The following is a 144,179-nucleotide window of genomic DNA, read 5'->3' as shown; positions in this document are numbered from 1 at the left end:
GGCCCTGCTCCCGCCCCACTCAGCAATCCCTGGTGGTGTAGTGGTTCCTCTTTGGACTGCAATCCATGTGGTCAGCAGTTCAAAACCACCAGCAGCACCGTTACAGAAAGACTTGTTTTCTACTCTTGTAAACAGTTTCATTCCTGGAAACCCACAAGAGTTCATCCGTGAGTTGTTACCGAGCAGCTTTACCGCACTCTTGTCCCTCAGGGAGCAGTTCTTCCACTTTACGCGCCCGCTTTCTAAGCTGGAAAGCACTGCCATAGAGCGCTGCCGGGCCTGCGAGAGAAGCTGGCCTTCCCGGAGTATCCTGAAGGGCCCCTGAGATCAGGACAAGCTTTCAGTCAGAACCACTGCACTCTGACTTACTGCATAATTCAGCTTTTAATTTCTTTGAAAAACCTTTATGATTTCAAATGCTATTGTTATTTTCAGTTCAATTAGTGAAACTTGTTTATTGATTTTTTTCTATAATCATATAATTTTAATACTTCTCTGATTTTGTTTTAATGTTATTTGGAATTCAGCAGTTTGTCAACAGATATAGATCAATTATCAGGATTCGCAATGCGAGAAACACATGTATCGTTTACTCTTAAACTACACTTTCTTAAAGCTACAAAAATTGGGTATATACTCTAAAACCTTTTTTTTCCAGTAACTTGAAATAATAGGGAGAAAACTATGCTACAAATTTCCATTTTAATAAAATAACATGAAAGGACAAATCCAAATGCTTTTGCTTCTTTGGATCAATTCATTCTTCCAAATTGGTTCTTTCAATCAGCAGTTGTTTGTTCTTGATGATAATAGGAAGGAAATGTATAAAGCATACAGCCCCAAATAAAACTGTCATTTTCTATGAATTTGAAATAAAATTACACTATGATAAACTTTATATTTGGACCATAACACTAATTTTTTTATGAAGAATCATGCAACCAATAGTTTCTCTAATCTAGTAACTATGTGAATATTATCTAAATAACAGATTTGTAAACATTTTGGAAGGGATTTGTAACTTTATTCTTTAAAGAAATGTTCATTGAAGTGTAAAAATGCATACATGTAAACACAATGGTAATTCACCATTTAACAAAAGTTGGAAGGAGGATTGTTTAATTCCAGGATAATGACATGTTTAGAGAGAATCAAAGAAGTGGTATTAGAAAATAGTCTCAACCCTGGTGTTCAGATAATACAATGTCAAGGCTAAATAACAATAGCTGTCTATTGCCTGATACCCTACCCCTTCCAAATAGAAGTCCCTCCACTATCTGCGCCGTTAATTATAGTAGTCTATGATTTGAGATAACCCATTCCTATTTCCCCTGCACGTCAGGAGTCATGTTGGCACACTGGACCACAAGAACAAATCATTTGGTTTGAGCCATCAACTGCTGTACAGGGGAAAGATATTTCAGTTCATTTCTGTCAAGATTTACAGCTTTGGAAACAGTACAGGCATTTTTACTCTGTTCTATAGGGTCATAAAGAGTTGGAATAGACTCAATGATAATGTATTTGATTCGAGGGGGCAGTTTAAGACTCAATAGTAAACTGAGAAAGTGGTAGTGCCTATTTCATTGTTTCCCTGGCTAGTCATCCCTGTGTCTGGAGCTTGCCTAATCTCTAATGTCTGAATGCTGTTTTCTTATCTTTTACCAGGTTCTATAGATGTTTCAAACTGGAGGATAAAACCAATCTATTTTTTTCATCCATCTTTACTAGAAGCAAAGTTCTATTTGTTTGATTGATCATTTTAGGGATAAAATTAAAATGAAGGTATATAATGATTTTTTTATATTCAGAATAAGATGGCAATCTCATTTAGTTTTCTTATCCTATATTAAAAATGACAGCATTATCCTGAAGTAAAAGTCACAGTTAGGAAGCTTGGAAGTGGCATAGCTTTCTTTTCAATGTATTTAAACTTACATAATAATTCTAATTAAGCATATTTCAAGTTTTAACTGCATGGAAGTTCAAGTTTAATAAAAAAGATCTGCACAAACTATATGTTGAAGACAATGAAGAACTAGAGAATAATAAGAAGACTGTTGAGTTGTTATGGGTTGAACCATGGACCCCCAAAATACATTTGGAAATCCTAGTATGTATATCAGTGGTATAATCCTATCTGGACGAGAGTTTTAGTCATGTTTATGAGGTTACAACAGTGTAAGACATGGACTACACTGTGGTCGTTACATAATGTGGTGTCAACTTGCAAAGGGGTGGAGTCTAGCCTGTCAATCAGCTTGACCACCTCATTTGGAGGTGCCATGGAGATAAACAGCTCATTTGGGGCAAGATAGGCACAGGCTCTCTGCTTGGTCTTCCTGCTGACAAAACACATAGAGCTACCCTAGAGCCCTGGAGCTGGAGGAGCCACGTGGAGATCCCTGCCGACATTGAGATGCTTCACTGCCACTGAATGCACATGAGTTTTCACCCACTAGCCTGTGATCTTCCTGCACTCAGCATCATTAAATGTACTGCGTGAGTCTGAAGAAGAATTTATAGATTGGTAACAGACATATGGGATAATATCAGATTTATGGACTTAACCTGGACTGGTCTGGGATGTTTTCTTAATATACAATTGCTCTTTGATATAAAGTTATCTCTTACACACATATAAGTGTCTTTGAATTTGTTTCTGTATTAAACCCAGACTAGCACACATACCCAATCACTTCTTAGTTGTAAGGAAAAGAAGAGACATCCAATAAGCAAATTCAGAGGAGGTGGAAGGAGAGGGCAATAGACGTCTCAAGGAATGAATAAGAACCACACTCAGAAGCGTGGAAGGTGGCACAAAAATCTTCACCCAGAGCTGATGGAGAGCCTTCTCCACATTCCTGTCCTCTGAATTTTGAAGTAAGCCTCCTAAATTATGAGGCAATATGTTCCATGTCTTTTTTTTAAACGTTTTATTAGGGGCTCATACAACTCTTAGCATAATCCATACATATACATACATCAATTGTATAAAGCACATCTGTACATTATTTGCCCTAATCATTTTTTTTCTTTTTTTTTTCTTCCCTGCCCCAATCATTCTCAAAGCATTTGCTCTCCACTTAAGCCCTTTGCATCAGGTCCTCTTTTTTTTTCCCCCTCCCTCCCCGCTCCCCTCTCCCTCATGTGCCCTTGGTTATACATCGTTATTTTGTCATATCTTGCCCTATCCGGAATCTCCCCTCCCCCCCCCTCTGCCGTCCCTCTCCCAGGGAGGAGGTCACATGTGGATCCTTGTAATCAGTTCCCCCTTTCCAACCCACTCACGCTACACTCTCCCAGCATCGCCCCTCACACCCTGGTCCCGAAGGTATCATCCACCCTGGATTCCCTGTGCCTCTAGCCCTCATATGTACAAGTGTACAGCCTCTGCCCTATCCAGCCCTGCAAGGTAGAATTCGGATCAAGGTAGTTGGGAGAGGAAGCATCCAGGATCTGGGGGAAAGCTGTGTTCTTCATCGGTACTACCTCGCACCCTGACTGACCCATCTCCTCTCCTAAACCACTCTATGAGGGGGTCTCCAGTGGCCGACACTTGGGCCTTGGGTCTCCACTCTGCACTTCCCCCTTCATTCAATATGGTATATATATATATATACACACACATACATACATATATTCTTTTTTTTTTTTGTATGATGCCTTATACCTGGTCCCTTGGGCACCTCGTGATCGCACTGGCTGGTGTGCTTCTTCCATGTGGGCTTTTTTGCTTCTGAGCTAGATGGCCACTTGTTCACCTTCAAGCCTTTAGGACCCCAGACACTATCTCTTTTGATAGCCGGGCACCATCCGCTTTCTTCGCCACATTTGCTTATGCACCCATTTGTTTTCAGCGATCCTATCATGGAGGTGTGCAGCCAATGATATGATGATTTTTTGTTCTTTGAGGCCTGATAACTGATCCCTTTGGGACCACTCGATCACACAGGCTGGTGTGTTCTTCCATGTGGGCTTTGTTGCTTCTGAGCTAAATGGCCGCTTGTTTATCTTCAAGCCTTTAAGACCCCAGTCACTATCTCTTTTGATAGCCGGGCACCATCAGCTTTCTTCACCACATTTACTTGTTCACCCACTTTGGCTTCAGCAGTTGTGTCGGGAGAGTGAGCATCATAGAGTGCCAATTTAATAAACGAAAGTATTCATGCATTGAGGGAGTGCTTGAGTAGAGGCCCAAGGTCCTTCCGCCACCTTAATATTAAACCTATAAATGTAGACACTTATATCTATTTCCCCATCTTCATATATATGTTTGCATGTATATGTCTTTGTCTAGAGCTCTATAAAAGCCCCTTGACTCCCAGCTCCTTCCTCCATCTCCCTTGACTTTCCTCCTGCCCCACTACCATGCTCTGTCCCCACCTGGGCTACAGGTATACCTCTTCTCTATGCAACCTTACCCTTGATCGTTCCCATGTCTTAAAGCCACCTTTTTATAATATTTCTGTTACAATAACATTAAAAATTACAGTTGTCATGTCTAAGTATGAGTTCTTCATCAGGAGCTACACAAAATTCAATTACTTGGCTGAATATGATAAGGAAGGGGGGAAGATATTAAATATCAGGTATTCTGAAATATAAATATGTATTATTAATTTTGAGATACTAGTTAATAATAATATGAAGGCATAATAATTAATAAAATATTAAAGAGTGAGACAAAAAGACTAATAAAAACAGAGCCCAGAAACACATGTAGAAGGTCACTTGATTACATAGATTTTATTGAAATCCTGTTGGGAACAGACTGTCTTCTTGTTGTGTCAATTAGATATCCATATGGAGAAGACCAAATTTAACCTGTATTATATGCTACACAAAATCATTTCCAGTTATATTGTACTTCTAGAATAAAAGTAAAATAATAAAGCCTTTGAGAAAAACATAAGAGGATACCCTTAAGATTTTGCTATAGGCAATGATTTCTTCAAAAAGGGATAATTCTTACAGAAGTTAAAAGAGATAAAAGCCAACTGCTATTCTGGGAGAAGATGTTTGCTGCATACATTTGACAAAGAACTCATACAGAAAACTAAAAACTCTACAATAAATCAATAAGACAAAAACAGATCACCCGAAAGAAAAAAGTGGACCAAAAGTTGAAAAGCTATTTCACAATGAGGATAACCAAAAGCCGTTAAGGACATAAAATATTGCTTGAATTAATTCATCATCATGTAAATTAAAATAACATACCTAACGCAAAACCAAGCCCAACTCCCTAGAGTCCATGCTGACTCATATTGACCCCTGTGAGTTTCTGAGACTCACTATTCACAGAGGTCGGAAGCCCAGTCTTCTCCCACAGAACTGATGGTGGATTTGAACTTCTGAATATGGGAAATCTCAGTCCAACTCATCACCACTATTCCACCAGGGCTCTTTACCTACATAGCAGAGAGAATAGCTAAAATAAAGAGATAGAAAATATCAAATGTATGAGATTAAAGAGTATCTAAAATCCAAATTCATTGCTAGTGGGAATGCCAGTGGGCATAAACACTTTGGAAACTTTTTTTTATCAGTATTAACTAAGCCTTAACATATGCATGCTCTATTACTTATAGATTCCACTTCTTCATATACATCTACTCTGGGTTGAAATTTGTACCCTCAAAATAGGCACCAGACATCCTAATCACTATATTTGTGGATGTAATTCCATTTGGAAATGATGTAATCCCATTTGGAAATGGGAGTGTTTCTGGAGAAAGAAATTATGCTTGGTCAGCGAAAAAGAAGATGCCCCTCAAGGTGATGACTTGACACACTGGCTGCAACACTGGGCTCAGACAGAGCAATGATTGTCAGGCAGACTCAGGACAAGGCAGTGTTTCATTCTATTGTACCACAATCGGCCCCAAAGTATCTAACCACAATAATTAAAATAGACACATAAAGATGACACCTAAACATTCAGGCTTCATATTTTATGTTCCCCAATTATGCATAAAATGTATAATGAGCATTACAATGTATTTTTAGGAAAAAGTACAAGTTGGAAATTGAAGATTATTGGTGTTATCAGATTTGGTTTTTAACTTTTCAAAGAGAGTGTTCCTTTATGTAAAGAATTAGCATTTCTCCACAGGTATAGAGAAATGTTTACTTTAATGTTTGAAAAAATGCTTTAAGAGACACACTGAATTATTTTCTAATAACACAAATGTAATAATTAAAATAGAAATGTGTGAAAATTTAAAAAAATGTTTACATTAGATGTTTGATTTTAAAATAAATGTAAAAAACACATTAGTAAAAATAATGGTTCATTTTGTCCTACATGCATTTTAAAATATATTTTGAACCTTCACCCAAGGTTCTGCCTACAATCTCATGATGTGTAAAAATAGAAAGAATAGAAAAGAGCTGAGAATCACTCTGATATTTTCAAATTTCTAAAGAAGATGTAGTAGAGATGGCAAGATTGATAGTCTCAGTACTCTTTCCTGAGCCAATTATCCATTGCTGTGAGGGAAAATCACAGAAACTCGAAGATGTAGTACACCTACATGGAACATTTTTGGATTCCAATACCAATTCTTCTATTATATAGTGAATTATATATAATTCCCCCAAATGTGAATGGAATCCTAACTATTACACATGAGGATTCAACTCTATTTAGAAAAAAAGTTTTCTTTGTTTCGTTAATGAGTCATATCAGTGTAGGGTACACTCTGAATCTAATCACATTGAGTTAAAAGGAGCAGCAAAGACAGAGTCAAAGAAGTAAAAAGATAGATGGTATGTGGAAATCCACAAGAAACAGAGATGTTAGGGCTATAGATGTGGGAAGAGATAAGGATCTTACTCTGGAGTCTGAAGAGCGGAGCTTTTTACTATACCTGTACTGGAATTCAGACTTAGCTTCTTAAAGGATGAGAAAAGAAATTAATGTCCCACTCATTTAAATATCTCTCACTGTGGAACTTTTTACAGCAGCAGTAAGTAATTATAATATTTTCCAACTAGTGATTGGATATGGATGCTTGTCCAAAAAAATTATCTGATTAACCAAACACCTTAAGGGAATCAGTTTGTGCCTGGGGAACACCAAGGTCAACCAGCATATCATAGTTCACAAAATAAGGTTCTACATCTTATTGTATTGAGGATCAATGAGGGTCTTAAAAGATTGTGAGTGTCAACTAACATGCACATATTTGTCTCTCTCTTTCCAGAGGAAAGAAGAGTGATGGAAATCAAAGGCACATAGAAAAAGCTAATCCAATGGAAGAATGTACCATGGAACACTAGCTCCTACAACCTCGGTACCAGAAGAGCTAGATGGTGCCCAGCTACCACTACCAACTGCCCTGGAAAGGATTACATGAGAAGCCTAAATAAAGTGAAAGGAAAATGTGAAATGGAACTTGACATCCTAAAAGACTTTTGATTTTCAGTCAGAAAGTGATTGGTGGGATCCTTAGGACAATTATCTTTAGTCACCTTGTAGGTCTGGGACCGAGCCTATGTACATGTTAGAATAATCAACCATGTCAAATCAACAGAGCAGCATTTATCCAAGAACAGAGGCTTAAGAAAGAAGGAGGGATGCCAACAGGGAGATAGTGTATACATGATGATAAATTGGAAAGATTGCAATGGATGAGTTGAAAAAATGTGTATAGATTTTTTAAATATAAAACTGATGATCTGCTCCATAAACATTTACCTAAATCACAATAAATCATTTTTTAAACTAAACAATGGTCTGAGACAATGATCATCTTCAGGCTTTCCTATTATGTTTTACTTTCTATACAAGGAGTTTATAGACAATACTTGTCTGCCAATTTGTCATACTGCAGTGACTTCTGTGTTGCTGTGATGCTGGAAGCTAGGTCACTGTTATTTCAAATGCCAGCAGCATCCCCCAAAGTGAGCAATTTTCAGTGGAGCTTCTAGGCTAAGAATAGAAAAAGCAAAAGAACATGACCTCCCACTTTGGAGGAAGGAGCCACAGAGAGCCTCATGCTTAGCTTTGAAACATTGTCAGATAACGAAGACCTAACGAATGGAAGCAGAACATCCATCGTCAGGCACAGGGCTGGAGGATAGGCATCTCCGATTGGACGTTACAATAGTGTGACTGAGGAGGAACTGATTTCTCAGCATGGAGTGGTCCACAATGATGTGACTTGGATACAGCTTGTGGGGACGGAGCCTTCAAAACAGTCTTTTGCTGATGAGGAATGATTCAAGGAAAGGTGAAACAACTGCAAATTGCTGCTAATGACTAGAACTTAGAATATGTGGAGTATGAAATGAGGAAAATTGGAAGTCATCAAAATGAAGTGTAAAGCATAAAGATCAATATATTGGGAAGTTGTAAACTGAAATAGACTGGCATTGGCCATTTTAAATCAGAAAATCCTATGATGTACTGTGCTAGATATAACAAAATCAAGAGGAATGGTGTGCCATTCATTCCAAAAAGGCCTAGCACAATCAATCATGAAGCACAATGTTGTCGGTGATAGAATTATATCTATCTGCCTTGAAGGAAATCCAATTAACACAACTATTATTTAAATTTATGCACCAACCACAAAAGCTAGTGATAAAGGATTTGAAGAAATCTACCAAAAATTTCAGTAAGAAACTGATAAAACATGCAATCAAGATGCATAGATAATTATTGGTGATTGGAATGCAAAGTTAGAAACAAAGAGGAAGGAACAGTAGTTGGAAAATATGGATTTAGTGATAGAAATGAAGCTGGAGATAGCATGACAGAATTTTGCAAACCAAAAGACTTGTTCTTAGCAAATACTTTTTTACAACAACACAAAAGGCAATTATACACATGGACATTTCCAGATGAAAGACACAGAAATCAAATTGATTACATCTGTGGGGAGAGACACTGGAGAAGCTCAAAATTAGGAGCTAAAATCGGCCAGGATCCGAATGTGGAACAGAGGATCAATTACTGTTGTGTACGTTCAGGACAAAGATTATGAAAATTGAAACAAATGTATAAGAGCCAAAATATGACCTTGAGTCTATCCCACCTGAAGTTTGAGAGCATCTCAAGAACAGATGTGATGCTTTGAGCACTAGTGGCTGAAGACGTGATGGGCTGTGGGCAGACATCAAGAGCATCATTCATGAAGAAGGGCAAAGATAATATAAAAGACAGTGAAGTAAGAAAAATTCAAAATAGTTGACAGAAAAGACTCTAACTTGATCTTAACCATTGAGTAGCTCAAGCAAATAGAAGAAATGATGAAGTCAAAGAGCCACATAGAAAATTTCAAAGGATAGCTTGAGAAGAAAAAGCCAAATATTCTAAAGAAATGTACAAAGACCTAGATTTAGAAAACCCAAAAGGAAAAATATATTCAGTTTATCTTAAACTGAAAGGACTCAAAAATGCAAGCATCAAGTTATAATCTCAAAACACTCAAAGGGCAAAATATTGAATGATGCAGGATGAAGGAAGATGAATGAAGATCGAAAAAATACACAGTCACTGTAACAAAAAGAACTAGTTGACATTCCACCATTGAAGGAGGCAGCATATAAAAAGAACCAATGATGCTGAAGGAAAAAGTTCAAGGTGTACTGAAAGAATTAGGCCAAAAACAAGGCTCCAGGAATTGATGGGCCTACCAATTGAAATGTTAGCTAGTTCATGAAGCACTGGAAACACACACTTGTCTGTGCCAGAGGATTTGGACGATAGTTATTTGGCCAACTGACTGGAAGAGATTCATCTTTGTACCTATTCCAAAGAAAGGTGACCCAACAGGATGCTCAAACTATAGAATAAGATCACTGCAATCCCATGTTAGCAAAATTTTGGTGAAAATTTTCCAACAACAATGGCAGCAGTACATTGACAGGATGCTTGTAGAGGTTTAGCCATGTGGAACAAGGGATATCATTGCTGATGTCAGATGGACCTTGGTTGAAAGCAGAGAACACCAGAACGAGGTTGACTTGTGGTTTGTTGACTAGGACGAGGCATTTGAATGTGTGGATTATAACAAAGTATTGAAAACCTTGAGAAGAATGTGATTCCAAAACATTTCATTGTACTCCTGTGGAACTTGTATATGGATCAAGACACAGTTGTGAAAACAGAACAGGGGAGTACTCCTTGGTTTAGAATCAGGCACGGAGGGCTACAGAGTTGTAGCCTATCATCATATTTAGTCAGCTGAATGCTAAGCAACTCGTCAAAGAAGCTGGCTTACACGAAGAATAATGTGGTAACAGAATTAGAAGACTTACTAACAATCTGCAATGTGCAGATAAAATAACCTTGATTGCTAAAGGGAGGATTTGAAACTTTTGCTGATGAAGATAAAGGATTACAGCCTTCAGTACAACCCAATGTAAAGAAGAGTGACCAAAATCCTCACACCGGGCCAATAGGCAACCTCATGATAAATGGAGAAAAACTTGAAATCTTCAAGGTTTTTCTCTTGCTTGGGTTCACAGTCAATGCTCTTGGAAGCAGCACTCACGAGGTCAAATGACAAGTTGCATTAGGTATATCTACTGCCCAAGACCTCTTTAGAGTATTGAAAAGTAAGGAGGTTACTTTGAGACTAAGCTGTGGCTGACCCAGCCATGGTATTTTCCATGGTCTCATATGCACGTAAAAGTTGGACATCGAATAACAAAGATGGAAGAAGAAAAGATGCTGAAGAAGCATATTGAAAGCACCACGGACGGCTGAAAGAACAAACTTACCTGTATTAGCAGACATAGGGCCAGAGGTTCCTTAGAAGCAAGGGTGGTGAGGCTTCAGCTGGCACGCGTTAGAAATGTCAGGAGAGACCAGCCCCTGGAGAAGGACGTCCTATCTGGTAAAACACAGGAGCTGACTAAAAAGAGGAAGACCCTCGGGGATGAAGGAAGGGAGGGCTTCAAGGACAGCAGGACTGCAAAAATGGGCTTAAGCATAGGACCAATTGTGTGGATGGTGAATGGCCAGGCGGGCTTCCCTCTGTTGTTCAGAAGGTCGCTATGGATCAGAACCGGCTCATGGAGGAATACTTTTAAGAGGAGAATTTTAACATTGTGTCATTCTCTCTATAGACCACGTTCTACAACAAGAGCCTGGGGAAGTTGGACTTGTTGACCATGGAGGAGGAACTGAAGGCCTACTATGGGCTAAGGTACACTGCAGTGGGGTGCCTGAGGACACTTACTTCAGGGAGCTGGGTTTGCTGACCCAGGGAGCTTGACCTGAATGACCTTGAACTAAAGCTTCTAGCAGAGTGGCCTGCCCTCTGGACATTTGTTAACACACGTGACAAAACTTTGTAACATATCCTGATAAACAACTGAAATCTGGCATTTCTCACTGACATCACAACTTGTTCTTTTACCTTAATGAACCCTTTGATCATGAATATGTATCTAGAACCAAAGCCCAAACATGGCTCCTCCCAAAACTCAAATATTAACAGATGTAACATTTTTATCTCTTTGGTAGAAAATTCTAAGAAGCAAATCCTAGAAATAAAACTAAAGGTTATTTCATTTACATAAAGTTCAAGATATTGTCATAGTAATGTGTGGTTACAGCCTCAGCACATTCAGGATTGATGAATTGATGGGAAATGGGCACGTGTAAGATTTGGAGGTGCTGACAACATCCTTTACTTCATACTGGAAGATTCTTTTTAGGTTTTGACTCGTAACAACTCCATGCACAATACAGTACAACATCGTCCAGCCCTGTGCCGGTCTCACATCACAACTCAAATGATCGATCCCATTGCTGGAGCTACTGTGTCAATCCAACTTCATGAAGAGCTTCCTCTTTTGCTCTGCCTTTCTTCTTTACCGAGCACAGTACTCTTTTCAAAAGAGTGGTGTCCCCTAATAACATGTCCAAAGTACACGAGAAAGTCTTGCCATTCTCACTTCTAAGGAATGTTCTAACTCTACTTCTTTAAAGATAGTGCATATTCATATTCTTCAACACCACCATGATAAAAATGCATCAATTATTCTCCAGTAATCCTCACTCACTGTGCGACTCTCACATATATGGCCCAATTGAAATGACCATGCCTTGGGTTACACTTGAGTGTTCAAAGTGAAATCCTTGTTATTCAATACTTTGAAAGAAATCGAGTGTAACAGATTTGCCCAGTACATTTGATTTCTTGGCTCATGCTTCCAGAAGCATTAACAGTGGCTCCATACAAGGTAAAAACCCTTGATAACTCCCACTTTTTCTCCATTTATTCTCTATTAGTCTTGTTTTGAGGATTTGAGATATCTTTACATTGAGTTATAATCCATATTGAATTCTTAATCATCATCAGTAAATTCTTCAAATCCTTCTCCCTTTGAACAAAATCATGTTATCTGCATATCAAACGTTACTAAGTTTCTCCAATCCTATTGCCATATTCTTCTGAATATAGACTAGCTTCTCGGATTATTTGATCAGCATACAGATTGAATAAGAAAAGTTAAAGGATACAACCTATAATGCCACTTTCCAGATTTTAAATGTGTAGTCTTCCCTTGTTCAGTTCATATGACTGTCTTTTAGTCAGGTACAGGTTCTGCATGGGCACAATGCAATATTCTGAAATGCCCATCCTTCTCAATGTTATCCATAGTTTGCTTGATCTACATAGTTGAGTGCTTGACCTAGTCAATAAAACACTTTCTGGTGTTCTCTGCTTCTGACCAAGATCCCGCTGACATCAGCTGTGGTAGTCCTTGTTCCCCTCTCCCTTCTGAATCCAGCTTCAATTTCTGGATGCTCCCTCTTGATGTACTTGTGAAAAAACTGCTGAATTGTAAAGTGGTTACAAGGATATATGCACATGTAAGAGCCACTTAGTAATGCACTTATGATTAGTGATGTTACATCTATTTTAATAAATAATAAAATGTTAAGGGGTGAGGCAATAAATTCTTAAATAATAAACTATATTATTAATATTTTCATTACAAAAATTAAGAGAAACATCAATTCCAAATTCAAGTTAAAATATAAGAACTACAAAGGAAACCACAAAACTAAGAGAATATAATAAAGATAGAAATGAGAGAATATGTTAAAGATAGAAGTAGGTATCTTGGTATGAAAATGTCAAAATAAAGTAGATATTCTTTGAAAAGTTGGTATTATATATTATGTTACCCTAAATCTCTTTCTTTCCTCTTAATTTCCCTCAATTCCTTAGCTCTTGGGGAAGTATCAACTAATTTGCCACATAATTTCCTAACAATTATTGAGTATTTTATACATGCTTATGAGGGCTGTAAAATAAATCTATAGATTCTATACTGGATTTTCCTGTAAGAGTTGGATCTGAAGTCTTCTCTCCTTGAATAAGAACTAGACCTAGGGAATCCCTTATAAGAGTAAATGGAGTAGAACGGATGGTGTATGAATAGGAAATAATAAGCACTGTAGTTTCCTACATGTTCTTTCTCTTGAATTTCTCTGGAAAAAATTGGCTATCACACTGTGAGGACACTCTTTTGGAGAGTATGTAAAATGATAGGTAGATTAGGGTTTTCACTGACAACCAACTAGCCACTGGCCCCTCCTCAGAGCAGCCACTGAATGAAGAAAATAGCACAACCTTCAGGCTAGGCAGTCTTCAGCGATTGGAACTCAGCCAATATTTCTATTGTAGCTTTCTTAGAAATTCCAGGTCAACTCATCACCTCAGCTGTTCCAAGTTATCCCTAAAACTATCAGATAATGAATATTTATTGCTCTCGCCTTTAAGTTTACGGATAATTAATTATGCAGCAGTAGACAACTAATGTTACAAATATATAAATTAGGCTCTTTTCCCCAGGAATTTGAATAATTTTTATAAGTGAAAAAAGTAGGAGCTCATTTATTCTCATAAAAGCACTCCAGAAAGAATGTCCTTCCATTTCTATTATCTCTATTACTGTAACTCACATTCTTTTTGAAGACTTATTGATTTTTTTCATTTCTGCTATTCCATATTCTTCCAAGAAATTCCATGTTATCCAGAATATATTTTATTTCTTTGCAAAATGTTCCTGATACAAACATTTAAAATAGATTGAATATGTTAAGTAAAATATAAGTATCGTGAAGTGAGATCAATAAAATAAAGTCAGAAATTGCAAATGAGTATATAATGTTAGAAATAAGTTTTATAAACAATCACTGCACTCATTTCACATTTGTTAACATGGGTATTCTAAGACTCCTTTGTTATGCAAAAATATCCAACTTGTAAAAATAGAGGGAAACAACCACAAATCACAAAATAGATGGTGATATGATAATTACCTCATTATTTAACTGTCCAACACTGAAGATCATGGTCCAGCCGAATGGACACATAACCTTAACTATGTTAGTGTTCCACTGACCAACCACTGTGATGTTCATTGCTGTCAGATATATGGCATCTATGGGCTCTTTGGTCAGATATCAGTTTTTTAATGTCAGAAATGTATAGTTTCAGATGATGAGATAATTAATAAGTGAAGAAAACCAAACGCATGGATAGTTGGTTGATTCTGACTCGGCGATGCTATCGAACCAGGCAGAACTGTCCCTGTGGGTTTTCCGGACAGGAAGTCTTCAGCGAAGTAGGAAGCGTCCTTTCTCCCTTGGACTTCTTGGCATGACCTTGCTGAACCGTCCTCAGAATATCACTGCATTTCCATTGCTTCTCAACCCCCTCTCCTCATATTTCCCATTGCCATTTCTCCTATAGTTCCTTATCTGTTTAATCTTGTTTTGATATCTGCTTCTCAGCAGACAGGACTAGATTATAGAAAGGAAATTTTGACAATAAAGAAATAAAATTAGAAACTTACAAAGTACCATGTTCTACTCCATTCTACCGACCAAATATATCCATTAGAGCTTAAATACACAGTTATCATTGTGTGTATACATGTCGGTATTGGCTAAAAGATATAGTTCTGTGCATAAAATTCACGTGTTAATATCTTTGCAGTAGAAAGAGAGGATGCATGTACAAGGGAAACCTACCATTGGAGTGAGGAATCTGTTGAACTTTTGCCCAGCAATAAGCTGAGGAGTTTGGCAATGGGTGATGGGGACCAAGGATTCACAAATGTAATATAGAAGAGATACAGGCTTTTATATTGCATAAAACCGAAGGCCAAAGCAGAATGTTTCTTATGTGAATTGAACCTGAAATAAAAATGTGGAAGCTGGATGTGTGCCTGCATTGGCTGTGGCTCCATGGACCTGATTAAATGGAGAGGATGCAAGAAAACAAAAACAAAGAAGAAACCACTTTCACAGAACCCAGGTCCCATCGCACACTGGCTAAATAAATAATATTCACGTCTGCCTACAAAGGATGTGAACTGAGACTTCCTTCACTGTCTTACTGACAGAGTCTCTATATAGTGCAAATGATTAACACGCATAACCACTTATTAAATAGTTGGAGGCATGAGTTTGTTCCAGGTATCTTCAAAATGTACACAGGCATTTCATAAAGGCAATGGTAATACATAAAGAACGCCAACACCATTGCTTTATTTAGCGATATGATAGTGATATTAAAATAAGGACATTTCAAAAAACTGCAAAGAAGTACAGCATACATTTAAGACTTAGTACTTACAATTTACAAAGCAAGATGAAGGTATAGAACTTGGAAATCAAGCCCGAGTTCATATTCTCAGTCAATGAAATGCATGCATAGCCACTCTCCACCTGTCAGTGGTGGATTGGATGCTGTTATAATGGTGAAGAGGTTTCAGGTGACTTTTCAGATTGAGATTGACTATGAAGAAAGGTCTGGTGATCTACTTCCAAATATCAGCCAATGATATCACTGGAGCCTGTGGATCACATCTCTGATCAGGAGACTGATGCAGAACCCGGCAGCAAGATGTTGTTCCATTGTGCCCGGGGTCACCATGAGTTAGGAGCTGACTTCACAGCTCACAACAACATCTAGTTTAAGTCCATAAAAGTCAGTGAACATTTTCTGTATCAATCTAATCTTTTAAGACACGTTGAGGCTTCTTTTATGGTGCAATATATGATTAATTTTATTAAGTTTTGCATATGCTCGTGGTAGTAATGTAAATTTTGCCATTATGAGCATCAATATTCTAAGCAAAACATAAGATTGGGTTTATTATAGATCTCAGATTTCTTTAACAATACTGATGTTTTCATGATCGTTCTATCAATAACTCAGAGGAACATTCATTGACTTATCCACCTCCCACCTAGGCCCTTTCTCCATACCAAAACTTTTGCTTGCTAAAACAAAAGACTAAAAGACTCCCAAATGTGAGAGGTCTGAAATCCACTCTAATTGCATTTGTAAGATAGCATTTGATTTTTTAAAGCCAGCAGTGAAAGATAACTTAAAATTTAAATAGATGATGTGTGAACTTCTAGATAGCACTTTGAATGTTTACATGGCAAGGGAGTTGACTTTATAAAGGGGTAAACACAATGCATACGAAATCCTCAGATGGGAAGGAGAAGCTTGGAAAACCTTAATATCTGAAGAGTAAAAAGATCTTGGCAATTCTATGACATCAATGCGACCGGGGGCAAAACAAGCTCCGGAGCTGGGGAATTAAATCTCGACTTTTGTCTTTTAATCTCTGTGCACACATCTGCAAAATGTTGAGCAAATTCTATCGTGGTACCATGGGAAAATGTCAATATTGATATTGTTTATAGATAGAGGGAACTCACAAAGTAAAAACAGACTAAGCAAACGAACTTTAACCATGTCAAAGAATTGTAATTAAGATGATTTTTGAAACTGTCCCACATGAATACCTATCTATTCATTATGCCTCTGACTATGGGTGTCATTAAATGTGTCATTCTAATTTAATTCTCAATTGATTTTAAGAATAATCTATGCTCTTCTTTATTATCTTAATCATCTTATCTCAAATCACAAATTATAAAATAATACCATCTTGCTAGCAGTATTTCATCAAACAGAGCAATATGTTTAATTAACTTTCATTCTATTATTCTTTCTGATGTTTTACAGGGAAATTATTCATAAATAACTTTTCTACTCATGTAGACTGTCATTATTATATTTTCATTGATTTCACATTTTTACAATATGTAACGATTATCATGTTGATAAAAAAGGAGATAACTATACTCTGTCTTTTAAAACCAGCATGCATGAAATCTAAACACATGAAAATGAGCATGCAAGTCAAAAATATGGACAACCTTGTTATTGCTATGTGTCATCCAGTGGCTTTTAGTTCAGAGTGCCTCAGTGTCACAGAATAGAATTGGCTTTTCTGTGTTCTTGGCTGTAATCTTTACAGTCCCTGATTGCCTGGTCTTTCTCCCTCAGAGCCATTAAGTGGATTCAAACCATGAACCATTCAGCCAGGAGCCAGCTACGTCCGTGTTTAATGAGAAAGACATTACAATTGCTTCATTAACTTTAAAATAATTTGCTGAACTTTGAAAGCTCTTTCATATAGACATTATAAATATCTATTTTGTATTTAACTATAAATGTATAGAACTAATAACTCATTGCCACTGAGTGAATGCTGACTCAGAAGGGACTGCTAGTGGGTTTCTGAGACTGTTTACCAGAGCAGCAAGCCCAGGCTTTCACCTGTAGAGCTGCTGGTGGTTTTGAACTGCCGGCCTTGGATGCATATCACAGCCCAGCATGAAACCACTATACTACTAGGGCTCCATAAATATATAGGATGCTTTAAAAAGTAAAACGAATGTGTATTTAGTCCATTGTATTTGAAAACATAAGGAGCGCAGGTAGCAAAGTGGTGAAGTACTGGGCTGCTAACCCAAAGGTTAGCAATTAGAAGTTTCCAGCTGCTCCAGGGGAGATAGAGAGAGGTCAGATTCTGAAAAGACGTATAGCCTTGGACGCCCCAAGCATCATTTCTCTTTGTCACTGTGGGATTTTTATCTATTTATTGAATTGCAAACAGATTACTTAACATTAAATGTCTTATGTATTTAAACTTTATAGATAAACAACAATTTAAATGCTTTACCTTCTTTGTCTATAACAAAATAGAAGGAGAAGATTTTGTTTCCCTTGGGATATTATTTCACTCTTTCCTAAATCTCAGTCAACTTTCTTCATTTTACCCCTTTTTTTTTTTTTTTGCATTTGCGTTAAGAAGTGACTCTGCAACCCTTCAATGTCGTGGTGTTGCCAGCATCACTTTCTCTGGCATAGTTTACTTCTTTTGTCACACACCTGACCCGCATTTCCTTGATAAGCTTGCTTTCACCAAGTTCCTCCAGCTGCATAGCTAAACCCTCTTCCATGGTGGCAATCTCAGCATGCCCAGTCAGCTCTGCCTTCTTTAACCCCATTTACTTTCAGCTCCGATTTAAGTTCCAGTAAGATTACTTTTCATTTCTTTGTGGCACTTTAATCTTTCTTGACCAAATTCTCCTCTTTGAGAGCCATTTCTGAAGCATGCCATGTGGGTGTATCACTGGCAGCAGAAGAGCAAAACTGTTACCAGTGAAGTTTTAGTCTGTGAAATCACTCACAGTGTCAATACATAATATTGGAAATTTAAACTCTATTGTTTGGGGAAGCCAGGTTTAGCTTATTTAACTGAAAAACTATTCTTACAAAAATAACTCTAAGTAAAGACAGTCACTTCAAAGGTAGAAGTTAAATATTAAAAGTAGAAAATATTCCACACCAAAACACAATGTACAGTAACATCAGAACCTGTACCATATAGTCTGTCATTTATCCTAAATCAGAAAAAGTAGATTTCACGTAATTTAAACAAGGACATAAAAGCCATAATTATGGAAAAGCTTAAAAACAGAGATGCAAAATGTATGAAGCAAAACATGTTACATAAGAAAAGATCAACAAATACAGAATGGGATTTAAGCAGCCTTCCCTTAATAACTGATAGGATAGGCTGAAATAGAGTAGCATACTTGTCCTGGTGTGTTGTTGAATGAATTCCAACCCACAGCACTCTCAGGAGCCCGGGCAATGCAGTGGCTGCATGTGGGGCTGCTAGTCCTGCGGAAGGCGATATTTTCTACTCCTGCAGCAGTCTCAGAAACCCAGAGGGGCAGTTCTACTCCTAGAGGCTTGCTATGAGTCCGAAATAAGCAGATGGCGACGAGTTTGGGTGTCTGGGCTCTTTGCTTGCTCTGGTAACAGTACTATAGGGCAGGATCGAGCTGTGCCATAGGGGTTCCTGGGTTGTAATCTTCACCAAAGCAGGTCATCAGCTACTTCCCGTCGTTGCGAGGCTGTTGGGTCTGAATGGATGGCATCTCAGCTTGCAGCAGAGACCTTAATCCTTGCTCTCCAAGGGCTCCCCAGAAATAGGCAAAAGGGAAGGACTGTCATTTAGCTGACTCCTACTCACCGAGATGCCGAGTACCAACTGTGATCTTTACAGGAGGAGCTCCATCAGCAGAGGAGCAGTTCCTGGGCATGAAAGGCCGACCCTGCCTGTCAGTCCGTCCGATGCCTTGCCCTCCCCCTCGGATGCTAGAACTAGCTAATAATATACGAAGACATGTCAATCAACCACAACATGACACGCATTCTTTTTAAAAGCATAAGAAGAATGGGGTGGGAGCGAGTATACCTAAGAATATTCAACACAAGTTCAGACATCTGCAAATATTAAACAGGAAAAGTGGTGAGCAGGCAGCGGACTGGGCAGTGTTCCCTTCTGCTGTGCATAAGATCGCTATGGCTTGGGGTCGACTCGATGGCCCCTGACAGCAACCACAGCCCGCAAACCCGAAAACCGTGAAGGTCTGCTAGCTGACCAAGATGTGGAGTGATCAGCAAATACAACGGATAATAGGGAAATCACCAACTATAGGGAGCTAAAGCACCATACTCTTACATAACCCCTGGGTCAAAGAAAATATCACAGGAAACACTGGATAATATTTTTAGTTCGTTTAAAATGAAGCACAGATAGAAGCAGTGTAAAGAATGAAACGTATTGTCCTTAAAATAAAATTTTAATTAAACATTATATTAGAAAAAATTATTCAACTAAAAATGAATAGAAAAAAGATGAGGTAAGGACAATCCCAGAAAGCAATAGGGAAACAATAAAAACCCATCAAACAAAATGTGTTCTTTGGGAAGGTGAGTAAGTTGTATAATTCTCTACTCACACTAATCAGTACAAGAAAGGAAAAATGCAAACTAGCAATAGTTAGTGTGCGAGAAATTATATTACTTGAGATATTATCAAAGATATTATAGATAATGATGGCATTTTGTGAATACCTTTATGATAGTAACTTTTAAACCAATGAAAGGGATAATTTCTTGAAACAAACAAAGCTTGTATTAAAGAAGAGATACCCTGAAAGTGCTCTAATGTCAAAGGTGTGGGATTTACAATGAAAAGCGCTTCTACAAAGAGGAAAACGAGAAAACAAAAAGTCCAAATGAGCGTCAGTGGGAAAATTGTCAGATACAAAGCCTGAAGATGCAGCCCTCCGGTTAGAAGCCACGCAAAGTACTACTGAGAAAGAGCTGCCTTCACAAATTGAAATCAACCATAATTACATGGATGGATTAAGCTTTTTATGTGTATTAATTTTGTATTATTTTATATAGAAGTAAAATGAAAAAAAATTCATTAATTGAAGCTATCTGATTTTAATGGTAAAATATAATTTAGTATACTGAAAGACTGTGTTCCAAGTATAGGCATATGTAATGTGCAATAACCTAATTGATGAAATTATGGTTATTTTAGCAAGCCGTAAGTTTTATTTTCTTTCATACGTTGCAAAGATCCTGACTGTGGATAACGCATCTCATGGGTTTAATTTCTCTGGCCTATAAGGCCCTAAGTCCTTGACAAGGTTCTGTGATGTCGCATGCACATTGCTTTATGCCTTTGAGTATTCACCTCGATAACTGCTTGAGCTTTTCTACTTCTCTTACAAAATGATACACTGACAAATTTATGAAGTTAAAAAAATGAAGTTCAAGGATATTTGCAGGAAAATTAACTGGTATAATAAGATAAAGAAAATGAGCTAAACTTAATCATCTCCAGAAATGAGCATAATATTAGAAACCTGAATTATTAACAAAAGCGAATTCTTAATTTTTTTTACTTATATCACTGTTGCAAGCAATAATTTTGTGATCCAAGGAAAGTAATGTTTCACATTCTAATTATTTTATGAGAGAAATATGCTCAAGTATTCATTTGCCCATGTATTTATCTATATACTCATTTGTTCAAAAATCACATTACGTAGTTGCTTTTAGAACTCAGTCTCTGGAGCTGAACTCAGGACAAGAAACCCACTGAGGCCCTGTTGGTGTTGAAATCCGGACCCTGCAGCTGGCAGCCCACCATGTAACCACTGTGCTCAGGGCTCTGGTCAGATATGTATTAAGCACAAAAAATGGAAATGTCCATTATTAAATAGTAATGAGCACATGCTATTTATCAATAACATTATGTAAATGCAATGACTTGAATCCAAGAAAAACTAGCTTTTTGGTAAGAATTTCTCCACAAAGTTTTCTTCCATAAGTCTCTCCTGTGTATCATTTTTACCACTTGGTTTGTCCATCCTTAATTAAATGTATTTATCATCTTGTAACTGTCAGATTTTTAAAAATGTAAAGCACATATGTGAGGTGATACTCAAATAGTTTCAAATGTTAGTGCCGGAGATGAGCATAGAAAATGGTCCTCTCTCTTGAGTATGTCTTTAAAATATCTCTGCCAAGTATTTTCTGAAAATACTTTTTAATGCTAACAACTTGATCTCATTTAATTGAGAACCTTTTTTTTCTTTTGTAGTTTCTGGACTTCATTTCTTGTTTTGGAATACTTCTCCTTGGTAAGTCAAACTAAAATATACATCCTTTTTCCTTTCCAATTTTCATCTGTTATAATGTTACTTAAATTTTCATATTCCTCTTTGGCCCTGAAATATAAATTCAATATTTTGATTGGAGTAACTGATTGAGAGCTGGTAGGACAAATTGAGATAGGAAAATGAAGAACCAACACTTGAGAAGAAAGTTGATATGGAAATAAATTAGAAATGTGTTAAGAATAACTATGAATCATGTAAGTGAAGTTATTAGATGACAATTGGGTGCTCTAATCTAGAGATGCAGTTTGGAGAACTATCCACATAAGGATAGTTTTTAAAGCCATGGGCCTAAAAGAGATCTGTAGTAAATACAGATGATTAGAGAATTGTTCAGGATTGTTATCTTGGGACATTTTAAGATCTATTGCTGTTCAATGTGGTAGTCCTTATAAAAAACAACAATGCAAACTCACTGCCATCTGAATCATTCTGAACAATAGTGAGTATAGTGGACAGAGTAGAACAGCTCACGTGTGTTTCCAAGACTATAATATTTACCAGAGTGGAAAGCCTCATCTTTCTCTGATGGAGTGACTGAAGGTTTCTAACTGTTGGTCTTGCAATTAACAGCCCCACATGTCATCCATCATTGGCCACATTGCATTTTGGTGCTGAAAGTGTAAAAACCGTACCATTAGAATTCAAATCGACCACTGTTGTTAGGTTCCATTGGGTGGGTGCTGACACAGAGTGACCTGATGCACAACAGAACCTCAAATAAATTAGTATGGAAGATCAGAATACAGAACACTTCACGAAGAATGTGCATATCTAGGGTCATGGCCACCTGGTAGCAACCGCACAAGGAGCCCCTGTGCAAGTACCAGAGAGAATCCAGCAAGAGAGGGAGGTTGCTACCTTGGATTCAGTCCTGGTGAACCGCTGTGTGGACAGCAGACCCTAGGAGAAGACTGGCATAGACTCACAAACCTGGCATCTGAGCACACGGACTTGCCCACGTTCACACTCCCATAGCAACAAAACTCAATTATACCAACATGTCTAGGAGTTGGTCCTCATCCAATTCATGTCTATTTTTTTTTGCATCTAGCCTTTGATTTCTCCTTTTTAAAATAAATTCATTCATATCTCTCTTTGGTTCCCAAGGCCCCACTTTACACAGTCCCATGACCTCTGGTAACTGTATGGCAGATAGAAGCAAACCGTACCCACTGCACCAGATTCATTACTTTCAAGTTGAAGTTCACCTTCATCTTCGGCCTCCACCATTGACCAGAAAACCTAACTGCTTCAGATCATATACCACACTGACAAGAACAGTGCCATTAAACCCCGACCAAACTCACACAGCCAAGTCCCTCTCCATGTTGCCCCTCCGACAGCACTGTGGGGACAGCAAATGACGTGATAAGCCTGACACAGACTGGCTCATAGGCCAGTCATAGCCTTTTACCACTAGCCAACTTCTAGAATTCTTTTATCCCTTCTCCCTTTTCCAAACTCACACCATCTCTCCAAGTGACCTATCTTCCAGTAGGCAAAACACATGTCCCAGACAACGCAGGCAAACCCAGGCCCTTCAGGGCACAGATTCCCTCATGTGCATGCTGCTGCAGTAGTAACAAAACTCTGTAATCACACCCAACACAAACCCCTGTCTTCCACTTCCTATGTTTTCTCTTACTTTCTTTTTTACTCTCTATTTTCCCTCTCTTTCTTATATGGTCTCCATCATCTTCTCCTTCTTCCCCCCCTCTCTCCTTCTCTTCTCTTTCACTTCCCTACTTCCATTATACTTCCCTCCTAAATACACATAGTCCTCTTCTCGCAGGCTGTGATTTACTAACACTCTGCTCCTTTCACACCCATCATCACCTTCTGCTTTCATTCTCCCTGTCCTAGTAAAATATACTCCCATGATAACCATTAAGTTAATGCCTTTTTTCCAATATGTACAATCTTTCAGATTTATCCAGAAGGCCACTTATTATTGTTACTGTTACGTATGCCCTACTCTCTTGACTCTGCTCCCTCTTATTCCTCACCTATACTTTTCTATCCCCTTTTCTTCTTCTCCCCATCATGATACTCAGCTCCTGCTAGATCTCTCTCCCAATAACCAAAAAATCAACTACCCTTACAAAACCGAGAAGCCCCACCACTATGCCATGGAAATAGCAGTCAACTACAGTTGACTCAAAAAAAAAATCAAGAAAAATAAATCAAACAACTGAAAATTACCCATATCCAATGGAATACTCTGTAAAAGAGGTCCTAGAACTCACAGAAATAGAATTTAAAAGAATACTGTTTAGAACCCTTCAAAAGATGTGGGGAACACTCATGAACAACAAACTACATTGGAAAATTGAAAACTGATGTATGTATGGATTGTGATAAAAGTTGTATGAGCCCCAATAAAAAGATTTATTAATTAAAAAATAAATCTAAAAAGAAAAATGAAAACTTTGCACCCCCCTCACCCACAAATCACAGAAGAGAAAGAATGAGATAACAGAAATAAGTAACATGAGAAAAGATCCGATGAAAAGAATGGGGGGAGGGTGATCAAATCAACATCTCGAAGATAATCACTCTGACTACGGCCACTAAAAAAAACAATCAATAATAAAAAGAAAAGAAGCTAAATAAAGCCTGAAATTCGTGTGGGATGTCATCAAGAAGCTATCTACATATGAACAGGATCAGAGAACAAGAAGAAGCCAAAAAATTGTATACAGAGGCAATAGTTGGAGAATTTGTGAGAGAAAATGTCTCCAGTATCCCATAAGAGGATTAAATAACTATTGAAGAACCTGAGAAAACTCCAAATAAAACAGACCTCAAAAGAAAAACATCCAAGCATAATGTAGTCAAATTATCAAATATCAAGCAAAAAGAGACAATCCTGAGGGCACCTAGAGAATAATGAGCAATCACTTATAAAGGAAAACTGACAAGGATAAACTCAGATGTCTCTGCAGAAACTAGGCAGGCAAGAAGACAATGGAGTAATATATACTAAACTTTGAAGGAACAAAATTTCCAACCAAGAATCCTCTATCCAATAAAATGATTCCTAAATTATGAGGGAGAAATATATTGCCAAACAATAAAAAACTAAAAGAATTCATAAAAATAAGACCAGCATTACAAAAAATATACTAACTGGATCACTACAGTTAGAGATCAGCAATGACAATACACAAATCTGAAAGCCTAACTCACAACATAACCACCTAGAAACCAATATAGAAAACAGCAACCCCAAAATACAGAATTAGAGTAGGAAAAAGGATATTAATAAATTCTCTGTCACACACACACACACATGCAAAGAAAAAAAGAACCAAACATAAATATAGCAAACTGATGGTAACAAATTCAACTTATCAATAGTAATGCTGAAGTCAGTGGACTAAATTCACCAATTAAAAGAAAGAGAATAGCGGACTGGATTAGAAAACAACATCCATCAACATACTGTATGCAAGAGAAACATACTCATAGACAAAAATACACTAAAATCAAAGGATGGGGGAAATCTACCAAATCAACAGTAATTATAAAAAGTCAAGAGTGGCAATATTAATCTCCAATAAAATAGACTACAAGGAAATAACAAAAAGAGACAATAATGGACACTACATAATGATCAAAGAATCAGTGGACCAGGAACATATCATCTTAAATAACATGTATATACCCAATGAAAATACATCCACCAAATCATCTCAGAGTTGAAGAGAAAAATCAATGGCTCCACAATAATAGGAGCCATCAATACACGACTCTCAAGGAAAGACATATATTCATGAAAGAAAATCAATAAAGAAACAGAAGAACTGAACAGCACAATCAACCAGACTAACTGTATATTGAGACAGAGAATATGTATGTGTGTGTATGTGTATATATATATATATATATATCACTCCAACCAACAACAAAAGAATAAGTTTTTCTTCAGCAAACATGGTGCAGACTCTAAAATAGATTGCATGCCAGTCCACAAATCAAGTCTTAACAAATTCAAGCACATTGAGATCCTAGACTTTTTTCTCAGATTACAACACTATAGAACTAGAAATCAGCAATAGAAAGAACAAGAATATAAAGACTGAGTAAAACACTACTTTAAAAAGACTGGGCCACAGACTAAATAAGGGATGAAATTAAAAAACCCTTGAAACAATGAGAATTTTAACACATAATACCCAAATCATTGGGACACAGCAAATGCAGTAGTTATAAGACAATTTACAGCAATCAATACATACATGAAAAAAGGGGAGAAAAACAAAATCAACATTTTAATACAACAGTTCCAACAACTAGACCAAGAAAAACAAAAAATCTCCAACAACTGAAGAAAAGTAATCATAAAAATTAGAGCAGAAATAAATGAACTGAAAAACTTTGAATATAATAATAAGAAATTGGTTCTTCAAAAGGATCAACAAAATTGGCAAACTTAACAAAGGAAAAGAAGATGAGAATATCTAGAATTTCATATGGAAAGGGTGACATCACAACAGATTCAAATGAAATAAAAGGAATAATATACTTCTAAGAAAAAATGTATTCCAACAAGTTCAATAACAGAAGAAATGGACCAATATGTAGAAAGACACAATTTACCTAAATTAATGAAAGCATAAATAGAAAAACCTCAACAGACCCATAACAAAATTAGAACTACAGAAGATGTGGTAGTTACATAATTTTATGTCAACTTGATAAATAAGTATAGGGAAAAGTCTAGTCTGTCAATCAGGTCACAGCCTGATGAGCCTCCTTGTGGGAGTGGCCTTCTCATGAGGATTCTGGGAACTTCCTCTCTCTCTGCCTTCATATTCCTATGGACAAGCCCTTTGGAGCTACTCTGAGACCTGTGCAAGCCATGTGGCAGAGACCTACAGAGACATCCCTGTGATGTTTCCACTGCCGTTGTATCCACAGGACTTTTCACCCACCAGCCTGGGATCTTCCTGCATTCAGCATCATTGTGAGTAGCAAAGTGAGTCTGAATAGGAATATATGGTTTAGCATTGGAGATAAGGCCTAACATTGGACTTATGGACTTGATCTGGAGTGGGCTGGGCTGTTTTCTCAATATACAATTGCTCTGATATCAAGCTTTCATTGTCTATGGATTCATTTCTCTAGTCATTAACTCTGTCTTATACAGAAAGTCATCAAGAAACTCTCAACTGCCTCCACTCAAGTACTCCCTCAATGCATGAATACTTTCTTCTATTAAATCCACATTCTATGATGCTCACCTTCCTGACACAATTGCTGAAGGCAAAACAGGTGAATAAGCAAATGTGGTGAAGAAATCTGATGGTGCCTGGCTATCAAAAGATATAGCATCTGGGGTCTTAAAGGCTTGAAGGTAAACAAGCAGCCGTCTAGTTCAGAAGCAACAAAACCCACATGGAAGAAGCACACCAGTCTGTGTGATCACGAGGTGCCGAAGGGATCCGCTATCAGGCATCAAAGAACAAAAAATCATATCATTGTGTGCTCATCTCCACGATATGATTACTGAAGATAAATGGGTGTATCAGCAAATGCGGCGAAGAAAGCTGATGGTGCCCGACTATCAAAAGATAAAGCATCTGGGGTCTTAAAGACTTGAAGGTAAACAAGCGACCATCTAGCTCAGAAGCAACAAGGCCCACATGGAAAAAGCACACCAGCCTGTGTGATCACAAGGTGTCAAAAGGATCATATATCATCAGAACAAAAGATCTTATCATAGTGAATGAGGGGGGGAGTACGGAGTGGAGACCCAAAGCCCATTTGTAGGCCACTGGACATCCCCTTACAGAAGGTTCTCAGGGAGAAGATGAGCCAGTCAGGGTACGATATAGCAACGATGAAAAATACAACTTTCCTCTAGTTCCTAAAAAGTTCCCACCCCTCTATCATGATGCCACTTCTACCTTGCAATATGAGAGGATGTACACTGGTACAGATAGGAACTGGAAACACAGGGAATCCAAGGCAGATATTACCTTCAGGATCACTGGTGTTAGTCGCGATACTGGGTTGGTAGAGGGAAGGTGGGTTGGAAAAGGGGAACCGATTACAAGGATCTACATGTGACCTCCTCCCTGGGGGATGGACAACAGAAAAGTGGGTGATATATGACAAAATAATAATTTATAAATTATCAAGGGTTCATGAGGGAGGGGCGAGCAGGGAGGGAAGGGAAAAAATGAGGACCTGATACCAGGGGCCTAAGTGGAGAGCAAATGTTTTGAGAATGATGAGGGCAATGAATGTACAAATGTGCTTTACACAATTAATGTGTGTATGGATTATGATAAGAGTAGTATGAGCCACTAATAAAATGATTAACTAAGAAAAATCCAGGACCAGATGGCTTCACAAGGGAATTCTACCAAGTTTTTTGGGTTTTTAAATTAATTGAGATTAGTACATATATCAAATCATTCCATAGTTTAATCACATTTAACAGAATTGTACATTTGTCACCACAGTTTCCAAACATTCTTTTTCTTGATGGACCCCTTGATGTCATCACCCCTTCACCCCGCTGCCCTCTGTGTCCCCTCCCCCCAAAACCCTTATTCTACTCTCTGACTCTATAGGTTCATCAGTCCTGGTTTTCATACTCCTAAAATGAAAAACATATAGTACAATTTCAAGCAGTGACCCCAACACATAACATCCCTGAGATACCCTTAATATGTATAGTCAAAAACAAAACAATACAATCCTCAAATTCATAAGTTTTGGAAACCAGATCAGGTCCCGCATGCACCCTTGGGGAATCTGATGATAAGTATTAACTGTTCAAGTCAGGCTTCTGCTTTTGACCTTCTATACTCCACCCTCCAATGACCTCTTGTTAGTGACCACTTTCTCCTGTCCCTCAGGTGTAGATGGAGGGATTCACCAGCACTTTATTTCCTGTGTAGTTCCACCAGTGAGTCGTGGGCTCCTACTGTCCTCCATAGCCTTCTGCAAACTTTAGGCTTTGATATTAATCCCTCCCTTCAGCTTCAGATTATGTGTTCTGCAATCTTTCCTTCGATGACTGATGATGGTGAGCTTCTTCCATGTGGACTTATTTGACATTTCACTTAGACGGCTGTTTGTTTGGCAACAAGCATTCAAGACCCCAGACACTGTTTTATCTGACAACCGGGCACCATCTAAGGTGTTCACCACATTTTGCTATAGCACCCATCTCCTCTCTGCTCCCTTCCTACGGGCCAATATTGAGCAGGGCCATGATGTAAGAACTAATTATTCTTAAATATTTTTATCTTTCAATTTATTCTTATGTGGAATTAACCCAAATGTCATGTAAATATACCATTCAATTTCATCAAGAGGAATTTTATCATAATTGGTTCCCAAATATCATATTTCTTCCTGGGTACCTTGACATCATCTCACTTTTATCATCATCACCCTCCCGTGCAACCTCTCCCTGAGCCTCTTGTTCTACTTATTCTCCTAAGATGTTCATCCATCCTGGGTTTCACGAGTATATTTCCCCCTCCAGAGCACCTCTGAGACATATCCTGAAGTGAACAGATAACCAAATACATCAGAATGATCGTCACAGTTTTGCTAGAATCTTGAACACCTGAAACCAATTCTGTACTAAAGACTCAGAATATTGAAAGTGACAAAAATCAAACAAACAAACTCCCAAACTAATTCTACAAAGTGAGGAATATCCCTGATACCCGAAGCAGGAAGCCCCACTAGGACAGGGAGCTAAGATCAATCTCCTTGAGGAACACAGATGCAACAACTGTCAACAACATTCTGGCCAACAGCATCCAGCAATAAATAAAAATAATAATAAACAACAACCAAATGGGATTTAAATATGGGATACAAAGTTTGTTCAACATTTGGAAGGAATTCATGCTATCCACCACATCAAATAAGAAAAAGAATAAGAATCACACACTCCTATCAACAGATGGAGAAAAGGCATTTGATGATACCCAATATTCATTTCTGATTTAAAAACAAAAGACTCAACAAAATAGTAATAGAAGAGAAGCTCAACAGAATAAAAGTCACATAGAAGAAAACAACCAATTCCATGGCAACTACTATTAATAACGTTCATTAATAATATCCCTTAATGAGTGCAATTCATGTGAAAATATAGCCTAGCTTCCCACAAATACATCAAACCTCCATTACGCATTATTGAATTGTGTTAATAAGAAAAAATTTAGATGCTTTTAAACAACCTCAAAGTAAATTGAACTGTTAAAAACAGGAATCACTGTGTTCAAGAGTAGTTGAAGGTAAGAATGACTATGAGCAAGCTCATTTTAAAATATTATGGTGAAGTATAGAAAAAGCATTTGTGGAGTCCGGGTAGACAAGAGAAACAAATTTATAGATACTCATATGTGTATAGGAAAGAGCTTTACATGCAAGAGCAATTGAATATTGAGAAAACAACCCAGCCCAGTCCAGATCAAGTCCATAAGTCCAATATTAGCCTATATGTCTGATACCAATCTATAAAGTCCTCTTCAGACTCATGAAACACATGCAATGATGCCGGATGCAGGAAGATCACATTGGGTGGGAAGTCTTGTAGATCCAGTGGTATTGTAAGCATCTCAGTGCTGGCAGGGCTACTCCAGCTCCAAGGGCTGGCTGTATCAGGGTAGCTTCATGTGGCTTCTCGTCAGAAATGTCTCGCAGGGAGTAAGTATGTGTCCCACCTTCAATGAGCTATTTATCTCTTTAGCACCTCCACATGAGGACATCAAGCTGTGATCTGATTGACAGGCTCAACTCCACGCCTTCATTCTTAAGGCATGACAATAGATATGTAACCACCACAGCATTCATTTTCATATTACTCCAAAGTTGAGACGATTCTGATGATTATTCTGCTGCATTCATAATTATCTAAATCAGCTATTAATCTACACTCCTACCAGAACAAAAGAATTATTATGTATTTTATAATGCCAGCATTATATTTATGTTTTACTAATGGATGATTCTATTGTTTTTCTCACTATCTAGACATAGACTTATATTGATATACACACCAAATATGGTTATCTTTTGCCTTCCTATTTAGGAAAAAACTGCATATGTATTTTAGGTAGTGATATACATCATCATGTCAATTGTAGAGAATACAGTTTTTATTATTGTTCTTTATTACTCTCCATAGTCAAAAGCTCTCCACTTGTTAGGTTTACAAATTTACCCTGGAAAATTGGAATTGGAATTATTATATTTATCTGGAGATAATATAATAAAACTATTGTTAAATGATGAATTGTGGGGGGAATCCATGAAATTAAAGAAATAAATTAAAAATTTGGATTAACCATTCAAATACTTCCCCTAGCTGTTGATGAAAATGGCAGTGAACATGAAGAATGAAGCCCTGAAGCAAAACAATAGCCACTGAAGGACACAAAGGCAGGCCTGAAACGCAGCCACTACACAAAAAGACACTGAGGCTCAGAAGGCAGCCTACATATCCTCAGACAAACGCCCGGAAGAGAAGCAAACGACCACGATGCCATCATAAATTGTCCCCTGACCACTGAATCATCCATGCATAACACTGAAAATAACAAGCCACTTCAGTTCATTGAGGGTGTCCAGGCCAACAATGTCAGATCAAACAAGCTGTGAAGATGTCTGTGAAGACATCAATAAGATGAAGGTGAAAACCGTGGTCCAGCCCGATGGAGGGAAGCTATGTCTTTGACTGGTTTCTGATTACGATGCTGCCAACAAGATCGAGATTATCTAAACCAAACCCAACTAATGAATTCTAAACATAACTGTTTTCTAATGAGCACACACACTTCTTAATTAGACTTTATTTCTATATTTTAAATTCTAGTTAGAATAGCATGACAGGACATAAAATTTGATTATGGCTTGATTCAACAGCCTTCGAGTGGAGAAAAAATTAAAACATTTACCTAGTAGTTTATATAGTATATGAGAACATGCTATCTGGCTTTCGATAGAAATTTAAGCTATTGAGAACATTCTCTTTTGAAGAAAGGATGATTGTTCATTAGCTTCAATCTTGCCACAGATATTTAAGAGTTATGGTTTATTTTACCTCGCAGTACAAATGGCTCATTCTATCAAGATTTCATAACTTTAAATTCTCCTTGAAGGCAATTAAATTACCTTATGATCCTGTATCCCTCTATGAGCACACAAATATATCCTAAAGAAATAAAGAACCAACATGAAAAGACATTTGACCCCTATTTTCCGTAGCGATTTCCATAATAGCAAAAAGATGGGAAAACTCAGACTCCAAGTACAGAGGAATGGATAAACGAACTCTGGAACAATCATACAATTGCTTAAGGAAAAGCAATGATGGCCGACAAACACTGCAAGACACGGACAACTAAAGAACTGCATAATCCACAAACTGTATAATTCATAAATCTTATAAAAATAAGCATTTAGCTATTACCATTATTAGGAAGAAAAAGAAGTGATTTTCATACCAAAGAACAAGACTTTGGAGACACTGAGGAGGCCTGGGATTGGGGGGAGCCAAGGAAATTGAAGGCAAAGACAATTCTAGAGGGAGGGAGAAAGGGAAAGTGTGAGGGGGGATAAACTAAGAACCATATTTATCGGGGTTTTGACCCAGTACTATTGTTGATTTGACTTTATGAGATGGGCTGTGCCATTTTACAGAATATATTTTTATTTAGAAACAAAAATAAATAAGTAAAGAAAAAAATTTTTTAAAAAGAGTGAAGGCTCACAGTCTTAAAAAATCCCAGATTTCTTACCTCTCAGATCTCAGTGGCTATAAAAGGAGGGAAATAAAAATGGAATGAATATTCATTCTTTAGTGATATCCAAGTTCATTTCAAACAAATGCAAAAAACAATTTTCTTTGAGATTGAAATCTCAATAGATCTAGATGATTTGTTATTTTATAAAATTGTATTATCAAAATACTAAGTTATATTATCAGAATCTATTTTTAAATGACATAATTTTAAAAAGACAATTCTCAACTTTTCTCCATTTAGAATATATTCTTTTCACATGTACCAGATCTCCTGTAGTGGTGAAATATTAAAGAAATGAGAGTATGACTTTTTATATCATAGAAAATGTTTTTAGAGACTATCATAGGATTCTGACTCCCTGACTCACTTCAAAATCACAGTATCTAACTTCTTCACAGCAAGAGCTGAATTTCTGAAAACTTTTCTTTTTCTCCTAATATTTTGATGGTTCCTCCTGAATTCCCACAGCTGCTGTCTGATAGTTCAATTATGGTGTTCTTTGTGCAGCTTATTTCTAAATCAAATGCTCTCCAACTGGCGATTTCTGTTTCCTTTCTTTTACTCTACCCTTATCAGCTATACAAATTCTACCTACTTTGTATCCTGGCTTAACATTCAATGGCCCTTTTATTGTAGATTTTATATCAATTAGCCTGGGAAAGAGATGTATGCTTTAATCATCTAAATATGCTTAGAGTATTAGCAACAACATTAATTTTGCGACTGCTCAGCAGTTTGCAAAGCACTTCCCCTCCTCTTCTGATAATGCCCTGGCGAGCACTGTTGAACCAATGCAGTATATCGACATGCATCAACAGATTATTTACGGTTGTCATTAACATCTGGAAATCGATTAGATATGTTTTTTGTTTTATTATTATTCATTTAATAGAGACTCAGATAACATTTTGTTCTGTGTCTATTATTGCTCAAATGTAAAATCCAAAAGAAATCATAAGGTTGAGTTCATATATCATAGAAAATACTTTTAGAGAAGATCATAGGATTTGAAACTTTTGTGGATAGATATAGACATAGGGAAGATCTTGGGGCATAGGAGTTGAAGAAGTCGGTTGCTAACTGCAAGATCTGCAGGTCAAGCCCACAGGTAACTTGGGAATAGACTGCTTCCAACAGGACCAGACTTCCAAAAAACTATGAGGCACTTTTACTCTGACCTATGAGGCTATAGGGGTCAGACTTGATTCTACAGCAGTGGTTTTGTGTGTGTGTTTGTCTGGGAAAAGAGAAAGATGAGGATAGATTGATAGATAAGGTTTTCATTTAAATAAACATGATAATCTGTAAACTATTAAAATTAAGGAAATATATATTTTTTGAAATTTACCATTTCTAGCAGGAATCCAAGCAAAATACCCACTGCCATAAAGTCTATTCTAACTCCTCATGACCGTATGTGGGATTTCTGAGGCTTTCTCCCCAGTGGAAGTTGAAGGTTTGACAATGGACCTTGCAGTTAGCAAGCCAACATTTATACCAGACAATGCAACCAGACAATGCAAGCAGGCCTCCTACTCCAGCAGTAATCCCCAGGTATATGTATTTTCAAAAAGCAGTAATGAGTAAGAAGCCTAGAGCAAAAATAATTTTCTTATGTCATTTTTTACTTTTAATGAATTAATATGAAATTTTCACTTTCATTTACATTTTCTTCTATTTCTTTCCCTTATCAGTATCAACTGATTATATTATTTTCAAGCCTTCTGTTATATAAGGCCGCAGGGTAAATGTGAAATCCTTGCATATACGCTGAATGCCAAAGTCAAATTGATAATGTATTATTGATGCTCGTGTGGGCTCTCTCATTAGCAAACGATGCGCCAACATACCAACTTACAGCATTGCCTTCCTCAGTTGTGCCTTAGCTATTTTGCAAATAACTATAGATCTTAAACATTCAGATTATTTGAAAACACGCAAGCCTCAAACATCCCAGACTGCTCTCCCTTTCTTTGAGGTCTTCCATTTATCTATTAATTATATTTCTAGAGAAAGATGTGATTATTAATTAATGTTTGAAGTTGTTTCTTCTCATTTTGAGGTGTGCCCTGTCAGCAAATGAAGAGCCTGAAGGCTTTCTCCAGGCTTTCCTCCTTGCATGTCACATGGTTGACTCAACTTTGAGAAAGCAGCTCCTCCTCAATCCTATTCTCGGTGCCTTCTCCCCGGAGGGACCCATCTTCTGGTACTTGCTGACAAAGGTCTGCTTCCATCCATCAGGCCCTCCGTCTTGGCAAGGTTTTATCACTTCTTCTCCAGTGGACAGCCAATTCCTTCTTCATCGTCTGTTCTTAGTCTGGAAGCTCCTCGGAAGCTTTGGGTGACTCTGCTGGCCCTGACACACCAGTGACTCAGCTTCCAGCATGGCGGCAGCACACAAGCCACCACAGTACGACAAAGAGATGATCACTTTAACCATCAAAAATTCATTTCCTCACAGTTTAAGAAGTTTGAAATCTGCGTGTGGAATCCTGACCGTAGGACAAGATTGCCTCCAGCATCTTTGGAAGAACGTTCTTTTTGCCTTAGCTTCTGCGCCTGAGCTCACTGGAGATCCCTGTGTGTCACAGTGTCTGCTGCACTCCACCTCGCTCTGCTTACTTCTTTAATCTCCTTTTATATCCCAAAATGTGTTGACTCAAAATGCATCCAAAAGAAACCCTTCTTCAATGAATATAACAAAGATAAACCATTCCCCAAAAAGGTGGTAACCACAGACACACTAACCAACCACCACCTCTCTGTCTCCAGCGGATATGATGCACAGTGGCAGGATAGCCTCACCTTCCTCCCTCAGAGCACCACAGTTCTTCCTTCACCAGACCATGTTCTTAAAATTTACAACATATCTTTCATGGGGAACTGATTCAATACCGAATTATGTTCTTCAGTAGCTGAATGGATAAATAAGCTCTGAAATGTCATTCATCGATAAAAGGAAATTAGCTATGAAACCACAAAAATACACAGAAGAACAGTTTCAAAAGACTACATTCTGTTTGATTCCAACTCTATGACATTCTGTTGAGGTCAGATGGATCTTAGCTGAAAGCAGAGAACACCAAAAAGATGTGCACTTGTGTTTTATTTACTATATAAAGGCATTGAACTGTGTGCATCAAAACGAATTATGGATAGCCTTGAGAAGAATGGGAATTCCAGAACATTTCATTGAGCTTGTGTGGAACCTGTTCATGGATAAAGACGCAGTTGTGAAAACAGAGTAAGGAAACACTGCATGGTTTAGAAATCCAGGAAAGTGTGTATCAGGATTGTATCCTCTTACTATACTAATCAAGCTGTATGTTGAACAAATCACCACAGTAACTGGCTTATATGAAGAAGAAAGAAATATCAGAAATTGAACAAGGCTTTAACACCCTGAGATATACATCACTTTGCTTGCATAAAGTGAGGAAGACTTGAAGCACTAGCTGATGAAGACCAAAGATTGCAGCCTTGAATATGGATCGCAACTCAATGTAAAGAAACCCCAAATCCTCACAACAGGACCAATAGGTGACATCATAATAAATGTAGACAAGTTTGAAGTTGTCAAGAATTTCATTTTGTTTGGATTCAAAACCAATGCTCATGGAAGCAGCGGTCAAAAGATCAAATGGTGCATTTCATTAAATCTGCTACACAAGACCTCTTCACAGTGTTGAAAACCAAGGAGGTTACTCTGAGGACTACGGTGTATAGTTACTCAGGCTGTGGCATTTTCAGTCACTTCATAAGCATGTGCACATTGCACATTGAATAGGGAGGGCTGAAGAAGCATCAATGCATTGGGGCGATGGTGGCTGAGAAGATCATTGAAAGCATGACTGGCCAAAGAACAAACCAATATAGCTTGGAAGAAGCATAGGATGATGATGTGAGTAATCATCTCTAGTGAGGTGGGGATGAAAATATGTCTCACCTTCATTCATCCTCATTAGTATCACAGATAACTCACTCCAGATCAAAATGGAAATATTGGCAATCACAGGTGTAGAGGCTATATTCAATAATACATCACAAAATGGAGAACTATGGCTAGGAGAACCATATTAAACAATTAACTACTTTTCATCCGCATTACCTGCATTAGTTTAATCTGAAACACAGTGACATTAATTTTTCAAGGCCACACACATACAATATATCTAACATTTAAAGCCTGAGTAACTCTATTGTCTGCTTTTAACTGTGATGTTAGCACATTGTGATCCACGTGCATAACAAATCAAGTGTGATGCGCTATGTAACAAGAATATTTCCTACTTGCCTAAGATTTAAATCATGAACTTACATTTCTGAATTATCAATGACGTAGAATGCTATTGGAAGACAGTTAAAAAGGGAGTAGAAAATATGGCAACTCATCTCCTTTACATAATATCAAATTCCCCAATTAGGTTTATGAGGTCAAATCTTAAGCCAATAACATATTTTTCACTCAAATCAGTTACTGAAAATGAATGAAGATTAGCATTTTCAAATGTTTACCTTATAATTTACTATTCACATTTTTATAGTTCACTGTATACTGGATGTACAAGATACCAAACACTGGCATACATGTTTTACAGTATGTTGCTGTTAGCTGTCGGCAGCCCAGATCTGTGACACCTCGACTCCCAGCTAAACAAAACACAACCTGGTCCTGTGCCTTCTCAATGGTAGGTTACAGATTGGACTTCTGTTATTTCTTCAGTAGTGGTTTCATGTTGGGCTCTGATCCACAAGGTCAGCAGTTCGAAATTACCAGGTGTTCTGCATGAGAAAGACCAGATTTTCTACTCCAGTTAAGAATTACAGCCACAGAAACCCCCAGGGGGCTCCCTATGCATCACATTGACTCAGTGGCAGTGAGTTTGGCTGTGGAAGGTTTTCACTGCGGAGCCCTGGCAGCAGAGTGGTCACTTGGGCTGCTAACTTCAAAGTCGGTAATGTGGAACCACCAACCATTGATGGGCTTTGAGAAATAGATTAGCAGCCTTTCTTCTTCCTAGTTTGCCTACTCTGCAGCGGTTCTCAAACTTCTAACGCCGCGACCTTTAATGCGGTTCCTCAGGTTGTGGGGACCCCCAACTGTAAAATTATTTCTGTTGCTACTTACTTCATAACTGTTATTTTGCTTCTGTTATGAATCAGGTGACCCCTGTGAAAGGGTCGGTTGACCCCCAAAGGGGTCGCGAACCACAGGTTGAGAACCGCTGCTCTAGACGCTTCACAGAAAACTAGTCAGCATCATAGCGAGATCCAAACTCCACTGCCAGAGGCTGGTGGCTGCCCAGGACGTGCATTAGTGGGGTTCAAACCCTGGTCCCTGCATAACAGATGGAAATTCTACATTAAAAGTCAATGTCAAAAAATAAAAGTCAATGTCCTCCTACAAGTCTGAGTTCATTTAATTCGATTAAATCTAAATTGTATCCTGCTTTTGCTGATGAGGAAATTGAGATGAAGTGACTTGTCACAGAGAGAGTCCCAGGCGCACTTTCAGGCAGCTGGCAGACTGATGCTCAAGAGCACGCTGTACTGTCCAGCCTATTTCAGTAAAAGATGTGAGTAAGCATGAGTAAGCTAGTGTAAGCTAGTGTAAGTTACGGATTGGTATACAATCTGTAAGAGCCCCCAATGAAATGATTTATTAAAAAAGGAAAATGAAGATATTTAGTTATTGGAAAACACTGCACAGTCAATAATGCGCTTCCTAGATTAAAGTATGTCTCTTTATTGAAACACTTTTTATTTCATGATTTATACACCATCATTAAAGGTCCCATATTTTCCTAATTGTGTGGATATGGAAAATTATTCGTGTGTGAGGGCTGCATTTGGAATGCCATGGTTAACACAATGTCAGCAATAAATTGTCCAACAATTGCCCTTAATTTGTCTCAGCTGGTAGCTATTTTAAAGTGTAAAAAAAATGCACTGTTCTGATACAGGCTTAAAAGATAAGGTGGGTGGAGTAATTGATATGTCAGCTCTTATCATAGTAAAACAGGAACAAACAAAGAAATGAAAATCTTGTCCAGATCATAAGAAAGCAGTCAGAGAAGGCTGTGCCCTTTCATTAAAAATAAATACCATCGAAAGTGCTGGATAAATGTATCCAGAACATTTTTCCAGATGGGGAAAGACTCATGTAAACTTTCAAATTGCTTTTGGTAGTGAAATATTTCTTAAGATAGCATGTACTCATACCTAAATAAAAGAAGGCTCAAGATAAATTTGGCATTTCATGTTCCAGAACTGATTGTGGTAGTGACTGTATAATACTGCTTGATGTGATTGCACTATGGAATGTTATGATATTTGTCAAAGCTCCCAATAAAGTGATTAAAATGAAAAATAAAGTTAAAATTTGGCATTTCTTGTCATTCATATTACAAAGAGAAATGCAATCACTAGTACTTTAGATAAAATCCACTTCTTCATCGTTCTGAACCATTCTGTGGTTCAATCTTATAATTCAAGACCTTTGTGTCCTTTGTGACGTATGCTGCTTTTTGGCTGATGATGAAATCTGTCCTTCTCTTTCATGCACACCGTCACTGTCATTTCCATCCTTGGTTAGTGCTTTGGAGACGACCTCTTTGTCCAAAGAGTCATAGGACTCCATCAGATCTGTTCAGATGCTTCCATCTGATTAGTGAAACTATAGATATTTTTTATCATAAACTTGGCAAATTAAGGTCTGCAAGTCCCGAAGCATTCAGTACATACTTTAAAATGGGCCATTATGAGAGATCACAGAGTATAGCTCACACGCATGCAGCATATCCAGTGTCCAGAACTAGAATGCCCCAAGTGTCCATGCAAGAATCCAGACATTCATTCCGTAGAAAAACCAAGCCATTTATAAAGTCACCATTAGAATCATAGAATCTACTCAACTTTGAAGTATCACAAAGGGGTTGGGGGCAGGGGAAACATGCAGAGGAAAGTGAAAAAGTAAAATATAATTTTATTTAATCCAAGTTGCAAAATTTGCCAGGGAATTAAAAATCAGCATTCTTGAGATTACCCTGTGACTCTATAACCAGCGTCCCTTTGAAGCTATCAAGTACCATCACTACTCTTTCAGTAAGGATTTTGGCTATTTTAAGTCAAGATATTCACCAACAAACTATCAGATCCCTCACAGAATCAGTGAGAAGGCTGGAGAACCCAGCTAGATTTTCAAGGCCAAGAAGCAAAGAAAGCTGAATATGAACAGCAAGATGCTGTTAGGGGCACCACCAATATAGGTGGCTTGGTAATACACTCTCCTCTGAAATTTCATTCTTGTCATTGACATGAAAAGTTTCTGAACTATCTTAACATATTTGTATTATTTTTCTAAAACTCCAAACTCCAAACAGGATTAAGGCCATTGGCCTGGCCTCGGTGACACGCATTGCTGCACTCCCACTGCCAAGGACACGGAGAGGACGCCCCTGGAGCTTTCAGCCAATGAGGCAAGAACATGCCCCAAAGCAATTTCTCATGAGGGATTTACCAACAATGGAAAAGCGGTTCCAATGCTGACGGCATTAATGGTCATTATGCTCACAGTCTCACATAATATAACTTCGAACACAATGATCATTGACAAGCAACTTGGAATCTAGCTCACACACAGCCCTGTAATGGCTTCATGGTCTAGGCTAAGGAATTTGTCCGCTCTGGCTGTTGATTTCTTGGGTTTTAAACTGGAATAATTGTACTCTGTCCATAGCATAAGGAATATAATGAGAAAACCTATGGAATATTTATTTTAATACTTTCCATTAAAAAGGATGACAGGTTTGTCATATGTGGTATAAAATACAAAAGGGTGAGGGGCCTCAGACACATCACAATTTATGTCCTCAGAAATACATACACGAGATGAAATGTTATTAGTATTTAAGCTTAAAGACTACATTGAGACTATTTGTTTTTATTAGTTGCCATCTGAGTAGCTCCAACTCACGACATATGTTGTGTAACAGAAAGAAACACTGTGTCACATTCATGGTTATTGTTCACTTTGGGTCAATTCATCCTTTGAGGATTTCTCTTAGTTTTTACTGGGAAAATATAGTGGCTTTTTCTAGCAACATTGTTTTTCCTGGTGATTTGTGCAAATGAAGTAAACCTAAGTATGACTATCCCCTCTTCAGAGGAGCGCTCTCATTACAGTACTGAAGTTATGTGTCTTCTAAGGGCCCAAACAATATCCAATGGGAAGCAGATGCCCTCTTCAATGAGTGGTGCTGAAAAAAATGGATATCTACATTCAGAAAAATGAAGTAAGACCCTTAGCTCAGTCCATGCACAAGAATAAATCCAAGGTGGAGCACAGCCCCAGAGGTAAAACCCCAAACCATTAGGGTCATCAAGTAGGGAATTGGGAAAAACCTAAGAATATTGGCGCAGGGAATACATAAGCCATCAAAAATAGGGAAGGACACAAATACAGATGAGTCACAAATTGACAAGTGGGATATACTGAAGATAAAATAACTGTGTACATCAAAAGAATTTGCCAAGAGAGTAAATAAGAGAGCCCACGGACTGGGAAAATATCTTTAGCAGTGACACATCAGACAAAAGGCCTTATTAATAAAATCAACAATATTCTCCAAAAGAAAAAAAATTGCCCACTGAGGAGGTGAGCAAAGGACCTGAACAGAGGTTTCACACGGGCAGAAATCTGAATGGCTAATAAACATATCAGAAAATGTTCCTAATTTTTAGCCATAAGAGAAATGCAAATTAAAACAGCTATGAGATGCCACCTAACACCCTCAAAGATAGCCCAGTTCAAAAACCAGAAAGAAACAAGTGTTGGAGGGGCTGTGGTGAGATAGGAACTCTCATCCACTGCTGGTGGACCTGTAGGTATGTTCAGCCAGTATGGAAATTGACTTGGCAATACCTAAAAAAGATGGAAATTGAACTACCATATGACCCAGCAACAACCCTACTGGGCATGTACCCAGAAGAGGCAAGAGACAAATCACGACCAGTGTTCATCGCGGCACAGTTCACAATCGCATGGAGTTGAAAACAACCCAAATTTCCATCAGCAGACGAATGGACTAAAAAACTGTGGTACATACACACAATGGAGTACTATGCATCCCTAAAAAGCAGCGATGCATGCATGAAGCACATCTCCGCATGGGAAGAACTGGAGGGAATTATGCTAAGTGAAATAAGCCAAGCACAAAGGTCAAGTGTAACATGAGTCCACTGAGACACACTTAAAAATGCAAAAGGGGCATAGGGAAAAGGTTAGTGTAGACAAACATTCCTGGGGTGAGATTCAGGTACTATGTCAGGGGCCAGACCAAATCCAGGGATACATATGGTAGCCAGCTAAAAACGATGGGGGAAAAAGAAAAAAAAAAGAATGGGTAGCAGGGGAATAGGACACTAACCCACTCAAGGGGAGGGTGGGTATTGTTTCTCTCACCACAGGGAAAAGGGACCACACTTCAACCTGGTGCTTCAACACGTGAATGCAACATACTGGCATGAAGCAGGGAACCAATAGAGAAGTCTGAGGGGCCTGACCCAATCCCAACTACGTTGACAGACCCCCAGCCCCTAAATAAGAATTCACTTCAGCTACAGCTCAGGGAGAGGGACATGTCTGATCAGAGCACACAGGAGTAAATGAAGGGGGAGGAAGAGAGAGTGGAGCACAACCTGGCCCACCAAACCCTGAGGATGATATTACTGCTCAGAGCAGACAATGCACAGAGAGGACCGTAGGGCCAGCCCAATATGAGACACAATACCCCTCACTGACCCATAGCACTACAGGGGACCACACTGGAGACACAGTGTGGGAATTGTGCCCAATCTGAGCCCACAACACTGAAGCAAAACACTAAAGGCGTGCAACAGAACAGCAAGGGGAGTAGAGCAAGGAAGTCCTGAAGGAGTACCAAAAATAGACTTTGGGGTCAGGGCGTGGCACCCCATCAGATTCACTGAAATACTCTTAAATGTCAACAAACAGGCCTTGAACTACTTATAGGCTTTTCTTTATTCTGTCATTGGTTTATTTTTTGTTTTCTTTTGTTGCTTTGATTTGCTATGCCTTGTTTTTGTGCATATTATTATCTCTGCAGGCCTATCTAGATAAGATAGGCCAGATAAACAATCTTGAGGAGAAAACAACGGGACGAACAGTTCCAGGGGGATATGGGAGAGGGAGAGGTGGGGGAAAGAAAGTGGGTGTTAACAAACCCAGGGACAAGGAAACAACAAGTGATCTAAAATTGATGGCCAGGAGAGTTTAGGAGGCCTGATAGGGCTTGATCAAGGGAAATGTAACTGAGACGAATTAATGAAACACAAATGAAGGCTGCACGTGAATGTGGGACAAGAGGAAAGTAAAAGGAAACACAGGAAAGAAGTGGGAGGCAAGATGCATTTCTGGAGGTCTAAATATAGGCATGTACATATGTAAATATATTTAGATATGATGGGGAAATAGATCTATGTACATATATTTACAGGTTTACTATTAAGGTAGCAGGTGTACATTGGGCCTCTCCTCAAGTACTTCCTCAATGCAAGAACACTTTGTTCTATTAACCTGGCATTCCATGATGCTCATCTGCCCGGCACGATTGCTGAAGGCAAAGCAAATGTGTTGAAGAAAGCTGATAGTGCCCAGCTATAAAAAAAATTATGTCTGGGGTCTTAAAGGCTGAAGATAAACAAACAGCCATCTAGCTGAGAAGCAACAAAGTCCACATGGAAGAACCATACCAGCCTGTGCGATCACCAAGTATCAACAGAATTGGGTATCAGGCATCAAAGACCCAGAACAAAAAGTAATATCATTGTTATTGAGGGGAGTGTGGAGTGGGGGACCCAAAACTCATCTGTAGGCAACTGGATATCCCCTTACAGAAGGGTCACAGGGAGGAGACAAGCCAGTCGGGGTCCAGTAAAGCACCAAAGAAAGATATAACTTTCCTCTAGTTATTTAATGCTTTCTTGCCCCCTCCCACGCCCACTATCATGACCCTAATTCTACCTTACAAATCTGTCTAGACCAGAGCATGTGCATGGGTACAGATAAAAGCTGGAAACAGAGAATCCAGGGCAGATAAGCCCCCCAGGACCAATATTGAGAGTAGCCATACCAGGAAGATATGGGGAACGTGGGGGCAGAGAGGGGAACCAATCACAATGATCTACCTAAAACCCCCTCCCAAGAGGATGGACAACAGAAAGGTGGGTGAAGGGAGACATCAGTCAATCTAAGACATGAAAATTTTTAAAATAAATTATCAAGGGTTTATGAGGGAAGGAGGGAAGAGGGAGGGGGATAAATGAGAAGCTGATACCAAGAGCTCAAATATAAAGAAAATATTTTGAAAATGATGATGGCAACAAATGTACAAATATACTTGACACAATGAATGGACATATGGATTGCGATAAGAGTTACACCAGCCCCCAATAAAATGATTAAAAGGAAAATACACATCTTCAAAATTAGATGGTGCCTGTCTATCAGGTAAACTAGCACCTGGGCTCTTAAAGGCTGTCTTCAAACAAGCAGTCATCTAAGTGAGATGTCAACTAAGCCCACATGGAAGAAGCCACCAGCATCAGTCACCAAAGGATTGTAAATCATATAATCCACAGTCTAAGGGCGGATTAGTATCAGAGTCTACATTGTGAGAATCCAGTTTAAAGAAGGCTGAAGATGATAGTGAAGGCCAAGATAATTTGTGGGAACTACATGGAAAATAAGCTTCTGGTGTTCTCCCTCTAGCCATAATTTAGGGATGGGAGGAAAGTGGTTACTAAACAGAGTAACCGGAGAGATGAGTATAAGAATATAAAATGCATAAATTTTATTTGCACAGTCAAAACTTGGTTGATCCCTCTCTTATGCACACTGGACTGGATCTGATTTTCAACATTTTCTGTATTTTTAAAAAATCATTTTATTTGGGGATCATATAACTCATCAAAATCCATACATACATTAAGTGTGTAAAGCACATTTGTACATTCATTGCCATCATCATTCTCAAAAAATTTGTTCTCCACTTAAGACCCTGGCATCAGGCTCCTCATTTTTCCCCTCCCTCCCATTTTTTGTATTTTTGTTTGTTCATATTAGGGTTTATCTTAGAGATGTTATGCTATTGGGAATCATCCTCTTGAAATTGCACTATATGCCTTTCTGTCTTGGGTATATGAAACCCAAGATTGGGGAACTCATAGAGGCAGCAAACAGAATAAGAGTTTGGCAGATCATGGGGGGATAGGTTGCTGTACAGTTTGGGGGAGGGGGCATTAAAGGGAGATGATGTCAAGGAGTCCAGGAAGAAAAAGAATTTTTGGAAACTGATTGTGAAAGCAATTGTACAGTACTGCTTGTCACGACTGAACTATGGAATGAAATGATGTATCTATTATCTCCCAATTAATAATAGATAAAAGAAATATTATAAAGAAGATATACATCTTTATATTTATAATTCTTATCGGAAATTTAGAAACTACATTAAAAATTAAATGACTGAAAGAAGAGTTAACAAATAGGAGGACATAGAAAATTAATTATGAAGTATTCTCTGTATCACTACTATTCTGAAAAATATATAAACGTATATTTTTAATCATTTTATTGGGAGCTCATACAACTCTTATCACAATCCATCCATCCATCCATCCATCCATCCATTGTGTCAAGCATATTTGTACATTTGTTGCTGAGAAATATCTTGTCTCCTAACTGTCATTTATTCTTAAGGAATTAAGTCAGGTTGTACACAGCCTTACCTAAGAAGACAGTGACTAATAGTGCTTTCCTCACCCAAAACTAATAAATCAGAGCTTATTTCTGAAGCCTTTAAATTTAAGACACTGTACAATATATGCCACTGGGTCAGAAGCTATGCTGAGTAGTATTTTTCAATACTGAGTAAGGTATTCAGCCTGTCTGTTGATTATGGAGCTGGAAGAAGCTTTGTATACAGGTAAGGCAAATCACTTCTTAAATAAATGTTTGTTCCAGTGAGAATTAAATATTTCTCACTAGCAAAGGTCAAATTTAATCAACCTGCCACTAGTTGCCTAACTAGTCCAGATCACTAAATGTTTTTCATTGCTCCTGTTGTGGGCATATTGGAAACTCACTAGTAGCAATAACTGGATTAGCCTTGTGGAAAGAAAGTCAGTGTTCCGCTGATGCATCAGAAGAATCACTTCTCTCTCTGCTGACACTTTGTATATGTGGTTGCTGGGAGGGAAGAGGCTAACTGACATTTATCAGACATGTCATCCTGTCAGCCAGATCGTTGGTCTCCATAATAGAAGCCCTGTAGAGGGCATTCAGTTTCAGTCACATATTATTTCCTATGAATCATGCCCAATTGTAACATCAATATTTTATTATGGCCATGATCTCAAGTGTCCAAATGATTCAGTATTGTTTTCAGGTGACTGTCCTGGTAGAGAGAGAGGTTTTCAAGATTCCTGTTCATTTATTCACCATTACAAGTTTTTACTTTACAGATCAGAGAATATATGTAGTTTGCCAATTCCTAAACATATACCAGAAGGATTTTAAAAGTTTATGGAAAATATCCATGATATTTTAACTGAATTTTCCCACAAACTTTTTGAGGCTCCCTCATAAACTTAGCAGTGGGATTACTAGATGGTATGGTATCTCTGTTTCTGGATCTTATGGTATATCTAACTCTTTAAGGACATGCCATGTCATTTTCAACAATGATTTCACTATTTTACATCCACCATCAATCAGTGTGTGACCATCCTACTATCCCCATCCCCTTCCCAGCACTTGCTGTTTTCTGAATTTTTTAACGCTGGAATTATTTCCAGCCAATATGATATCTCATTGTTGTTTTAACTTTCTTCAGTTATATGGTTTATGATTAAAAGAATCTCTTCCCATTATGTGTTGGGTGACTTGACTGTCCGCTTTGGCATAAGTGTCAGTTGTCCATAGGGCAGGTTGTTTCTGACAGCTCTATACTAGGTTTTGTGATCTCAACTTAAGAGGCCTACTTTGTTCTCCTTTGTTCCTTTCCCTATATACTAAGTGATTCATCTTCCATCTCTTTAAAAAGTGATGTCGGAATCTGAATCAAGATTGTGTTATATCTGTAGATGACTTTGGTAATGTCGACATTTTCACAATGTTCAGTCTTCCTCTTCATGAGCTTAGTATGCGCTTCCATTTATGTAAATCACTTATTTTTTAGCAGTACTCTTTGGCAGCTGTATCAGTATTTCACATCCCTAGTTGGTTGTATTTATAAGTATTTAATCTTTTGGGTGACTGCTGTTATCATTTTCCAGATTATAGCATTCCCTTTGTTAGCTCTTTGTTAGTGTGGAGGACATGGACTGATTTTTTTCTATGTTGATCTTCTATCGTGTCACCTTGCTAAGTCTTTCTATTATATCCAATGGCTTCCTTGTAGAATCTCTATGCATAGGATTTTACTTAATTATGCGCCAATTTGGATGCCTGTTTTGCACCTTTCTTGTCTGTTTTCCCAGCTACCTCTTTCAGGGCAACATTGTAGAAAGTGAAAAGGTGCATCCTTGTCTGGTTCCCATTTAAAAGGGAAATATTGTCAGTCTCTCTATTGAAAATAATTTTAACTTTTGATTTTGCTTATATTCCCTTAACTATGTTGAGAAACATCCTTTCTATTGCTATTTTGCTAAGAGCTTTTTATTAGAAGAGAGTGTAGAGTTTTATTAGATTATATTAATTCATTTTCTAACATTGAAACATCCTCCTATATCTGGTATAAATCTTACTTGGTCATGATGTGCTTTTTAATATTATTTTTTATTGTATTAGATTAGCTGAAAAGTTTTGTATCTATACTCATTAGGCCCACTGGGCTATAATTTTCTCTTTAAGTTGTGTCTTGGCCTGGCTTTGGTATCAGAGTTCTACTTGCTTCATAGAATAAATGTGGGGGATTCCATCCTACTCTATGTTCTGGAATAGCTTGGGCAGAGCTGGGTGTTCTACTTCTCTAGATGTCTGGAAGAATTCATAAGCAAAGTAAAGTAGGGTAGACCTTCGCTGTTGCTTTTGGTTGGACACTTTTTAGCAATCCAGTCAATTTCCTCTTTTGTTATGCATCTATGAAACATTTGTACACAGTCTGTTTATTGAGTATTTAATGAGTTTCTAGAAATGTTTCATTTCCTCTATGAAAATTTGTTGTAGTACAATTCTTCAGAGTATTCTATAATCTTTTTTAATTCCGTTGATTGTGTTGTAAGGTCCCTCGTTTCTTATTTGTCCTTTTCCCCCATTCTCTCCCTCTTTTCTTCTGTTGATGTAGCCAGTGGATTCTCAATTTTCTTAAGCACTGCAAATAAATTTAGTGGCCTAATGTGGAGGTATGGGGCTAGTAATTTTACCATCCGCAGTTTGCATTAACTATTCACTCTGTGGGAGAAATATGAAGTTTTCTGCACTGATAAAGATTTATAATCTCACAAAGCACAGGGGCTCTCCATTCTACTCTGTCCTGTGGAATCACTGAGACAGAGTTATTTAATGAGAGTAAGTTGTTTTACTTTGCTTCAATTTTTAAAGAACCAACTTCTAATATTGTTATTTTCACTTGCTTCTCTGTTTTCTCCATTTCTATTTCAATCTTTATTATTTCCTTTCTTTGCTGATTTGACTTTTTGTTGTTACTTTTTCTTTGTGCTGAAAATTCATTGTTTACTTTTCTGTCTTACAGAATTGACTCGATAGGAGTGACTTTTGGGGGGTATAGCGGAGGGAGGCTTGGCTTTGCTTGTTTCTTTTCTTATTCTTCCTGGAATTCATTTGTAACATTATTTCAATTTTTAAAAATTTTATTGAGGCCTTCTTTGAGCCTAACATATGATCTGTTCTATAAAATGACCCATTTGCACAGGAAAAGCATATGCAGTGTGCTGTTGGTGGGGTGTTTTGTATAGGGTAAGAGATGGGGTTAGTTTGTTACATTTTTTAGTATTTCTGTGTTTGTTTGAGTTTTTGCTTTTATCTTTTAAATTGTTCTATTCTTTATCAATCATCATTATTATGCGTTTGACTACTTCCCTTTATTGATTTTCTTACAGTTTATGTATTTTAGGGGCTTTTTTGTTGGGTACACAGATATTTCTTTTCTTTCTTTTTTAATCATTTATTGGGGACTAGTACAGCTGTTATAATTCCATACAATTGTTTCGAGCATATTTGTACATATGTTGCCATTATTATTTTTCTAAACATTTACTTTCTATTTGAGCCCTTGGTGTCAGCTCCTCTTTTTTCCCTCCCTCCCATCCTCGTAACCTTTTCATACTTATAAATTATTATTGTTTTCATGTCTTACACTATCTCCCTTCACCAATGTTTCTGTTGTTCATCCCCCTAGGGAAGGGAGTGCTATTCATTGATCATTGTGATTGGTTGCCACTTCCATCCCTCCTCCCCCACATTCTCCTTATCCTTCTGGTATTGCTACTACCAATTCTGTTCCTGAGAGGTATATCTAACCTGGATTCCATGTGTTGTGAACTGTGGTGAAGAAAGCTAATGATGTCTGGCTATCAAAATATATAGTGTCTGGGGTCTTAAAGGCTTGAAGTTAAATAAGCGGCCATCTACCTGAGATGCAACAAGCCCACACAGAAGAACACCAGCCTGTGCCATCATGAGATGTTTATGTGATCAGGTAACAAGCGTCAGAAAACCCAAAACAAACATATTGTTGAGAATGAGGGAGATAGAGCAGAGACTCCAAGCCTGTCTGTAGACAATGGGACATCCTTTCACAGAAGGGTCGCAAAGAATGGATGAGTCAACCAGGGCACAGTGTAGCATTGGTGAAATACACAATATTCCTCTGGTTCCTTGAAGCTTCCTCACTGCCCACTATCATGACCCCAGTCATAACTTTCAGTTCTGGCTAGACCAGATATTTCTTATGATGTAGCTGTCAAACATTTCTACTTCTGTTAGATTGATCATTTGATCATTATCTAATGCCCTGGTGGCATAGTGGTTTCAGGTTGCTACCTGTAAAGAGGGCAGTTTGCAACTACTAGGTGCCCCATAGCAGAAAGCTGCCCTTTTTACTCCCATAGGCAGTTAAAAACTCACAGACAGTGTTCTGTTTTCCTGTAGCGTCACACTAGTATTGACTCAATGGCAGTATTGACTCAATGGCAGTGAGATAATGCCCTTTCTTTTCTCTTTTGCTTAAAGTATAGTTTATCACATAATATTATTACTACACTGCCTCTTTTGGTTGCTGTTGCTGGACACAATTTCCTCTTCCCTTGATTTCTCCTTTGTTTTTATCTTTGTGACAGGTAGGTTTGTTGTGCCAACATAGCCAATAAACACATGTGAGATGAGTTGAAGGATGGAGAGATAAATGGATTGACGAGTCTCCCCAATCTCTCTCTTGCTCTTTGATGATCAGACCAGTGTGCAGCTTGCTTGCTTGTTCTGTGCCTCCATTTTCAAGCTACACTACTTGTGGGATGCCTAACCCATGAACTGTGTCATTGTAATTTGAGATTTCTTCAAGACCTACTTTGCCACGCTACTGGAATGTACATCTCTTGAGCTGGGGACTGTTGGACCCTGTCATCTGGCTGACTGTTGGTGACCTTCCTTGCTGTTTGCTGCTTGTGCATGGAGAGTCTGAACTACTCTACAGAGGACTACCCGGAAGCCCTCAAGACTTGAAGGACTATCAGTATCTCACAGCTGTCTCAGGGAGTGAGTTGCACTGAGCCACTTGTACTGCTCTATAAATTGTTTATTTCTTATGTTATCTATATAAATATATTTAAAATTATTAGTGTCCTGGTTTTGTTTCTCTAGAGAACCCTGTCTAACACATTTGGTACTAGTAGTGCTTCTAGAGAAATACAATAATAAATACGGGCTTCTTAAATTGGCTCTCCAGCCTGATTAGTCTTAAGAACACTAATAATGCTCTTTCCACACCTAAAGGCATGGATAAGTCTGCCACTCTTTCTAATCCATGGTCGGAAATAGCAAAGCTAATATCAACAGTAGCACCATCGATAGGAGAGGCTCTGGGTGATCCTATGTTTGATATTCTCCAGCAGATTTGTCAGGATGCAAGTGTAGGGAAGCTGGTCTCCCTTACAATAGAAAGTGTGATTAAGGAGAGGGTGGTCTCATGGCCTCAGAAGTGCACCTCAGGTGCTGACTTACAGACTTCAAAGATTCCACTTGTGCTCCAAAGGACAGCCTTCTCTCCTCTAGTAATAGAGCTAACATTGCTGAGAACCAGGTCCAGAGTTGGGACCCTGAAATATGGGGTGAGAAGATATGGGTTGATGATGCAGAAAAGAAGGATATTGAGCCCTTAGAAACATTTGAGCTACCCTAGTCAATAGATCCACTCCCCCCAGTTCAAGGTATTAATCCACTGTCAATAGAACAACCCACACCTGAGCCGATTAGCCAAACTGTTTAAATTGATATGCCAGGTAGGACTGCATCAGTAGCATTGCCTGAAGGAGATGCCTTACAAGACATTGCTGAGAGCACACAGGAAACACCCTCACCACCCATTATTTCCTCTAGACCTGTAACTAAAATTGAGGTTCAGAAATCTCCTAAAATTGAGGTTGAGATGATTACCCAAGAAGAAGTGTGCCAAACTCACAAAGATACCCTCGAGCTTTTGAATACGTGCAAGCATAAGCCTGGGGATGCTCCTGGGAATGGTTACTAAGGATGTGGGATACTGGGGCAAGAAATGTTATATTAGACCATTTTATAATATTAGACCAGAATTAACAGTAGGAATTTCCCTAAGTGAACTCCAGCATTTGCCCACAATGGGGCTGATTGGGCCCCATGATGACAGAGGGCAGTTATCAGCATTGAATCAACAGAGACAGAGTGGACGGGGTTATAAAAGACAGCAAGGTTTCTGTAGTAATCAAAGCAACCTGTCTCGTGTGGACTTATGGCACTAGCTACTTAGCCATGGTGTCCCTAGGAGTTAAATACATGGAAAATCTACTAAACAATTACATGATCTATACAAACAGAAGAATGCTAGATCAGGTGAACAGCAGAATAGAGAGTCATGACCGCTCAATCAATTCCCACACCTGAGCCAGTTTACAGACCCACAACCCCTTGAATGAGGGGGAGGCCAGGTCCCTTTGAAGGAGGACCCTGCTACATCACCAAAGGTCTATACTGCTAGTCTTTTTTCTAGCCTTCCCCAAAGGGACCTGTGTCCTTTCACAAGAGTGACTGTTCATTGGGGGAAAGGAAATAATCAAACTATTCAGAGATTACTGGACACTGGCTTAGAACTGACACTAATTCCAAGAGGCCCAAAGTGTTTTGAAGGCCTACCAGTCAGAGTGGGGGCTTATGGAGGTCAAGTTATTGATGGAATTTTAGCTCAGGTATTCACTGTGAGTCCAGTGGTTATTTCCCCAGTTCCAGAATGCACCATTGGAATAGACATACTTAGTAACTGGAAGAACACCCGTATTGGACCCCTGAAATGTGGAATAAGGGCTATTATGGTAGGCAAGGCAAAGTGGACACCATTAGAACTGCCGTCTAGAAAATAGTAAACCAAAAGCAGTATCACATTCCTGGAGGGATTGCAGAGATCAGTGCCACCAACAAAGACTTGAAAGATGCAGGAGTGGTGATTCCTACCACATCCCCATATAACTCACCTATTTGACCTGTAAAGAAGACAGATCCTGGAGAATGACAGTGGATTAGCGTAAACGTAAGCAGGTGGTGACTCCTATTGCAGCTGCCATTCCAGATGTGATTTCATTGCTTGAGCAAATTAATACTTCTCCTGGTACTTGGTATACAGCTATTGATACAGTCAATGCCTTCTTCTCAATACCAGTCTCAAAGGACCACCAGAAGCAGTTTGCCTTCAGCTGGCAGGGTCAACAATATACTTTCACAACTCTCCCCCAGGGATACATCCGCTCTTCTGCCCTGTGCCATAATTTAGTCCAAAGGGACTTTGATCACCTGTCTATTCCACAAAATGTCACACTGGTCCATTATATTGATGACATTATGCTGATTGGACCCACTAAGGAGGATGTATCAAAGACTCTAGATTCATTGGTACAACATCTGTGTACAAGAGGTTGGGAAATTAATCCAACGAAGATTCATGCACCCTCCACCTCAATAAAATGTCTATGTGTCCAGTTGTACAGGGCATGTCAAGATAGTTTTACTAAAATTAGGAATATGCTATCGCATCTCACTCCCCCTCCCAACACACACCAGCAACTAAACAAGAGGCACAATGCCTAGTGGGCCCCTTAGGATTTTGGAGGAAAGATATCCCTCACTTGGGTGTTCAACTTCGACCTATTTATCAAGTGACATGAAAGGCCTCCAATTTTGAGTGGGGCCCAGAAGGAGAAAAGGCTCTGCAACAGGTTCAGGCTGCCGTGCAAGCTGCTTTACCACTGGGACCATATGATCTAGGTGACCCGATGGTGCTGGAGGTGTCAGTTGTAGATAAAGATGCAGGGTGGAGTCTTTGGCAGATCCCTATTGGTGAATCGCAGTGTAGACCATTGGGATTTTAGAGTAAAGTCCTGCCATCCTCTGCAGACAACGACTCCCTTTTGAAAAACAGCTGTTGGCCTGTAACTGGACCTTGGTGGAGACTGAACGCCATACCATGGACTACCAAGTCACCATGAGGCCTGAACTACCCATCATGAACTAGGTATTGTCTGACCCGCAGAATCATAAAGTTGGACGTGCCCAGCAACACTAGATTGTTGCATGGAAGTGGTCTATATGAGATCGGGCCAAAGCAGGACCTGAAGGTACAAGTAAGCTGCATGAAGAAATGGCCCAAATGCCCAGTCTCCACTCCTGTACCTTACCTTCCTTCTCCCAGTCTGCACCTATGACCTCCTGGGGAGTTCCTTACCATAATTTAACTGAAGACCAAAAAAGTCATGCTTGGTTTACGATGGCTCTGCATGATATGCATATGCGCCACTCATAAGTAGACAGCAGCAGCACTATAGCCCCTTTCTGGGATCTCCCTAAAGGACAGAGGGGAAGGGAAATCCTCCCAATGGGCAGATCTTCAAGCAGTGCACCTGGCCGTTCAGTTTGCCTGCAAGGAAAAGTGGCCAGATGTGGGCTGTGGCTAATGGCTTGGCTGGATGGTCAGGGAAATGGAAGGACCATGATTGGAAAATTGGTGACAAGCAGGTGTGGGGAAAAGGTGTGTTGATAGACCTCTCTGAATGGGCCAAGAAAGTAATGGTAATCATGTCTCATGTGAATGCTCATCAAAGGGTTATCTCTGAAGAGGAGGAAATTAACAATCATGTGGATAAGACGACATGCACTGTGGAGACTGGTCCCCCTCTTTCCTCTGCCACTCCTGTCATCGCCCAGGGGCACATGAACAAAGTGGACATAGTGGCAGGGATGGAGTTTGTGCATGGATGCAGCAACATGGACTTCCACTCACCAAGGCTGATTTGGCCACTGCCACTGCTGAGGGCCCCATTTGCCAGCAGCAGAAACCATCATGAAGTCCAAAATATGGGACCATTCCTCGGGGAGATCAACTAGTAACTTGGTGGCAGGTTGATTACATAGGACCACTTCCATCATGGAGGGGACAGCGTTTTGTTCTTACTGGAATAGACATCTACTCTGGATATGGATTTGCCTTCCCTGCACGTGATGTTTCTGCCAAAACTACTATTCATGGACTTACAGAATGCCTCATCCACTGGCATGGCATCCCACATAGCATTGCTTCAGATCAAGGAACTCACTTCACAGCAAATGCTGTGTGGTAATGGGCCCATTCCCATGGAATCCACTGGTCATATCATGTTCCTCATCATCCTGAATGAAGGTCTGGGTCACCCCACCAGGCAAAAAAACCACAGACTGCTGATGGCAAAGGGTAGTAAAAGAAGGTAGTTCTACCTATCAGTTATGACCACGTGATCAATTGCAAAAGCGAGGTTTGTAATTGTCAGTGTATTTTCTTTATATGTGCTTATTGAATATCTTTCCTTTGTTCATGTATGATATATCAGATACAATTGGACTCAGTGTGTTTTCATTTTATATGTATGATGGATGTTCGTGTTAAGTATAAGTGTGATTGCATTAATGTCCGGGAATTTTATATGGCTAAAGAATTGTATACAGGTACCAGGTTGGCAGAGGGTGGATTGAGGTAGTTAGTTTATTGTACCAATAAAAACATGTGGGGCTAATTGAAGGGCAAAGATATATGGCTCTGAGAACCTCGCCATTCTTGTCTCTTGCTCTTTGATCATCGGATCAGCATGTGGCTGCCTTGCTTGTTCTGTGCCTCAATTTGAAAGCTACACTACCTGTGGGACACCTAACCCGTGGACTGTGTCACTGTAATTTGAAGTTCCTTCAAGACCTGCTTCACCACACCATTAGAATTTACATCTTGAGCTGGGGACTGTCGGACCCTGTCATCTGGCTGACTGTTGGTGACCTTTCTCGCTGTTTGCTGCCTGGGTCTGGAGAGCCTGAATTGCTCTACTGGGGACTACCCGGTGGCCCTCAAGACTTGAAGGACTGCCAGTGTTTAACAGCTATTTCATGGGAGTGAGTTGCACTGATTCAGTTGTACTGCTTTATAGAATAAATAATTGTTTATTTTTGTTTTCTATCTATACAAATATATATATATATATATATATATAATTATTAGTGTCCTGCTTTCGCTTGTCTAGAGAACCCTGTCTAACACAATCTTTATGACTAAAATTGTATCTTTTTCTCATAGCATATTCATGAGTCCTATTTTCTTATGCAAGGTGTTCTCTCATTTTAGGGTAAAGACATTGGGCCTGACAAAGAATATGGAATGTGTAAAAGTACAATCAAGTGAATGACAGTGTCCCACTTGCTGCAGTTGGCTTCACTATGGTTGTATACATCCCATTTTCTCTTTCATCCTATAAACTGACATCCATAATAATGTCAGGAAACCTGCGTGTAAGAATCTTATTAATGAATTAATTGTGCTTAAATTAATTGATGCATCTATAAATTTTAAGCATATTTAAACAGCTTGGGCTTCTCACAGTACTTCTAAATACTCACTACCCTAACTTTATTTTTTAAATCATTTTATTAGGGGCTCTACAGCTCTTATCACAATCCATCCATCCATCCATCCATCCATTGTGTCAAGCACATTTGTATATATTTTTTTGCCTCATCATTGTCAAAACATTTTCTTTTTAATTGAGCCCTTGGTATCAGCTCCTCATTTTACCCCCTCCCTCTACTTCCCTAATTTTAATACAGTGTGCATTCATGTTACTGAAATATCATGCAGAACAGGCTTGCTTCATTTTATTTATTTTTTCTTACCTTGCATTTTTGTGTCTTTTTCGTAAGGCCTGATCACGAGGAGAGGCTGACTGTTAATATTGCTTTTGGAAGATGGCTGAGCTTGCAAAAGAATCAGTCACTGCTATTTTAAACATGCACTTCCCACTCTACTTCCTTCATTGCTGCAGGAGGATGTGACTTTCAGTGCCCTGGGTGCACACCCTTGCCTTTTAGCCTTCCTTTCAGCATTTTCATGAAAGCCGAAGTGACCTCCTCACAGGGATTTCTTAGCTGAATGCTAAAAGTGAAATCCAAAGTTTAAAATTAAAAATTACTCACAGCCATCAAGTCAATTCTGGCTAATAGGGACCCTATAGACAGAGCAGAATGGCTTCCGTAGGTTTCTGAGACTAAAAATCTCTGAAGGAGCAGAAAGCCTGTTCTTCCTCCCCTAGAGCAGCAGCTGGCGTGGTTGAACTAAGGACAGACTGCCACATCCTCCTGAAGAGTGTCTGGAAATTTGAACACCCCATCTTTGGGTGAGCAGCTGATAAGCTCGCCTCTCCAGGGCTCATGGAATCGAGAGGGATAACCGGAATGAACAAACTGGAAGGCACACAAACTCCAGATTCCTGAAAGACCGCAAAAAGAACTCCATCGACTGAAAATTGTGAAGGAAATTTGTGGGTTCTGATGTTAGTCTGCAGTTCCTCTTCCTTAAGAACTAAGTGATTATGAAAATCTTCATAGGGGTTCTTTCTGGACACCCTTCTGTGACGCTGCTCTCTACTAGAGACTAAAGGCTGCCTGTTTAGGAGGGCTGCTTATTTTAAAATCATTTCTCATAGTGGCCCCACACAAAAGATAACATGGCCCCATAGTCTGGTGTGTGTTTTTTAAGACCATAAACTTTAGAGGAACCGATGATAAGGTCTTTCTTTGGAATGCAGCCACATAGTGGGCCCAAAAAACAACCTTGAGCATTTAAACTTTGTGAGACGAGGGCCTCTTTTTCTTATTGTTTAAAACATTCTATTGGGGGCTCTTACAGCTCTTATAACATTTCACACATCAAATGTATCATTCATAGTTGTACATATGTTGCCATCATTATTTTTCTTAACATTTGCTTTCTAATTTGAGCCCTTGGTATCAGCTCCTCTTTTTTCCTGTCCTCCTTCCCCCCACCATTGTGATCCCTTAATAAATTATAAATTATTATTATTTCATATCTTATAGTGACTGCTGTCTCCCTTCCCCTATCTTTCTGTTGTTCATCCTCCAGGGGATCTGGGCTTATGCGCCCATCATGGCAATTGGTTCCCTCTTCGTCCTTGTTCCCCTCCTCCCAGGGCCTCTCCTAATGGTGATTATCTTCAGATCCATTGTGAGTCATTGATGCTTTCTGCCTCTCAAAGGCAGTGTTCAGTTTTGGCATTCTTTCTACCAGAGAGAATGTCCTTTCGTGCTGTGATGTGGTAAGAACTTTTGGAAGCACCTTTGTCAGGAAGTATGCTGGCTTCCTGTTTGGAGCACTAAGCAGTGCCTGTGAGCTACATATTTCCTCAGAAGTTTTATTTCTCAGCATAAGTTCATTGATGTGCATTGTTTTCACACTATGTCCAATGACTTGTGTTGCATTTAATAAATGTGCTACAACACGGAATGAAAAGTGTAAAGTTCGGGCAAGAAGGTATTCTTTGCTTCTGATGTCAAGCCTGAGGCCGCCTCTGCACAGCCCTCAGCCTGATCCCCTCAAGGCCCGGTTCCTCCTTGATAAGTCTGATAGAGAAACAGCTTGTTAGAAGCTCTAAAGCTAATGCACATCAGCGCAGAGAGAGAGGAAGTGAGCAGTATTGCATTGCTAGTTTCACTCCGGAGCAGCCACATCCTTTGTCCATGTGTCTTGTGCTTCAGGCGTGAGTTAGTGCTGCAAAGCAAAGCCCCCTTGACAGAGGCCTGCTTTCTCCCTATGTCTTAAAATTAGTCCAAAAGACATCTGAAGCACCCCACTGTCACTTTCTCACCAGCAGGCTGCCAAAGGGAAGTCCAAGAGGACTGGAAAGGACAGGAGGTCTGAGTAATCTCCTTAGTCATCCAGGACGGTAGAGAGGAGCAGGTTACTTATGAAAAATATAGATGAAGGGGGGGCATACACAATGAATAGATTGAAGCAAACACAAAGGATCAGGAAGCTGAAGGAAAGAAAGAACTAGGAGGCAAAAGCTATTTATAGAGTTATAGATATAGGCATGTATATATGCCAATATATTAATTTATAATGATAGGGATATAGGTCAGTGTACATAGGATTTATATGTTAAGTATTAAGATAGTAGATGGATATTGGGTTTCTACTCAAGTCCTCCCAAAATACAAGAAAACTTTGTTCTAATAACCTGGCAATCTTTGATACTCACCTTCCCCACACGTTTGCTGAAGACAAATTGGGTGCATAAGCAGATGGGTTGAAGAAAGCGTATGGTGCACGGCTATCAAATGATAAAGTGTCTGGGGTCTTAAAGGCTTGAAGTTAAACAAGTGATCATCTAGCAGGAAAGCAACAACATGCAGATGGAAGAAGCACACCAGTAAGTGTGCTCATGAGGTGTCAAGAGGATCAGGTATCAAAAGGCCCCAAACAAACAATTATACCCATATGAACGAGGGGGTAGGGGTTGGAGACCCAAAGCCCATGTGTAGACAATCAGACATGGCCTCACAGAAGGGTCACAAGGAAGGGATGATTCAACCAGGGTACACTATAGCGCTGACAAAACATACACCATTCCTCTAGTTCCTGAATGCTTCTTCCCTCCCCCACTGTCAGATCCAGTTCTACCTTAAAAATCCAGCTAGACCAGAGTACACACATTGATATTAAAAAGAGCTCTTGACGCATGGAATCCAGGACAGATGAAACCTTCAGGAACATAGCTGGGAGTAGCAATACCATGAAGGGAGGAAGAGGGGCAGTAGGGTGAAAATGGAGGAACTGATTACATGGTTGGATATATAATTCCCCACCCCCACCCAGGGGAACAAATAATAGAAATGTGAGTGAAAGGAGACAAAGGATGATGCAATGCATGAAATAACAATAATAAATTATAATTGATCAAGGATTAATGATGGCAGAGGAGGGAGGGGAAAAAGAGGAGCTGATACCAAGGGCTCAAGTAGAAAGAAAATGTTTTGGAAATGATGCTAACATGTACAAGTGTTCTAAATACAATTGAATTACACATTGTTATAAGATCTGCAAGAGCCTTCCAATAAATGATTACGCATTTTTAAAAATTAGAAAGACATGGAAAGTAAACCAGGATTTTTTTTTAAATAAAGGATGAATACAGACATAAGGAAGTTTCCCCTCAAGACCAAGACACACAATTAAGAGCCATCTCTTTTATCCTCCCCAGTTCTGGCCTGATGAATCAACAAACAACCTCTCCTGACTTGATCATACAGCCTTTGGCAAAGGTTTTGCAGAAGTTACTGTTTATGTTACCTAATCTGTTGTCAGAACCAAACCACTAACAACTCATAACAAGAATAAATCATGTATGGCTTTTTGGATTCAGACATAGCCTGGATGGTGGGTCAGTTTGTGTCCTGTCTCTCTTGTCGGAGGCAGATGCCAAATAAAATTTGGTTTTCTCTTCACTATTATACTCTTAGGATGGTTTTCCCCTAGGACAGGCTAGAGGGAAAGTGTGTAGGGAAAAAGATTAAGAACAACAAATTACTTAAACATAGAGTCGTCCTTAAAATGATATATTATGAAAGGGGAAAGGAGGGGAGGGATGAGTGATTATTATAACAAATACACATCTTTCAGAATTTATAACAAGGAGGTTAGATTTAATCTGCCATGTATTATCCGCCTTTCTCCAATAGCTCTCATTTGTTTTCTTTTTTACTTCTCTTTTTCTTTGTACTGTCCGAGATGGGAAGAGGAATGAGGGACAGACAGATTGAGATTTTGCCAACTGCTGCGCTGCTGAAAGTGCTATTGAGATGCATTAAGAAAGAATTCCAACACGCAAATGTGTCATTTCCTTTCCATGTGAAACAGATGCTGAAATACTATGTAATAAAGATTTTAGGTTTCATTTGGGAAGAGAGAGAAGTGGACAAACCAGCGCTGTCTTCCTTAGGACAATCGGTAAAAAAGACTTAATATTTTATCCAGAATTGTCTTTATTGGTGTGTTATAGCTGTGTATATGATCTTTGTACATGCATGCATATATGTGTGTGTTTGTGTGTATGTAGATATAGCTATCTACATGCACACAAATATAAAACCCAAATCCATACCTGTGGCCTTTGAGTCAATTGATTCATAACAATCCAATAATAACATGAGAGAAGGTTTCAAGAAGTTCACAGAAAAATTGATCTAGGTGATAATGGGATTTTCCCACAAACTTTTTGAAGGTCCCTCCTAACAAAACAATATAATGAATAATAGAAAATATTAAAATTTATTTTCTGATATAATATTTTGTGTGTGAATATTTATATGGGGGTTCAAAAAGTTAATGGAAATATTGCATTATTTTTTAGTTTGCTTTTTTTTTCATGAAGTTTTTGAAGCTCCTAATACATGATATGCACTAAATAGTTGGTAGTTTGAATGAACAAACCATTTTCTTCATATAATTGTGTATATTTTATTCTTTATATTTCATTAATTCAAATATGATTTATTATGTTAATTTCCTTAATTTTTATGTACCATTTTGATCCTTAGCCTATTTCCTTTTTAAGCATGACTTGCTCAGAAAGAAAATATTTTGGGGCCTCTGCAATATGGACTTCAGCCAACAACTTGTGGGAAAGGGATACAAAAACCAAACTCACTGACACTGGGTCGATTCAAATGCATAGTGACCCTATAGAACAGGGTAGAATTTCCTCTGTAGCCTTCTGAGACTGAAACTTTTCCTGGGAGTAGCAAGTATCATTTTCCTCCTGCAGAACTGGTAAGTTTGAACTGTTGGCCCTATAGCTAGCAGCTAAGCCACCAGTGTTCCTATGAGGAAGGGATGCAAGGAATGATATTGGGTTTCCATTCAGGAAGCTCACGACAGAAGGCATATGTGCATCTATAATTTGAGCACCTGAAGTGGCGTTAAAGTCCTTCAGATAAGCAGGACAGGAATATGGGAAAGGCCAACACTGCTCTTTGACGTCATCGTAGAGCTGTTAGAATTTAGGTTGCTCTTGAAGAACGGGAAGGAACACTGGTGGCCGGCATATTGTGATTTGTTGGGCTGTAGTTTGAAAGGTTAGTAGTTCGTAACACACCTGCTGCTTCTCAGGAGCAAGACAGGGAGCTCGGCTCCCATACTGAGCAGTTCTCTCCTGTCCTATAGTTCTGCTCTGAGTTCAATTGACTCTATGGCAGTGAGTGAGTAAGATTTATACAACAGGGAATGGGACTTAGCATCTCATCGGTGAAAGTATAGTAATGGAATGGTCATGGAACCAACAGCATGCATATTTTATACAACAAGTCAGAGCTCGAGAACCTGGAACTACATTGAGTTGAAATCCAAGCTGCTCTCTTCCCTGGTTATATAGTATGAGCCAATCAAACTAGTTTGATTTTTGACTTTCAAAGCTATAAAACTGGGAAAACAGTTCTATGCATCATCCTGAGTTGTTGTGAGCATAGAATATATTTATTTTTTAATTGTAGTCTTCAATTATGGGGGTTAATGTGTTGTTGACTATTCTTTGTATACCAGGCAATTCACAAAATTATTTTTTAAAACCTTAGTAGTTATTATTTAAGTTGATATTATATTTTCCATACATCAAGGAGTTATAATACAAAGAGATTAAGGATTTAGCCAAAGTCACATGTACAACTAAGAAAATTTCCAGCCTATTTCAAACTAGAGTTCAAACTCTAAAATGTATGCGTTCTTCTGCACTCCCAAGGATAAGCATCAGCCACCTCAGCACCGTGTGCGTGTTCCTATTTCTTACGGCAGTTCCTCTGACAGACAGAGATCTTAAGTGCAAAGCTATTTGTTCTGTGTATGAGTTTATTTTGCACATAAGATTTTATCTTATATACGCTTTAACTGGATTGTGAAATTGAAGCTTTGTAAGGAAAAGCTTTTTTATCAAGTGGATATGTACTCCAAATTTTAGAGAGGAAATAAAATTTATATGTATGATGACAAATATGACTAGGAAACAATCTTCAAAGAAAGAGTATATAGATGAAAAGTAGCCCCCCAAAAGCAAAAAACAATAGAATCCCAAAACAGAAAAACAAAAATTAAAAGCAAAACATACACACACAAAAAAAGAAGAGTAGTTACACAGTAAATATCTATGACATTAAAGAACTTAGTCACATATATAGAAAAATAAGATCCTCTGGGGAAGTATAAGAAATTAATGAATAAACAGCAATCTCAGAAGAAAAATGAATAATAAACAAACTATATAACCATATTTCTCATACTATAATAATAGACCATAATTATCTATATAGTAAAATATTATACTACCCAAAGAGTAGAGTAATTAAAGAGAGTCCCATTATAGGAAAATGACTAAATCTCACCACCATTGATTCTGACTCACAGCAACTCTATAGGGCAGAGTAAAAATGCTCCTTGGAGTTCCCTAGACATTGACATTTCATGGGTGTGAACAGCCTCATCTTTCCCTTGCAGAGCGGTTGGTGGGTTCAAACCAACAACACTGTGGTTAGCAGTTGGGTGCATAGCCCTCTATGTATCAAAGCTCTTGAATACATAAATAAGAGGTATATTTGATAAATGATATCACTGGCCAACACATATCGTGATACCTCAAATGTTAGACTTGTTTCTAGATATATTTGGCATGCTGATTCAAATGGCACCAGTCTCCCCCTATTTACTCTAGTTTTTGATATACAAAGCATATGCCATAAGCCACTTGTAATTCTGCTTGCCCTTGGGGGGGGTATATTTTCATGGCATGTTAGCCTGAAATAGAGGAAGTGTACACTGACTTTATCAAATTAGTTTGTGCTGTACTGATTATTTAGCTCAAATAATACTTCACCTGGTATCCTTTGATCCAAAAATATGTTTGAACAGTGCAGCTTACATGAGCTCAGAAATAAATATCAGGCAGTTCCAATTTGTTACCTTAAAAAGGGGCCAGAAATTAGTTATTGACCAATCAATAGAGTGCTGATGAGATAACGAGTGGGGTAGGTGTTTTGAGTGTAACTACAAGGTCAGCTATCAGAGGCCACAATCCACAATGCCAGAGAAAGACGAGACTTTCTGCTCCCATGAAGATTTAGTCTCAGAACCCACGGACGTTCTACTCGGTCTATACTATGAGTCACAACTGACTGACTAGCAGTGAATTTGATATAATAAAGAGTCAAATATTCTGAAACCCAAAATGAGTCTGTGAGGGAGAGTCAAACTCCTTTATTAGAATTAAAATATTCCATTTTTGTTCAAAAATGACACAAATTCCCCTGTGCACAGGAACTCACGAGAAAAGTTCGAATTCTTCTTAGAAATAAATTTGGAGCCAATCTTACCTCTTAATCATTTAACATTACTTATCTATTGACGCCTATACATTAAAATGTGCTCTGAAATGTTTACTTCATAATTTGAAAAACAAAAATTTGGAACTTTAAAATATTGATAAAAATTCCCGTGAAGTCACATTTTTGACACTGAATTGTCTTGCTTTCCATATATGTGCTGTTTCAATTTTCTCTTTTATTTTCTAATATTCAACTTGTAGTCTTTGTGTATATTCCACAGCCTCTTATACCAAAGAGGAAAACCACTGCTATCTAATTGATTCTAATTCGTAGTAGCCTATAGTACTGAGAAGAGCTGCCCCCGTGGGTTTCCAAATCTTTCATCTTTGAAAGACTGCAGTGACTAGTGGGTTTGAGCTACTGAACTTATGATCGGCAGCTTAAAGTGTGACTAACGAGGCAACCTGGGTCCATACACAGCTTCCCTTGAATGTCTCAAAAACCAACAGGGCTAAAAACCAACTAGGAAAAAATTTAATTTTTGTTGTCCTGTACAGTTCATATTGGTTAAGTGCTTGACTGCTTGCTAACATGTTGGAGGTTAAAACCTACACGGAATTGTCTCCATAGAAAGATCTGTCAATATACTCCCCCGAAACACACACACACACACACACACACACAACATAGCCTTGAAAATCGTATGGAGCATTCCTACTCTGTAACTGAGGGGTTTCCATGAGTTGGCATAAACTCGATGGCAAGTAACAGGTAACCACTAGGAAGTTGAAAATATCGCATAAAGAGGAAACATTGGTACAATTTAAAGGGAAATGATAAAATACCAATGTTGTGCACTCTTAGATCAACTATGTGATAATTAGTTGTAAAGACGTGAATCTCATATACACAATGAAGATACTTTTTCTTGTGTTAGGGGGATGGTATGAGAACTTTCATCCCAAGTGACTTATAATCATTTTACTGTGCTTGAATAACGAAAGCAGAAGAGTAGTGAGGGATTTCTAAACAAGTTAGTACTGAAGTCCCATCATAATTTTCTTATTGCAGCTTCTATAAACTGTCACCGACTTTTACGAAAGGCAGATACTGCAGAGATGTATTTCACTTCTTATGATAAAGTGCTTTTAATAGGTAAACCAAACTCAAAAGATGTCATAGTCCTTTCTCAATGCATTGACATAGTGTAGGGAATTCAACTTTATGTCAGGTTGCTTTTCCTTGTAACTTTGGAGATAGTATCTAAAAGGAGACTGGAATTGTGTCTGCTGTTCACATGTTACCAGAGTCTTCAGTGCTTGTTTATTCCAACATACTAAAACATGGAATTCTGATCATAAGACTCAAGAGCTGAAGTAATGTGATAACACTGGTGGCTTTTGAAACAATGTGTCTGTGTTCAGAGTTGTTGTTGGGAGCCCTAAAGTTGGCTCCGACTCAGAGTGACCTATGAACCACAGACTGATAAGCTCATGTGCGTGGAACCGTCCTCACAATCGTTGTGTTTGAGTCTATTCATGCGGTGGTGTCAATCAGTTCCATTGCAGGTCTTCCTCTTTTCCACTGACTCTCTACCAAGCATGCTGTCCTTTGCCAGAACCTGGTCTCTGCTCACAGAGAATGTGAGACAAGTCTCTCTACCCTTGCTTCCAAGGAGTATTCTGAACTTCTTGCAAGATAGATTCGTTTGTTCTCCTTGCAGTCCAAAGTACTTCCAATATTTTTTCCAATACCATGATTCAAATAACTCAGAGACAATAATTTTATTTTTCAGTGGGTAGAAGAACTGTAAAATTTTCCACAGGAATGAAATGTAGTGCCTTTTATTGAGTCATAACCCCAGATACAAAGTACAGTAATCTTGAAAAATATTTTGTATTTTAGTATAGGGTTTTTTTTGCTCATATTTTTATTCAAATGTATATAATGGACACCTACTAGTACTAGGAACTGCTGTTGTCATTGATCTCAAGAGATCAATCCTGTGTTATACATCTAATCTAACTAGGTGACCGGAGATGGACAATCAACAAAATGATAAATCAGGGAAATGTATTTTTTGTTAGATGATGATGGAGTTCTTGAAGAAACATCAATCCAGGAAGGGGAAGAGGAAGTGAAAAGGGGTAGCTATAAATTTAAACTCGAGGCTCAAGAAAGGTCAGTGATGTTCCATTAGCAGTCAGACCAATGCTTAAAGACACACTGTGCTGACAGGACTCCTTCAAAAGGCTACCTTATGCGTAAGGTTTTAGTCTAGAACGAGGAACTGTGGGAAACCAGCTCAGGTTTTGAACAGGACATGAGAAGACCTCACTTGCTTTCTAAGAGAACGGAGTTGGAGGTGGTGGGGAGAAGAAAGTGAAGTCGCCTAAGGGAAGCAAGAAGACCAGTATTACAGACCGCATGTTGTGTGTCCCGTTGCTCCTCTCCAAATATATGTTGAATTCCTAGCCCTTCTACCTCAAGATGTGATCCTGTTTGAAATCAGAGATTGTGTGGTATCCTGATTGTGTGGAGTAGATATAAAACTTAATTAGTTCCTATGTATAACCCACTACCAGGTCAGTTCCTACACATAGCCATCTGATAGGATGAGTGGAACAACTCCGTAGGATTTCTGTGACTGTAGGCAGATAGCAGGGCCATCTCTGTCCCATGAAGAGGCTGATGGGTTTGAGCCACCAACCATGCAATTCACAGGCAAATGTAATTCATGCCAAAAGGGCTGCAAGGTATAAAAAGACTAGAAGAGACATGGAAGTCCCTCACAGGGGAAAGAAAGATAGATGCAGCTACAAGTCCAGACACACTAAGGGCTGCTGGCTGCTAGTAGAAAATGAAATGATAAAACAAGGAAGAGCGGGAAGCCTTTCCCCTAGAACCAGGTTCTAAGTTTGAACTTGAAGCCTCTTGAACTGTAAAATAATGAAATTTCTATTCTTTAAAAAGTCACTCACTTGGGTTCATTCTATGATGGCACAACTAGGTAACCAAGACCACCCGTGAGAGTGATAGGTGAGGTGGCAATAATGCGGCAGTAATTTGGGGAGGGTGGCAGTGGGGGTTGGGGAGGGTCTTGGAAAGCGCTCAGGTTTTACGTGGAGCTTGAAAACCAGCAGGATTCTATAAGGAATCTGGCATGTCAGATGGGAGAATGAGTGTGGAAGGGGCCAAAGATGAGCCTTGTTTTGTGTTATATTAGAAATAGAAGTAGCTTAATAGGAGAAGCTCTGAAAAGACAGAATCAAAAAGAGAAAAATAAGAAAACAGCCTAATTTGACCTGTGTTTCCTATTTCCAGTGAGGAGACTTTGTTTTTTCTTTCTAAATTAATAATCCGACACTGTGGCCTAGCACAAGCTGACTCGTGAATCTGTTTTTAAAACTTACTCCAGAACCCTTGACAAAAGATCACAGGAAATCTGTACCAAGTCTTATGTAATTATTTGTTCTAAAAGCTTTTTCCCGCCAGCTAAGTAATTGTTTCCTCTCATTTTGGAAAAGAATTTTAGCTTTAAAACAAAAAAAGGAAAGTTATTTTCTCTTTTTCTGAAAATTCACACGCAAATACATATTTCTATATAGAAAGATACGTAAGTTGGTTCTACACAAGCAAGTCTTTTAAGGTTCAAATTAAAACTATGGGTGAGTTTAACATTGCTCTATAGGGTGGTGGTTGTACTTTCAAGTTCACTCTGACTCAATAAAAAAATAAACACCCTTGATTGCTATCAAGTCGATTCCAGATCGCAGCTGCCCCATACGAGCGAGTGGAATGACCCACAGTTTTTCCTAGATAGCAAACAGTATGGCAAGCAGATCTCCCAGCCACTTCTCTCACAAAGGCTAGTGGATTCAAACCCTTGACCTTTTGCCTAGAAGCCCAATGCTCAGCTATTACAACAGCAGGGCTCCTAACTACAAATGACCATCCAATCCACACCAACCCCCTGCCATCCCGAGATTCCTACCTGTACGACCAGTGTGGTTACAATACTGTGAATCTATGCAGTCGTTCTAAATACTGTGAACCTCTACACAGTCGTTCTCAATACTGTGAATCTATGTAGTCGTTCTCAATACTGTGAATCTCTACACAGTCGTTCGCAATACCGTGAATCTACGCAGTCGTTCTCCACCTTCCTAAAGTCGTGGCCCTTTCATACACTTCCTCGTGTTGTGGTGACCCCAACCATAAAATTATTTTCCTTGCTATGTCATAACTGTAATTTTTCTACTGACATGCAGGATGTATTTTCATTGTTACAAATTGAACATATTTAAACAATGAAAGCATAATGATTAGTCATAAAACAATATGTAATTATATACTGTGGAATATTTATGTATTTTCCAATGGGTCTAGGTGACCCTTGAGAAAGGGTCATTCAACCGCCCCAAAGTGGTTGAGACCCACAGGTTGAGACCCTCTGCTCTACAGGCATAAGTATTTTCCAATGGGTCTAGGTGACCCTTGAGTAAGGGTCATTCAGCCCCCCCCAAAGTGGTTGAGACCCACAGGTTGAGAACCTCTGCTCTACAGGCATAAGTAAATGCCTCTCATGGGCAACTGGCAGCCCCTTAACCCACGATGCTGTCAGGGCCCCTCACTATAAATGGCATACATGTACACATACATCTAACTGATTCATTGTACTTACAAGTGAACGCGAATCACAAATTTCAACTGACATATAATACCAAAAAAAGCGAAGCATTTATTTTGCTGGTTTTGTTTTTTTCTTGCTAGGCTATGGGGCAGTGGGATGGATTCCCTGATCAGCTGGAGGAAGCTGATAACGGCTCCGAATCTGTGAAATATGATGCTCATTCCATGACAGCTTTCCTTCTGCAGAGTAAGTAGAGCGGGAGGAGGTGCTTCGGGGGGCTGTCCCTACCGTTATTGACAACTATAAAATTATAAGCTCAACACTTATTTTAATCACTATGAATCTTCAAATGATGGTTATCTATTAAATAGTTATAATCCTCTCTTGAAACAAAAATAATAATTTTGAATCAAATACACACTTCAGGGGGAATAAATGGGTTCACAGATTGGATCCTCTCATTTCCAAGCCAGAGATGGCTATGACACTACATCATATTTGAAGTAATATTTGAAAAGTATAGGTGATAGGGATAAAGCATATCTTTATACAGGTTACAAAAGGAAATCAAAAGAAATATCCATCTATTGCTGGACATGCTTGTTTAAGGAATAAGGACAGAACCCACAGTCATCAAGCCAAGCCCATTTACGGAGATCCTATAGCGCACGATAGAACTGCCCCTGTTGGATTCTGATACTGTGACTCTTCATGTGACTAGAAAGCTCTGTCTTTCTCCTGAAGAGCCACCCGTGGTTACGCACTGCTGGATGTAGTAGCCAATGTGTAACCACCATGCCACCAGGGCTCTTGCTGATAGACCTAGTTAGAAAAAAAGAGGATCCCTGTTACCCTAGTTGGCTATGCTTTGGGCTGCTAACTGAAAGGTCAACAGTTCGAAACCACCAGCTGGGGAAGGATGAAGCTTCTACTCAAGTAAAGTTCTCAACATGTGGGTCGTGACTCCTTTGGGGGTCAAATGACCCTTTCACAGGGTTCTCCCAATTCATTGCAGTAGCAAAATTAAAGTTATGAAGTAGCAATGAAAATTAATTTATGGTTGGGGTCACCACAACATGAGGAACTGTATTAAAAGGTAGCGGCTTTAGGAAGATTGAGAACCACTGCCCTACAGGGTCACTAGGAATCAGAATTAACCTGATGGCAGTGAATTGAGCTGAGAGGCGAGCTGAGTTGAGTCAGGGCAATGCCTTCATCTTCTATTAATCTGTTGAGTGTATCGTTTATGCTGATTTATCTGTACCACATTTAGCATCTCATGATGTGAACTGCTGTTCCATATTAATACATAATACTAAAAGGTTACTATTATGGATATAACCAGAGGATGGATTTCAGGCATCGATTCCATAGTTTAGTCAAAGTTGGAATGTTTGAGGAAACAACATTATATTAAGTGACTTGAAAAATGTATCTGAACCCAGAGCATTCACTAGCCAATGTTTCTGTCTAACAGCCACTGGGGCTTTTGTTTCCCTCAGATCCGAAAAACGGCCCTGCTCTTCAGGAGAGACTGAAATCCTTCAGAGCTGCTCTGATTGCCCTTTACATCCTCGTGTTTGCGCTTCTCATCCCCGTCATCGGCATAGCGGCAGGTGGGGTATGCTGGATCTGGAAGCCTAGCATCGAGCTTGTTGCTCTTCATGTCACAAGCAAAAAATAAACTCTGTAGCATGTGTGGTAGAGTCCTAAGGAAACTTCATCTTAGACAGTTCTTAAATTTATCACAGGAAAAAAATAGATTCTGGATTATTAAGTAGAAAAGTTATATTTAAAAATAATAAAATATTACCAAAATGTATCTCTCCTCACCTCTATTTTAGCTCTAGAAGAATGGAAGGAAACATATGGGTGTGGGGTGGGTATTTGGATGGGGGAGGGAGCATCTCGGAGCAAAGTATTCAAATGTCAAAAAAGATTCTATTATAATTTAATTGTTTTCATGAGTAACTTAGCTAAGGTAAAAGTATCATAAACCATTCCTTAAATATCTCTCCATTTTTTATATATTTCATTTCTTTTCCCTTGTAGTCAAATCTTAAACATATCCTACTACAAAACTATGGATATGAAAATAGAAAAGTATTTTTCCATAATAAGCATTAATGATAATTAGTTATATTCTTATCTCTGATTTTTTAAAAAAATTATATATATATTTTTTTCTTATCTCTGATTTTCATGTATACTTTATAATTTAAAATATCTCTGAATAGCGTATTACTGTTACTTAATGAAGTGTAGCACAAAGAAATTCTTGTATTTCAGTGATCAAAGTAATGATTTTAATCATTTAATTTTAAAATTATGAATTGAATGAAGTAATACAGAACAAATCATTTCCAATCAATAATTAATAGACATTCGTTTCATGTCATTGATTGAAATCCCTCTAACATAGCGTCTTTCCTTCCCTGTGTTTCTTATTTTCATCCTGGTCTTTCCTAATGTTTTCCTCTCTTCTGAACTTTGTCCTTGGGCAAATGTTACCCTTTGGCCTCAAACGGATGATTACACTCGAGTGCATACTCTTGCTAGTGCTATTATTTCCTTTATAAACCCATCTACTACGTGACTGAAAAGTTAGCCGTCGAGGTGAGTTCACTCCCAAGCCTGAAGGGTGACTACGGCTCTGGATGCTCCTCCATTCTCTACCCAATAAGTGGCCTCAACTAGCTTATGCCTTTGACTTTCATCCCAATCCCCACCACCACTCTATCCAAACCTTCTGCTGTCTTCTCTTTCAGATCAATCAGCAGTGGTATCCAAACACTATATTGAGTTTTTCTGGTCTCAGGGTCATGGAAGCTGTAGTGTGTGCTCTTTTAGTCCATTGGAGTGTTTCCATGTGACTTCAATTTTCTGTATTATTCTCTCTTCTTTTTTTTAAATTATCTCTTCTAATGGGAGATATCAATAGTTGCACCTTAGATGACTACTCACAAACTATTTTTCCCTTGCTTTTTTGTTTCTTTCAAAAACTATAAGAACTTGGTGTCCCCTTAGACTGTAGTCCCGAGACTTTAGGGCCAACAACCCATTGCCTTAGCTATTTGGCTAAGGAAAAGAATTTTTCATAATTTGGTTTCCTACATGCTCTACTATATTCATGGATTCTCAGCATAGGTAAACACGTGCAGAAATGATATGTCAAACCTCTCTATATCTATGAGTGCAGTTCCACTCTCCTTCCACACTTGTTCAGCTGTGTTTATCTATGCACCCATTCATATATTATTGTTATTACAAGATTGTGCTCTACTCAATAAGCTTAAAGATAAATATAATCATCATGTCCCCAGTTGCCTTTTACGCTTCTGACTCTTCCGGGTGTTCTTTGCCTGCTGTGCTCTTAGCTGATCTCCCTCTTAACGCCTTCCCCTGAGCCTGAATTAGCATGTGCATATTGGCTAGTTCATAGAACCCCAAATTTTCAGGAGAAAAAAATTACACAGCAACCTCTTGGTAATTAAAATATTTATACAATAGCCCATAATCCAGAATAAATGGTAGGTATTTACTTTTGCAGCTCCTCTGGATCATTCTAGGACCCAAGCAAGCAATATCTCTCATAATGAGAACACTGCGTTGTTTAGTGATTTAGTCCTCCGGCCCCACTCCCACTCCCCACCATCAAAGAATGCTTTTTATGCAAATTGTTTGACTTTTTGTAATATTGGTCTCATATAATATCTTTTGGTTTGAATTACTCCACATACTGTCCTCCGGGTTTATCCACACTGTGAAGTGTTTTGCACATTTACCATTGTTGTGCAACATTGTATAGTACTTGTGTGTGTGGGTACCATAGTTTGTTTACTGATTCTTCTGTTGATGGGCACATGGATTTTCTAGCTTTTAAAAACTCTGCTCATATGAATAGTGCTGTGATGAAACATGTTTATTCATGGCAGGTCTTGTTTTTGTAGGATAGATATGAAGCAAAGGGATTTCTGGGATATACAGTAATTCTATTTCCGAATTTCTAGGAAGCAGGATACCCTTTTCCATAGTGGATGTGTCATTTTACAATCTCACTAGCAGTGTGTGAGGGTTTTACTTCCTCTACACCCTCACCAACATCTGCTGTTTTCTGCGTTTTGGTCTTTAAAGTTGGTTCCAATGCTGGGTCCATGTGATTGTTTCCATTAGAATCTCACCCTGGTGGGGTCGTGGTTGGTTGTTGGGCTTCTACGCAGATGGTCAGTAGTTAGAAATAAACAACCAGCCGCTCCTCATGAGAGGGACGGGGCTTCTGCCCTTCGAAAGTCACAGTCTCGAAATGTCCCAGGGAAAGTCCTGCCCTCACCTCTCGGGCAGCAGTGATCCAGAAACGACTCAAGAGAAGTGAGTTTGCTAATTAATTATCTTGAGCATGTCGTGTTCACTGGCCACCCGAATGTCTTCTTGTTGAAGACATTCGATCGTGCAGGATCTTGGGTCCCTTCTAAAATCAGATTATTTGCCTTTTCGTTGTTGAGATGTTGAAGCTATCTATACATTTGAAGAAGCTGTCAAGGAGCCCTGGAGAGTCTGTGGTTAGAAACATTGCTGGGGGAGGACCAGGCTGATCATTCCTGTAAACATTGTTGAATTTACTGAAACTCAACGAGGCGTGTCTACTCCACCCTGTAGTGGTACTACGAGTCAGAATTGACTTGGTATCAGTAAGTTTGATTTGGGTTTTGAGACCTTAGTCCAAGATGCCATTACACATTTCCACCCCTAGACCATAGATTCTTTTTTTACTCTTCTGATGAAATATTTTGATGCACATGGTGCCTGATTTTTATGAGCACCTAGTTTGCCTGTATTTTTAGTTGTATTTGATAGTGTAGTTATATCATGTTTTAGGGACCCTACATTTGTCCCTACTTTACCTTTGATGATTTATATTTTACATTTAGGTCTTTGATCCTTGAGCTTGTGCTGCATATGGTTTGAGGTATGGTCGCGTTTTACCTTTCTAAAAATAGCTATCGAGTTTAGCCAGCACCGTTTGTTAGAGACGGTGTCTTCCTCATTTAGTGAGTTTTGGGCCCTCTATCTGAGACAAGATTGCCTGCTGGGTCCTCAAGTCTGGCTTCTGTGTCTCTTGTTGCTGCAGGCTGCTTTGACGACCAAACTTGGGTGGTAGGTTTTCAGATCAAGGTGAGATTTCCTGCTTTGTCCAGTAGTAGAGCAGAGAACTCCTCACACAATCAGATGATTGCCACAGGAACAGAGGACAAAATGTATAATAAATATATTACCAAAGGGTTTATGGCTAGAGGTGCCATATTAATGACTCAGTCTCATAATTATAAATGGTATTATTTTCCTAATGCTCTTTCCAGAGTTCTCTTTTTAGTGCAAAGGAATTTGATTGATTGTTTTTAATATGTCGATCTTGTACCCTATCACTCTGCTGAAACTTTCAATTAGTGCCAGTCATTTGCTTGCTGAGTCTTTGAGATGATTGATATTATTTTCAGTCATTGATGTGATGGCAATTAATAGTTGAAAATTTAACATTTGAGTTATATATGCTCATAATGAATCATCATCTTTATCAAACGAAACACATAGAACAACATTTATTTACATTGGTATCAAGTTTAAAATTCATCAATTGTTGCAAAACATATTTGTAAAGAACAGTGATTTCTCAATGAATGTCTATGGAATGAATAACTCAAAATCAGTAAAAATACCTATATTGGCTTTTCCCACAACTCTCCATTTTATTTCTTACTAAACAGAAAATATATTATTTTCATTTTGCCTCCTATTTTATTCCAAAATGCTTGGTAGCAAAAATAAAATTAAAGATTAAGGTATTTAATTAAGCAAGAAGAAAAAGGTCAAAATAAAGGTATGCAAAGGTATATTGTAAAGAATTAGGCAATGAAAATATCCCTAGAGTTCTCTAAATTTTTATATATGGGTTGCAAATTTCATGATAAGTATTCTAGTGCCAAATGAAGACATAAGTCAGATTATTTACATCAACAGTTTCTACAATACTAAACAAACAAACTTAATACCCTCAAGTCAATACTGATTCATAGTGACCCTGTAGGACAGAGTAGAACTGTCCCTATAGAAATTCTAATTGTTTACAGAAATAGAAAGCCCCAACTTCCTCTCAGAATATAAAAGCAAGCCTTTCCCCACTAAGAAGCACTTCTACTCCTAGAAATAAGAGTAGAAAAATTATTCCTTTGAATCTTCAGAGATAAAACCTGTAGTCTAAAAGCATAAGCTTCAGCAATACATTTTTCATAGGACTATGATCCTCACCCGCACCCAGAAGCTAAAATACTCAAGACCAGAACTAGGACTCCAGCCATGAATGCCAACTCCTACACTTTATGTTCTACTCTCTCCCAGACTCATTGAGTTTTCATACCAAAATGTAGTTGCCAATTTTTCAAAAATTGCCATAATTTAAGCTAGGAAAATTTTTTTAAGTAGGTAAAAGGGAGTGCCTACTTTGGCATTTCAGAAAACAAAATAAAAACCAAAACAAACACGTAAACAAACTACAATCATGTAAGTAAAACCAAACAAATAACTTAAAGTGTTTGGAATTAGACAATTAACTTTCTGATGAACTATCTATAAGTTGCTTATCTTCAAGGGGTTACCCCTCCCAAAAAAATGGAATTTTTTTTCAAATCTATGTATTTAATCTTTTTCAACAAAACAATCTTATCACCTTCAAAGTATTCTCCATTACACTTGATACGTTTATCAAGTCTGTGATTCCATTCTTGGAAACATTTTTCAAACTCATCTGCATGGATGGCTGACAGCACCTCCCTTGTTTTTTCTGCAGCTCTTCTACTTTGTCAACTTTCTGTCCTTTCATTTCCCTTTGCATTCATGGAAACAAGAAGAAGTCGCACAGAGTGAGGTCAGTGAAAGGTTATTTTGATTGTACAGCTCACATTTACTCTTTCATGTTGGCAGTATCTTCCCCTAGAGAAAAACACACTGTTTTGCCTAAAGAAACACCATTGCTCACTAACAATTTATCTGTAATAATCATGGAGTTTATCTTCCTGATATTTAAACATCAGTTGTGTATCAGAATTTTTTTAAGTAACTAAAATGTCATTTTATTAGATCTTAAGTTCTCAGCACCAAGTTTACAGAAGACTATGGAAAACAGTGAAAGCCCAAAATCCATTTTCAGAATCCCCTGATTACCTTCTGACCATTACCCAGGCAGTGACTAGTCTTCCTCCCAGGCAGTGTGTATTAGAAGGTAGATTACCACCACTTGACTTCTAGCCACTGAGGAAAGGACATTCTCCCTGAGGGCTTGTCCAGGTACATCCCTGAACATCACCATATTGAGGATGCATAGTCAACAGTCATGTCCTGAGTGTCTTGGTCCAAAAATCTTAGGCATATCCTGTAAGCTCTTCTGTCTGACGTAAATGTGTGTCCTATCATGGTCCCATTCCTGCTTCTGTATTTCTACTTGACACTGTGATATATTGATCTACTGCTAATCAGACTTTTGTGACAGTTTTTTTACCTCCCTCCCCCAGCCCCTCCCATGTTCTTTTTCAGATATCAATTCTTTGTAACCCTTTCAGCATCATTATAATCTCACCTAGATGATTTCTCTTTGTGTTGATTTGTCTGTGTAAGAAGTAATAAATGTTCTCCTAAAAATTATGTTTGAGTTTTGGGTTCTCCTTTGTGCCCTAAAAAATACAGCTCTGAAAAAAATACATCTCTGTATATTTCATATAAAAAACCATTATGTCCTTAAAATGATAGGAATTATTGACAGTATGACATAATAATGTTTAAATATCAGGAAGATAAAATCCATGATTAATGTATATAAATTATTAGTGAACAATGATGATTCTTAAGACGAACAGTATGTTTTTTCTTGGGGAAGATATTGCCAACATGAAAGAGTAAGCATGAGCTATACAATCAAAATCACCTTTTTGCTTACTTGAAGCAGCCATCTAAGTTGACTGCTATAAAACTGAAAAGGCAGAAAATCTCTCTCACAAAGAGCAATGGAAGAAATGAATATGAGAAAAATATCATCTGGCATTCCTTCTTAGATTTACAATAAAGTGTTCAGAAGTTTTAAATCAAATAATGATCAAATTAATTTGTACTTAGAGTATAAGTAAACAGGCCCAGTGTTTTAAAATTTATGAGAAAATGTATTCTTTACCATAATCTCATTGAACATGATGCTAAATTTTAACTATATCTGCATTTGTCCACTTTCCAATATACTCATTCCAATAGCAGAACTATTTTCCTCCCTGGTCAATGGTCAGAGAGGGGATTCACTGGAGAAACCCCGGCAAATGGATTTTGGGCTTTCGCTGTCATCCATAGTCTTTTGCAAGCTGGGTGCTCAGAAGTTAAGTTCTAATATAGTTTTCTCCTCTGGTCTTTGATTTTATGATTTACAGTCCTTGGATCACACAGGCTAGTGTGCTTCTTCCATGTGGACTCACCCAACCCCTCACTTAGATGACTGCTACTTCAAGACACACCTTTAAGACCCCACATACTATTCTTTCTGATAGTTGGGCACCATCTAATTGAAGTGTTCTTTTTGACAATAACTAGCAATGCTGTCATTCTTCGTCTGACTCAAATATGGTCAATATCGGTCCATTTCAGCTCACCATGCCTAGGACCTCAATCTTTATGTGTTCCATTTCATTTTTCAATGACTTCTAATTTTCTTGAATCCCGATATTGTACATTCCAAATTCAATATTAATGGAAGTTTGCAGCGATTTCCTTTCATTTTTCCCTAGTAGCAAATGTAGGTTCTGAAAGGTTTGCTCCATCCACATACAGCTGACTCTCCTGTGAGAAGCAGCATGTCCTCACTTGTGTTTTATGTACCTTCCAAACTGAGTAACACATCGGTCGGCACTGTGACTGACCGTGCTCTCCTGTATGCCGAAGGTTTTCAGTGACTGATCCCTCCACATTGGTCTGCGTTTTTCTTCTTCCTCCAGTTGTGGTTTGGGCTTTTGGTCTGGCAGTGACCCTGAAGCTGGGTCACCATGGGCGATTCTATTGGCATTTGAAATACTGATGTCATAGCTGTGAATATCACGATAACACATAAGCCAATGCAAAATGACAAAGGGACATATCTGATTGTTCAAAGGGAATTAGACCTGCGTAAAAGGTACAGAAAGGCAATTCTCTGGCAGTTTCTGTTGTAGGACTAGGGTGATGAGCATACAGTTTAACCACGTGTGAACCATCATTATTTATTTTTATAAAAGCTCACATACTTGGCATGCTTTCTTCAAATTCTATTTTAAGCCTTATTTCATTTTATCATGACAATAGTACCATGAGATAAATAGTACCATGACATAAACTATAGACAGATTAGTCTGTCTATACACTATAGAATTTTATCTAACTCACTAAATCAGATGCAATTTTACAGCAGATTATTATAAGCAGCAATTCAGAAAAACATCTAAAATAAATTGTGATGTAAAGTAGAAAGGGGAGTTTTATTGTTTTTGCTAAGAAATATGTTTAGTGTGAATCACACATTGTATATTTATATGCATACTTGATTGAGGATAATAATCAACATTTTAGAATGGAGAAAGAGAATGGGATGGTAGAAAATGATGACACAAACAGTGTATCTACTTAAAAATACAGACCATAACTCTTATTTTTTAATTAAATACGCAGCTCAGTTTCTCAAGTGGGACACGAAAAACTGCCCGGTTGATTCAGTTAATTCAGCTTATCTATCTCAAAATCTCACGAAAAACAGAGGAAATGAAATGCTATTTCAAGAAGTTGTGATGGAACGTATAAGCACCATGGAGAAGAGAATCCAATCCATTTCTAACATGGAAGACGACCTCATCGACATAGGGTATTTCCAGAATTTCAGTGTGAAAACTGATGAAAGATTTAATGATGCTCTTTTCAAGATAAGTACCTTACTTTCTTCAGTGAGTGGACATGAAAATGTGATAAATGACATCTCCAAGTCTTTAATGAGTCTGAATACCACATTGCTTGATTTGCAGTTAAATATAGAGGCACTGAGTAGCAAGATTCAAGAGAATGCACTGAAAGAACAAGAAGTAAGTCTGATTCTTAAATTTTCTTTTTCTTTTTATTGGGAGGTCGTACAATGAAATTGAGTTCAGATCCTGTCTCCCCAGGCGGCCCGGAAAATCAACAGTTGCAAATCGTGTTTCCACATTATCTGATTTACTCTGCTTCTTTTCTAAAAAGTTCCCTATGAATTCATCTAGTATCTTCTCCAGGACTCTCAGTGATAAAGGATTCTTCCCCACATTAGAAATAGACATAAGACATTTTCGTTTTTAAAAAGAGTTAGATATAACTCAATAACTTAAATAAATAATTTTAGACCATCTGAGTAGATCTGTAGGAGCCACCCTGGTGGCAGAGTGGGTTATAAGTTGAGCTACTAACCAAAGGCCAGCAGTAAGACCCCACCAGCTTCTTCTGGGGAGAAAGATGAGGTTGTCTGATTCTAAAGATTTACCAGCTCATGACCCACACAGGGGGCAGTTCTAGCCTGTCCAGAGGGTTGATATGAGTCCAGCTTTATTTTATGCCAGTGAGTGAGTACTTCCGTAGCGCTAAGCATTAGAAATTTTCAGTTTTGCAACACGATCAGTATTTCTTATCACCAAAGAAGGGAAACCTTATTTACTTGGTTACCTCATTCAAACACATTGTCATCGAGCCATTTCCGACCCGAACTACCCTATCAGACACAGTAGAACTGCCCCCTGTGTGTTTCCGAGACTGTAATTGTTTAGAGGAGAAGAAAGCTTCATCTTTCTCTTGAGCAGCTGGTGGTTTTGAACTCTTGACTTTGTGGTTAGAAGCTCATCACTTAACTGAATATGCTACCAGGGCTGCGGGATCGCACTATTGCGAATGTGAGCAATTGGTGTAGTAGTTGGGCACCCTGTAGTTCTTCTGGTCCGAGGGTCATGGGTCTGATGATTGTGCAGTCTGGTAGTCTACTGGAGTAAAGGTCTCCAGGGGTCTTTTCATTTCCATCATCATCCTTTCAGCTGCTCAGGAGTGCTGAAGAGAGTGGTCTCTAATCACCAAAGTAGGATGTAGAACGTGTCTTTGTGAACTGTGTGATGCCAATGGGAGTCAGTTGTCCCAGAGACTATGGCCCTGATCCTCCAGATATATGAGCTTATCCCCTCCAGATGCTTGATTATATCCAAGAGGTTTCCTTAATGTTGTCCCCTGTATGTTTTACCACATTCATGACTGTATATGTAGCAAGAAAAATGCATATCTGCAAATGGGGTTTTTGGTTGTTGGATAATTATTGCTTTTCATGAAAAGTCCACATATGACTAATACTTTATCATGTAAATGAAATTTTTAAAATTCATATATAAAATCGATTACACATTATTGTTAGAATGTGAAATCTCTGTCTTCTTATTACCTAAATAATGCTGATACTTTATAGGAGGTTTAGTACAGTATAACAAGTTTTAAAATGTTTTATTGATTCATAATTCATAAAAAGGTATTGATTCATAATTACATAATAGTTATTTTTAAAGTAGTGTCACTCAGAAAGCAAAGTATTTGAAATTACAATAGCAGATGAAAAAACAGTCAATAATTTGATTAATAATTTTAATAACTTTAACAAACTAAAAAGTTGGGGAATAGAAAGAAAATTCTCCTTAATTGTAAATGACAGGTATAATAACTCAAACCTTTTCATTTCTTACATGGCACCTATCTGACTGTGTCACACAACGATGACACTGCGATTTACATAGAGGGACTCTTTCAGGGAACTGAATTCCAACACCATTCTTTTCTATTTGATGGGACATCTTCCAAAACCTGTCACTATTTCTCCTACTCTTAATAGGCGCTAAGCTTATCACACAGTGTCAGGGTGTCAGAGGCTGAGGTTCTGGGAGGTTTAGAAAATGATGCACAAAATAAAAACTATCTATAGAATCGAGAGATATGGGAGGAAATAGAAGTAAAGTATCAGTTATAGAAGTAGCTATGGATTGAGTTGATAGGAAGAAGTAAGGAGAAGAAATATTACTGTATGTCATAACAGTGGCAGAAGACAGTGGTGTGGCCACGGAGAAAGGGGATACGATGGAAAAACAAGGAGAGATTTGCTGTGGGGACTGCTTCAGATCTGACACAGACGACAGGATGTGGTCTCATGTAAGTTCACATTTTAGGTATCACACTGAGTTGGAAACCCTATGAAGGTTGGAGGAAATAATAAATAATTTTAAAATGATAACAAATGGATATAATCAACATCTGTTTGAGTTTGGCTAAATAGTACTTATCTTTCATGGCTTTTGTTTTTTCTTCATGTGTGTGTTTGTGAGAGAGAGAGAGCGAAAAAGAGAGAGAGCGAGAAAGTAGGTGTTCAGCATTAGCAAGGAAGGCACAGGGAATGGTGGAATCTCCACAGCTAATTTTTTGAAACCATAGTAAGTAGTCACTTGTAGAAATTAAGAAACTAGATCAATGTCCATGTAAATGTATGTGTGCATAGTGTGTCCATCCACTTTCACATCCACACTATAAAACAACACCGGGGCGTACAACTCCGTGGTCTAAAGAATCTTATTCATTTTTAAACTCTTAGACTAATGCCGGAACAAATGAATTCAAGTAAATCCTGAGCTAGTAAATACTGTTTGAAGGAATGTCTTATCAATAATACCAGCAGAAAAATATTTAGCAAGAACAAACACACATTTAGTCGGAAGAATGAAAATAAAAATAACTGGAATAAAAACATAAGCTATGAATGAAATTTCTCATATTTTTTCTTCCTGGAAAAGACTGTTAGATTTCAAAATGCAATGCTTCACTTCCAGTAAAGCCACTAGTGGGGGGGGGGGGGATATGAAGAGAATGCAGGATGCTGGACAGAGTTCTTTAAAAAGCAGTGACATTTTCTGTCCAGTAAAAATTATTTCAAATGAAATCTGACTAATGGAAATACCATTTGAAGCTTCCAAAAAAGGAAACTTAAAACAGTCTCAGATTTAGTTCTGGAAAAATATAAGGAATTTCTGGGTTCTGAATAACAGCCGTCCCTCCACTCCTCTCTGTTCCGTGCTGCTCAGCTATATTTGTAGCAATCTAGACTCCATCTTTCGCCCCTGGAGTGACTGGCTGGTTCAAACTGCTGACCTAGTGGTTAGCAGCCCAACAGGCAACCGCAAGCACGAGAGCTTCTAACCTCAGAAGAGGATATGAGTTTATCATCCCGTTTTGCTCTACAGTCATGTCACTAATGGTTTTCATTGTGTTGCTACATTTTATGGAAAATACCTCATAATCATAGGCAGAGGTGATGGAATTGGATGCAACCTAATTTAGAGCCAGGCTGTGGGGAAATAAGGTTATTATTATTTTTTAATCACTACTTTGGAATGGATTCTGAGCCATTCCAACTATGTTGGACAGGGTAGAACTGGCCCTGTGGGTTACCAACATTGCAATTCTTCAATAGAGTAGAAAGCCTCATCAGCACAGAGCCCTCTCTGCCCCCAGGGTTCCTGTTGGGTTTGGTTGAGCACTGACAGTCATTGAGCCTGTCTGCGTTGGACAGCGTCATTCATGAGGTCAGTCCGTAGTTCCTTTCATCCTTCACCAAAGGTCTGACCCCAGAACTGTCTTGTTCCTTTCACCTCAACCTGTCGTTCCTGTCCAGGAGGCTGTAATGATCTCTTCAGTCCTGGATTAGGAAACTGACGCCACTCGCTCGTGTCTGTATGTGAGTGGGAGATGAGAATGCATCTACTGTTCGATATAAAAATGATTATAAAAATATATAAAGCCTACCACGAAGACAGAGTATGGATTAAAGGTAGAACAGAGAGCCAGAAAGCAACTAGAAGGAATTAAGAGTGATACACCTGAAAGAGAAAGTCCATCACTCCCCAGAGAAAAGACTCAGGAGGAAAAGTTAAATAGGAAACGACAAGTTGCCAAAAGCAGTGGGAGCTAAAAGTAACCACAGTTTGAAAAGCAGAGTGCACAGCAATGACTGATTACAGATCCATTATTATATTAGGAACTCAGAGTGCCTACTACTGGGGAGAATGGTCATTCCAGTGCAATTTGTTATATTTAAAAACTGAGTTCCATATATTTGAAAGGCAATGTGATAGTGCTTAACCCAAATGTTAATGTTTAGTCCTTTGGATCAAATATGCTTCCAAGAAGAGATTTAATGACGCATTTGTACAAATCTATACAAATTTATGAAATTGTGTTCATTGGACCATTGCTTTAAATTGTCTATTTTAAAATAGACAGCTAAATTTCTCATCAAAAGACATCTCAAACTATGAACAGTCAATACAGTAACATACAATTAATTCAATCTTCACAAAGGCAGACAGGTAATGCACCTCCCATGGATCATCTGTAGGACTGGCATACCCAGCCTGACAATGAGCAGTCCCAAGTTTACCTGCCAGTGCCAGCAGGGCTCCTGATCACAATAGGAAAGCAGTGATGGGTTACTGAATAAAATATATAGCCATAGGATTACTTTATCTCTGGCCACTGCCCGATATATGCAAATATATGCTTACCTATAAATATATACACATATGTAGTCTATGAAAACTGTCATTAATCTATTAAGTTATTCACTTCTGTGCTACTGAAACTCACTACAGTAAACTTGTTATTTCTAAAAAACAATTTAATGTGTAAAGAAATTATATTAAAAAGTAGGACTATGGTGCCACTCTAAGTAACACTATAAAGACATTTCCCTTTTAGATAAATTACAAATAGGATCAGGGTTCAAAAGTTTTCCCTGAACTTTCTGAAGCCCCCTTGTATAGCAAGTGTTTACTTTTAAGAATCTTGTTATTTATATTTGAGAATGGACACGTAACTTAGCAGTATTCAACTAATTTGGGGACAACATATAGTCATTTAGTCAAAAGAGGATATGTATCAGAAGTGAACAATTCTGTTTTTGAGTTCTCTAAATTATGTTTTCTTATTCCGTACTATTTCTATAGTATTTTTCATTGAACTTCTAGTCCTTTTCTGAACCTACGTATTTGATAATTATGTGGATACAGCCATTATGAGTGATCACTTGTGTTTCACAGGAAATAAGAAAACTAGAGGCGCATGTGTACAATGCATCAGCAGAAATCAAGTTTCTGAAAGAAGAACAAGTGCGTTTGGAAGAGGAAATCAAAGGAGATGTGAAACTGTTGAATAACATCACGAATGATCTCAGACTGAAAGACTGGGAACATTCGCAGACATTAAGAAATCTTACTTTAGTTCAAGGTAAAACATCTTCTCCTTCCTGTAGGAAATGACACATTATTGCAATGTACTTATGCATGCAGAAATTTAAAATTCAGAATCTTGTGATTTAAAAGAAATAGTTTGTTAGTACACATTTTCTACACGTATGCAAAGAAATGAATCATGAATTCAGGACATGATAAATGAGCCAGTATCTTGGTATATTTTAAATAGAAGGAGACAAGCAAATAAAATGTGTTGTGAGAGCTAACGAGCATTCATTGCTAAAATCATACTGGATGGACTGAAGAAAAAGACGAGGTTTTGGTGAGGTTCATGGTCATTTGCATGTCCATAAATCAATTTTGTCCTTGTTCTTCTCAAAATTCCAGATGCTTAATTCTTTTTTAACTGATTGTATTATTAATTAGAAAGAATCTTCCCAAATAATGATGGGTGTATCATCTACTTCTTCAGGTAGTGTTAGTAGGACAACATTAATTCAATCAGAGAGTTGTTATTGAAATATTCATCATATATAGATTATAGTAGTTTTCATTCATTTACATAACAAATATTTTCCACCTTATACTTTCAGAGTTTTTACACTGTTTTTCTCTGCCTCTGTTGAAGAACATTGATCTTGACTTTTTAATTTTTAAATGCAGTCTAGCAACCTTTTGCACAGATTTTGAATATCAATCTGTGCTTAATTTTCACCCCATTATATACTTCCATTGTCTTATTTCATTCTTTTCTCTACTGATTTTGGAAACTTTTTGAGTCTATTTCTACATTGTTGATGGTTATCCTTGAAACTTATCTATACAAATTTATCTTTAAAAAGGAATCATTAGCCTGCTAGTGATCATAGAATGTCAGAGCTTCAAACCCACTGACTGCTCATTGAGACAAAGGTGAGGCTATCTACTCCTGTAAAGACTTACAGCCTTGGAAACACTATCGAGGTTCACTAAGGATCAGCATCGACTCATTGTCAGCGGGTTTGGTTTTGATTTTGGTCGAGCTACCTTAGATCAAGGAGTACAGTCTGACTCACTGCCATCAAACCGATGCTGGCTCATGGGGACCCTAGTACAGACTTGAGGGAAGGTAAAAGGTATTGCCCCTATGATTCCATTCCTAAATATATGGGTTTGTACCACCCCAAACATGTTTTCTCATGAGTAGATGGCTGCAATGACAAGATGGTGCAGACGAATTCAGTAACAGACTTGTCTTAGCTTCATTACTGTGCCATTAAGACCAAGGTCTGATCAAAACAGTAGCTTCGGACGGGCTCCACCGGGCGAGTTGATGTCAAGACCACAGAGAGGGCAGCTCAGGTTATGGTGACTATTTTTTTTAAGGATTCCAAAGGGGTAATCTTGATAGATTTTTCTTGAAGAACACAGAATGATCAGGGTTTTGTGAGGAAGAAGTTTAAAGAAAATTGAAAACTGTCAGATGAGAAAAGGGCCATGAATGCTGACCCAAGTATTTATTTTCCTTTTCATTCATTCTTTTCTTTCCTCCTCCCGCCCTTCCTCCCTCCCTCCCTTTCTTCCTCCCTTCATTCCCTCCTTCCACCCTTTCTTCCTTCTCCTCATATTATGCACATGGCTATTCTTTGAAGCAACAAGGCTGACCCACATGATTGTGTAACGTACCTTACCATAACCATTCTAAAGTCCTGATCTTACTGCTCCAGACTACAGTTTGTTTTTCCCCCCAAAATTCAAAGAACATTTAAAAGGAATATTATTTGAGCTCCTTGAGGATGCCAAAACTACCCCTTTGATAAGGGTGTAAGCTGAAGAGCCCTGTGTACTTCAGGGAAGCTATGAGAGCTGAAAATTTCCGAGGAGTAGAGACCTAGATGGAGGAGATGCTGTGAAATATTTACATATTTTTGGCTTAATAAAGATTTGTATGATTTTAGAGCAGGACTTTTTACTTCCTTATTATTTTTTATTGTCACATTGAAGGAAACGATAAAGAAAGATCTGAGTTAGTTAGCTTCCTCTTTAACAATTTAGGCAACTGTATTTGGATTTCACATAAATATCTAAAAAAGTAAAATCAAGTTTGACTCTCTACTAGCCCATCTCTTTACATCCTCCCAACACTTCGGCATCCCAGTCTTTTTGGTCAGTTGCATGACTAGGCAATGAGGTTCCCATCCGATATTGGTTTTGAAATTGTCTGATTTCCCCCTTCCTCTTACCGCCCACATCCAATCTGCCTAGAGTCCTGCTAAGTCCTTTTCTTACAATATTTTGAAGACCAACAACAAGAAAATAACCTACCCACTACCTAGGACAATGGTTTTTTAATACTTAAATATAAAGCCCTTTCAATACTTAAAAATATGTGCTTCCCAATATTAAGCCAAAGCTTAGGATGTTAGTAAATCTCTTTAATGCCACAAAGTACGAAGTCTGACTTATGATGACATTTAGACTCAGGTGCAACAAATTGGTTTTTGTTTTTCTACCAAGCGTGAGTACTTGTTTCTCTTGAGAGTATATTGCACATGTTAATAAATCTTTACTCTTTCATTTCAAACAAAAGATTTAATGTAATATGGTAATTTAGTACGTGTTCAGTACATGCTGATTCCATGTGATTTCATACCATCAGTGACTCAGTGCTTTTCCCCCGCAGCCGCAAATTCTTAGAACTTCAAAAAAAAACCTTGAGTTTGTATAAACTGAATACATGGTGAGACTGGTTACTTTGGCTCTATGCCATTCTTATAAGTGTAAGGAATTTCACTGTTTTACTCCTGCATTTGGAAAAATCGCTCTAAATCATCTTATGCTACTATACAATAAATAAAGGATTTTGATTTCCATGTATAACTGGCTTCACTACATTGATAAGTCCATTTTTATCCATTTTTATAACAATGGTCAATAACTATAATTTATTTTTAAAGGTCCTCCTGGACCCCCAGGGATAAAAGGAGATAGAGGAATTACTGGAGAAAATGGCGCACCTGGACTTCCAGGTCCAATAGGTATGTTAAAATTAGGTACTTAATAAAGCATGGAGATGCTTAATATATACTGTGTATATACATAGAGGAAAGGATATGTTTTATTTATTCTTTACTATATGTGTGTTTGGGGGACATTAAATATATTATTAGTCTACTCATTATAATATACTGAATGCTAAGCGCTGACCATTGGCAAAGTCGTTTTAGCCAGTAAAGTTGCCATCCATAGCACAGATTATATGAGGTGGTTTCCAAATTTCGTGCAAAATGAGTGTTTGAGGCCCTGCCCTGCACCACAGTATACAGTCAACTTGGCTCTAGGTTACATATGAAGGAAAACATGAAAATCATCTTTGTATTGAATAGGTTTTCAAGTTATCTGAATTTTAAGATATAAAAGAATTATATCTCGGATCAAAGACAAATTTAGTTACATTTCTTTGATATCCTTGATGGGAATATATCTGGTTACATCCTTGAAACCTGGAGGCACATCTTGAATAGATTACAGATGACTTTGCCTTTGCTCTCAGCTACTCTCTGTATTCTACATAGAACAACATTGCTTCAAAATATTTTTCACTGTGTTATAATCCGCAGATGATATTTCCAGGGAGTGTAACATAATACCTAGCAAAGCAGAGAATGAAATTTTTTTTGCTCTTAAAAAGAACATAAAGAAAACAATGTCAATGACACAATTATCATGCTACACCAGAATAAACACCGAACACCACATATGCTCTTTGAAAATCATATTATGTGTCCCAATTATAGCTAGCAACATAAATACCATGTGCTTTGTCTTATTATTTCTCTTGATTATATAAAAAGCTTTCCTTTCATATAAGTATATTGACCAGTGTAGTGAAATAATTTTTTAAAAATTAAAAGTGTGATTTTGATACCAGTCTTTCTTTGACATCATTATGCTTTAAAAAAGTACAATTTAAAATATATTTTGAAGCTTAGATGCATATGTGTGTATTCACATATAACATGTATATACCTATCTGTGTGTATGTATGTGTATTATGAGACTTCACACACTTTATGAAAAATGAAATGAAAAGAGAATGAAATTTTTCTATGAACCCTTTGTGCAGATATATGAAACTTGAGGTGGCTTGGCATACCTTTGGAAGTACTGTCAGGAAAGAAGCATTATTCAGACAAGTCTTTCCCCTTGACTAGTGCTCAGCAGACCCTCACAATGGGCATTAATGTCGGAAGCAGGGAAAGAACCACACTCTATAACAGTGCTAGAGCTGCCACTCAAGGACCAGTCAGCTCGACCATTACAAATTGCAATGGTCAAAACCTTATAACTTACCCCAAAAAAGTTAAGTCTGGCCATACAAATTTCTGGACAAAGCTTCATTTTGGAAATATTTTCCCCTGATCTATGGATGCATGAAATGAAACAGACTGAGAGATTTAGAACTTTTTGTTAATGACAGAAACAGTATTACAGTGTTTTTGATTCTTTTAGTGAAGACAAAGCACATGGTGTTTATAATTCTCGCTATAATTGGGCCATATAATATGGTAGATTTTCAAAGAGCATGTGTGGTGTTTGGTGTTTATTCTGGTGTAGCATGATAATTGTGTCATTGACATGGTTTTCTTTATGTTCTTTTTAAGAGCAAAGGAATTTCATTCTCTCCTTTTCTAGATATTATGTTATATGCCTTGGAAATATCATCTGTAGATTATAACAGTGAAAAATTGTTTAGTTTAGCTTGTCTCCATTGTTACTGCTTTTTCCACACATAGTCCTAATCTAGTCCCTTCTAAAAGAGAGTTAGATTTAGTTACAGGAGAGATCAAGTGATTCTTACGGTATCCAAATATCACTTGGTATGGGCACTACAGCCAAAGTCTTCAGGCTGCCACACGTTCTTCCTAATGAAGAATTCCATACTAATTGCGGCATTCTCTCTTCTCTAGCAATGTCTGATTGGAATCTTGGTGGCACAATGGTTAAGCACTCAACTGCTAATCAAAAGACTGGTGTCTCTGGTCCCCCAAAGATCACAGCCTGGGAAAAATGACTTTATAGTCATTTTACTCTGTCCCACGGGGTTGCTGTGAGCTGGAATCTATTCTGTGGGTTTGGTAATTTTGTTTGATACTGGAATCATGAAATGAAGAGTACATGATGGACCAAACCAAAAAAGCTAAACCTATTGGCATTGGATCAATTTTGCCTCATGTTAACGTCATGTGTTATGGAGTAAAAGCTTGACATGAAGCTTGAACTTCTGCCTCCAGAAGCTTGCTTATAGTGCTACCTACTGAAATGGTGAAATGTCAGCTAGTTCTGTTTGGAACAATGACTCTGTCTTCTTTCCCTCTTCTCCTCATGCTTCCTGTGTCATTCACTCTTTGCCCACAGAATCTTTCAATATTGCAACTTGGTTTCATTTCTTTCTTTCTTTGCTTTTAGTTCTTCCGATTTAAGATATACTGAGCATGTTTTTCCTTTTTGATTTTCTAATTGTAAATCTTTACACATTTCAATATAATACCTAGGCTTGCCTTCTCGAGCTGCCCTTTGAACGTTTCTATTTAGTTCTTTGATGTCATCCATTCCTTTCATTTGTCTCAGCTGAGAGCAAGTTTCAGAGACATCCCCTTGGATCTTTCCTTTCTTGTGTGTTGATGTGCCGTTTGCTGTCTTCATGAGTCACTTTCTTGAGAACCTCCACAGGCCATCAGGTCTGCTGTTAGTGCTCCACAGATCCAATCTGTTCCTGAGAGGGTCTCAACATCCAGATGGAATAAACTCAAGTCATATGTTGGCTCTCGTGGACATGTTTTACTTTTCTTCAGCTTTAACCAAAAATTGCATATGAGCAATTGACGGTCTGTTACACAATCTGCCCCTGGCCCGGTTTTAGCTGCTAATGTCGCGCTTCTCCACTGTCTGTTCCCAAACACACAGTCGATTTGATCGCTGTGTGTTCTATCTGGAGTAGACCAAGTGTATGGCCACTTTTCTGTTGTAGAAAAGGCATGTGTTATCAACAAGTCTTTAGTTTTGCAAAATTCTATCATGAAATCTCCAGTTTTATTTCTATCACCAAATCCATATTTTATCAATATTGTTCCTTCCCCCTTGCTCCCAACTTTTGAATTACAGTCTCCAATACTATCGATGCATCTTGATTGCATGTTTGATCCATTCCAGACTGAATACATTGGTAGTTTTCAATTTCTTTATTAGTATCTTTTGTGGTTGGTGCATACATTCTAATAAAAGGTGTATTGATTGGATTTCCCTGAAGGCTAGTGGGTATAATCGTATCACAGACAGCAATGTATTTCATGCTTGATTTTGCAATGTCCCTTTTGACAATGAATACCCAATTAATCCTCTGGATTTTGTTACTCTCAGCAGAGTAAATCATGTCATTTTCTGACTCTCATTGACCAATACCAGCCCATATCAGCTCACTAATGCTAGGATATTGGTCTTTATGTGTTCTATTTCATTTTTGATGGTTTCTAATTTTCCTAGATTTATACTTTGCACATTCCACCTTCACAGCTTTAGCAGATTCCTGTAGTTGTTTCTTTTTACCTGGAGTTATGCTCCATCAGCGAATGAAGATCCAAAACACTCTATTGCCATAAGTCTTACGCAACTCACGTCACCGTGGTTGATTCCAGCCTGAGAAATCAACTTCTCCTCCGTCACATTTCAGGTGCCCTTAGACCCGAGCGGCCATCCTCCAGCTTGATTTCAGACAATGTTCTGTTTTCTTTCCATTGAAGTCTTCAGTTCTGGCAATGCTTCAAAGCTATGCCTAAAGTTCCCAGAGACTATTTCCCTCAATCTGGGCAGCTGATCCTTTCTTCGTTGTCTGTGCTCAGTCTGGAGGCTCTGGTTCAACTTGCTCACTTTGGGTGTCCCAATTGGCATTTGAAATACCAGGCAGCCCATTGACACACAAGCCACCACAGTATGACAAACTGACAGATAAATGGTAGAGTCACAAGTGAATGATGCTCTAAGAAAGGGGGGGGGGCGTTTTCAACGATCAAACTTCATAATTCACAGACTACAAAAATAAGGGCATTGCCAGGCTGTGTTTTGATTGTGGCGTTCAGTGACAGGTCTCAGCGAGTGCATGCACAGAGGACTGTTCGATTTGGCCAGTGAAGACCAGCATGCATATACACCTATTGTCCCAGGAACAAACGCTATGTTTTTGGAGACTCTGCTGTGAAGTTCAACCAAATTATTCTTTCTAGACATAGGATATCATCCTCTTATTGCTTTACCTGATGAAATTCAGTTGGAGACAAAGTTTCACAATGGATTGAAAAATGCTGCTTATTTAGAGTGCTATCGTTCTCAGAATCAACAAGTGTTAGAAGTTGTTAGTCCAGTTCTGGGTGTCAGCTTGAGATGCTGGACTTCAACGAGGACTTCCTAAATGGACGGGAGAGGGGCGGTTGCTGTCATACTGGAGTTTGCAACCCAGTGGCAATGTTATTAGAGGCAGACACTGAAAACTGATGTACAATCAATTTCTCATCATGTACCTCCAGAGGCATCAATGGGAATTGGATTAATGTGATATCTGTGAACTTATAATGGCACTTAAAATGAGATTTTTGTAAGAGTTTATTCAAACTCCAGAATGAAATATCAAACTCCATAGAAATCAAGCATTTTCTGGAGGGAGGGGGAAAAGAGGAGTTGATACCTAGGGGTCAAGGAGAAAGAAACTGGAAAATGATGATGATAGTAACACATGTACAAATGTGTTTGATACAATCGGTATATGGATTGTCATAAGACCTGTAAGAGCCCCCAATAAAATGATTTATTCATAAAATTAAAAAGAAATAGAGCATTTGCTTTTAAATATATTTTTCACCAAAGAGATGTGCATTAAAAAGGTTATTTTTATTTAAACATATAAAACCCTGTATGGATATATGACATAGCATGTTCACAAAAGGATATTTAGTTTGTGGTATATGTACTAATCTTCCTTGTCTGGGATAAAAGTGTTAGGTGTTCCTGCGTTATTGCCAACTCATAGTGACCACATGTATAACAGCATGAAGCACTCTCTAGGCCCGTCCATCCCCACAACCCTTGTCCTGCTTTGGCCAATTCTTGAAGCCAGTCACCTAGCTATCTCACTGAGGGTTTCTTTTTCACTGATCCTTCCTTTTACCAAGCACTATAGCCTTCTCAAGCATCGGTTCCTTTTGGTAAGAAACCCAAAGCATGTGGGATGAAGTCTTACTGCATTGGCTTCTAAGGAAGATTCTGACAGAATATCTTCCAAGAGAGATTTGTTCTTCTGGCAGTACATGGGATATCTAATATTAGTTGCCAATACCACGATATAAATGGGCTAATTCTTTTCCCATGATCCTTATGATTATGAAGCTTTCACAGCATGTGAGACAAATGAGAACACCCTGGCTGGTTTGGGTGACATTTCTGCTTAAAAAAAAACAACTTTAACAGGTTCCTATCAGCAAATTTTCCCAATGCAATATCTCGTTTGGACTCTCAGCTGTTGCTTCCATGGACATTTGCTCTATCATGATGTTGCTTATTGGTTCAGAAATGAGGACCTTGTTTCCTTACATTGAGTTGTAATTCACACCAAAGGCTGTGGTCTTTGATTTCATCAGTAAGCGCTTCAAATTCTCTGCACTTCCAGCAGCCACGGTTGTTAATGTGTCTCCCTCCAATACTGAAACCACAGTCTTCTTCAAATTGTCCACTTTCTCAAATGAGTTGCTCAGCATACAGACTAAATAAGCATGGTGAAAGGATACAACTGCAACATGTTTCTTTCTTGCTTCTGAATCTTGGGAAGAATGGGAATTCTAGAACTTTTAATTGTGTTCATGTGGAACCTATACATAGACAAAGAGTCAATCATCTGAACAAGGGATACCAATGGAATATATAAATATTTAAAAATAAATCCATGGAAGATAATTATTTATGCCTTAACAAAGTCCATTGATCATTTCTATAAAGTATATTTTAATATTTCACATTGCTTGAGTTTTTCTTTCTCTGGGACAAATCTTAGAATTTCAACTGTTAGGTTATAAATTTCAACCACAGCAAAATCTCATCATTTGAAAAATTTTTATTAGTTTATTTATTACACTTTCTGTAAAAAAATACCATATCCCCCCAATGTTTTCTTATTATTACTAATAATGTGTTATTTACTGAATATCTATAAGATAGTAAATGCATAAATATTTATTCTTAGTTCTTATATAATCTATCAGTGGCACACATAGACTTTTAGGAAGAACTGTTCTTTATATAATCTCATGAAGACATAGATTATTTTATTATATGCCAAATATTAGAAAAATTAATTATTTTTCATTTCTCTTTAACCATATAGGTCCTCGAGGTCTTAAAGGTGATCGGGGATCAATTGGCTCATTTGGAAGTAGAGGAGCTCCAGGACCACCCGGGAAGATAGGGAGCCCAGGTATTATTATAATTCATATTTTCTATTTAAAGTATATATGATATAAGTCAGATCATGCTTTTTTTTCAAATTATTTGAAGATATAATCATAGTATAAGTAGTAATGCTCACGATGCAACTTATTTTATGTTCTGAAACATTTTTTAAACTAATTTCTGATCACCTGAGGAAAGTTTTAGTTCTCAATGGAAAACAGACTAAAAATTAAGAGAGTGAAGATGTATAAATTTTAAACAGCAGTAAAGGAACAGGGACTTGGTATCTATCTTGCAACTAAGGAAGGAGAAATATTGGCAAAGAAAAACAAAAGCAGTATAAATATTCTTTAGTCCAAATTTGTTGTTATTGTAACAAAATACAGATTAATCTGAAATACTATCCAATGAAAATTAACTTGAATATGTTAGTATATGAGTGAGCATTAACCAAACCTTTTGAGAACTCTCTAATTTGCATATTAAGTATGTCATTTCTACCTGGATGGCAAGTTAAATACTCTACTTTTAGCTGAAAGGTTAATGGTTCAAACTCATCCAGAAGCTTCTACAAAAGCAAGCCAGGAAATCTGCTTTTGAAAGTCCATTGTCATAAAAATCCTATAGAGAGGGTCTACTCTCCCTCAGGGCAGCCATAAATTGGAATTGACCCAATGACAACTAACAATAACATGCCAATCATGTAACCTTAAACTGTCAACTTTCCCTAGTAAGTTTCACAGATGATGGAAAAACTGTATCCTAATTTCAAAGCAAATTTCTACCAAGAAATTAGGACGTTCTTGTTCCTAGGTTTTGTCAATGATAACAAGGTTTAGAATAAGAATCAGCTTGCTGAAAATAACAACCAGTTGCTACTCGGTGGATTTCCACTCATGGGTATCAACGTGGCATTGTATTTCATAGACGTCGGTAGCTGATTTTAAGTCGGAGACCATGAAACCTTTCTGAGGGATCTCTAGGTGGACTTTCATCTTCAATCTTTCAGTTAGCAGTCTAGAACTGTAACTGAATTGCTTCTTAGCCAAACATCTAAAAACCCAAACCCATCGCTAAGGAGTCCATTCAGATGCATAGTCCTCCAACAGGAGAAAGCTGAACTGCAGCATAAGGTTTCTGAGACTGTAACCTTCACAGAGGCAGACTGCTACATCTTCTCCCAAGGAAATGGTGGTGATTGAAACTGTCATTTTTTGGTTTGTAGCCCAGTGCTCAGCCTCTGCACCACCAGGATTCCTTTAGGCCTAATGTGTGACCTATAATCCTTCCCTACCTGATCCCTGATGACCTGCGTGGCATATTATGCATCAACTATCTCTAAAGTTTTCTAGGTCCATTTGGTAACATGGGAAATATTCATTTGTTTTGTTTGTTTTAAAGTATTTATATCACTTAGGAATTGCAGGATTTTCTGTATACTCTAATTGTCTCCAGTAGATAAATGTGTTGAAAATAGGTTTAAAACTTGAATATAACACATTGGTAAAGCCTATTTGTAGATTCTAAGATAACTCAAAATAATTCTATAAAGGCACAAAAAATATTTTTCCATACTCTAAGTTAGCAAGTTAAAATGTTAAGAATAGTCCATGCCACATTGCATACTTTCTATTAGCTGCAGTCCATGCATATTCTATATTTCTTTGTACTAGGTAAAGCCTCTGGGGAGTAGGGGTGTCAACAACAATAACCAAACTCACTGCCTTCTAGTTGATGGTACACATAGCTACCGTATCGGACAGAGGAGAACTGCCCCTGTGAGCTTCCAAGCCCTTTGGGGGTCAAACGACCCTTTCACAGGGGTTGCCTAAGACCATCAGAAAACACATAAATATTTGGCAATATATAATTACATATCTTGTGATTAATAACTATGCTTTAATTATGTTTAATTATGTTCAATTGTGACGATGAAAATACATCCTGCATATCAGATATTTACATTATAATTCATAACAGTAGCAAAATTACAGTTATGAAGTGGCATCGAAAATAATTTGATGGTTGGGGGTCACCACAACATGAGGAACTGTATGAAAGGGTCGGCGGCATTAGGAAGGTCGAGAACCACTGGTTTGCAGGAATATAAAGCTCAGATTTCTCCCATGGGGTGGCTGGTGATTTTGAACATCATACCTTGCGGATCGAGGCCCAACTCATAACCACTACGCCACTGGGGCTCCAAAATAAAGCCTAGATGTTAATAGATACTCAGTACCCCGAGTACTTGGGAAACATTCACTGATTACTTCACGCTTTCAACAAAATTTCAGTGAGGTTTCAGTGTGTGCTGGACATAAATACATAAGAAGCAAGTAAAGAAAAATGCAAAAACAATTAAGCACAATAAAATATGGTAATTGCTAAAACAACTAGTTGTGGAGTTGGTTAAAATGAAGAAGGAAAAAAAAGAAGTTGGCTGAAATGATATGGGACTAGAATGGAGGCCAACAGACTAAAGAGGATGTGGTGGCTGCTAAAACAAGGTCAGAAGTTCCAAACCACCAGCCACTCACCAGGAGAGTCACGAGGCGGTCCCCTCCTGCAGCGTTTCGTAGTCCCGGGCAGCTGAAGGAGCAGTTCTGATCTGTGCTAAAGGGTCACTGTGAGTTGCAATCCTTCAATGGCGGTGTGTTCTGACTTTGGTTCTGGCTGTGTGTTCCGATGGTGGTGCTAAAGAGCACATAGGTTTCTTTGATCTTCTCATAAACTTTATCTGACATAAGCATCACAGAAAGAACTTGTTAAAGTGGCTTACAGGGCCCTACAGCGTTTCTGATTCAGTAGGTCAGTGAAGAGCAGAGCGATGTGCATTCTGTACAAGAGTGCAGAGACTAGGGGACTCTATTTGAAAGCCACATATTGGGGGAAGTAAGGAAAAGAAAGAGAAGACCCGCAAAAGGAATAACAAGTGCAGAGCCAATCAATCCTTAGGATTCTATCACGACTTTATCAAACGACTCACGTTTGGAAGAATCAGCTCAAGCGGCAGTGCCTAGTACTTCTTTAGGTATTCGACAGATTGAAACAAGGAATAATAGAGACCCACTTCCAAACAAGTGATACGATTAGAAGTGTTATTGCAAGTAGTATCCCATTCCAAAGTCAAACGGTCATGTCAGAGCAGCCCTACTGTCTTCCTCCTGCTCCCCCACTTCACGACCCTCCTCCTTCTACAGGTTGAAAGACCACTATTCGACGATATTTTCATTTCCTTTGTCCACAAGCTTTGGGAAACCCCTTCATACACTCAAGATACGAAGTGCAGTGTAAAAAAATGCGAGATAAGACATCATCATCCTTAGCGGACAGAATAATCAAATATGAGGAAAGGAAAGCTTCTTCCTTTCTCTGTGCTTAGCAGATCTCTGAGAATCAATCATTTTAAATGTGTGCCTCAGACACATTCACGTATTTGTTTGAAATAATAGTTCACGTGTTTTCAAAATTACTAGAGAACTCTACATAGGAACCTGTTAAGCAAAAGACACCTTCCAGCATGTAAATAATGTGCTTCGTTAGGTTACATTCTTGGAGTCAACCCCCATGTCGGGTTATAGACTTTTAAAAAGTAGTTAAAACCATAGATCATAAAATTATGCACCTATGTATTCAGGAAACATTTCAAATAACTTCTGTGTCAGAGATGCCTGCAGAGCTTAAAATATGGGACTGTTATTTACAGAGAGGCCCAGTGGTAGGAGACCAAGCTGTAACTATGATCATAGAAATTGCGATTTTAATAACGCTTCATGGGTAGAGGCTGAGCAGAAGGTGGAAAGAGGAGTCTCTGATAAAGCTGAAAGTCATCTTCCAGTGGGGGCTGAGTAGGAGGAACAAAGTTGCAGATGGAAGAGTGTGAGAGTCATGTGGTCTGAAAAATGCCAAAGGCAGGGGGAGTTATGAAGGATAGTCAAGAAAAATAGTCTTCCAAAAGTTCATTGCATCTGTTAACGTGGAGATGTTGCCTTTGCTGACCGCTGCTTCTGTGGGAGAGAGGAACCCAACTGGAGTGTGCTGAGATCAGACGTTATGTGGGAGGGGAGCCAGCCCCTGAGGGGTCCTCCCAGGGAAAGGAGCAGAAAGTTGATTGTTGTTCTTTGTTGTCTTTCACTTCTTTATTTTTTCAGGAGAGACAAGTATCCTTTGCATGAGGGTGAAAGGGCAAAGGAGAAAAGAGAGAGAAGCTGCTGAGAAAAAAGTGGGGGGGAGCGTGTCAGATTGAGGAAACAGGAGCTCTGGAATTGCAGTGATTAACCACAGCAGTTTGAACCAACCCGGACTCCATGGGAGAAAGAGAAACAAGTCAGCTTCCACAGAGAGAGACAGCCCTGAAAAGCCACATGGGCACTTCTGCTCTATCCTACAGGGCCACCGTGGGAGGGAGGGAAGTGGATCTCAATGACAAAGGCTAACAGCCTTGTAGATTATTTGTGACAATGCATCTCAAAGGCACCATTCAGGCTTATAACATGATAGCTGTCACCATCAGCAACATGATGACTGTATGTCTAAAACTGTAGATTGTCATGAAGGGATACTTTATCTCCTGAACCTCTGATTCCTTGTAAAACAAGCATCCTATTTGTCCGATGTTACATTCCACCACTCAAGAACACATAACCGCTGAGCTGATTCTCACTCAGCAGCCCTGTAGGGAGCAGTCGAATTCCCCGTGTGAGTTTCGGAGAAGGTAAAATGACTCCTCATCTTCCTGAGCAGTGGGCTGATGGTTTGGGACTGCTTGTGGTTAGCGATCCAAAGCATAACCACGATGCCATCAAACCAAACACCAAACTCAATGGATTCCAACTCGTAGTGGCCCAAGGTAAAGCTGCTCCTGTGAGTTTCAGAGCATGAAACTCTTTACAACTCCATCTTCCCAAGGAGCGGGGGCGGCTGGCTTCGTAAGCTCACTTTGAGATTCTCCGCCAACTTGTAACCACTCAGCCACCAGGCGTCCCCCAGTTTAAGTTAACCTGTAGTAAATATGCCATTGCTTCTTTCCCAAGGGTTTCCTGGACGTAAAGGCCAGAAAGGAGAAAAAGGAAGTGGAAGCACGCAAAGTAAGTTCATCGCTCTCACTTTCTGCACGTCCGCGGGCTCTGATAGGACGGCATGGAATCTGTGTTGGCTAAAAGGGCCTGAACAGGAGGCGAGTGTGGGAAACACTAGCGTCCATCAGTGGAGTGTGTATGGAATCAAGCCACAGTTTTCTCCAAGATAAAACATATGACTTGGAGTAAAACAGATTAAATTATATGCATTGAACCTCTTTACCCAGTTGTATTTTGTCTCAGCAATGAACACTATTTTGTAAAAGTTCACATAGATTACTGTACAATTTTCAAGTCAATTCCAATCCACTGAAGAAAAAGCAAGCTTATGAACTGAAACAATTTTACCAACTAACTGAGGTAACTAAAACCTCAGATATAGGAATCTGGCTAGTTGGCTTCCCTCCTTCCAGATTAGTGTCTTCATGGCTGAATATCATTTTGTTTTGTGTAATTATAAACTTGAAAAATTGGTATTTTCTGTCCTAGAGGTTCAGAATTTTGCTAGAAATTTCTCATTATGATGTTGTGACGTAGGTAGCCTGTAAATTGCGCTTTAGAAATTGTGACACGAGATTTCTTCAGTTTGAATTTCCATCAGTTAATTGTGTGCCTATATCAAATCTACACCAACACAATGGAAGGATTATAAAAATAATGACCGTCAAAGGTCCCTCATTTGTTTTCTCTCTAGAAGCGATTCACACATCAGCCCAGTGGCCAACATCTTTACCTCGAAGGGGTACCTTGTAGGTAGACATTTAGGATAAAAATTTCCTGTCTAAAAAGTTACTACTTTTAATCCTAATCATAGTCTTAAAAAATACACTATTCCTTTCCTGCTTTGGCACTTTGACAATTAAGATAATTTTTGGAACTACAAGCTGTTAGGGATGTGCTCAGAAGCTATGGCATATGTGTGTTTGCCCCAAGGTGAACAACAAAGGATGTTATGCACAATGTGATTCATCTCTGAGAGCTTTCCCATGATTCAGTGATGACAATGATGACTATTATTAACATATTAGGATAATGAGAATGTTAGCATGTCTTCCTTTGTCTATTCATTCTTCGGTGTGGTCACTTTTGTTTGTGGTCATTTATTGCCATTTCTCTTTATCACCTTCATTTTGTTTTGTTTATTTTAAGTTGGGCTCCTCTTGTAATTCTCTTATTTATCTTCATGTTCATCTCCCTCCATCTTTATATTTTCTTCTTTATCTTTCACCTCCTTTTCTTAGAATTTTCCTGAGTTTCTTAACATTAACGCTGTTCAAGTTTGGCAAATAAGAGAACAACTTGACAGCTGACAATTCAAACTATCTTCTGCTACCTGAGGTCATAAGTCACTTTGAACAATTTTTTCCAAATATGCTCAGAAATGTTTTTTATTAAATATATTTTGGAGTGTGTGTACATACTCTCTTTGAAAGAGCAACAAGAGATATATTTCTGTGTGTACTTGTATATAGCGTTCACCTCCCTCTAGAAAACTCTATAATGTTTGAAAAAGAGGAAGGATTCTATGTGTGGTTGGCTTTGCCCTTGGTATTATGCCAATAATATCAAGTTCGTACATATGGTTCAGTGGTTACACATTATCTCTGATTATATAGTTATATCGTAGTTTCTATAGCCATTCAATTCCTTAGGCACAGAGTTGGGTGATTTCTGTGTAGTTTGATTTGGTTTAACAAGCAATACAACATCAAATATCTTCATATATGATCTTCTGGGATTACTTTTAATAGAAAATTTGTTCAAAGAAAAATTAATAGCTCAAATACTATCTATGTTTTAAAATTAGGCAATTTAATCCAAATGACTCCAAAAGGGTTTTGCCGATATATTCCATATGATAATGAGTGAATCACTATATCTTCAATTGATTCAGATATGTGAAAATTATATATAACTATATAAATTTTAATAAAGATTAAAAATTTGCACGTTTTAATTGATTTTAAATATCTTAATGTAAAATGTAATATTTTAATATTTTGAATCATGACTTAAATATAATAAAAATAATCATTAATTTCCTCTTTTATATATGTATCAGGAGCAGTACAACTCCTCTGATCATATTAGGGCAGGACCCTTTTAAGATCAGATGGGTTGGGTAGGACACCTTCTGCTACCATCTCAATAAAAGACCCTTCATCTCTGGACAAATCATCAGCACAACTGACTTCCAAGATCCCTTTTTGACTCCACCAAGTGACCTTGGTTCCTGTGTACTTTTCGGCTCTGCATGTCATCCTCTCCTGGTCCTTGGTGATATTTGGGCCTCTGCTCCCATGTCCATCTCTTTTCTGACTCCAGTACCCCAACCCTACCACCTTCCCCCAGTACACCTGCCCCGGATGCCTTCAATGAACTGGCTGGCAGACTGCTACAACCAGTTCCAGATTATAGACCAAGAGCCCTCTTCCATTTATTCGCCTAATAATACACTGGTTTTAGGAGAAGCCTCATGGTTACTGATTGTATATGGTTTCTTTATATTTACAACATTGGGGATAGGAATTACATACAAAATGATTTATTCATTTATCAGGATATATCCATTGTGGACCTACTGGAACTAATAAGGTAAACATCATTTGCAGTCTTACAGAGCCAATCATCCATCAAAATATAAACAAGTAAACGAGTATTATACCACAGCAAAGCTATACAGGGTGAAGAATAAGACAATAGTTATTTAGAGGAGATACAGATTTAATCCCTTAGAATATTAAGAAAGTTTATTTTGACTTATTTTACCTTCATGTCTTATTCTCCAAATTATACAGTATTTTCCTCCAACCTCTAAAAATACAGATATGGGGCTTGGATAATATATTTAACAAATTGAAGCTAAAATAAATCTTTTTTCCTCCTAAATTACCTGGTCATTTCAAGCAAAATGTCTGGATTATGGAAATATATGGGGTTTTTTAATTCAAAAAATTTCTTTGTATTTTACACAGTCAATATAAAGCCTAGAACCTTGTATAGTGAAGGACGGAACAATGATGTACAAAGGAAAACAAAAACTGACAACAACACAAAGAATAGAAAAGTGCGAGATTCCTCAATACTGATTAAAAGGCTACATTTTTCATAGCTCTCCTTTCTTTGCATTTTAATATATATCCCTCAGTTCATCTCCATAAGTTCTAGTAGAATTCCCAGCAGTATGCCTATCTGTAGCTCCTTGTTTCTATTCCTTCCCTGGTACAGTGGACATCTTCACACCTACCTCACAGGGCTGTTGTGAGGATCAAGTAAGGTATTGTGTGTAAAGATGCTCTGTAAAATTATAAAGTGTTTCAAATACATCAGACACGGTTCCTAGTGTTCTCTTTGAACTAGAACTGCTCTTCCACACTGGCACATTGCAGATATTTTAAATGTACAATCCGTATAGGATTAAAAGCAACAGGAAAATGCAAGAAGCCAAATAAATGCCACGGTAAAAAAGAGAGATGCTAGGGAATAAGATAAGATTTTACATTAGATAGAGCCGTGCAAGTGTGACCAGATCGCCAATCAGCGAGTTAGTCTGAGCTGCACAGAAGAGCAAAAGTTATAAATAAAAGGAGAGACTAAAGAGTGTGTAGGCCAGGGGCCAGAAGCCGTCGGCAGAGGTCAGAACAAAATGTCAGACTAATAAAACAAGAATCTGGGCTCCGAAGGACAAAACAGGGGCCCTCAATATTGCCGATGAGAGCGCTCTAAGAAGAAATGGAACAAATTAGACTTGTCAGTGACACTCTCAGACTCTCCCAGCTGAGTATCAAAATGTGCATGAGAAAGAAAAAAAGGAGAGTGTCTCAGCTAGTCGTTTTAATAAGAGTCCTAGGTATTAGTAAACTGACAACTTTGTTTTGTTTTTTAAGGAGAAATAAAGTAATTGAAGATCTGCCATGGAGTAGATCCTCCCAACTCCTACAAAATGTGTGTGTGTGTGTGTGTGTGTGAGAGAGAGAGAGAGAGAGAGAGAGAGAGAGAGAGAGAGAGAGAGAGAGAGAGAGAGAGAGAGAGAGAGAGAGAGGTTTACCCTATAAGACTTTCGGTGTATTATTTTTGGAAGTAGCTCTTCAGGCCATTGAGCACGCTAACAGCTGTCTTTCAGATAGCTACTCATCGTGTTAAACATTTGTGCACCAAGGAAACCCGCAGAAGTATTGGTTGTCGTGAGGTGCCAGTTCGGACTTCTACAACCCAATGAACATCAGAACAGAACACTTTGTCATTCTCACAATTGTTCTTGAGTTTGAGCCACTTGTTGAATCCACTGGGTCAATCCATCTTGTTGAAGGTCTTCCTCTTTTTCATTGACCCTCTGTTTTACCAAGAATGATGTCTTTCTCCAAGGACTGGTCTTTTCTGACATGTTCAAGTACATGAGATGAGGTCTCACCATCCTTATCTCCAAGGAGCATTCTGGCTGTACTTCTTACAAAACATATCTGTTTGTTCTTTTGGCAGTCCGTGGTACTTTCAAGATTCTTCACCAGCCCCATAATTCAAATGCATGGGATTTCATTGGTCTTCCTTATTACATCGCCAACTTTGGCATGCATACTAGGTGACTGAAAATCCATAGCTTGGGTCAGGTGCACTATAGTCCTCAAAGTTAGCAGCCTTGCTTTTCAACGCTTTAAAGAGGCTTTGTGCATCATCAATGATATTTTGGACTGTTAACCAAAAAAAAAAAAAACACAAGTTCAAGACTACCAGTCACTCTGCAGGAGAAAGTCAAAGCTCTGTATAAGCTTGAAAATCCACAGGGAAGTTCTACTTTGTCCCAGAGGGTCACTATGAATCAGAACCAAATTGATAGCAGTGGGTTTAGTTTTTTTGGTTTAGGAATTACTCAGTTAAAGCAAATAACTGGAAATAATTAGAATTACTTGGCCTGGTTTTAATTTGATATGACTTCCTATCCCAGTCCCTACAATTTTTCAGCACTTGAGGATAGGCTGAACATATAGAACCTGCGATTTTGTCACCAGGCCCTATTGATTTCAGAACGACCCTTATCCCACAGATACGTCCTAGATATTCAATTAACAATTCATTTGGTATCCTAGATTGTAAATAAATGGTAAAATATGTAGAATAGTAATCTGAACGTTCCATGTTAGGGAAGGAAGGGCCTCTTTGTCTCTTGAGACAAGAAGGATGCTGAATATTCAGTTCAAAGGCACAATGACTGCCAGTTCGAATCATCTGTATACTTCATTGAAGACAAACTATGTCTGTGTTGAACTTTAATGCTGGTCAGAGCTATTTGTCTCCTGTATTGTCATCCCATCTTGAGTATTGGAGTCAAGCTAAGGAACGCCTACCATGTCACTGAACACTAAGTGTACAACTGGTCTTCAATGTTCCAGCTACCAACATCTGGTTCATTTTTCTGTCTTTCTGAACTTTGATCATGCTCAATGAGATGTGAATTTAGAGCAAATTTTTGAAAAACATATGGTCATTTGAAATAGCAAGCTTTTCTTCATTTGTTTTCTATTGAGGATTCAACTCAATCTTAAATAAGTTTTGGTTTTTTTCCAAAGCATTCAATTGATCAAAATACAGACTATTCTCCCCCAGTAACAAGATGATTATAATATTGGCCATTTAGAGAACATTTCCTGAATGCTATGGAATTTTGATATATTATTGTTTCTTCTAATCTGATAACTCACCCATTTATAGATTAGACACTGAAGCTTACTGCTGTCAGTGAGAGAGCAGACATGGGCAGCTAGGTCAGTCTGTCTTCAAGGCCCCTGTTTGTGATGAAGAATCCATGTAAAAGTCTCATAATGAACCCAAACCAAACCAAACATACTGCCATTGAGTCAATACCAAGCCATAGCAAACTTATTTTTATAAGGTTTCTGAAACTGTAAGTCCTTAAAGGAGCAGGTAGCTTCACCCTTTTCCTACTGAGTGCCTGGGGGAATTTCGAGAGCCGACCTTGTGGTTAGAAGTCCAGTGCTTACCAGGGCAGGGCAATATTGCCCCATAAGGTTTCAATAGTTGTAAATATTTTCAGGGGCAGAAAGCCCTATTGTTCTACCATATAGTTCGTAGGGGATTTGAACAAACCACTTCAAGTCTAACAACTCAATGCCTAACCCATTCTGCCACCAGGGATTCTAATATTAATATTGTTATATATACAGCACAAATCCATGGGGGACCATATGAGGGGAGAGAAAGGAAGAGGTTTGTAATGAGCAGCTTGTTTCCTTGGATAGAACTAGTCATGTGAAGACCCTAAGGAGATAAATTCTTAATGTATGCCTTCCATTAGATCAACTTCTAAATGTCATTCTCAATTAATCTTTATTTGTGTACAGTTCCACCTTCATATACTGCTATAGTTATTACTTCCAGTCTCTCCCCAAAGTACATTACTCAGAAATATATTCCTTCTGGAATGCTCACAAAGTTTCCATTATCACTAATGAAAGTTACTTATGTGTACCAGGGGGAGATACTACCTGTTAATATTCAATCTTTGTTCCAGTAACTGGCTCAGTTTTCACATTTTTCCAATATAATTTGGCTGCTTTGATGTCTCCTTTTATTTGATGTCTCTCTTCTTCATCATATCTCTGTGTTTAACACCAAAATGTACTTATCTTTTATCCCGGTAGCCTCGCTGGGAGTTAGCGCATCCTTGAGAAATGATGACTCCATAACTTAACTTGATGCCATTCATTTGTGACAGTTGTGTGGTATTTAAGGCTTGTAATTCCACAAACTGTTGCTAAAAATCCAATGTTACTCCATTTACACAATAGATATGTTCTTCAATAATGTGCCTCGCTAATATATATTTTAAATGAAATACAGCTTAAAATAAGCAAGTCATCCTATTGTCAGCAACTTCACTGTTGAATTCCAATCCCAGCTAATGTTCACAGTCTAATTCTCCCCAGAGCCAATGAGAAGGAGCCATTCTATATACCTCCAACCCGGTTTCTTTCACAGGTGAAATGTGGGATTCATTCCATGATGTGCAGGAAATGCAAATGGAGTGGAGAGACACTATATGTCCCTTATCATTATTCACGATCTCTGATGACCCTCTTCAGAGAACGGAGTCCTGGCTGTCTATTCTGTTCTGAAAATGTGCTCTTCCACACGGGAGACATCCTTTATTATTTCATATCAAAGTAGCTCCTGAGTGCAGGTTCTAAGCGTAACAGCTGCCCTCCCCTCCGTGGCATCTCTGAAGATGTACAGTCCTACAATAGGAATCTCAAGACCAACCTCCCTAGAAGCGCACAGTGAGCTTGTTAGTACTTGGGCGGATCACAGAAAATGTTTTCAGCAGTATGGCTTAAATCCAGAAGTTTTACCCACTCCTGCAGTGCCACATGGACTCTCATTCTAGTTTCTCTCAAATTCTTTTTTTTCTTCCAACAGTTTTATATACACACAGCTCAGATGTCATGCAGGAATAGTTCCACCATTCAATCCTATTAAGGGAGATTGTACAATCGGCACCACGTTTGTCTTAGGGCATTCCCCCACCCATAGTTAGATCACCTTTAAAACGAGTTGTGCAATCGCCATCAACTCTAACCCCCCCCTTCATTATTTACTCCCGAAGCCCCTGTTCCCTCCTTAGCACCCACCCCCCATCCCCCACCCCTGTTGCATCCCTATAACACGTTGCCATCTTGCTGGCTACATTTTAAACGAGAATACTTGAATCTCAGCAACCTTTCAGGTATTAGTCAGTAGAGGGAACTACTTTCTCTCCGTGCTTTGAACATGTTATCTGGAAGGAGCAGTCCCCGAAGAAGGACATCATGCCTAGCAAAACAGAGGGACATTAAAACCCCAAAGAGGATGACCTTCAGATAGATGGATTGGAAACGATGACTGCCGCAATAGACGCAAACACTGCAAAGATGATAATGGTGGTGTGTGGGGGTGGGTGGGGGGCACGGGCGTGTTGCATTCTGCTGTCCACAGAAGTGCTTCCAGCTGAAGCAAGTCCCTAAAGCCTGACAATAACAATTGGGTGGGTTATGCAGTGAGGTGAAAAGCAGCCTGCTGCCAAAAGTGCAGCTCTAAGTTTTTATTTCCTAGACATTTTAAAATGCAGGTAAGACTCTCTACTCGAATATGAATCATTGTTATGTATAGCTTCTGACTGAAAATCCACATGACTCATTTATTATCCATAACTGTTTTTATTTAAATTGTGCATCTCTTCTATTCACAAATATCCTCTGTGCTAACCTCTCTCCTGTTAGATTTGCTTTCATTTTATCCTATTAACCACCACACACCTACACCCAGAAACAATTTTCGTCCCCAAATAATAGGCAATATATTCATATGTTTCTCACAGAGAGTGGCTATCGGTTGCATTGTCTCCATTAAAATTTTATGTTGCAGTTGTAACTCTTGAACCTGTAAAATATCACTGTTTGGAGCAGATGTTTTTAAGGTGTAAATATAATAGGGTGGATTCTAAACCTTATCATTTCTGAGTGGTGTTTTATGAAAAGAGCAGAACATACAGAGGGAAAGCAAATGTCATGTGACAGTTGTCTATAAACAAAGGAATGCCAAGGGCTGTCCGCAGTCCACAACAGCCTGCAGTTCACAACAACCCTCAGTCCACAACAGTCTGCAGTCCACAACAGCCCGCAGTCCACAACAGCCTGCAGTTCACAACAACCCTCAGTTCACAACAACCCTCAGTCCACAACAGTCCGCAGTCCACAACAGCCTGCACTCCACAACAGTCCACAGTCCACAACAACCCTCAGTGAACAACAGCCCGCAGTGCACAACAGCCCGCAGTACACCACAGTCTGCAGTCCACAAGAGCCCGCAGTCCACAACAGCCCGCAGTCTACAACAGTCTACAACAGCTCACAGTCCACAACAGTCCACACTCCACAACAGCCCGCAGTCCACAACAGCCCGCAGTCTACAACAGTCTACAACAGCTCACAGTCCACAACAGTCCACACTCCACAACAGTCCACAGTCCACAACAGCCTGCAGTCTACAACAGTCCACAACAGTCCACACTCCACAACAGCCCGCAGTCCACAACAGCCCGCAGTCTACAACAGTCTACAACAGCTCACAGTCCACAACAGTCCACACTCCACAACAGTCCACAGTCCACAACAGCCCGCAGTCTACAACAGTCTACAACAGCTCACAGTCCACAACAGTCCACACTCCACAACAGTCCACAGTCCACAACAGCCTGCAGTCTACAACAGTCCACAACAGTCCACACTCCACAACAGTGCACAGTCCACAACAGCCCGCAGTCCACAACAGCCCGCAGTGCACAACAGCCCGCAGTCCACAACAGCCCGCAGTGCACAACAGCCCGCAGTCCACAACAGCCCGCAGTCCACAACAGCCCACACTCCACAACAGCCCGCAGTCCACAACAGCCCGCAGTCCACAACAGCCCGCAGTCCACAACAGTCCACAACAGCTCACAGTCCACACTCCACAACAGCCCGGACTCCACAACAGCCCGCAGTCCACAACAGTCCACAGTCCACAACAGTCCACAGTCCACAACAGTCCACAACAGCTCACAGTCCACAACAGCCCGCACTCCACAACAGCCCGCAGTCCACAACAGCCCACAGTCTACAACAGCCCGCAGTGCACAACAGCCCACAGAGACTAGAAAAGAAGCTCACAGGACACATTGACCTGACTGAGGCCTTGGTTTTGTGAGAAATTAATTCCTATTCGTAAGGCTACGCACTCAGGGCATCTATCATTCCAGTGTCACTAACTGGTAGTGAAGTGAACAAATTACTATTAATGTACTTAGCCTTCAAAACACACAAGCACATTGCAGTCCTAGCTGTTCCCAGTCACAGCAAACTTTTGGACAGAGTAGCACTTCCCTAGACGGTTTCCCATCGACAACTAGGACTGACCACTCCCTTTGAGACATCGAATAGGTACTTTATATATACTTCTCGAATATCTTTAATAAAAATAATTTAAGACTTTATGGTAGGAATTTCTGTTTGAAAATGATCCTATTTGGAAAAGAGAAGATTTTGAAGCTAAGCAATCACCGCACAACAGGCGTGGCTACTTAGTTCCCGTTTATGTTCTCAGGTACCATAGAGTTGGCTCCCACTTACAGGGACTCTGTTTACAATAAAACAAAACACTGTCCATCTTGCAAGTGTTGCTATGTTTCAGTCCAAGTCCATTGCTGCAGCCACTGGGTCGATCTTTTCCGTTGATCTTTTTGCTCTATCAAGCATGATGTGCGTCTTCAGGGACTAATCCCCCTAAAGGAGCAACGAGAGGAAGTCTTCTTATTTCTGGGAACATTCTTCTAATATATTCAGAATTGTTTGCTAATATCATAATTCAAAGGCATCAAATCTTCTTGGTTTTTTCATATTCATTGTCTAACTTTTGCATGTATATGAGAACTTAAAAGAAAAGATAGTAATCTCCAGTTTATATCCACCGACATATACAATTTATCTTTTTAATTGAAAATTACCAGAGACACAAAATATTAATTACAAACCACAAAAAGGCAGTTCTTAGCCTATTATAGTGGTAGGTGTAGGTATGGTTAAGTGAAATTGGTTAAAGATGACTATCTGTCCATGTCTTTATGGCTCCTACCGAATGACTTGGTGGGACTGTGAAATTAGGTTATGTAAAATACTGACAAAGGGGCTTGGTCAGTTTTGCTATTCCTGTCTGTATAAGAAAACCATTTCAGAAGCAAAATTAGGAAATCCTGAGATCACCAAGAAAGAAGAACTATCGGGGGAACCTACGAGAAATGCTTTGCTGAATTGACAGAAACCTCCGAAGCACCAGAGTCAGCAGCAGCAAGACCTGAGGCCGAGCCGTGATTGGGTTTCCTGAGCACAGAAGACAAGGGCCAAGGGATCATGAGGCTGAAAGGCTAAGGACTATCCCAGGACACATGGATGTTAGCATGAGTGACAAGAGCCACTGCTGTGGACAAGAGGACTGCATCCATACCTATTTTCTCATTCTGATTTGTGGTAGCTTTTTAACTTCCTTAATAAATCCCCATGATCATAAGCACTGTGTCTGAGTTCTGTGTGGCCATTACAGTGGATTGCAGAGTCCAGCAGAGAAAGAGAGTGCTTGGACGGCACATTTGCTGGCAGAACAGGGTAAAGGAAGATGGGAGGTAAGGAAAATGTCTGACTTCTGCCTTGTGAATTGGCCTTGAGCTGATGAGGAGTTGGATCCTCCAGCTTCCTAGGAAGAAAGAGAAGGCGTCCCTCCCCATACGCCATTATCTCAGTGGGTATCCACGTAGATATATCCTAAACCATCACCTCTGGGAGGGAATCTCTGAAACGAGTGGCTAGTGAAGTATTCTTCTTAACACAGTAGTTTCATTGTCCATATTTACATTCCCACATCCTAGCTGATGTTTTAATTGAAAACGCTGACAGCAAATACAGAAAATATTTTATTCTGCATTTTGACAAAATTATTTGTTCTTATATGTTAACTTACAGAATATCCTTGAGACTTATTACAGCTTATTTTGAAGAAATAGATTCTGATCATTATTTCAGTTGTTCAGCAGTTGGTTCAGTTCTGGGTCAAATTTGGCATTAGAATAATTTCCAATGCCATCAAAATATTCCATACTCAAGTTGATATTCCCCTATCTTCAAGTCTTGGGGGTCAGATTGATCTTTATTGTTGAAATAAGATTATTTGAGATCAATTTGTTGTTCTAAGGCAGTCTGCGTGCCCACTCTTCTATAATTTAATGAAAACACAGAGGAATTTTCATCTCCAACATATCCTCACTCAAATATCTTCAGTCTTTTGACATATTTTGCTGCTGCCTTCTCTCCACAACACTAGGCTCTGGCAACGGTGACGCTATCTTTTCCTTTCCTTTGAGGAAGTCCTGCTTCCACTTGGAGACGGAGGGAAGCTTTACTGAAGATTTAGGAAGTACAGGATCGTCAAGGCAGAGGAGTGGACAACTTTAGAATCGATCATTACACGTAACTGTTTTGAAATTACTCCGCGCCCGCACTAAATTTTCATCACTGATATTCTCAACTGCTCACCATGTCTTCACCGAAAGATGCTCCTCCTGTTTCCTCTTTATTATCCCTGCCCGGGGTGAACACTGCCCATCCTTCACTTTCAGAGTCAGTCAACATGTGTGACGTGATTTTCCAGACAAAGTAAACACTATGGCGCCAAACAGCTCATATCTGAATTACCACAGTGACATCTATCTGAAATTTGAAAAATCAGTTTTATTTCAAAGAGTAATTTTTCCATGATCTGAAGACATCCCAGGCAGACTACAAACTGATATTTTTGAGTCTGTTTCTGTTAATTCCTTCCTATATCAAGAACTCAAATATAATAGCTATCATTACAATAAACTTAATAACATCTTATTACCATAAATGGAACTTCCCCCAAATGACCTTGAGATAACCAATACAATAATAATTGATTCAAATATTTACCCGAAAAATCATCTTTTTACTTTTAGCTCTCTATTTCCTTTATACAGCAATCAAAACATACAAAGAAGACCCTAACATTCATATCGCTCCTGATTTGTTTTTTCCAATTAAACTTTTCTCTGTTTGTTAGAGTTGACAGTAGTAATATCCTTTTTCTTTCATTTAAATTAATATTTCTATATAGTGCTTTTGCAGTTGATTTAAGAAACGTGTATGCCTCTATTAAAATTGCTGTTAATGAACATAATTATTTTCTTCTTTAAATAAATTGTATTTCAGCCATAAAGAAAAGAAAAACAGGACAATATAATAGCAACTGTATAGTCAAATATACTGCTGGCTTTTAGAGTTGTACACATTTAAACATGTTGACTACAGGTCAATTTTTTAGAAATAAAATGTTATATTTAATTGAAGTTCTATTATTTTCTACTTTATTCCTTTTGGTTTAACCTGGGGTTCTAGTTTCCATTCACTAAGATTTTCATATATTATTACATATTTTTACATGTAAACAAAATGTGGTATTAATTTGTGTTATGTTAGCATTGAGTTATTGATTTCAAATGCTGATCTGCTGGTTAGCCAATGGGTCATCAGAGCCCTGCGACCAGGGCTCCGTAGGTGGCGCTATACAAGTACTCCATTTGCTCATTCCTTGAGTTTCCCAAGTTCAATGCTTTGTGTGTCAGAGATCATGTACATCATTAAAGATGTTACTGACTCTCTAGCCAAAAATGTAGTTTAGCTGAATTAACCTTATCTTTTTAAGTAATATAATTAAAGAACATAGGTTCAAAATCTTAGATTTCTATTCCACATGCAACATTATTGTAAAGATATGTTGGTACTGATTTATAGTCTTATTATATAGCAAATAATTTTGGGTGGGTGGATTGTAATTTAAAAATTCCAAACCCACTACTATGGAGGCAACTCCTGCTCACAGTGACCCTGGCTGCCTCTGCAGGTTTCCGAGAGGGTGACTGTTTGCAGAGCAGAAAGCCTCGTCTTTCTCCTGAGGAGTGACTGGTCCTTCCAACAGACATTGCATCACACCCCACCCCCAAACGGCAACAACAGCAGAACCTACTGCTGTCAACTGATTGTGACTCATAGCAATGCTTTATTTCCAATAGTATAAATCTTTGCAGCACAAAACAATTTTATCTTTTTTCTAGAAAGCAGCTGGTGGGTTTGAATTGCCAATGTTGTGGCTAGCAGCCCAAGTGGGCTGCCACATCTTTGACCCACAAAATTCCCACTATTGTTGTTTGATGCTCTTGTGTTGGTTCCAGTGCCTCGTGGCCCTGTGTACAAGAGAACTAAATCCTTCCTGGACCTGCGCTCAGCTCACAACTGTTGTGTTGGAGCCAATTGTCAAAGCCACCCAGCCACTGTGTTGATTCTTCTCCTTGAGTCTTCCGCATTTTTGTTTCCTTTATAATTTACCAGGCATGATATCCTTTTCCAGGGACTGGTCTCTCATGGAAACATGTCCAAAGAACGTGGAACAGTGTCTCTCCATCCTTGTTGGAAAGACTCACTCTATGGATGCTCCGACCACACAGCTGTGTTTGCGCTTTTGAATGCCCATGCTGCTTTCAGTACCTTTCACCAGCACGACCATTCAAATATGATGCTGCAGCTTCATTTTTCTTTATAAAACATGTCACTTATAAGGTAAATGAAAACACTTTGCTTGGGTCAGGCGCACCTGAATCCTCAAAGTGACACGTTTGCTCTTCCACAATTGAAAGAATTTTAGCTCAGGAGCTTTACTCAATGCTTCATTTGCTTCCGTGAGTATTACTGAGGATCAAAGATGACAAAATCCTTGACAACATTAAATATTTCTTCAGTTAGCGTGATGTTACCTATTGCTTCAGTGGTGAGGATTTGGGTCTTCTTTACGCTGAGTTGTAATCCGTACTCAAGGCTGAAATCCTTGATCTTCAGCAAGTGCTTCTTGTCTCCCTCGCTTTTAGCACACAAGGTTGTGTCATCTGCATTTCCTTGTTCTGTTCCCATTACCTTTGGTCCAAGACAAGTTGTGCCAATGAAGTGTTCTGGGATTCCCATTCTTCTTTAGGCTATCTATGGGTTGTAATTATGCACACAATCAGGGTCTTGGCATCGTCAATATAAACACAAGTAAATATATTTCTGGTATTGTCTGCTTTTAGCCAAGATCCATCTGTGACAATAGCAATCAGATCCCTTTTTTCACACACTCTTCTGAATCCAGCCTGAACCTCTGGCAGGCTGCCTGCCAATAAACTTCCACAACTTTTGTTGCGTGATCTTCAGCAACATTTACTGGCATGTGATGATATCAAAGATGTTGTTCGATAATTTGAGCAATCCATTGGGTCACCTTTCTTTGAATGGTTACAAATACGGATCTCTTCCAGTCAGTTGGTTAAGAGATCATCTTCCAAATTTCCTAGCACAAAAGAGTACTTATTTCCAGCGCTTCATCAGCTGGTTGAAACATTTCAACTGGTTATCCCATCAATTCCAGGAGTCTTATTTTTGCCTGATGCTTTCAATGCAGCTTGTACTTCTTCCTTCAACAGCATTGGCTCTTGCTCATTTGCTACCTCCTGAAGTGGTGGAATATTGACCAGTTCTTTTTGGTAGAGTGACTGTGTTCTTCCAGCTTCCTTTGACGCTTCCTGCATAATTCAATATTTGGCCCATAGAATTTTTCAATATTGCAACTCGAGGGTTGAATTTTTTCTAGAGTTCTTGCAATTGAAGCTATGTTGAGTGCGCTCTTCTTCCTTCTTGGTTTTCACTCTACATGTTTGCACATTACACTGTAATATTAGCTTTGTCTTTTCCAGCTGCCCTTTAAGAGTCTAGTCAGTTCTATACTTCATCCTTTCTTCCACTTACTTCAGTAGTTGTATGATTGAGAGCAACTTTTAGAGTCCCCCTTAAGGTTCACTTTAATCTCTCTCTTCCTGTCTTTACAATGATCTTTTGCTTTCCTCATGAGTGATGTTTTTGATGGCTCCCAAAGTTCATTACACCTTTGTTATTAGTGTTCAAGGTAGCAAGTCTGTTCTTGAGATGTTCTTAAAATTCAGGTAGGAGAGGCTTAAGGTTGTATTTCTGTCCTGTGGACTTCCACAGTTTTGTTCAGCTTCATCCTGAACATATGTTTAAGTACTTGATGGTCCATTTCACAATCAGTCCCTGGCCTGCTTTTAGCTGCTAATATTGTACTTCTCCATCATGTCTTCTGACAGAAGTAGTCAACTTGATTTCTGTGTATTTCATCTTGAGGAGGCCATGTGTACAGTTGCCTTCAGTGTTATTTAAATTCACATTTGCTATGATGGTCTTCAAAAAACCTGTCCTGTGTTCTCCAGCTTCATTTCTGCCACACAAACGATATTTTCCAAGTGCTACTCCTTCTTCTTAGTTTCCAACTTCTGCATGCCAATACTTATCAATGCATCTTGATTGCATTGATCACTTTCAAACTGAAGATCTTGATAGACTTCTTCACTTTCTTTATCACTAGTTTTTGTGGTTTGTGCATAAATTTGAATAATATTTTGGTTGATTGGCGTCCCTTGAAGGAGCGTAGATATAATTTTATTATAGACAGCAAGACAGATCTTGAAATGTTCTTGTTTTAATATCATTTTATAGGGGGCTTGTACCCCCAATTGGGGGCTCATGAGGGAGGGGGGAACAGGGAAGGAGGGGAAAAAAGAGGACTTGATGCCAAGGGCGTAAGTGGAGAGTAAATGCTTTGAAAATGATTAGGGCAAAGAATGTACAGATGTGCTTTATACAATTGATGTATGTATATGTATGAATTGTGATAAGAGTTGTTTGAGTCCCTAAAAAAATGTTTTAAAAAAAAGCAAAACAAAAATGACCATCCAAAATAGTCATTTACTATATTGCATTTGGAATAATTTTCTTGGGCTCTGTTACAAATCTTTCTCTTCTTTTGTAAATTAGCAATTTCTTATGTACTTTGCCTTTGGGGTCTGTGGTTATATAAAAATGAATGAGTTATTTTTAATAAATGCTTTGTGTATATTTTTTATTTTATACACTGCTCAACAAGTGTAGATATAGAATATGTGTATGTCTGCCTTCAGAGCTAGGAGAGAAATGTAAGAGCAGTGTGGTCTTTAGAAAGTTAGACTCCGTGAAGTGAGCAGAGATCTTTCAGAAGACTCAACCTGAATGAATGTATTTTAACATACAGCTATAAAGAGTTGTTAACCAGACCCTGGTTAGCCCCGGAGAGGCAAAATCTCATTGCTAGTCTCATTGTAAATTAATACATTAATTAAATGAATAATTCACTGATTTTGATTTGGTTTCTCATGCAGATTGTCCATGGGGGGAAATAGCCTTGTCAAGTGGATAAAAATATTCTCATTTTTGAAGCAATTACATTGCTCATTGTAAATTGAATTGACTTTTAGTTTCATAATTATTTTTTAAAGTCTTCCATTTTATTGGGGGCTCTTACAGCTCTGATAACAATCCATATATCAATTGTATCAAACACATTTGTACATATGTTGCCATCATCATTTTGAAAACATTTTCGTTCTGCTTGAGTCCTTAGTAGGTGCTCCTCTTTTTTCCCCTCCCTCCCTACCTCCCACCCTTGTGAACCCCTAATAAATTATAAATTATTATTTTTATATATTAAACTGTCCACTGTCTCCCTTAACCCACATTTCTGTTGTCCATCCCTCTGGTTGTAGAAGAAGGTGGTTTATATGTAGATCAGTCAATCATTGTAGTCGGTTTCCCCCTTCTCTCCCCCTACCCTCATGGTATCACTATTCCCATTACGGTTTCTGATATATTTATCTGTCCTGAATTCTGTGTGTCAACTGCTCTTATCTTTACCAGTGTACATGCACTGCTCTAGCCGGATTTGTAAGGTAGAACTGGAGTCAAGATAGTGGGTGTGGGGTGGGGCTGGAAGCATTAAAGAACTAGAGGAAGCATTAAATAACTCGTTGTGTGTTCAGTCAGTGCTATGTTGCACCATGGCTGACTCATTGCTTCCTTGTGACCTTTTCTAAGGACTGGTCTCTCATGACAACATGTGCAAAGCATGTATGTAAGATACACTCTTGCCATCCTTGCCTCAAAGAAGCACTTTAACCATACTTCTTCCAAGACATCATTTTGCCTTTAGAAGTCTGTGGTACTTTCACAAATTGTCTCCAGCACCACACTTCAAATGCATAGATTCTTCTTTGCTCTCCTTTATTCAATGTCCAACATTCACATGTATATGAAGCAATTGAAATTACCATGCTTTGGGTCAGGCTCACCTTAGTCCTTAAAGAAGCATCCTTGCCTTTCAATACTCTAAAGAGGTCTTGTGCAGCAGATTCACTTAATGCAACTTATCTTTTGAGCATTGATTGTGGAAACAACTGAAGAAGACAAATCCTTGATGATTTCAAGCGTTTGTCCATTTATCCTGATGTTACCTGTTGGTCCAGTTGTGAGGATTGTGGTCTTCTTTACACTGAGTCGTAATCCATAATGAAGACTGTAATCCATGATCTTTACTAAAAAGTGCTTCATCAAGTATTTCTCACTTCCAGCAAAGTTGTTTCATTTGCCTATCACAGTTTGTTAATAAACTCCCCCCAATCTTGAGGCCATACTCTTCTTCATTTAAGCCAGTCTCTGCTGATTTTTATAGCCTACAGATTGAATAAGAATGGTGATAGGCTACAATCAATTCCACACCTTTCCCAATTTAAACTATGCAGTATTTCTTTGTTCTGTTCCCACAACTGCCCCTTAATGGATGTACAAGTTCCACAGGAGCACAATGAAGTGTCCTGGAATTCCTATTCTGATCAAGGTTATCCATAGTTTGTTATGATCCACACAGTTGAATATCTTGGAGAAGTTAAAAAAAATGTAAAGAGATTTCTAGTATTCTCTACTTTCAGCTAAGGGCCCTCGAACATCAGCTTATCTGCATCCTCTTCTTGAGTCTAGCCTGAACCTGTTGAAGTTCCCTGTCAATGTACTGCGACAGCATTTGTTGGGAGACCTTCAGCAAAATTGACGGGCATGTGATATTAATAAATAATGCTGTTCTATACTTTGGACACTCTGTTGGGTCATCTCTCTTTGAATTGTTATCTATATATGCATCTCTTCCCATCAGTTGGCCAAGTAGCTGTCTTCCAAATTTCCTGGCATAGATGAGTAAGTGTTTCCAGTGGTTCACCAGCTTGTTGAAACATTTTAATTGGTGCTCCATCAATCCTGGGGGCCTTGTTTCGGGCTAATGCTTTCAGTGAAATTTGCACGCCTCCCTTCAGCACAATTAGATCTTGCTCATAAACTTCCCCTTGAAATGGTGAAATGCTGACCAGTTCCTTTTGGTTCCTGTGACTCCACATTCTTTCCATCTTCTTTTGAGGTCTCTTGCATTAGTCACTATTTTGTCCACAGAATCTTTCAATATTACAATGTATGGCTGGAATTGTATGTTCAGTTCTTTGGGTGTGCTGAGTGTGTTCTTCCTGATGGGTCTCCTAACTGCATCTGTACACATTTTATTATAAGATTTTACTTTATATTTTTGGAGCTATCCTTTGAAATTTTCTATTCCATTCTTTGACTTCATCCTTTCCTCTATTTGTTTAGCTAGTGTATATTTAAGAGTAATTTTACAATTCTCTTATGACATATATCACAATTCTTTCTTTTATGATTTTAATGACTTTTGCTTTCTTCATGAATGATATTCTTTTTAAAAATCATTTTATTGGGGGCTCATACAACTCCTATCACAATCCATACATATATCTACTGTGTTAAGCACATTTGTACATTTGTTGCCCTCATCATTCTCAAAACATTTGCTTTCTACTTGAGTCCTTGGTGTCAGCTCCTCATTTTTTTAAGGTAGAAGATGGACATTGGGCCTCCACTCAAGTACTCCCTCAATGCAAGAGCACTTTGTTCTATTAAACTGGCATTCCATGATGCTCACCTTCCCAACATGATTGCTGAAGAAAAAGTGGGTGCATAAGTAAATGTGGCGAAGAAAGCTGATGGTGCTGGCTGTCAAAAGATATAGTGTCTGGGATATTAAAGGCCTGAAGATAAACAAGCAGCCATCTAGTTGAGAAGCAACAAAGCCCACATGGAAGAAGCATACTAGCCTGTGTGATCACGAAGTGTCTAAGGGATCAGGTGTCAGAGAATAAAAAATCAAATCATTGTGAAAGAGGGGGAGTGCAGATTGGGGACCCAAGGTTCATCTGTAGGCAACTGGACATCCCCTTACTGAAGGGTCGCGGGGAGGAGACGAGCCAGTCAGGGTGAAGTATAGCAACAATGAAACATACAACTTTCCTCTCATTCCTAAATGCGTCATCCCCAACCCCACCCCACTATCATGATCTCAATTCTACCTTACAAATCTGGCTAAACCAGAGAATGTACACGGGCACATATAGGAACTGGAAACACAGCAAACCCAAGAGAGATGTTCTCTTCAGGAGCAGTGCTGAGAGTGGTGATACAGGAAGGGTGGAGGGAAGGTGGGGTAGAAAGTGGGAAATGATTACAAAGATCTACATATAACTTCCTCCATCGGGATGGACAACAGGAAAGTGGGTGAAGGGAGACATTGGACAGTGTAAGATACGACAAAATAATATTAATTTGTAAATTATCAAGGGTTCTTGAGGGAGGGGGAGTGGGGAGGGAGGGGAAAACATGAATTATATTCTTGATGACCTCCCATAGGTCATCAGATCATCGGTCATTAGTATTCAATACATCAAATCTGTTCTTGAGATGTTCTTGAAATACAGGCCAGATAAACTCAGTCATAGTTTAGTTCTTATGGACTTGTTTTAATTTTCTTCATCTTCCACCTGAACTCACATATGAATGATTGATAATATGTTCCAAAGTCAGTCCCTGGCATGGTTTTAGTTGCTGATATTTCACATAATAGGGCTCCTATTATTTTTTAGTTAAAAAGCAATCTTTTCTTTATCTAGTCCCTTCAGAGATTTGTGAAGTTCTAAATTCTATGCTTTCAAAAAGCATTCACCAATTTACGCCATCAGGCAATGCTGTTCACGTATCAAGAAGAGTTCAGTGAGCACTATCCTTTGATTCCAAAAGTGTTCTTCAAAGGAGTTTGAGGCATTTTGTCAAGTGTTGTAAAGTAAATTTTACTAAGTGATTTGGGAAGTATAGGCCATTAGAGCTACCAGAACTTATATGAGGAAATACCCATACCGAGGGTTAAGGTAGAGAAATAAGAGGTGTGGAGGAGAGAGTGAAGGGAACATTTAACCAAGGAGGAAAGCCCCACATGTTTCAGAGATCAGGCTTATTAGGAAGGTGTGACAGATGCAGGGCAGAATTTCTAAAAGAATTCAGCTGAAGAATAAAGCAGAGATTGATAATGACTTTCTTGGTTTCGGGGTCACTTGATAGGAATTTCCCTATTCAAATTTACTATCATCTTAATCTGTTGGTTTTTACTACTTGGGGTTGGAAAATTAAAAGATAGTTACTATGTTTGCTTTGCATTTTATTTCATTTTGTTACAGTTGCTTTGTTTGTTTGATAACTCTGCAGTTGTAGCTGGAAAGAACCAGAGATAATGCCTAAACTAGAGAGTGGCTGCTGTCTACTGACACTGCATTTACAGAATGGACAGCAGCCCAGAAGTGGTCCAGGGATCATATTTGCTAAGTTCTGCTCAGTGACTCTATAGTGCAAACTACAAATGTACCAAGACTGTAAACCTTAAAACAAACAAAAACCAACTTTGTGAATTAGGTGAAGGCTTACGGAGTAGAAAAAACATTTCTACATTCAATAACTCACATATTTTACTTCAACCCACTGGTTGCAGTTCCTTCAATGAGCTATTAATTATCTTACTTCATCCCTGTCTTGCCAATTTCCATTCTTCCTTCTTTCTTAACCCTCTGAACATTACCTTTAGGTAAATGCTGTTTTTTGTGTGTTTTTTTTTTGTTTTTGTTTTAATCTTAAATGCTTGATAATTCTAACAGAGAGATGAGCTTAACTCTAGGCCTGAACGGTGAATAAGGTCATAGTTAAGGGGTCCCACCTGTCTCTATCCAACCAGTAAGCCTGCTCTCTTTTATGATTTTGAGTTTTGTTCCACAACTTCCCCCCATTCTATCCAGGACCTTCTTACAGAGCGGCCAGCAGTGTAGTTGGGCACCACCAGTTCTTCTGGTTACAGCGTTGTGGAGACTGGTGTTTGCGTGGTCCCTTATTCCAATGGATTATTTGTTTCCATATGTCTTAGATGTTTATTGCTTTTATTTCCTCTGGATAGGGACAGGCCAGTAGTTGCACGTTATTTGGCTGCTCACCAGCTTTTTAAGATTCTGGTTGTGACTTGCCAAATTAAAATGTGGAATAGTTTCTTTGTCACCTTTGTTATATACCTGTTGGCGTTGGTGTCCCCTATGAATATGATCCTGAACCCAAGGCGTGCATACCATCGCATTCCCTCAAGGCTTTTGTTTATATCAGTGTTCCCCATAGTGGGGGATAGTGGCCTAGGGGGCTATAAAAGGAAATACCTACGTTTTATCCTGGATTATGGGCTATATAGCACAAAAGTTTTTATGTGAGGGGGTCGCTGATTCTTTTTCTTTTATCTTTTTCTGAAAAGTGGATGGCAGGTCAAATCATTTTGAGAAACTATGTTATGTCTAAGAAGATTTCATAACATTACCCCTTGTATGTTCCCCCATATTCACCTTGTCTGTCCATCCAAAGATGTATTTGTAGATCACACTACAGCAGGATTGTGTCTATAACAAAATGTGCCTCTGTTACAGCTGCAAATCATATAAAAGCAGATTGTATAGAGATTTTAGTAGAGAGACTTGTGTGTTCAAACCACTGACCTTTTGACCTCTCAGTTAGCAGCCAAGTTCGTAGCCACTGTGGCTTTGCAGATAATAGATAATGTGTATACATAATTTAACATACTGACCCTAAATATGTTCATAGGGTAATTGAGAGAGTTCTCTCTTTGAAATAGGGAATGAGGTCAAAGAACTGTACAGGTATCAGTAGGAATTTCAGACACCAAATATCTCTTGTTCACAATAAATTATGTGATATTTTAGTCAGTGATTCTCATAATATGGACCCAGTACTGATAACATCATGATCATCTGGGAACTTGGTAAAGTGCAAGTTCTTGGTCATTCTCCTGACCTAGTGAAACAGAAACAGCTGTAATTATCATGCATGCCAAAGTTAAGCACCAAGTCTCCAAAATAAGTAATTCCATTCTGGGAGGGGCATGAGTGTCTACAGACTGGCTGCTAACCAAAAGGTCAGTAGTTTAAACTCATTAACTGCTTCATGGGAGATAGATAAATCTATTCCTCTAAAGATGACATCATGGGAAACTATGGAACAGTTCTACTCTATAAATTGGCTTGGGCTCTAGGACATCAAACTGGTATTTTTTAGTTTCCGTTTGTTTGCTATCTGTACAGAATGAATAGTGATAATCCTTACATACCCCTGTCTGAGCAATAAGACAACCAGGCTCATGTAACTAAGTCTTGAACATGCCTATTTTTCATGGTATATATGATAAATACATCATACTTGGAAATTTGATTCTATAAAGCTAAGCATTTGGCCATGAAGCAAATGAAGACAACTCTAATGTTTAAAAATTTTACACAATCTATTCTTTTGATTTAAATAGTTTTGTTGGTACATAGTTCATATAACACACGATATATCCTTAACACAATATTTTTCTGTCTCATTTCCTTAAACAATTTTGGGGAATGATTGGGTCAACCAGGTATTTTGTTTAGTAATTGAAAATTTGAATACTATATTAGCAAATATTTATTTCTTTTAGAAATACTTGTAACTTATTTTTTAAGTGATTCATGGTTTATGCACTTGAGTGCAATTACATTAATTTGGTATTTAACAGTGAATTATAGAATCAAGGGACTAATTATAATTCTAATATATAAACGTACTCCCCTTCTTATGGTTCTGAGTGAATCATGCAGTTTTATAATAAAGATTTTTCTCTTTTTTTTACACAGACAGAAAAATCTACCTTTCAAAAATTATATTAAAATTTTAAAAACATTATAGAACACAATTGAGTTATGGAACCAATAATCAAACTCCATTTTCATATCAGATATTTTTATCTTGACAAATGCATTTTGCTTTTCTATATATAATGTTCCTACCACTTGGATTTAGCTTTGTGTAATACAGTGTTCTTCAAATTTATATTTGAATTACTAATGAATTGGCTTTGGGAACATTAGAAAATAATGGTTTTTTTTAAGTTAGCACTAATTAACCTTTGAAAACTACTTCATCTTTACCTTTAAAATTTTTTTAACATAGATGTTTTAAAACAAATACAAGACCAGTACAAATTGTTTGAAGAAATTGTGATCTGCCCGAGGAACTCACTTTGTTATATTAGTTGTACATTTTCATGTATTTAATTTTATTTTTATTAAAACATTTTACTGTGAGTTAGGTGAAATTTTACAGAGCAGGTCAGTTTTTTATTCAACAATTCATCTGAGTTCTGATTCATCTCATCACTTATAATAACCTTCAATATACCATTGTTGCTCTCACTTCCCGACTGTATTTCCTATTTCCACTCCTCCTTCTTTCCTAACTCTCTGAGCTTTGTATTTTGAGTATATTCTGCCTTTGCGGTCTTAAATCGTTTATTAATCTAACAATACATTCAGTTCCAAAAATGAAGAATAAGTGTTATATGCTTGAGTGCAGTGGGAGCCCACTGGTCAATTTCCAAAGAGTAGTCCTAGAATACACAAAAACTAAATGGACTAAATCTGTGGGAAGAGATGATGGAAAAGAAGCTCAATATTAGCTGGTAAAACCAGGTCATGGGAAAACTGTGGAACAGACCACCAATTGCTCTTATAAAAATTCAGGGTGAAGTTGAAGAAAATTTTAAAGTGTTCACTAGACCAAAATACTATCTTGAGTCTATCTAATGTGAGTTTCAAGAACATCTCAAGAACAGATTTGCTTCACTGAATGCTAATGACAAAAGACCTGTTGACCTGTGGGAGGACATCAAGAATATCATTCCTGAAGAATGCGAAAGGTCATTTAAAAAATGAGATCAAGGTGGATATCAGAAGAAACTCTCAAACTCACTCTTAGTCATAGAGTAGCTAAGATAAATCATGAGGAAAAGATGATTAAATCAAAGATAGAAAATCTCAAATGGGATCTTGAGAAGAGAAAGGGAAAAGTTATAAAAGAAACGTGCAAAGATTTAGAATCAGAAAGCCAAAAAGGAAGAACACACAGCATATCTTAAGCTGCCAGAATTCAGGAAGAAACATTCAAGCCTGGAGTTGTATTATTGAAATATTCTATTTACAAAATATTGAATTATACAGGAAGCCTCAAAGGAAGATGGAATCCCTGTTCCAAAAAGAACCAACATTCAACCATTCCAGAAGGTAGCATATGAGCAATAAACCATGGAAGAAGTTCAAGCTACTTCCATGAAGCATCAGCCAAAAACAAGGCTTCAGGGACTGATGGCATCCCACAGGAAATGTTTCAACAATCTGATGAAACCCTGAAAACACATAGTCTCTGTGCCCAGAAATTTGGAAGACAGCTGCTTGATCAACTGATTGGAAGAGATCTATATTTGTACCCACTCCAAAGACATATAATCCAACAGAAAGCTCAAATTACAGAACAATATAATTGAGATCACATGCCAGTAAATTATTGCTGAGGATCGTGGACAAAGGCTGCAACAGGACAATGACAGCAAGCTGCCAGAGGTCCGAGCTGGATTCAAAAGAGAACATGGAACAAGCGATATCATGATAGACGTCAGATAGATCTTTGCTGAAAGCACTCTACCAGGAAAAAATGCTTACTTGTGTTTTATTGACTATGCCAAGTCATTTGATTGTGGGGATCCTAACAACTATGGATGGCCTTGAGAAGAATGGGAATTCCAGAACATGTCATAATGCTCATACAAAAACTGTACATGGATCGAGAGGCAGTTGTGGGAACAGAACAAAGGAAAACTGCATGGTTTAGAATCAGAAATGTGTGTGTCAGTGTTATATTCTCTCGCTATACGTCTTCAATCTGTATGCTGAGCAAATAATCAGAGAAGCTAGGTTAGAGTATATGAAGAAGAATGCAGCATCAGGATTGCAGGAAGACTGCTTAACCACCTGCGAGGGGAGATGATGCAATCTTGTTGAAAGTGAGGCAGGCTTGAAGCACTTTCCGATGAAGATCAGGATTGCAGCCTTTAGCATTGATTACAGTTCAATGTAAAGAACACCAAAATCCCCACAAAAGAAGACCAATAAGTAACATCATGATAACTGGAGAAAAGAACAAGGTTTTCAAAGATTTGGTCTTGTTTGGATTCACAATCAATGTTCCTGAAGTAGCAGTCAAGAGGTCAGATAATGAGTTGCAGAGGGTAAATCTGCGCACAAGGAATTTTGGTACTGGTGAAGAATTTGAAAATATTGTGGACTGCCAAAAGGACAAAGTGGGTGCATGAGCAAATGTGGTGAACAGAGTGGATGGTGCCCAGCTATCAAAATATATAGCATCCTGGGTCTTAAAGGCTTGAAGAGAAGCAACAAAGCCCACATGGAAGAAGCACACCAACCTGTGTGATCATGAGGTATGGATGGGATCAAGTATCAGGCATCAAAGACCCAAAACAAAACAAACAAAAAGCATATCAATGGGATTGAGGGGCAGGGCAGAGTGGAGAACCAAAGTCCATTAACAGTCAATTGGACACTCCCTGTCAGATTGGCCACAAGGAAGAGAAGAGCCATTCAGGATGCAGTATATCACCATTGAAACACACAGCCTTCCTCTGGTTCCTTAATGCTTCCTCCCACCCAACCCCCCCACTACCATGACCCCAATTCTATCTTACAAATCTGGCTAGACCAGAACATGTATATGAATATATATAAGAGCTTGGAACTCACCACATTTCCATAAGGTGTTTGGTTTTCAAAGAAGTTGTCATAACTCATCTCCCATAAACTCTACCACATTCATAGATATATTCAGTTGTACATTTTAGTATATCTTCCCTTAAGTTAAAAATGTGTGTTGACTTTTAAGAATAATAGTTATTTCATACTTACATACATTGCTCTTTTAGTCTATCAAGATTTTATAAAATGTATTGGAGATGTGACAATTTTAATCAATTAGATATTGCAAAAGAAAATTAATTTGGCATTAAAACATATAGGTTTTTATAGTTTTACCTTAATCATTTCTCAATGCATCCAACATTTGTCTAATTTTATCTCAATTATTTTTCAATAAAGAAAATAACGGAAATAAATATGGAAAAAATCCTTTGTGATAAACCCAAGGTCTTCCTAATTAGGATTATCTTGCTCTGGCTAAGCGCATATGTAGGGTTATTATCGTCCAACATAATTAGTTATTTTATTTATCATGGTTAAATATATGAGTCTTGGGCCTCTAATTTTTGTATTTATGATATTATAAACTATCTAATCCTCAGTCAGCTATACCACTGGAAATCACTTCAGTATGAGTGTGTGTGTAGTGTACTAAGAAACTATTAAAACACTTGTTCATATTTGTTTTCTAAATAGCATGAAAATCTATATAATACAATCATTGAATTTTGTGCCAAATCTATAAAATGCAATCATTGGATTTTAAAGTCTTTGGAGCATCACATGTTCACGTGACATTATTTAAGTGTTGGAACAATGGATTTTTACCTTTCATCATGTACTATTGCAATTTTTACAGTTACGATCTTTACCAATAGGTGGTGCTAGAAAGTTTTATATTTTCCCCAGTAGCAGGCATTACAGAAAAAAATGAACTAAAGACCATTGAAAACAACAACAAAAGGTACATAAAAACATTGTGAAACAACATGAATATAATTGTCTGATTGTTTTTGTTGCAGCTCCACTCAAGACTGTTCGACTTTTTGGCGGAAGTGGACCCCATGAGGGGACAGTGGAGATCTTCCACAGTGGCCAGTGGGGTACAATTTGTGATGACCGCTGGGAACTGCGCAGTGGATATGTGGTCTGTAGGAGTTTGGGATACCAAGGAGTTCTGAGTGTCCATAAAGGAGCTCATTTTGGACAAGGTAACACAAATCTAACACAAAGAAAATGCAGGCATTCACTAAGTACGGAGGCATTGATTACAACTCAACAGAAAGAAAACCAAAAGGCTCACAAGAGAAGACCAATAAATAACATCACGATACATTGAGAAAGGATCGAGGTTTTCAAAGATTTGGTCTTGTTTGGAATCACAACCAATGTTCATGAAGTAGCAGTGAAGAAATCAGATATCAAGTTGCATTGGGTAAATTTGCTGCCCCAGAGCTCAGTAGAGTGATGAAAAGCAGGGAGGACAATGTACTTAAATATATATGACAGAAGCAGATAGACAAGAGGAAAGAATTCCGGGTGATAGTTTTCAAATGGCTTTTCCTAGAAAGCAGAAATGAAAAAAACTAACGGGAACTATTACAAATACATGAAAGGGGTGCCGTTGCGTAACGCGGTGCCATGTTTCTGTGTGGGAAGATGCACAACTTTGGGGGACACATAGTTGTGATAATTACACAGCATTGGGAACTAAGTTGTCACTGAATCTTACACTTTGAAATGATTAAGATAGTAGTTTCTTGTTATATGTATTTTACTGTAATACATTTCTCTTTTTAAAAATCATCTTATTGGGGATTCTTAAAAGGCTCTTATAACATTCCATACATCAATTATATCAATCATATTTGTACATATGTTGCCATCATCTTTCCCAAACATTTTCTACAATAAGCTCCTCTTTTGTCCCCCTCCCTCCCCACCCTATCACCCTCATTAATCCTTGATCAATTATATATTGTCATTATTATTTCATATCTTACACTGCCCATTGTGTCCCTTCACCCATATTTCTGTTATTCATCCCTTTCAGTGTGGGGAGGGGACTATATATCCAGACTTGTGATGGGTTCCCTCTTTCTCCATCTTCCCTCTCCCTAAGCCTCCCTCTAACCTCATGATATAGATATTCCTACTACTGTTGCTGATGGGTTTATCTGTCCTGAATTCCATGTGTTGAGAGCTCTCATCTGTACCAATGTGTGTTCTCCAGTCTAGCCAGATTTGTAAGATAAAACTGGGTCATGGTAGTTGGGGGGAAGAAGCATTCAGGAACTAGAGGAATGATGTGTATTTCCTCAGTGCTGTACTGCACCTTGGTTGAAATATCCCTTCCTTATAACCCTTCTGTGTGGGGTTATTCAACTGTCCACAGATGGGCTTTGGGTCTCCACTCCAAATCCCCTCATTCACATCAATGTACTTGTTTGTTTGGATCTTTTGATACCTGATACCTGGACCTATTGACTCCTCATGATCACACAGGCTGGTATGCTTTCTCCATCTGGGCTTTGTTGCATCCCTGCTAGGTGGCTGCTTGTTTAACTTCAAGCCTTTAAAACTCCAGACTATATCTTTTGATAGCCAGGTACCATCTGCTCTGTTCCCATTTGCTTATACACCCATTTTGTCTTCAGCAAAATGTCGGGAAGGTGACTATCAAACAGTGCCAGATTATTAGAACAAAGTGTTCTTGGGTTAAGGGAGGCCTTGAGTAGATGTTCAAAGTCCATCTGCTACCTTAATACTTAACATATAAATATATGTACATTGGTCTATCCCTTTCATTATAAATTAGTATATTTACATATATACATATCTATAGCTGTACCCTATAAATAGCTTTTGCCTCCTAGTTCTTTCTTCTATTTCATTTCACCTTCCTCCTATCCCACTATAATGCTCTTCCTCCATTTGGTTCTTAGTAATTCCTCTCAGATGCATTGCACTTGTTAAACCACACTAGGCATTATACACCCTCCTCACCACCAATTTTAGATCTCTTGTTGTTCCCTTATCCCTGAGTGTTGACTCCCTACTTCCTTCCCCTCCCTGTCCCCTCCTCTCCAATTTCCCCCCAGAACCACTAGTTCCATTTGTTTTCTCCTCTGGATTATTTGTCCTGTCTATATTATATAGATAGACATAGGGCAAAAGAAAAACAAAAACAAACAAAGCAAAAATCAAAACAATATTTTTTAATAAACCAACCCAAAGGACAACCTGTCATGTTTAAATTTTGTTTGTGCCCTTTGGTTAGTTGGTGAGCAGGAAAATAGAGTGATTTAAAATACAGATAAAGAGATATGAGGAGCAATGAGTCCTGGAGAAGTCGTGACATACTCGATGTCTGGGATGGCTGAGAGTGAGCAGGACCAAGGTCACTCATGTGGTGTGTTCTCCGGAACTGGGGTGGAGGAGCCTTCTATACTCTTCCCTCCCCGTGATGTTGCACGGGCACGGGCTATATCAGCCCTGGTCTCTCCGATGCAGTTGAATTGATTCTGACTCATGATGACCTCAGTGCTGTATGAGTAGACTTGTGATTTTCAGTGACAGAGTTTTTGAGAAGTTAGTAGGCATTTTGTCCGAGACACTTCTGAGGAGCCAAGCTACCAACTTTTCCATTAGCAGTGAAGTGTGTTATCCATTTTGCAACACCCAGGAATTCTTGGTCCCGCCCAGATCATCATTATTCTCAACAAACAAACAAACCACCGGCATACTCACAACCATCAAGTTGATGCTGACGCATAATGACCCTTATAGGAGAGGGTAGAACTTCCCCCTTGATATTCCCCTTTGAGTTTCCAAGACTGTCACTCTTTACTGGAGCAGAAAACCCAGTCTTTCTCCCGCGGAGCAGCTGGTGATTGTAACCTGTGGATGTTGCAGTTAGCAGCTCACCTCGTAACCATGACAGCACCTCAAAGACCCAGGGAGGTCATGAGAGAAAAATACTCAGCTGCTCGGTCTCAGGACATCAATTGCTTTCAAGTTGATCTTCCTTAAAGAGCATGAAAGCAATAGGGAAGAGAAAGGGCACCTTCTCCTCTATAAGATTGAAAGAACCTTGCATAATTATTTTATACCATGTATATTTCCGTATTTTCACTTTGATGGCCTAGTAAATTGTTAAGAACGTGTTGCACAGTTTAGGGAGGATAATATATTCAAACATGACATTGCTGCTGTCTAATTCTTTGTCTTAAACTAGGACAGAGTAGACTATCCCTGGGTATCCTAGGCTGTAACTCTTCACAGGCGTAGAAAGTCTCATCTTTCTCCCACTGAGTGGCTGGTAGGTTTCGACCGGAGATGTTTAAACAACCAATCTTTCGGTTAGTAGTCATGTGCTTAACTATTTGCACCACCACAGATTCAAGTGCTTCGTTTGATGATGATGATGATGATGGCACAGGACTGGCAGCATCTTACTCTGCAGTATATAGGGTGACCCCTAGTCAGGACTGATTCACGGGACTAACAACAAGGAAGGGAATTTGAAAGACAGTGAATTTTATTAAGAGAGAGATGTGTTTAAATTTTAGCTCTTCTACTTATATCTCAGCATTTCAATTTATTTTGTAATAAAACAGGAATAATGATATCAATATGATGCATTCATTTTTCATTTTAAATGAATAAACATATTAAAAGGAGGTCTGGTAGTGTAGTGGCTAGTGGTTGGCCTACAATCCGCATGGTCGGGAGTTCGAAACCACCAGCAGCTCCACAGGAAAAAGCCTGGGCTTTCTACTCCTATGAACAGTTACAGTCTCAGAAACCCACAGGGGGGTCACTATGAGTCAGCACTGACTCCCTGGTATTGCAAATGGTTTTGGATTGAGCAGATTTAAGTTCTTGTGTAAATTATGCTCAATTAAGAGAGATTATCATTACTAGGAATGCCAGCTACAAGCTCTGTGGTTCCAACCCAGCAGCCTCCTGAGGAGAAAAATCTGTGTATCTGTTCTGTAAAGACTCACAGTCTTGGAGACCGTGTGCAGGGTAGCATGAGGCAGAACCAACTCAAGGGCAATGACTAACAAGATACAAACTGCACAGTCATAAATGTGTTTGTCCCTCTCCATAAATGGATCAAGTCAGTCTTATTTATGTTGTGTGGTGATGCTCTAGGGTCATAAAGAACCATGAGTTGAATGGGTTTTTGTTGTTGTACAGAGACATGGCTGCAGAAGGATGCTATGTGAAACTCTAAGTAATATTTCCACCCAACTCAATATGTATCCAGTCTTGTTTCAAATCTCTGTCCAGAGCTCAATTCCAAACAATTGGAGAAAGATTATGAAAATTGTAAAATCACAAAGCCTGATGAGCTTGGAGGAATAAAATAATCAAACCAGCTATTTGTTCTGAGGGGGAAAAAAGTATAAGAAATGAATTTCATGATCCGCTTCACTGTACATTGTATTTTAAAGAATAGGCTTAAATTATAAGCATATTTTGGATTAGCCAAGGCAAACAACCTCTTTTTTATGTAAAACCATTTAAACTCCTCCTTAGTCTTCTGCTCCCCCACTAAGGTTTCACTCAAGAGTGGGGAAAAAGGCAATGTGAATGCAGAATAGAGCCAGGAAAGGAAACTTAGAAATATGAACAGATGGGTAAGGAAGAGAAACATTTGAGTTCTAATTATTTAATCATTCTTTCAGAAAAGTAAGAGGACTTAGATCAGCATTATATTGTATATAATTAAAACAAAAAATTCAAATGTGCTCTTTTTGCCTAATTTCCCCATTATAGAAATAATAAAATTTCCTGTAGACAAGCTCTTTTTTATTCTTTTTTAAATTTCTGGTTTTAAAATAGCAAACATGTCTTACCAGAGATAATCCTCATGAGCTTTAAGAACAATTCTTTTGGCAGCTGCAAGCAAAATGATTAACTTTAAGCACACTCTTTTTAAATAGGGTTTTTTCATTTGGATGCACCTTTTGCATAAAGCAGAAAGTTCTTTGGGTTTTTTTTCTGAGTAGACAAAAAGGTTAAATTAACAAAGCATGATGAGGCATTTCACACTTGCGATTGCATGGGAGAGTACATTACTCCTTTTTCCCCATCTGAGTTTTCTAACCCCTAATTCCAGTTTTCTCCCTGGAGTCAATCCTAGTGAGGTTTTAGAAGACAGTGGGGATATTTCTGGGCATTTGTTCCAAGTGTAACTGAGCTGTGTCCAGAAGCTAGAGGTAAGAAAGGGTGGCCTTGAAACCGCTCTCTTATCTTCTCCTAGGTTTATACCAATGCTCAAAAGGACAAAGGCCAAGTGAAAGAACAATTCCAATACCCTCTTTTGATCATTTCAGCCAACTCTTTCTTAATTTTCTATTATTCGTTTTACATTCCATAATAACATTTCCACATTAACATCAATATTGAAAAGAAATACATCGGTTGAAATTTTAGTCGTCATTGTTAGGTACCATCAAGTCATCTAAAAATGAAGCCTTGTCTTGTCCTAAGCGAGCCTTGAAATCATTGCTATAGTTGATCCTATCATCACGTCTGCTGTGTGAATTCACTTTGTTGAAGGTCGTCTTATCTTCCACTGACCTTCTTTGGACCAAGCAGGATATCCTTTGCAGAGACTAGGATATATTTGGACTAGAAACTATGCCCAAAGTATATAAGGCCTGTCTTATTGTCCTCACTTCTAAAGAACATTCTGGCCATGCTTCTTCCAAAACAGATCTGCTCGACCCTCTGGAAATCCATGGAGCTTTCAATATTCTAGACCACCCCCACCATTCTTTCAACTACATCAATTCTCCCCTGGTCTTCTTTGTTAATTGTTCAGCTTTTACATGCATATGAGGCAATTAAAAAATGCCAAGGCTCAGGAGCACCTTAGTTCTCAGAATGCCATCTTTCTGCTTTTTGACCCTTTGTAGAGCTCGGTTGCGGTAGAGCTGTCCCCTACAGTGTGCCATGTGATTTCTTGACTGCCCCTTCCTTGGATGCTCATTGTCTCTACATGCAAGTAGAAGAAAATTCGTGGCAACTTTCCTCCTTTCTCATGTTCTTTATTGTTCCAATTGTGAAGATTTCTCTTTTTTGTTGAGATATAACCTTTACTGAATACCGTGCTCTTTGGTCTTCATTAGTAAGTGCTTCAAGTTCTCTTCACTTGCAGTAAACCAAGTAATGTCATCTGCAAATCACCAGTGGTGAATGAGTCACGCTTCTTTTAATGCGGACGCTATGACTATCTTCATACAGTTCCATTTCTCATATGATTTGTTCTGCATGCAGCTAGGGTAACACACTGACTCACATCTTTCCTGATTTTAAACTGCTCAGTATTCCATTTACTGTAAGAACAATTGTCTCTTGGTTTATATACAATTTAGAAAAATTAAGCATTTTGTAATTTGCTATGACCTACATACTCTAATGCCTTTGCATACTTTATAAAACATCTCTCTTGTAGTCTCTGCTTTCAGCCAAAATCCATTCACCATCAACGATGATCTCATTCATGCCATGTCCTTTCTGAATTTGGCTTAAATCTCTGGCATACCCTGTTGATTTACTCCTACAGCCAGTTTTCCATCGTCTTCAGCAAAACCTCACTTGAGTGTGAAGCAAGATTTGACTGGAGTATAATAGTAATCACATGCTTCAAAAAAAATCAGAGAACATTTAAAGGGAATACAATTTGAGGGCATTTTTGTGAAATTGCCATTTATATATGGTATAAATACAAGGTGGAAGAATTCTCTGGGGAAGAATTAGAGAGATAGACACACATCCTTCAGAAACGCATAGACCTAAATGTAGAATATGTCAAGAGACAATTGTTCACATTTTGTTATTTTTTGTCTAATAAACAATTCTATAATTTTGTAGAAATACTTTTTGATTTTTATACAGATAAATAGAAAGATAGATATGATTTGAAAGTGTGAACATCTAAAGTACAAAATAATTTTGCATAGATTTCCTATGAATAGAAAGGTTAATCTAGAAATTAATAAAACTGACAGCAGCAACAACAAAAACTCTTGAGTAACAGTTATTACCTAAAGAAATGAAAACAAATTTCTATTTTAATCTTTAAAGTTTATATAATAAAATTTTATGATACTTTTGTATTAATTTTTTAATGCAGAAAGCAATTTCAAACAAGATGGGAAATATGTCTTCAATAAATTTTGCCTGAAGGCTTAATAGTTTTGAATATTTTAATATATAATACAGCAACAAATTTTTTGAATTTTTTCTGTAACTCTATTTCAGATTATATCTAGCCAATAAGCAGCATAAAGCTTTAAATGCCATCTTGTTTTGTTGTTTGGCTTTATTTTTTCTGTTATTTTGAGCAAGTCACTAAACCTTTCTGAGTCTTGGTTTATTTGTAGATGAACTAGCGATAACATGTATTATTCCAAAAAGGTTATTGTGAGAAAGAAGTTTAATGAATCAACTGTGGAAAGAACTACCATATTGCTTTTTGTTTCATTTGCAATCGAGTCAATTCTGATTCATAATTACCCCACTTGTTTCATAGTAGAACTGTGTTCTCTAGGGATTTTAATGGCTGATTTTTTGGAAGTGGACTCCCAGGCCTTTCTTCTAAGGTTCTTCTGGATGAAATTGGATCTCCAACTTTTGCGTTATCAGTCAAGTTCATCACTTGTACAATCGAGGGCCTCATGTCTTATATATAGACATTCAGAACATGCTCACGATGATTGAACCTCTACCACATACCACCCAGAAACAGAACAACTCAATGGTACACATGTATCGTACCCAGTGAGAAATGCACCAGAACAGTAACTATGAGAGCTGGTTGAACAAATGTGTTTTGAATAGGTACATTCAATGCACAAAATAAAATTCAAAAATTTCTTGAAGCTGACCTCCTAGTAAGAGTTTATATATTAGATACTGAATCAACTATGGTGATGTATTAGTGGCAGAAATAATATTTTGATCCTGAACCCATGATCACTATTTTGTTGCACATCTCACTGGATGCGGTACATGCTGATAGACCCACCCTCATAATGCAGGGACAAACCTTTGCTGGAAGGCACTCTTCCAGGCTGATAGTCCAGGTAGTAATACTAGCTCTATTATATACCTCCTGTGTGGCCCTCTGCTCTGTCACCTCACTCACTGTCATCGAGTCAAAATTGCTTATTATGACCCTACGGGACAGGTTAGAACTGCTCCAGTGAGATCCTGAGCCTTGTCTTTCCCCAACAGAATAGCCAGTGGTTCCCACCTGCCCACCTTTCAGGTGATACCCAGTGCATAAATGCTAGGCCACCAGGGGTCTGCTAATTTACATATTCTCTTAAATGCTCAGTTTCCTCCACCATAAAACTATATCGACTATAAAACTACACAGTCATTGTGCTTACATTTGAAAGGTTATTTAAAGGTTCAATGAAATAAGAGCTCAAAACACTTTGAGTATTTCCTGCTGCCTGGGGAATTCTACAAAAAGTGGGCTTAACTTTTCTTTTTTATTACTACAGTTTTCATAAGTAAAATTCTTGCCTTTCTAATCACTCTATTGTTTGAATTCTAATGATTTCATTACTATTGTAATCAATACAGACAATTAATCAAAATTATCATAACAATGTAGACTGAAGTATAACTTTACTTATTATTTTTTTTAACAATCTAGTGAAGGAACATGTGTTGTAGACTAAATTATCCTTCAATTAAATTAAAATTGAAAATTTATTTTAAAAATGTAATTCTTCAAAGAAAATGTCTATTATAAATAATTAAATAAATGAAGCTCTTGCCACTGAGTTAATTCTGACTCTTGGTGACTCTTTTTATTAAAGAGTTTTATTGGCATATACTTCACAAATCATACAATTTAATCATGTAATCATATTACGGATATTAGTGCAGTCATCACAATTAATTTCAGAACATTTTCTTCTCTTCCTCTTTGTTCTTAGCTCCCTCTTTATCCCACCCTCCCTTAGAATGCCCCACGGATTTTATGTATAGAAAATCATACAAAACACAAACAGAGGCAAATAAACAGATTTTTAAAATAACTAAACAAAACAAAACATGGAAAAACCTCAGCCAAAGAGAAAGCAGGAAATATGACAATCTGAAACAAATTTAAAATGGGTCAAAGGGAAACTGAATGATAAGGTATTTTATTATTTTAACCTAATTATAGCTGCTATAAGCAACTACCCAGTGACCTCTGTCTTATAACAAGGCTATGCCCATCTCTGGACTATGCTCAGAGGGATTCACCAGAGCCTTAAGGAATTTTGGGCTTCCACTGTCATCCATAGCCTTCTGCAAACCTGATTTTTCACAATTTAAAATCTGATACCTTTCTCTCCTTTTGATTTTGATTTTATTATTTACAATCCTTGGATCACACAGGATGGTGTGCTTTTTCCACATGAGTTTAGTTGATGACTCACACAGATGGCTGCCTGGTTTTAAAACAAGCTTTTAAGGCTTCTGATGCTATTCTCTCTGAAAACTGGGCACCATCTGGTTTCTTCATCATTCTTCTCTATACAACCCATGTTTTCAGTGATCTCTTCAGGAGGGTTAGCATAGGGCAAGGCCATAGCTTAAGAACTAATTGCTAGTAGATTGGGGATTGAATCTTTATGAGAACAACCACCACGCTTTCTTCTGTGGTGCTGCTTGGTGTAACTGCCAGCCTCTTTATAACCATAGTCAAGTGCAAACAACTGGCACTCCTCCTGAAAGGGTTGATATACACCTTTAATTGCCTTTCTGGGTGACAGGGGCTTTCTTTTCATGTAACATTCATATTTTGCCACCTGTACAACTCTAAATGTGATCAGTGTGGTCATTTCTTTCGGTCACTTACAGTACAAAATTCTGCTCCAAGGACCCCAGTTTTCTATCCAGCCATCCAATGGCTCCACCGACCCCCATTAATAAATGCTGTGTTCCACAGTGCAGGGGCTGGTCCTAGTTCTACACATCAGGCATCCTTATGCTGCCGCCACTCAAGGAAGTCCCCATGGTAAAATGGTGTTCTTCTCCAGTGGCTGTCTTAAGCCATTCTGACCTACATCTACTACCTCTTTGCTTTTAGATTTTATTATTATTGTCTTTTACTATCATTTATCTTCATAAACCCAATTAGTATTCATCAAGAGGGTTAGAAACATTACATATGAGTTTATATATATCTTAACATCAAATCATATTCTGTAGTACTTTATTTAATACATATTACTAATGATAAGGTGTACAAAAACAGAAGAGGAAGGTTTTAAGTACAATTTGTCGTAACTCAAGTGAGATATACACATGGAAAATTCCTACCAGCTTAGTTTGTTATTTCAAAACTCCCAACATCTGTTTATTTATTTGTCCACATGTGGTATGTTTATGCTGCTAGAAGTTTAAAATATATGTGCATTAACATTTTATAATATATTATTTATTAAATTTACAAAGTATTTTTTAATTAGCAAAAGTAGCATAATTGAATATACCTCTTTAAAGGAAGTCTTCATTTAACACTTCATTTTATAGTCCTCAGTTACAGTGATTTCTGGACATGTTTAAGAGATAGCTGCTGGGACGGAAAGAGAACCTGAATGTTATGCTGACCCCAATGGGAACGTCTTCTTAATTACTCAAATATCCATAGTATTAAATGATGTAGCAAAATTATTTGTTAAAATGTAGAAGCTAATTGTTCTTCAACTCCTTGATGGATAAGTTGATCTTTGAATCTTATCAGGAAGTTTGTAGTTTGTATATGTTTTAGAAGACAGCAACAAGACACAAGTCACTTATAAGTTTTTCAAAGATTTTGTCCTCAAAATTTAAGTGGAAAACAGAAGAGGGTTTTTAATGGGTGATAAAATATTCAGTTTTTTTAATTATGTTTAATATTAAGCAGTGATGTACTTCAAAAAACAGTCATCTTCTCATCCATTGGTAAAATGGCATCCTTACCTAAGAAGCAGGAATGAAGAATGATGGGCTAGTTACATACCTACTGGGTAGACTAGTGCTGACGATGCTGTTCTCTTGTCATGTGTGTGGAGGAGGTCAGATACAACAGCGGTCAGCATTAGTTCTGGTACTTCATTTTTTTAATGCTTGCCTTATGAGTAATATTCTGAACCTATGGTTTCCTTACATTTAAAAATATTATTATCAATTGGGAGTCAATACACATATCTTATCACTCCATAGTTCAATCCCATAAGCAGTATTGTACAGTTCCTATGACAATCTGTTTCCAAACATTTCTTTCCTTCCTTGGCATTTTATGCTTTTTACTTCCCACCCCACCACCACTGTACCTCCACCAACCCCCTCCCCCCACCACTCAGAAACCCTTATTCTGCTTGCAGTCCCTGTAGGCTCACCCATCCTGGGTTTCATATACTGAAAAACACATGTTCAAGAGGGTGACCTCAATGACATAACACCTCAGAGATAAACCCTAATATGAACAAGCAAAATAACAAAATATGTTGAAAACCAGATCAAGTGCAGCATGCATCAAAGAGGGGAATCAGCAGACAATGTTTTAACTGCTCAAGTCAGATTTATCCCTCTGATCTTTTATACTAGTCTGTTTAGTAACCACTTTCCTCCCATCTTACATTTTAATGTGTAAGTCTCTTGCTGATTGTGTGAGTATTGATTTAATTAAATATAGATAGCATATCTGATAAATCAGTCATATACAAACTTAAATGCACTAAAAGTTAAGGAAAGAATATGTTGCTGTCAAATCCTCATTTCTCCAGAATATTATACATTCCATATACATTCTGTGTGCTCCTAGATGGCTATAGCAGAGGTTGAGTTACAGATCATGTAATTAAAGCGAATAGTGTGATAAAGTGGGTTGCATAAATTATTTGGTTTTCCAGTCTGTCCAAAATTTAAGTTTACATTTTCCTATGTGAAATAGTATTATGAAATAGCATTACACTAAGTATGCAAGAGCATTATGAAAAAAGTTTAAAATCCTGTGGGAATAACCAAAATGTGTCTCAGAGATGGAATAAACACTGCAGAAAGGCGGCCAGGAAAAACTGGCTACCACTCGGCTACCACAGGCTTCTTATTGAAAAAACAACAACAACAACATTGCATCTGCAAACAGTAAAGGGAAGCACAATACAGCAAGACATGCCTATGGTCACTGAGATTGTCGTCATTATAGATATATCAGTTGTAATTAAAATATGTTCCTCTCCTTATTTTCAGATTATTTTTTAAACCTAAGATGTTAAATTTTTAAAGAATATCAATCAGCCATCATCAGTATTATAAACAATAGCATTTGTTTTGTAATTTAGTCGATTACGTGTTAAGAGAGTATAATATTTGGAGGGGGTCGTGGATAATTTTTTAAAACATTTTATTGTTATTTAGGTGAAGATTTACAAAGCAGATCACAGTTTACATCTAACAATCCCTATCTACTCTAATCCATCGCAATCTTCTCAATGTACTATTGCTTATCCTGCTTTCTACCTGTAGCTCCTGTTTCCATTCTTCCTTCTTCCCAAACTGAATTTTGTCCTTGGGTGAATGCTACCTTTTTTATCTCAAATGGTTGGTTATTCTAACATGGAAGTACGTTCAGTTCCAGACCTGAAAGATAAGGGATCTCACCAATCTCTCTTTGACCACTAAGTCGGGTCTCTTTTATCAGTTTGAATTCTGTTAGACAATTTCTCCCACTCTATCTAGGACCTCAATATGTTATCCCTTTCAGAGCAGGTGGAGGAGAATCCAGGTACCATAAGATCTTTCGGTCTCAGGGTTGCAGAGATTGATGTTTTGGTCTATGAATCTACTGGATTAGTTATATCCTTTCCGTTTTTATCACTCTTCCTTTGGAAGAGGGGAGACTCATGGTTGCACCTTAGATGAACAATCAAAAGCTTTTAAGACTCTCGTTGATGCTCACCATATTAATATGTAGAACCCTGCCTTGGTGAACTACTTTATTCCAGTTGACCCTGCCACTCCCATGATGACTCATTGCCTCAAGTTGTTTGGCCCCCATGTGCTCCACCACACTCATAGATATATTTGCAGCAAAATTAAATATAACACTGCAAATATCTTCCATGCAACCAATATAATCTGGGGCTATATTTCAACTCTAACATCTCCCACCTGTTTTCTCTGTGTACCAAGGCAAGGATCTCTCTACTTGTAGACCACCACTCTTGCAGGATTGTGAATAAAACACAATTTGCATCGGTTTCTTTAACTCTTGCAAACTTCCCAGTGTCTTTACCATTTCCCCCGAATCGCCCTCTGTCTGTATATTGCCTTCTCCTTCACATCACATGAGGTTACATTTGTACCTTCTAACCTGTGACAGTCTTTCCCTCTCTGTCCCTTCCACTACTGGTTTTTACAATTCATACATATTTGGATTAAATTTATCTGTTGTCATCTCAATGTGCTATATTAGCCAGGGGGTTAATATTTAAACTCTAATAGTACAGAATTTACCCATATATAATTATTGGTAAATTTTTGTTGAATTAATGTAAGAATTACTACTTTCATCAGACACCCAACTGCTAAATTATATGCACTAATGCAGTTATATCTGGCTATTGCAGGTACTGGCCCAATTTGGCTAAGTGAAGTATTCTGCTTTGGGAGAGAATCATCGATCGAAGAGTGTAAAATCAAAGAATGGGGTGTAAGAACATGCTCACACTCTGAGGATGCTGGAGTCACTTGCACTGTGTAATATTTCCTTCATTATGGAATAATTATTGTTGCAAATTATTTTATTACTTTGATCCATTAAAATCAGGTTGGTGAAATTAAAATGATCAAAAAATTGGAAAATCTTTAAAACATTGTATAGACATATGGAATACCTCCCACACAATAATATATTTTTAACATTTTTTTATAAATAATTTGCTCCCGTAAAGATTCACAGCCTCAGAAACCAGATCCTAGAGGATCTTATGTTTGGTGAATTCGAAGGAGAGCAAAAAGAGGAAGGCTATTAGTTAGATGGATTGACCGTGACTCCAACAGTGGGCTCAAGTATAGGAACATTTGTTAGGATGGCACAGGACTGAGCTGTTTGTTTACAGGGTCACTATGGGTAGGGAGCGACAAAATAGCCCCAAACAACAACAACATGATGAAATTAACTGAAAAACAGTGGGTTTTTATGTAAATAGATTTTCAAAAGTAATTTTCTGATATCCCTATGCAGATATTTAAGTTTAACATTACCGGCTCACAAAGACAAATCATAATAGAAATACATTGGTTCCAATTTATGACATCGTTGCTGCAAGATTTCATTTTTAACATTTATCCCTTTCTTGAAATCTACTTATCAAATTAGTATACACTTCCAATGAGTTGATTTTAAGTCATGATGCCTCTAAAGGGCTGACCAGGCTGTACCTTTTTCTAGGAGCAGATAGCCTGATCTCCCAGGGATTGGCTCGTAGGTTTGAATCACAGACCTTGCAATTAACAGTGCAGCTATTATTAGTTTATATTAATTGTTTCCTAAATAATGGATAAATTGGGAAGATGTCTACAGTGTGCCAACTTTACAAATTCCCAATCTGAAAATCTGTCTTTAATATATAACTAGACTGATAGATAACAGTATTAACTATTGATAAGCTTCAGCCATGGTGGGCTAAGGAATTTTTTAATTGTCATGTCTCACAGTTGTTTTACTGATCCACAAAGTTAGTTGAAAACAGGCTGTGTGAGAAGAGATACAGACCCTCCATCACCAGTAGACAATGTACTCAAATAATAGATCCCCAAATAATTTCTCTTTCAAAAATGCCATTTTTCATCAAGTTAAGTTTTCTATACATTTTAAATTGCACTGAACAATTACTTGTCTGAACTTCTCAGACACTGTGCTTAAAATATAAATACATTTAATTATACTATTCTATTTAAGCTCATGCAAATGTCCTGTACACAGAAGAAAAATACAAATTTTTCTGGAGCATTTTATGCAGTCAGTTAACATCCACAATCAGAGAAAATTTTCAACTACAAAGGCCCAGAGGCAGGGAACATGCCAAAAACATTTCTTAGCCCATTTCCAGTCCCACACCCAGAGTGTGACTAGCTGCTCTGGGGCCCAGAGACCCAAGCAAGACAGATGCTGTCAGGGTATGCCTGCAGAACATCAGCAGTCTACAACTGATGTCCAACTGGGAACAAGTGAAATCTGATATATGGAATTGTTCTAGTTTTTAGTGGAAATAAACAAAATCATGGGCTTAAGTTTATTATTTTTCCTTGTAAGCATATCCAAAGTCTCACTTCACAAATAGTCAAAAAGTAGTGGCCTCCCTGTTGTCTTAATTGAAATAGCAAAGACTTTACCTTGAAATTGGAACTGACCAAATGAGAACATATTTGTATCACGTTAGAATCTTCTACTTTGTGAACAGAGGATAGTTTCCCTCACAGTGCACTATGGGTAAGAAAAATAACCCTGATTAACTCAAATTGTAGCCCACCCTGAGCTAGTTATTAATCCTTTATGCTGAATTCCACTGTCTAGGTATTTTCATCTTAAAATAAATAAGATGATATTAAAAAGTATGATTTACATTGTGCCTATAGTCTGTTAATGTAATACTGCTAGAGGCTGTATGGATACTGATTTCTCTTAAACCATACCTTTAAATCCAATAAGAACTAATATATAATTTTAAATATATATAGATATTTTTATATTAGAGATAAACCAATAAGGGTCAATTAAGTCTAGAAAAAAAACTTCACAGTGCTAAAGCAAATTGGAGGCTTCATTTACTCTGAAATGGTAAATTACACTAAGTTCTTGAGGAAGCAGAAATTTGTGATTTACTTATGGAAAGAGAGAAAAGAGCTAAGTAGGGTCAATATATACTACTTGTCTGATTACCTAGAATTATAATAAATGAAAATGTACATTAAAATAATAAAAGAGGAGGGATGTGTCAAGAGAAAATAAAGATCAACAATGGATATTTGAAGAAGAAAATGTTTATCTGAAGACAAAAAGGTTTAAAACAAAACATTCCCACATTATAGGAACTTTTGGACCCAAATGTGCAGAATTGAGGAATATGCCTATGCAAATAATATAGTAAGTAACACTTGCTATTAAGGAAAAAGAAACATTTGGAACCTCAGTTATGATGCAAATAGTGGATTTGTTTCCTAGTACTGCTATGACAAAGCACCATCAATTAGATAGACTATAAGGACAGAAAAACTTTATCAAACATTTTGCAATCTAGTAGTGGAGGCAGGGTTGTTTAGAGAAACTAATCAGTGTCCCTCATCTTTGGATCAGAAGGAACTCGATATCAGGAATTCCATATCAAGAAGGCATCCCCGCCCAGTACAAAAGAAGTCCACTAAGTCTAATGCAAGCCAGGGACCTCCTCAGCCTCAAGCGGCTGCAGGCTGATGCTGCAGAAAGAAAAAGCAGGAAGCAGGGATATCACAGGCCTACAGATCCAAACTTGGTGGAAACCTGGCAGGGGGGCTGACAGTTTGTAGGGTTTGATGATCTACTTGGGGTCACGCCTAGACACAGGCAGAGTCCCAGCAAGTAGGAAGATGAAGGGGCAGAAAGGAGTTGTCTCTGTTCATCTTGCTATTTTACAAAAGATCACATCCCAAGGGAGATGTCATTGAGCTACCAGAGGACTGACAGGTGGAACTCCACCCTTGCCAGGAGGAGTTGTAATATCTAACCACTGCACTAGGAGTATGAATTCACAGGTTATCAACAGAATCATGTTCTTTCCGAAGGACTTGGATGAAGACTCTTTCTCATCTTGCAGGACTTCTCTTGTCCTTGACATTCCCTGGTTTAACAATGTAACAAAACTCCGTCAAAATGTGACCATCAATATTAGTGTCCTATGGCTGCCATAGTGAAATGCTATGAAGTGGTAGCTTTGAGGAATATAGATTTATTACTTCCCATCTCTGGGGACTAGAGTCGGAGATCAAGGCCCCAACTACTTTATTTTTTATCTGCAGATGTTTGAAAAATTTTTTGAGTTCATGTGAAATAGGATAAAGAAACTTTAGGTATATCTCTTTGTCACTTGTAGTAGTTACATCATCTGTTGTCAATTTGAGACAAGTAAAGGGGAGTGATGTGTTAGTCTGGGTAGCCTAGAGAAACAAATCCATAGGAATTCATATGTGTATAAGACAGAGCTTTGTATAAAGGGTAATTGTACATTAAGAAAGCATCCCAACCAGTCCAGTCCAAGCCCATAAATCTGATATTAGCCCATATGTCTGATATCAATCTATAAAGCCCTCTTCAGACTCACAAAACACATGCAATGATGCCAAATTCAGGATGATCACAGGCCTGTGGGTAGAAAGCCTGTGGATCCAGTGGCATTGTGAGCATCTCAGCACTGGTAGGAATCTCCACGCACCTCCTCCAGTTTCCAGGGCTGCATCAGGCTAGGTCCATGTGACTTCTCCAGCTCCCAGGGCATAGCACCATGTGTTATGTCTCCAATGAAGTGAGCTGAGAGAGTGTGTGTCTCCTGCCTCCAAGGAGGAAAAACAGGATAGTTCCTAGAATTCTCAAGAGAAGGCCATGTCCACACAGAGACCTCATTGGCTTGTCCCACCAAGCCTTGGGGAGGATATTTCTGCTCAGAGGAGCCAATCCCCAGAGACCTTATGGCCAGTTCCACTGTGAGACATGACATCCCTCACTGACCCATAATCCCACAGGGGACAACACCAGAAACACAGTGTGGGAATTGCGCTCGATCTGATCCCACCACACCAAGACAAAACACTAAGGGCATGCAACAGAACAGCAAGGGGAATAGAACAATGAAATCCCCAGAGAATACCAAAAATAGAATTTGGGGCCAGGGCTTGGCGTCACATCAGACTCAACCGGAAAATACTCTAAAGGCCAACAGTCTTTGAACTAACTACAGGCTTTTCTTTTTTGTTGTTGTTAGGTTTTTTGTGTGTGCCATTTTCTTTTTGTTGTTATTGTTGTTTTGTTTTCTTTTGTTGCTTTGTTTTACTCTGTCTTTTGTTTGTGTGCATATTATTATCTCAACATGTCTGTCTAAATAAAATAGGCTGGATGAACAGTCTGGAGGAGAAAACAATGGAACTGATGGGTCCAGGGGACATGGGAAAGGGAGAGGTGGTGGGAAAGGAAGTGGTGTTAACAAACCCAGGGACAAGGGAAAACCAAGTGATCCAAATCGGTGGTGAGGAGGGTATAGAAGGCCTGGTAGAGCATGATGAAGGGCAATGTAACTGAGAAGAAATACTGAAACCCAAATGAAGGCTGAGCATGAAAGTGGGACTAAAGGAAAGTCAAAGGAAATAGAGGAAAGAGCTAGGACACAAAGGGTATCTATAGAGGTCTAAATAA

At 38.3% G+C, this 144,179-nt stretch overlaps 1 protein-coding gene across 2 annotated transcripts; it reads left to right on the top strand.

Moving 5' to 3' along the window:
- Nucleotides 1-60,204: 60,204 nt before the first annotated feature.
- Nucleotides 60,205-139,564, top strand: MSR1 (macrophage scavenger receptor 1). 2 transcript variants are annotated; one of them, XM_075556759.1, is made up of 10 exons: nucleotides 60,205-60,284; nucleotides 68,417-68,522; nucleotides 69,779-69,892; nucleotides 78,006-78,409; nucleotides 83,468-83,654; nucleotides 86,557-86,637; nucleotides 93,027-93,116; nucleotides 98,125-98,178; nucleotides 125,749-125,937; nucleotides 139,366-139,564. In XM_075556759.1, the coding sequence occupies exons 2-10, from the start codon at nucleotides 68,420-68,422 to the stop codon at nucleotides 139,497-139,499; spliced, it is 1,356 nt and encodes a 451-aa protein (XP_075412874.1). In that variant the 5' UTR covers nucleotides 60,205-60,284; nucleotides 68,417-68,419; the 3' UTR covers nucleotides 139,500-139,564. The 2 variants fall into 2 exon arrangements, with proteins under 2 accessions (XP_075412874.1, XP_075412875.1); XM_075556760.1 differs by lacking the exons at nucleotides 125,749-125,937; nucleotides 139,366-139,564 and adding an exon at nucleotides 100,232-101,510.
- The last annotated feature ends 4,615 nt before the right edge of the window (nucleotides 139,565-144,179 follow it).

This window comes from Tenrec ecaudatus, chromosome 8, assembly GCF_050624435.1.
Source record: "Tenrec ecaudatus isolate mTenEca1 chromosome 8, mTenEca1.hap1, whole genome shotgun sequence".
Classification (NCBI taxonomy): Eukaryota; Metazoa; Chordata; class Mammalia; order Afrosoricida; family Tenrecidae; genus Tenrec; species Tenrec ecaudatus.
Note: the sequence above shows the minus strand (reverse complement) of the source record. Positions and strands in the feature narration are given on the sequence as shown.

Bases quoted from the DNA above. Each gene is read 5' to 3' on its own strand.
- MSR1 (XM_075556759.1), top strand. From the start codon at position 68,420: ATGGGGCAGTGGGATGGATTCCCTGATCAGCTGGAGGAAGCTGATAAC. The intron at 68,523-69,778 runs GTAAGTAGAGCG...TGTTTCCCTCAG, and splicing joins GACAGCTTTCCTTCTGCAGA to ATCCGAAAAACGGCCCTGCT. The intron at 69,893-78,005 runs GTGGGGTATGCT...TTAAATACGCAG, and splicing joins CGTCATCGGCATAGCGGCAG to CTCAGTTTCTCAAGTGGGAC.